At 42.3% G+C, this 144,179-nt stretch overlaps 5 protein-coding genes and 1 pseudogene across 9 annotated transcripts; 2 read left to right on the top strand and 4 right to left on the bottom strand.

The window, feature by feature from the left end:
* Positions 1–2,089: 2,089 nt before the first annotated feature.
* Positions 2,090–10,260, bottom strand: LOC139467857 (serine/threonine-protein phosphatase 6 regulatory ankyrin repeat subunit B-like). The gene is made up of 3 exons (XM_071249361.1): positions 10,146–10,260; positions 8,874–8,954; positions 2,090–8,520 (listed from the first exon to the last, which is right to left on the bottom strand). Exons 1-3 carry the CDS (start codon positions 10,258–10,260, stop codon positions 4,244–4,246), a joined length of 4,473 nt encoding a protein of 1,490 aa, XP_071105462.1. The 3' UTR covers positions 2,090–4,243.
* Positions 10,261–23,507: 13,247 nt separating this feature from the next.
* On the bottom strand, positions 23,508–64,067 carry LOC139467859 (regulatory-associated protein of mTOR-like). Of its 5 annotated transcripts, none has more exons than XR_011653654.1 (33): positions 63,803–64,067; positions 63,092–63,194; positions 62,125–62,285; positions 61,251–61,331; positions 57,982–58,128; positions 57,372–57,547; positions 57,094–57,153; positions 56,070–56,170; positions 54,818–54,962; positions 53,371–53,551; positions 52,067–52,150; positions 51,719–51,829; positions 51,128–51,202; positions 50,619–50,684; positions 48,053–48,151; positions 46,607–46,699; positions 45,766–45,906; positions 43,391–43,550; positions 42,391–42,468; positions 40,346–40,581; positions 39,366–39,469; positions 38,399–38,591; positions 37,074–37,311; positions 36,071–36,188; positions 34,042–34,166; positions 33,818–33,925; positions 33,312–33,418; positions 31,587–31,717; positions 30,454–30,540; positions 29,988–30,104; positions 29,578–29,707; positions 26,368–28,716; positions 23,508–26,253 (listed from the first exon to the last, which is right to left on the bottom strand). XR_011653654.1 is itself a non-coding variant. In XM_071249365.1 (32 exons), the coding sequence occupies exons 1-32, from the start codon at positions 63,950–63,952 to the stop codon at positions 28,648–28,650; spliced, it is 3,945 nt and encodes a 1,314-aa protein (XP_071105466.1). In that variant the 5' UTR covers positions 63,953–64,067; the 3' UTR covers positions 23,508–28,647. The 5 variants fall into 5 exon arrangements, 3 of the variants coding, with proteins under 3 accessions (XP_071105466.1, XP_071105465.1, XP_071105467.1); XR_011653653.1 differs by having other exon boundaries at positions 23,508–26,025; positions 26,102–28,716; XM_071249365.1 differs by having other exon boundaries at positions 23,508–28,716; positions 43,421–43,550.
* Positions 64,068–64,293: 226 nt separating this feature from the next.
* On the top strand, positions 64,294–95,165 carry LOC139467860 (suppressor of fused homolog). The gene is made up of 10 exons (XM_071249367.1): positions 64,294–64,472; positions 68,412–68,546; positions 68,843–68,979; positions 69,952–70,097; positions 71,857–71,942; positions 73,225–73,371; positions 74,325–74,531; positions 84,258–84,396; positions 89,670–89,738; positions 92,866–95,165. Exons 1-10 carry the CDS (start codon positions 64,294–64,296, stop codon positions 92,974–92,976), a joined length of 1,356 nt encoding a protein of 451 aa, XP_071105468.1. The 3' UTR covers positions 92,977–95,165.
* On the bottom strand, positions 85,605–87,034 carry LOC139468881 (putative nuclease HARBI1). The gene is made up of 3 exons (XM_071251014.1): positions 86,883–87,034; positions 86,301–86,409; positions 85,605–85,715 (listed from the first exon to the last, which is right to left on the bottom strand). The coding sequence occupies exons 1-3, from the start codon at positions 87,032–87,034 to the stop codon at positions 85,605–85,607; spliced, it is 372 nt and encodes a 123-aa protein (XP_071107115.1).
* Positions 95,166–100,803: 5,638 nt separating the features above from the next.
* On the bottom strand, positions 100,804–102,467 carry LOC139468935 (ribosomal RNA large subunit methyltransferase E-like; annotated as a pseudogene).
* Positions 102,468–102,763: 296 nt separating this feature from the next.
* LOC139469194 (uncharacterized) lies at positions 102,764–114,879 on the top strand. Its single transcript, XM_071251326.1, has 10 exons — positions 102,764–102,869; positions 104,411–104,527; positions 106,314–106,443; positions 107,209–107,272; positions 108,406–108,489; positions 110,578–110,726; positions 112,000–112,149; positions 112,982–113,021; positions 113,784–113,968; positions 114,775–114,879. Exons 1-10 carry the CDS (start codon positions 102,764–102,766, stop codon positions 114,806–114,808), a joined length of 1,059 nt encoding a protein of 352 aa, XP_071107427.1. The 3' UTR covers positions 114,809–114,879.
* Positions 114,880–144,179: the final 29,300 nt, after the last annotated feature.

The raw sequence follows: 144,179 nt of genomic DNA on the forward strand, positions 1-144,179 counted from the left end.
GATGCACCTCGGTGGCAACATTTATACTGGCCACAGCGACGTTGTGGTAGCTCCACGTCCCGCTACACGTCCAGGTGGTACCAACTTGTCCCCAGGGTAGGACGAAGTGTCACGCCTGTGTGACATCACTTTTGAAGGACTGTACCCGAGTCGCTGGGAGTCACACCCAACACTACTAGTCCAACATGTTTAGAACACGTCTAAATACGTGGAATACATACGGGTGTATGTATACTGCTATTGTTTGTTTGTTGTTTAACGTCGCATTCAACAATATTCCAGCTATATGACGGCGGTCTGTAAATAATCGAGTCTGCACCAGACAAGCCAGTGATTGAAATTATGACCATCGATCCATGCAAATGCGATCGATGACATGCATCAACCAAGTCAGCGAGCCTGACCACCCGATCCTGTTAGTTGCCTCTTACAACAAGCATAGTCACCTTTTACGACAAGCATAGTCGCCTTTTATGGCAAGCATGGGTTCCTGAAGACCCATTCTATACTACTATTACTATTACTAACAAGTGGAAAAGGGAGCGTGGCTCACTAATACCCCCGACCCGCCTAGTGTGTCAGTAGTTACAAATTAAATAGCTAGGATGGGGTTAGCCTTAGGGTTTGAAATTCATAAAAAAATGGAAAATTAATAAAAACATTTTTTTTCTTTTGACTGCACCCCTCCATATGACACAGATTATATGTACTAAGTTTGAGATGAATCCACTGAATAGTTTAAGAGAAATCGTGCGGACAAAGTTTTTGGATGGACGTTAGGGTTTGAAAAATTCATTAAAAAATGGAATATTAATAAAAACATTTTTTTTCTTTTGACTGCACCCCTCCATATGACACAGATTATATGTACTAAGTTTGAGATGAATCCACTGAATAGTTTAAGAGAAATCGCGAGGACAAAGTTTTCGGACGGACAGACAGACGGACGGACGGAATCTTGGTATAAGTATATACCCCCGACATTTTGCCGGGGGTATAATAATAATAGCAATAGTAATAGTAGTGATTATAGTGATTGTCATAGCAATAGGGATAGTAATAGCTGAAAAATACCAAAACACAGTTACAATCTTACTTCATATTTACATTTACAATACACATTCTACTAATCAACAAAACTTGATTATTTACAAACATTCAACTACACAATTTTACAATACATGAATATCAAAATGAATGAAGTACTTACTTCCAAATTTGGCCTAAGGCGTAATGGTGGTCTGAGGCATTCTCAAGCTCAACTTCAAGAGTAGTTAAGGTAATGATGGTTCTGCCGCAATCCCACTGGAGCCAGATTTATATACCTATACCACCACTACAGGGGGAATTTTTTATGTGTAAACGATGATGCGATTCAACGATCGTCATGATATTAACTTAAATTGGCTCTAGTTCATCAACACCTGGAGTCAATCAATTATATGTATATTATGAAACACACAATTTTAGTCAAATGCAGCTTAGGCTGTAGAAAATGAAATATAGACTTATTCTCCTTGAATAATGTGCAGAATTTTTCTTTAGGTGTCTGTAGAGCTGGTTGTTCGCTAGCCTTAGAATCCATTAATCACAATGAGGCCCATCCTAAATACTTGTATCAGTGGTAGATGTTGATATTTTTTTAGATGTATATTTAGCTTTGAACGTGAGAATGGAAGGCGAGAGCAAGCGGACACAGTGTATATTGTATTAGTCTTGTGTCGCTTGAACCATTGTGAAGGCAGATCGTCCATGCGAATGCAGGGTTACGTAAGGTGGTACACGTCTCTGGTCAGCAATACACCTTTGGTCCTTTGGACACAAGTACTTCATTCATTATAATATTCATGTATTGTAAAATCCTATATTTTGCTATATTTCGCTATAATTTTGCTATAGTTGGGCACAAATGTTCAATTGGGAATTCGTTGGGCACAGTTGTATGCTTTGTGCACATCCTATTGCTCTAGTGGAAAAAAATATTCTAGGGGGTGCCGAAATGAGCTAGAGCGATCTGCCTTCACAATGGTTCAAGCGACACAAGACACAAGACTAATACAATATACACTGTGTCCGCTTGCTCTCGCCTTCCATTCTCACGTTCAAAGCTAAATATACATCTAAAAAAATATCAACATCTACCACTGATACAAGTATTTAGGATGGGCCTCATTGTGATTAATGGATTCTAAGGCTAGCGAACAACCAGCTCTACAGACACCTAAAGAAAAATTCTGCACATTATTCAAGGAGAATAAGTCTATATTTCATTTTCTACAGCCTAAGCTGCATTTGACTAAAATTGTGTGTTTCATAATATACATCCGAAATATGGGGAAACAAGCATTGCTAATCCATTAAAAAAGTTCACGCTTTGTGCTTAGGGAAACAACAAAATAGTAACTGTCGATTCCTGAATAACAAATATCTTTTTTCACGAGCCGACATGAGTTACAAAACACAATCTTACTTTCTCCAAATTAAAATACATCCTTACTTCTTTACTTTGACAAACTTGAGGAAAAATAAACCCTCATTCTTTGAAATTGTATTTATACTGTATGGTGCACATGGAATGTGTTGTCTGAAGATGTTGCACCAAGCGACATTACCAGCTTGTCGTTACAACTCATGGTACAAGGTATCCTTATACGGATGTTTCATCAATCACATGCATGGTTTTAACATGAACATTGTTATATGCAAAGTTATGAAACACAACACACTATTGCTATAGTCGAGGTCGACTACAACACATCTTCAAATCATGCTGGCAAGTTTCCTAAAACATTGAAATTCACTTGAGTTTCAAAATAAAAAAAATCCAAGTGGACATTAATTGAAGATGTTTTTGTTTCGTTTGTTGTTGAACGCCGAACTCAGCGATATTCCAGCTATATGTGACGGCGGTCTGTAAATAATCGAGTCTGGACCTGACAATCCAGTGATTGATACGTGCATTGATATACGCAATTGGGATACGATAACATGTATCAACCAAGTTAGCGAGCCTGACCACCCGATCCTGTTAGTTGCCCTTTATGACAAGCCTGGATTTCTGAAGACCTGTTCGGAATCTTCACAGGACTAATTGAAGATAATGACATGAGGCATGAATAACTAACTGACTGTTCATTCATGAAACATAATGGATCATTTGTACAATAGAGTGATGTCACAGATATGTTTTAAATGTTGGTAAAAATGTTTCAAATAAGGCCATACTTGGTGACACTGGTCAATGTACAATATATATTTCTAGTTGTCAACATTTGGTTGTAATGAGCAAAGATGGATGTACACAGACACAGGATTCACCACATGACACATCGCCATACGATATGGTCAATGTACAATATATATTTCTAGTTGTCAACATTTGGTTGCAATGAGCAAAGATGGATGTACACAGACACAAGATTCACCACATGACACGTCGCCATAATTGCCATTAGCAGGCTACATCTTTACACTTTGTCTTTAATTGTGATGGTATCAAGACTCAGCTACAACTTAAATACTATTTAACTACATTACAAGATAAAGCATCAAGAAGAGCATTTTGTAAATTCAGAATTTCTTTGCATAATTTTCACATAAATATAGTTCGTAGGTCTAAGGATATTGAAGTTATTAATGGAGTATGTACAAAGTGTTATAGTGGTTATATTGAAGATGGATGTCATGTTTAATAGATTTGTAATAGTTATCACATGTGAGAAGAACATATGTTCCTGGTGTGTGTAAAAAGCATGATGATAAGCAATTGATGATAAATCATCTTCACTCATAACACATAACCATTTTCTAAAAAGCTTTGTGTATTCATATAAAAAATCATTGATGTTATAAAATATATACATGATATAGCTTCTTTCTAAGAACATACAAAACAAGATTAGATTGTTTCACAAAACCATGTGACTAAGTCACTCGAACATGCGAAGCAAACTGTGCTATGAATACTGTGTATCTGCAAGTGAAACAAACATCTCTCGATGAACATCAATTGCATATGCATGTTTCTGTAGACAGCAAGGTCAAAGTCAATGTGACAAAACACAACTATTCATTTTCACCTCATCCACGTCATCTTGAAAAACTGAAGAAAAACTCAGTTTTCCAAATGTGTTCACAGAAGAAACAGATCTTGAACAATTCCTCTTTCACAACATTGAGTGATAACATTGTGTTTCATTGTAACATCTGGGTTTAACACTCTGAGCATGTGATGGTTATTATACTATTGCCGCCTTGACCGAATGGCAGGCAGAATAACGTCAACTGCTAGTCTTGCTATCCATTGAGTGAGGTCAGCATTCCTTGATACGAGGAGGTCAAACACACTCTCATGACCTGATAGAGCTGCTATCATAAGTGGAGTGAATCCATTGATTCCCCTGGTATTGATGTTAGAAGGTGACACAAGATGTTGTACTATGGCCTTGTTTCCACCCTGACAGGCATGATGAAGGACACTATTACCACTCTCGTCCACCAGTGTCAGGTCAGCTTGCTTGGATACAAGGAAGTCAAACACACTTTGATGTCCTTTGGCAGCTGCCATCATTACTGGAGTGAGTCCATTCTCTCCCCTGGTATTGATGTTAGAAGGTGACACAAGATATTGTACTATGGCCTTGTTTCCACCGTGACAGGCAAGATGAAGGACACTATTACCATGTTCGTCCACCAGTGTCAGGTCAGCTTGCTTGGATACTAGTAGGTCAAACACACTTTGATGTCCTTTGACAGCTGCCATCATTACTGGAGTGCATCCATACTGTGCCCTGGTATTGATGTTAGAAGGTGACACAATATGTTGTACTATGGCCTTGTTTCCACCCACACAGGCAAGATGAAGGACACTATTACCATGTTCGTCCACCAGTGTCAGGTCAGCTTGCTTGGATACTAGTAGGTCAAACACACTTTGATGTCCTTGGACAGCTGCCATCATCACTGGATTCCATCCATTCTCTCCCCTGGTATTGATGTTAGAAGGTGACACAAGGTGTTGTACTATGGCCGTGTTACCACCCTCACAGGCAAGATGAAATAAACTATCACCCTTCGTGTCCACCAGTGTCAGGTCAGCTTGCTTGGATACAAGTAGGTCAAACACACTTTGATGTCCTTTGGCAGCTGCCACCATCACTGGAGTGCATCCATACTGTCCCCTGGTATTGATGTTAGAAGGTGACACAATATGTTGTACTATGGCCTTGTTTCCACCCACACAGGCAAGATGAAGGACACTATTACCATCTTTGTCCACGAGTGTCAGGTGAGCTTGCTTGGAGACTAGGAGATCAAACACACTTTGATGTCCTTGGCCAGCTGCCATCATTACTGGAGTGCGTCTATTGTGTCCCCTGGTATTGATGTTAGAAGGAGACACAAGATGTTGTACTATGGCCTTGTTTCCACCCATACTGGCACTATGAAGTAAACTATCACCATTCGTGTCCACCAATGTCAGGTCAGCTTGCTTGGATACAAGGAGGTCAAACACACTTTGATTTCCTTTGGCAGCTGCCATCATCACTGGAGTGCATCTATTGTGTCCCCTGGTATTGATGTTAGAAGGTGACACAAGATGTTGTACTATGGCCTTGTTTCCACCCTCACAGGCAATATGAAGTAAACTATCACCATTCATGTCCACCAATGTCAGGTCAGTTTGTTTGGATACTAGGAGGTCAAACACACTTTGATTTCCTTTGGCAGCTGCCATCATTACTGAAGTGCGTCCATACTGTCCCCTGGTATTGATGTTAGAAGGTGACACAAGGTGTTGCACTATGGCCGCGTTTCCACCCTGACAGGCAATATGAAGGATACTATTACCATCTTCGTACACAAGTGTCAGGTCAGCTTGCTTGGATATGAGGAGGTCAAACACACTTTGATCTCCTCTGGCAGCTGCCACCACAACCGGAGTGCTTCCATACAGTCCCCTGGTATTGATGGTAGAAGGTGACACAAGATGTTGTATTATGGCCGTGTTACCACCCATACAGGCAAGATGAAGTAAACTATCACCATCCGTGTCCACCAATGTCAGGTCAGCTTCCTTGGATACTAGCAGGTCAAACACACTTTGATGTCCTTCGACAGCTGCCATCATCACTGGAGTGCATCTATACTGTCCCCTGGTATTGATGTTAGAAGGTGACACAAGATGTTGTACTATGGCCATGTTACCACCTTGACAGGCAAGGTGAAGTAAACTATCACCACTCTTTTGCACCAGTGTCAGGTCAGCTTGCTTGGATACTAGGAGGTCAAACACAGTTTGATTTCCTTTACTTACTGCCATCATTACTGGTGTAAGTCCGAGCTGTCCTCTAGTGTTGATATTAGAAGGTGATATAAGATGTTGTATTATATCCTTGTTATCACCCAAACAGGCAAGATGAAGTATATTTTCACCATTGTTGTCCACCAGTGTCAGGTCAGCTTCCTTGGATACCAGCAGGTCAAACACACTTTGATGTCCTTTGGCAGCTGCCATCATCACTGGAGTCCATCCATTCTGACCCCTAGTATTGATGTTAGAAGTTGACACAAGACGTTGTACTATAGCCTTGTTTCCACCCTGACAGGCCAGGTGAATTAAAAGATTTCCATATTTGTCTTTGGTTTTCTTGTTAGATATTGATAGCAATACCTGATAACACTCATAAGATCCCATGCCTGCTGCAACCATCAGTGGAGTCCTTCCTTCGTCATCAGTAGAGTTCATTATAACTTGCTTCACTTCAGCAGTAAAGACTTTGCTGGTGTGTTCTTTCAATACCGTAAGCGTTTTTTTATGTCCAAACATGCATGCTATGTGTATGATGTTTCTCTTGTCTCCATCAGCAACAAACACATTGGCACCATTTTCTATCAGATAAACAAGTGTTTCAGAACTCCCACAAAGACCAGCCAGCCAAAGCAACACGTTCATGGCAAAAGCAGTGTGTGGATGTTTTGACCTGGAGAAGAGCCACTTCAGTACTGCCAGGTTGTTCTTCATAACACAACCAATCGTGCCTTCATAGATCTCTGTTTGAGTAAATATTCCTCCAGTTATATTTTCGATTTCTAAGACAAACTTTTCATTGTGTCCAAGAACAGCCCAAAACAAAAAGCACAACCCCTTATCACTTTTGTGAAACCAACTCTTGGTCATGGATCTATCACGGTGTAGTTTGTCAACCAGTTGAAGAGCCACCTTTTCTTGTCGGAGGATGGGGTGTGTCACTGATTTAGAAAACTGTCCATGCTTGATTGATTCTGCAAGTCGAGTAGTCAGGATGTCATAATACTGTTCAGAGACATATATTAGGGGGAAATGATCATCAATTTTGCTTTCCTCCACTGGATGTGGTTGTACTCGCTCATATATGAAATTATCACTGCAGTGAGTCAGCACAAATGTTGGACTGATGTCATACAACGAACAAGCACAAGCATCAAATATGGAAGAATGGGCAAATCCAACAGCATCACCACGTGTAAAGAATGTTCCTCTAAAACACTTTGCTGCTTCGTACATTCCCAAACGTGAAGCTGACGGCAGCAACTCTAAAACAGTTCTGACCATGTTGTCCAGTTTCTTGTCCTTGCCGTCTGCTTCCAACTTGGCTAAATCTAACCTATTTTCACATAGTAGCATCAGAACTAATATGGCTGATCGATCGGTTTTCGCCCTCAGTAATTTTCTGAGTTCTTGCCTAAGATAAAACAGTGGTTCCTTGAAAAGATTCTTTGTATTTTGGAAAATGGATGAAAATTCAAAAATAAGTTTACAAGTGAGAGGAAATCCAAAGATATCGGAATCCATCTCCAACAGTTCGAAGTCCGGTATATCCTCATCAGAATGGTCTCTATGTATGTCCCTGTGGTGCTCAAATATAGCCTGTTTCTCTGCTTGAGTATATCTGTGTTTCTTTTCAGTGGTTAAATCCACCAGTGTTTGTACCTTGAACAGCGAGAATCTTTCATACTGCAGCTGAGCAAGTCCATCATGGAAGTTGTATGTCTTGGATGTGAAGACAACACGAATATCCTTTGTGGGCTGTTTTATTGGGTGAGAACCTCTACTTGATTCATTTTCATGTTTACCTCTTCCTGGTTTAGCTTGCTGTTCTTTTTGTGATTCCCACTTCTTGGCTGACTTTTTGCAGTGTTTTAAGTGTCGGTCAAGCCTACTGAGAAATGTTTTCAGCTGTGAAACATCTGTCGATAATCTAACAGTACCAAACATATCATCTATGATCAGAAATACTCTAGGTGAAGAACTCAAGAAGCTGTCCAAGTCAAACTGTTCAATTCTGTCCACAAATGCAAGTTTGTACCCCCTTTTTCTATACTGAGAACCAAGCTTGAGAGCTGCTGTTGTTTTGCCTTCTCCTGAAGCACCACAGATGGCGACATGGCCATGCTGCTCCAGTTTTTGTTTTACAGTCCTGAAGCTCCCCGTTTCCACAAAGATTTCTTCAGCATCACTTATTTGAAGGTCAAGGGTAGCTGCAAATGAAGGCAACAGTCATTAAATGATTTATTTATGACATCATGATAAAAGTACTCATGCTCTGACAGCTATGTGGTTTTAAAACCTATTTGACATAGGCTCCAGTGTCCGATCCAGTATGTTTGGCTCTGTAAATTTCTTCTCTGAAATTGCCACACTGAGGAAGCTTAACTTTGGCATGTAATTTTCTACTACTGATGACATCATATTTAGTTAAAAGTGCCAGTTTTTGCCCTCGGTATTTATCATGTTTATCCTGTTTATGCAGAAAATATTTTGACATCAGATCTGACAGAAACTTTTGCTACACGGCCATATGCACAACCAGTGCTGACATGGCATTACCTACCTTCACCAACTGTCCCTGCAGGGGTTGGTCCAGTAAATATGTTCTGTGTCTGGACGAGAGTGATGGCCTTAGGGGCATCACCTATCAACATTTCAGTGACACATATGCATTACACTGCCTAATAATAACAAATAATCGAAAAGCAGGACAATAACCACATAGCTCACCTTCTACGGGATAACATGTGCAGATAGCTTTAATTACTGTCAGTTATCATTCATATATTTGTGAAGCCATAAAATTTAAATCTTTATGGAACAAGTTTCATTTGTCTAAAAACTAACTGTGCTAAATGTATTACACTGGGCAATAACCACAGCAGGGCAATAACCACATAGCTCACCTTCTATGGGATAACATGTGCAGATAGCTTTAATTGCTATCAGTCATCATTCAAATTCAAATCTTTATGGAACAGGTTTCATGTGTCTAACAAACATTGCTAACTGTTGAATGGTCATGTTTTGTATCATATTTTCTATCACCATGTGAGTGCTAGGTTAGAATTGGTCCCAGACAACCTGTACTGGTTGTAAGAGGTGACTTAATGTAATATGTTGGTTGAAAGCATATCATTGTACCCCGACAGTGTGGATTAATGGTGCCAGGGGCACAGACTCAATTATTTACAGGCTGCCCTCACATTATTAGTATAGTTTGTTTGTTTGTTGTTTAATGCTGCACTCAGCAATATTCCAGCTATATTACAGCAGTCTGTAAATAATCATGTCTGGACCAGACCATCCAGTGATTCATATCATGAGCATCGTTCCACGCAATTGGGATACGATGACATACATCATCCAAGTCAGCGAGCCTGACCACCCAATCCCGTTAGTCGCCTCTTACAACAAGCATAGCATGGGTTGTGTCTAGTGGAGTGCCATTTAACTGGAATCAGCAAATTAAACATATTTTTAATTTTCATAAAGAGCAAAGATTTTATAACAGCCTTAGACTGTTGTTATGGAGAAGTATACAACAGAATTGATATCAAATTGTTCAGATTGCTTCCATTTAATTCAAGTTCAAATTTATTAACTTCATCTAAAAACAAAAAGAACTGTACCTTACATGTTAGCCGGGTACAGTGACATTAGTAGAAAGGGTCTCAGCCACTCAGATTCCGACATTCATGTGTAAGTACAATGCTTTATGGATGGGTTCAGGTGTTGGGGTCATGTTGTTTTAAATAAGTATCTCTGGATTTAACGAGGTCATGAAACTGGGCTACTTGATTTTATATTTTATGAGATGGAAATGTTAACGTACCAGAGCTGTCTCTCAGCGGAGTACCTCCTGAGCTGATGACCTCAATCATCTGGTCTTCAAGGTCCTCCTCCTCCTGTGTCAAGGCCACACTTGTCACATCACTTGAACTGGCCATCTCAGTCTCAGGTCTTTACACAGCTATGTCATGCAGGGATGAAGTTGCTATTGTCAAGTCCATCTGAACAAACAAACTATTTTAATATAATTCACAACCACTGATTTTACTTTCAACCGATACATACAACTGGATTACTTGTAAAGAATGTTTTTGTTTATATACTCATTAGGTGACTGTGGTACTTTTGGAATGTGGCACTAATTGGCTTCCACACTGATCAAAGGACTGGTTAGGTTATGTGTCTGCTTATCCTGAATTATACAAATGGAAAAATGTTTGCCCAAAGAAAATACCATACACAAGTAGATTTATATGTAAAATGTTCTGAAAATTGTATATTTATAATACTTATCCCATCTAACATTTCTCTGTTCTAAGCCGATCGTAGAGTGGAAACGATTCTTGAACCCGTTTCAAGCTTCAAAAAACACTTCACTCGAACACATCCCAACTATCACCACTAGCTGTTGCGCAACATGGGTCTTGGCTACCTGACCACGTGATCTGTCCTCCCAACTCGTTTGAAGAGAGTTTGTAGGCTTGCGTAATTGAGAGGCTGGGATGGTTGGGTTCGAGTTTTTCGTGTGCGATAGGATGAATTATATTAAATCTGTAAATTATACAGTAAATTGTATATTAATATTACTTATACCATCTCACTCTTTGAATTTACTCCATGGTTGGAGGGTGGGGCGCAGATACCCAAGCCTGAAACAGACCTGAATGAGAGGGAGCTGGTCCTAGAACTGTCCAATAAAAGATTGTCACATTATCTGAGCTCGTCCTGATGAGAACGTGTGTGGGTTTTTCTAAGCCCCTTTGTGCTACCAGGACAAACTATCATAATGTCGAGTAACATGTGTTCTGTGTCTTCGCACATTGTTCCAAGGAACTGCCGAGTAGCATGAAACAAGGGCAAACTCGTTTAGCCATGCCTTGTAACATACCCCAGTTGCTAGAGAGAGCATCCAGACTTTGGTTCATCTCTGGTACAGAAGTGACGTTCTTCAAACTGACCCATACATCATACAGACGTAAGGCGAACAGTTTGGAATGTCTACTAACGCTTTGTTCAACCAATCAATTACGCAGAGGTTGATCAAGCATGAACAAGAAGAGGAACGATCGACACAACCTCTAAGGCACTTCAAACCAACCACCCAGACTAACAACACTCCTGGAGCAGAGGATAGCGAGTGGTGGGTTCGATGTTGTAGCCTAGAAGTCTCTACAGACGATTATCATCCCTCCACAGGAAATTCAAGTCTTGGTAACCTGAGTAACGAATAGCAACAAACAGACTTTATTTCATTATGTACAAGATTTGACAACACGATCAAGTCGGGGATGGTGTTGTATTTATGAGGATGACTTCCTCATCTGGACTGACAGGCTGCAGTCAATTGTTGAGCCAGTACAAGTGATCTCAACTGATGCAGACCCTGGAAACCCGAATATCCATAGTGTGAGGCAAACAACGCATCCAATTTCTAAAGGCAATCTTCCATGATAGCCGTTTAGGTACACTTGGTATGAACTGCCATGGTTGACGCCATTCTCCTACTCTCATGCGGTTTAGATGCCAATTGAGGTGGTAAAATGCCTCATGGGTATATGCTTGAAGGATGAGCGAACACAACCTAAAGGACACAAAGGTCAAGGATACTAAGTGGTTGAAGTTGTCGACAACAGGATGAACAGACGCTTGCATCATCGTCTCAGATCTTTCGACACTTGAAGGTAGACCTTTAGAGCTATATCTGGGTAGAGTGAACTGTCTTCCTGATCGTCTGCGAGTAAAATTGTATGCAGCGGAGGAATATCATATAATCTGGCTGGCTTTCCTGGGAGTTGACCATGACGCTTCCTCTAAAAAAATACCCTGTTGACTTCCAGTGCTGTGGCTAATGCTAGCCAAAAGATGGTATTGAGTGAAATGTGCTCAAAGTCTTCATCAGCCAACGGTTCATAATCCTCAGATGACAAATTTTCGTAAGATGACATTCAAATACCATGCTGGTGGTCTGAACTTGGAAGATTGGTGGACCAGCTTGTATGATCGTAAGGACTGCAGTTGCAAGTATCGAACCTTTCAACTACCTCAAACTTCTCAAGTGCTGAAGATATTCATCTGTCTGCTCTGGTGATGCTGTAGTAGGGGAACGAATGTTTCGAGCCTTGAAATATTCTTTGAATGCTTTACCCTCATGATCGTAGAAAGCGAGTCAATCATTTTGAAGAACTGGATCATCGTGTGAAGGAGTGATGCAGATTTTGTTGATCCCATCTTGTTTATGTACCCTTCAACTGACGCATTGTCCGACTGGATCATCAGTTGTGAGGAATGTAGTATCGCTGCCCAGTGGGTTACAACACCAAAGCTTGGAATTTGAGATTGTTGATATGTAAGCTTTGTTCGTCTGTCGACCATCACCCAGCAACATGGAATGAGCTCCCCATCGCCAGGCCTCGACGAGAAGGTGTTGGCATCAAATAGACTTTGTTGCATAAAGCCCTCAATGAAGGTGATGCTGCAACGACGTCTGGAGTTGAATCTTCTGCAGCACCCTCTGTGATAGCCGAAGTTGCAGCTCACCTCTTGCTGTGAGAGCCTGGGCAGAAGTTAGGAGACCTAAAACTTCTTGCCACTGACGAAATGTCCGAGATTGTTTAGTACCAATGGTACTTGTGACTGTATCTTCTGAACATCTTGCCTGCTTGGGTAAAATCTCATGGACCTGACATTGAGACCTAATGATTCTATGGCATGCTTGTCTAACAATGTACCTATTGTGTCACATGGAGCTGGAACTTGGCTGGCGAATTGGGGTGTTGGTCTTAGTGGCAGCCTGTCAGGAGTGTTGATACGTAAGGGGCATCCAGTATTGTCAAGTTGGATGCAAAAGTTCCAAGTCTTCCACCTACTGGTGTATTGTACACTGGGGGTGGAATGTTCCATTTGTGCTGTGCTGTACATTTGACATGTCATTGAGTAGAGGCGTCAGCACATGATGCTGAATCGCCTTTTGTCATCAGATCTTTGACTGAAGTGGTGTTTCTTGAGAATGTGGCCATCAGACTCCAGCCTCCCTGACCTTGATGCTTGTTCCCATGAAAGTTAGCATTCTTGAAGTGCAAGTCCTCCTTCAAAACCTTGTGTGATTGTACTGAGCCGACCTCCTATGACTCCTGCAGGTCGAATCGTGGAACCTCTGCCGATCCTCCGGGGGAAGGTTCGTTGAATGATAAAGGGGTTTGACGATCCGGATGCACCATGTCTGATCATGGAACCTGTTCCAATCCCCTTCAAGGTTCATTGACACATTGTCCTGACGACCGTTGGACTTATCCATCTACATCCCTGGGACTCTCTAACCGATGCTCCAATTTGTCCCTCATCGAACGTGTAATGGTTGTGTGGCAAGTCGTCGCGATCAGAAGCCGAAGACGTGACAATAGCTGGATTCTCCAATCTAATAACAACCGATGAAGACATTACAGATGATTCCCAAAGGTAAGTCAGACTTAAAGAAAGAGTCAGAACCTTCCTCTAGGGAGAGTGACAGATCATCGACGAAGGTATAGCCCTTCGCCAAACCCAAAAGTACTGCCTTCAATGTAGACCTTTTGGCTTTCTTGGCTGCCAACAGTCCTTGTTCATCAGACATAGTTTTTGAGCACATTTTCTCTTGTAGAGGGAAACATCGCCGTCATTGAACCCTCTACTCCTGTTACATCTGTCTGACCAAGAGCAGCTGCTGTGACAATAACTGCATTCAAATGCAGGTCACCAGAAAAGGTCAGTTTACAGCGGTCACAAACTTTTTTTTCACGATAACAAAAACTTAATAGATAACTAAAATATTCAAGAGATAAGTTTGATTTTCCTGCAGAATAATCTCCAATCAAGAGTGAGTGAGTGAGTGAGTGAGTGAGTGAGTAGGTTTGGTTTTATGTCGCTTTTAGCATTATTCCAGCAATATCACGGCGGCCAATCAAGAGTGAAGAGAAACAGAATAAGGTGGCAGGGCAGGTCACGTCAGGCAGCACGAGGTCCATGCATTGCAACATCTGGTGGTGACCATGGTTATGGCTGGGATGTGTTCGGGCAGGGTTTTATTTGAAGCGGGAAATGATTTAAGGATTGTTTCCACTTTAGGATCGGCTCAGAACAGAGAAATGCATAGTGTGAGATAATAAGTCACAACTGGATATAAACAATATATTTCACTCTTATAAATCATTTAGGATATTTTGAGTAGAGTCAGGGTAAACGAGTGGAATTGCGCAACAAATGAGTAGTTTATAGTCATTATACTGCATCCCAATTGCGTGGACCGGCTTTAAACAACAAACAAACAAACATTATACTGCAATTAATAAGTCCAGCTTCATTCAACATCACAACATATTTGGTCGGCTGTGGATAAAGGCTTGTCTAGGAAAAGGCCTGGGTACAATACAAATTGCTTTCAAAGTGCATCAATACTTGACATTGAACTGCTGTTGTCCTCAGCACCTTCAGAACATGAGTGGTCAGTGATTGACATCCAACTGCTGGTGTCCTCGGGATTCTGCAACATGAGTGGTCAGTGATTGACATCCAACTGCTGGTGTCCTCGGGATTCTGCAACATGAGTGGTCGGTGATTGACATCCAACTGCTGGTGTCCTCGTGACCCTGGAACATGAGTGGTCAGTGATTGACATCCAACTGCTGGTGTCCTCGGGACCCTGCAACATGAGTGGTCGGTGATTGACATCCAACTGCTGGTGTCCTCGGGATTCTGCAACATGAGTGGTCAGTGATTGACATCCAACTGCTGGTGTCCTCGGGATTCTGCAACATGAGTGGTCGGTGATTGACATCCAACTGCTGGTGTCCTCGGGATTCTGCAACATGAGTGGTCAGTGATTGACATCCAACTGCTGGTGTCCTCGGGACCCTGCAACATGAGTGGTCGGTGATTGACATCCAACTGCTGGTGTCCTCGGGATTCTGCAACATGAGTGGTCAGTGATTGACATCCAACTGCTGGTGTCCTCGGGATTCTGCAACATGAGTGGTCGGTGATTGACATCCAACTGCTGGTGTCCTCGGGATCCTGCAACATGAGTGGTCAGTGATTGACATCCAACTGCTGGTGTCCTCGGGATTCTGCAACATGAGTGGTCAGTGATTGACATCCAACTGCTGGTGTCCTCGGGATCCTGCAACATGAGTGGTCGGTGATTGACATCCAACTGCTGGTGTCCTCGGGATTCTGCAACATGAGTGGTGAGTGATTGACATCCAACTGCTGGTGTCCTCGGGATTCTGCAACATGAGTGGTCAGTGACTGACATCCAACAGCTGGTGTCCTCGGGATCCTGCAACATGAGTGGTCAGCAGCTGTACAATAAATAACTTTTATTGAAAACTTCTGAGTCCTGTCAGCAGCATTTAAACCTCTGCCTGACCGACCTGCCCATCCACTGACCGAATGGATTCAGGGGAGGCCTAAAGTGTCTGATTTTCCAGATTGTGTTTGTTTCTCCAATTCTTGATGTCAGAAGTTTTCAACAAACTAGGCCTCATGATCGCCGCTCATGTGATATTTGAGTCACTTATGCTGACAATGTTATTCATAAAAGAAGACCATTTGTTCTTTAATATGATATCCGACATTACAGATGATTCCCAAAGGTAAGTTAGGTGTTAAGAAAGAGTCAGAACCTTCTTCGAGCTGACATATAACATATTATTTCATAGCAATAATGTATCAAGAACGTGTATACTCACTGCGCATTTGCTGCAAACAACGCCCAGTCCTAGCATGTGATGACTGGACTGTGACCTTGTAATATTTATACAGGTGTGATAAGGGGGTAGTCAAGTGCAGCTGTGATAAGGGGTTAGTCATGTGCAGTTGTGATAAGAGTGGGTTGTCACATGCCTGTTTTCAATGTAGGTCGAGATGAGTGCCTCATATGACAATGAGACATGGTTATGTCATCAGGTTAATCAGCTGTTGCTAGTTGGATCTACTGGTAGATCATACCGGAAATATTTATAATGTTGTAAGATTGAACTGTGATCAGTCGACATTGTTGTTTTCTCACTGGTCCAGGACAACGCAAAAACATCTCTGAGTGTCTGTACTAAAAATAATTACACTTAAAAAGAACCTGTCGTTTATCATGTTTTGATTTAACTGTTACTTTAATAATGATAATACTAATAATGGTAATTTGTAGATAATGAATATTTAAAATATACTCAACAACAAAAGTTCCTGTGACACCAATATTTTAGTGTATTTTTCAAACAAGTAAAGTTGGCTTTCAATATTGTAGTACATGTATGGAATCAAGTCACAAAAACGCAATTACTACAGAAAAGCATGCATTCCATGCAAAAGTTGACTTTTATGCAAGCCCCATGCATTTCACTACCCAAGAATGGGTATAAAAACATGTGCGTAAACGGGGTTCCATATGCGTTTTTTAGCTTAGTGCTGCACACCACCACTCAGAAAAACAACCAAATTACGCAATTATCCAACATTACGAAATGCCACAACTGTCCGCAAATGAGCGTCTGCGAACCATTGGTATGCTTGAAGCAGGATCGAGTCAACGTGATGTTGCAAGACAATTTAACGTCCACAGAAACACCATTTGATGTTTATGGCAACGTTGGCAACAGACGAATGCAGTCAGACACCATCCTCGGAGTGGCAGGCCACGCGTAACCAATAATCGACAAGACAACTGGATTCGAACAACACACCTACGAAATCAATTCCAGACAGTAACAGTGACTGCAAGAAGCATCCCTGGCCATCGACGAATATATTCACAAACCGCACGTCGTCGCCTCAGATGTGCAGGGATTGTCGCCAGAAGACCCGCCAGACGTCCCATTTTGACAGGAAACCACAGTCAAGCACCGTTTTTCCGTCGTCATGGTCCAGGCATTGCCTTTCAACATGACAACGCCCGGCCTCATATTGCTCGATTTGTTCAGGATTCTCTTCAACAAAACAATGTGAATGTCATCCCCTGGCCGGCTCGCTCCCCTGATCTCTCACCAATCGAGCACATGTGGGGTGAAATGGATCGGCGCCTTTGACGTCAACCACGCGTTCCACACACAACCCAGGAACTTCGAAACATGCTCCAGCAGCTATGGACAGATATCCCACAGGACTTTGTGCGACGCCTGGTCCATTCCATGAGACGAAGATGTGTTGCTTGCATCGCAACCAGAGGTGGACACACACGCGATTGATTTGTTAATTGACATTTTTGCATTTTCAGGGTTTTTTTTCACGCATTTCCTGAAGTCAGTGTGGCAAATTAAACCATTTGAACACTTACAGGAGTCTTTTTGTCTGTTGCAAACCGAAATTGTTTCGGATTTGGTAAAAAAAACATAACTTTGCATTAAATCGTATTCAATGTCACAGGAGCTTTTGTTGTTTAGTATATTTATCCTATCTTACACTATGCATTTCTCATTCTTCTTTCGATCCTAAGTTGAAACGTGTCGAAACAAAGGTTTCCAGCTTCTAAGAAACAATTCACCCGAACACACATAGCATCGCCATGGTCGCCTCCAATCTATCTGGGTCATGCACACTTTTCATGCCGATCGACCTACACCCGCTTAAACACTGATTTCCCCAGCCAACTCATTCTCTAGTGAGTGAGTGAGTGAGTGAGTTGTGTTATATCATGGCGTGTCAGCTTAATGTGGGGGGGAAGACCGAAGTGATGCAGGTCACAGACGTTTACCACTTCGGTGAAACCCATGAGCACGGGTATGGTGCTGACAAACCTAGAAACATAATCGGGGCGAAACGGGAGTCGAACCCACAATCATAGCTTTCTGGAGTGCCCAAGGGACGCAACTCTGCACAGCGATCTCTTTCTAGAGCTAATAGGCTAAAGGAATGTTGATGCGGGCATACAGTATGTGAGATAGAATAGTATTATAATTATACAATTTATTGTAAAATTTACAAAATTTAAACTTTTCCTTTCTCACACTATGCATTTATCCCACATTTGGAAGTTGGGGCTCAAATCCTTAGCCTATAAAGGCAACAGCCGTTTTAAAATAATACAATTTATTGTAAAATTTACAAAATTTAAACTTTTCCTTTCTCACACTATGCATTTATCCCACGGTTGGAAGGTGGGGCTCAAATCCTTAGCCTATAAAGGCAACAGCCGTTTTATAATTATACAATTTATTGTAAAATTTACAAAATTTAAACTTTTCCTTTCTCACACTATGCATTTATCCCACAGTTGGAAGGTGGAGCTCAAATCCTTAGCCTATAAAGGCAACAGCCGTTTTATAATTAAACAATTTATCGTAAAATTTACAAAATTTAAACTTTTCCTTTCTCACACTATGCATTTATCCCACGGTTGGAAGGTGGAGCTCAAATCCTTAGCCTATAAAGGCAACAGCCGTAGGATATGCATGAGGAAGCGATACAGAACCATATTAAGTAACACTGTCTCGTGTCATAACACAAAGCTTCGTTGACTGGGATGAAACACTCCAAAAGAGTCTTGTGACCCTGACACGTGAACAGTGGAACACACATGAAGTTGGGCACACTATGTGTAACGTGTTCATATATGTAACTGAGCGTAATTGTCAAGCCAGACAATACAATGTACGACTTATAATCGATACAGAAATGGTATCCGGCCAATTGAGTGAGTGAGTGAGTGTGTTTGGTTTTACGCAATATTCCAGCAATATCATGGCAGGGGACACCAGAAATGGGCTTCACACATTGTACCCATGTCGGGATTCGAACCCGGGCCTTCGGCGTGACGAGCGAACGCTTTAACCACTAGGCTACCCGACCGCCCCTCCGGCCAACTGACTCTACAAGACGGGTAGCCTATCACTATCTCCCATGGACGATAGGACAAACCAGCTTGGCATCTCTTTCAACGCTTCATCAAAACACTCAATTACGCCTCAGGGATTGAATCAATAGGTTAAGACGAGAAGAGGAACAATCGACGACATTCACAAATGGATCGTCGACCCAATACAGTGTGGGAAAAACCCGAAAAATCATAACAAACTAAGAATGGGGCCAAGGTTTATTGTATCTAGAGAGTGACGTAGTACAAGGAACTGGATCGGACAAGGATGCGCAGATGTGTCCTGGACACTTGTTGTGCGAGATCCAATGTCACAAATTGACGCAGACCTTGGACGTCAGTTACAGATGTCTGGGAGATAGTGGGATGCGAAAATCGTATCAGGTTTACAGAAACATCCTTCCATAATTGCAGCTAAAGTACAATTACTATACTCACATGCAAAAGAAACGCAAGTCGAGTATGCAGTATACATGTTATTTATTTTCAACAGTAAAGACAAGAAATACTAATAGGACAAGATTGACAAAAAATTGACTGAAGACAGTTTAATGGATTAAAAGGCAGATGACATAATTGGTTTTTTTCAAATGTTAAGGGCTTACACAGTTTCGGGTCAAAACTCAAATTGTCAGTCAAGACCTGGTGTGACCAACATTAGCATTGATAACTGCCACACATCTCCTGTACATTGGAGTGGTTCAGACGATTTGTGAAGGCCCTAGGGATCCTCCTGCACACATCCAGAGCAGCTGTGCGTAGTTTATCGGCAGTTGTAGGGACAGGGCGCACATTATGCAGACGCCTTTGAACCACATCCCACAAATGTTCGATGGGGTTCAGATCTGGCCACGGTAGAACACGGATGTTGTGTTGTTGCAGAAAGGCCATGAGAGTTCTGGCACCATGGGGACGAGCGTCGTCCTGCTGGAAAATGTGTTGTTGATGTGCAAAAAATGGAACAACGTGGGATCTGATCACTTGGTAGATATACCGCTGAGCAGTGACGCCGTGTCCCCGACCTTGACCAATATTCAGAAAGCACATGGGTCCAAGTCTCGCATTAAGTCCAATCCCTGCCCATATCATGACGCTAGGTCCACCCCATGGATCCCTTTCCACAACGTTTCTGTCAGCGAAAACGATCACCTCGACGCCGCCAAATTCTAACTCTTCAGTCTGCATTGGAGACAAGAAAGAGACTTTCATCAGAGAAGAAGAGACGCCTCCACTCACGATGACGCCATTTGCGATGACCCTGTGCCCACTGAAGTCGTGCTTGTCGATGCCGTGATTGGAGAACAGGACGACGTGCTGGTCGGCGACATCTGAGGTTGTTGGAACGGAGACGTCGGATCAGTGTCCCGGCTAATGTGTCGATTATGTGTTCCTTTGGTCTGTCGAGCACTGTCACTTGCAGTTAGGAATGGAGGTCGCTGGTGTTGACAGGAAATCTGCCGATCTTGTCGAGGTGTGGCGACCCTAGGAAGACCGCTCCGAGGAAGGTCATCTGTGGTCTGTGTAGCATTGTATCGATGCAGGAGACGGAAAATTGTGGTTATGTTAACGTTGAAATGACGGGCAACATCTTGCAACCAAAAATATTGATTCCACCATCAGGCTTCACTACATGCTAAAACTCGTATCAGTTTATGGTTCCGTGTTTGTTACCTATTTGCTTAAAACCACTTGCGTTTCTTTTGAATGTGAGTATATATCAATCTATAGTAGAGGCGACAGCGCAAGATTCATGAAGGTTGGAAAACCTTTCCCATGAAAAGTACATTCGAAGAGAACTCTGTTGACGTTTTATGCATGAACCTCACTCAATCAAGAAGCCGTTGCGAGTTCGAGATGAAAGTGGTTTCGTTATGAGCCAAAGTTATAAGATGAAGTATGATGTTAAGATCTCAGGTGCGTGGTCGGAAGTGGTCCGCCAACTTGTAAAACCAAATAATGATTGCAGTTCAGCAACCATAGTGAGTGAGTGAGTATGGTTTTACGCCGCTTTTAGCAATATTCCAGCAATATCACGAGGGACACCAGAAATGGGCTTCACACATTGTACCCATGTCGGGAATCGACCCCGGGTCTTCGGCATGATGAGAGAACGCTTTAACCACTAGGCTACCCCACCGCCCCTTCAGCAACCATAGACACCTTTGATCCCATTGCTGTAGTGATGACAGAAGTGATTGTAGCAAGATATGTAGCTACCGTGGCAACCGAGATGATGGAGGTATTCAGCAATTTGTTGTGGAGAAGCAGTAGTGAGTGTAAAAACATTAGGCTTCAAAAGCCTTCAACTTAATGACGTACAGTGACTTGGTTGACGATCTACGAGTCTCGGAAATGGTCTTGCCTACCTTTTCTAAAGAAAACCCTTTGCAACAAGGGATTTCTGTAAATGCGCCAGACGCACAGATTGAGGGTTTTGGGCGACGATTGGAGCACCTGATAGTGAGGTGAAGAAGATTGTCTCTCAGAGGTATATGACGAAACCTTCTGTCAGGGAGTTGTATGAGCATGGCGATCCAAGTCCTTGTTGGCCAACGACGTGCGATCAGAAGCAGTGTGAGGTGACTGGCGGACCTTATCTTCTGCAGGACCTGAGGTAGAACGGGGGAAAAGGTGTATAGGTATGTATAGCGTATAGGCCCTCCCACGAGATTGCTAACATGCCGTGGTCCCAAGCCAGAGGATCGGGGATGGGAAATGTGAACCGGGAGAGCTGAGTGTTGAAGCTGGTTTGCAAAAAGATCGCCTTTGGGTCATGGAATTTTGTGTGTGCAAAATCCAGATCATTGGATGCAGACCCAATTCTGTGGGAGACGGTTTGTCGGGTTGAGACAAGGAGTTGGCTGTGACATTGGAGATGCTGAGGATGTGTCTTGCTCTAACTTGAATGCTGACTGAGTTGATCAGTTGAAATAAGTCAAGTGCCAGAGAGAGTTGTGACATTGACTTGGTGGAGCCAATCTTATTTATGTACCAGATGGCGGATAGGTTGTCAGACTGGATCATCAGATTGGGGGCACGAAGAAGCGTCACCCAATGTGACACCGCCAATATCACTGCTTTGAATTTTGTAGTTCCTGACAATGAGCTTTCCAACCCACAGTTGAGGCATCGACGAAGAGAAGCAGAGGTGGGATAAACGGCCATAATTTTTATGTTGGCCTGAATGCAGTCATTGATATATGATTCAAAGACGATGCCTCGAAATCATGTGTTCAGCACGTGTAGGTCAATCAATATGAAAAGCGTGCATTACCCAGATTGATGGGTAATGCACCATCAGTACCATGGTGATGATAAGTTTGTTCGAGAGAAGTTTAAAAAATCATAAATATAAATGCAAGCATTAATACTGGGCTCCAAGCGATACCTGTACACAATGGAATACCAGGTGTTCAATTTGACATACACAGAAGTCCATTTGGGAGGTCCACCAGTTGACTGCCGAAAACAAATGCACTGAACTGAAATTCTTCATGGCTTTAGTGAGTGAGTGACTATGGTTTTACGCCGCTTTTAGCAATATCATGGCAGAGGACACAAGAAATGGGCTTCACACATTGTAGCAACATGGCTTTAGCTCACTTAGCATTCAGACATTTACGTCAGTTTGGTCCTGAAATAGTTATCGATCTTTGAGTTATGCACCCCATACTTCTCTGTGGCAGAGTAATGGTTTGAAGTTTAAAGAAACATATCCCCACAACAGAAGACTTTCAAGATTCTACATGGTTCTTGTGTCAATGGAAGGGCAGATGTAAACAGCTGGAGCATCAATGTAAGGCCAGTTTGAAGCATAAATATTTTTTAAAAGTATTTTCAGGGATTGTATTTTTTTCAATCCGAGCTGCAGAGCTGAATAAGAAGAAATACAGGGGAATCTGTCCAATTCGGACTCGGTAAAAAAGTCTGGTACAAAAATTTGGACTGAAGACAAAACAAAAAGCAATACGATATTGGAGAAAGTCTGCTTACTGATGATCTCACTAAGCTAAGCTTCTCATTAACAGGTGAGTAAATTCTACTTAACGAAGCGGACAACAAAGTGTTAAGATCAATAGGATTACATTCTGGATTATTGTTGTTTAGCCTGACAATCACTGAGCTCACACACTCGAGAGAACATTCGGTTCGGTTCTTGGGACCATAATTTTAATTTCGAAGTCTGAAGCGTAAAAAGTCTGAATACAGACTTGTAGGTCACTTTGAGTAATGATAAATTATTAAGGAACTGAGGGGACTGGAGAAAAAGATTCCATTTGAGATTCCAATTTGGATAAGTTCAACTGTATTTGATGAAACACAGAACATAACAATGAAGTTGGACACTTTCTTTATTGATTTTTCAATTTATCTACAAGTGATACTTCAGTATTATTTACATAATAAACACAAATTTACACTAGAGGCAGTTCATCCCCATAATCACATAATTCTCGTATTTACAATTATCTGTACATTTGAACACAATCAATAAAATGATTATTATATTACAATATCAAAGGGTATTCTTTCTCACAATAAATGTCAGTTTCAGTCTTTTACATTTTGCTAAAATTAAACCCTGAAAATGTGTTAGACAGAGTCCACATCATTCAGGCAGGACAGCCCAGCAGAGACTGCAACTGATCATCTGTGCATCAAAGACACTACACAAGAACTACAATGAACTTTTGTATCCTTCATAATGCTTGGAAGGAGAAAAACAGTCATCAGTTTTATTCGATTGTCTTCACCTATTTATTCAGGAAAGAAAGACCAGAGGATCTGTTAACTCCAAATAATGCTAGTCATTTTATGCTAAGCAGCTAGCTCTTTCCCCAAAACCCAAATACATTAGTAACCATGGTAACACAAGATAAGTAGCACCTAAAATGTAAATAAAATTTCAATACACTCAACAAATCTAAAGGAAATGACAGTACATACATTGAGAGTGATTAGTCTATAGATTAACCAAAACTTAACAATACATAAAATGGTATTTTGAAGCAACAAATCATTGACAATCAACTATAGTGCCAGGTCAGGAAGACTAAATTATGTCAATAATGTAACAAATAACGATTGGCCTGGGACCACAACATAACTCAACATAATAACAGAACCGCAGTCAGATAGAACCATTCATTCCTAGCAAGCAATTGTACTGCTTAATACAGTAAGACATGAGGTTGGCATGCATGTGGCTAGACATCTGGGATTATCAAGTGTGTTCTCCTGGACTCATTCGCTAAGGCGTAAAAAAATAAAAGAATTGGTTCTCAGGCAATGGCTTTTGAAAATGAGTTGAGTTGTTCAAGCTAGTATGTTACCAAATTTTTGTTACAATAATTTGTTGTTCTCATGTATTGTAGCATTTGGCGGAGTTGTGTGTTCAAGATGTGGAATATTTAAAGATTTATTTCTTTTTTTGAAAATGGAAATATAAACGTGTGGTGGATTTTATGATGTGGGCGGTGCCTGAGAACCAAGCATATTATTTTTTTTAGCCTAACATACTTTTCTTTTCTTGTCCAGGGTATTCATCCCAATAGAATGGAGACATACACACGAGGGTGGACAGCTTGACAGTAGTTTCAGTATTATGCAATCCACCGCAATCCACTACTATACAACACGATTCAGCACTAATCAAAGGTGTAAATGACGCCATTGTTAATATCACAGTTTGTGTCATGACACGTCTTCGCTGAAGGCTTCCATAACTGACAGAAAACATCAACGTCAAACATCTCAAATGTCAGTTCTGTTTTCATGTACTTGATACATGCTATCTGTCCTCCCAAGTACATATGATTGCCAGGTCAGATCAAATCCCTGCAACTGTGTTGAAAATCTCCAGGAACTATGGCCTGAGAGTGATGGTAGGGAACCAATGCAGCCATCTGACTACATGGAGTCAGGCTCTATTGTCATCATCAGTGTTATGTCATATTAAGAACAAAAAGGTCCATCCCACCCGGTACTAAACAAATCAAACAAATAAGGATGAACTGGAAATTGACAGCACAGCCTGATGCAAGTTCACAAATGTCTTAAAAACAGCCATTACCTTGCTGTGTACAGTTCTCACGTCTTTATACTAAAGCAGTGTGAAAGTTTGAAATGCCATAACTATGTTTATGAGGTATATGTGTGAAGAAAGTAAAGCTGTTTCTGTGATCTGAGACCAGGGAATCTAGTCAGGGACAAAGAAATTCACCAAAGTTGCATCTCTGAGTCTTGGGTAAGTGAATTTAAAAAAAACTCATCAGTGCTAAGGTAACTGTAACTTCCACACTTTAACATAGGCTTTCAATTGTTGTGGCGCTAAGATCGCTTTGTGGAGCGGGGACCAGGGGAGGGATTCTAGCCCGGGGTAAGGAGATCACCAAAGCTGTATCTGTGCATCTTGCAAAGGACACAGTAACATGAAAAAAGAAACAAAAAACATAATCATCACAGTTGTACAGATGTTATCTAGTCAGGGATACATATGGTTAATCTACAAAGAAGTGATATGGTCCTGATCCGTGTCCAACTAGTTTCCCTGACTACAACGTCTACATGGATCATCTACAGGTAGTAACAGGTCTAGTGGGATACTACAAGAATATCTCTCTCTCTCTCACATGCACACACACTGGGATGGCACCCGTGAAACAATGAATATGTACACACTTGACAACTATCACAAAATGATGAGATCACCATCTACTAACCATTCTAGGATTTCTCAAAGCACTGTCAACACAGCCATAGCCTAGGTATTGTGTAACACTTCCACACCTGTCAACAGCCATATGTTTTGTGTAACACTTCCACACCTGTCAACAGCCATATGTTCTGTGTAACACTTCCACACCTGTCAACAGCCATATGTCCTGCGTAACACTTCCACACCTGTCAACAGCCATATGTCCTGCGTAACACTTCCACACCTGTCAACAGCCATATGTTCTGTGTAACACTTCCACACCTGTCAACAGCCATATGTCCTGTGTAACACTTCCACACCTGTCAACAGCCATATGTTCTGTGTAACACTTCCACACCTGTCAACAGCCATATGTTCTGTGTAACACTTCCACACCTGTCAACAGCCATATGTTCCGTGAAACACTTCCACACCTGTCAAAAGCCATATGTTCTGTGTAACACTTCCATACCTGTCAACAGCCATTTGTTCTGTGTAACACTTCCACACCTGTCAACAGCCATATGTTCTGTGTAACACTTCCACACCTGTCAACAGCCATATGTTCTGTGTAACACTTCCCCACCTGTCAACAGCCATATGTTCTGTGTAACACTTCCCCACCTGTTAACAGCCATATGTTCTGTGTAACACTTCCACACCCGACAACAGCCATATGTTCTGTGTAACACTCCCACACCTGTCAACAGCCATATGTTCTGTGTAACACTTCCACACCCGTCAACAGCCATATGTTCTGTGTAACACTTCCACACCCGTCAACAGCCATATGTTCTGTGTAACACTTCCACACCCGTCAACAGCCATATGTTCTGTGTAACACTTCCACACCCGTCAACAGCCATATGTTCTGTGTAACACTTCCACACCCGTCAACAGCCATATGTTCTGTGTAACACTTCCACACCCGTCAACAGCCATATGCATTAAAGGAGGCCCCTACATGAATCCCTATGCTTCATCTCTTGTGAAAATACCTGTTTTCAGAGTAAATCTTGGACTTTGACGGCTGTTGAAACAACCTGATCTATTGCTGTGTATATGTATGGATGTCTAGCTACTCCAGAGGCCAAACCATGCAAAACATTGGAACACGTTCTGACGTTGTACACATTGGTGAAATGTTTGTAATATTGCACAGAATCATGAATTACAAGTTACACTTCATGTTTATCATGTTGATGCACCTGTTAATGCGACACACTTTTCTTGAATTTCACAACAACACTTGAGAAGATACATAATGACAAAGAACAAATCCTGTATATTGGGTAGGTGAGTTTCAAAACAGAAGGAATGAACGATACCATAATCTTCGGGACGAAGTTGTCAGATCAACATATTTCAGCAAGCCCATCCATGAACAATTCCCAAACTTGAATTGGAGCTCTGTCTAAGTATTGTGTGTACTATACTGGAGTAGATGAAGAGTATTAAAACTGTGATGCTTGCCAGTGAGTGTGTGGCAACCCAGTGTTGACTGCTTATGTTACCTTCATTTTCACTAGTTTCAACTAATTACCAAAGTGAAACCACACCTTGGATATTCTGCTCAAATGTGAACCTTATGAAACGGATAAAAACGACACACTTATATTTCTTTGGTATAAAGTGATTTTGGTGAAAATACACAATCAAGTGTGTTGTAGTGACAATGTGTTAAATTATAATCATACTCAATTCATCTTGATAAACTGCTAGGACCTTTCATAGAATTCATACACAGGTACCATGATAATTCAAACACACAGAGGATGCGCTGTTGCTGCAATCTGTAACATTCACTTCTTCGCTATATGAGCAATTTGCCTAGGATATCATGATTAATCAGCGCTTTGTGCATCATATTGTTACAGTCTCTAAGAGGGATCTAAACACTGTAGAAATGCAACCCAGAGTTCAACAATCATTCATATGGCAAAACATTCATTTAAATTGGAGGTGTTTTTCTGTTCCAAATTTTCACTATCCAACAATTTTTTTTCAAAGGACAGAAGTACTCCTGTCCATTCCTGAAGCATGTGCAGCACTACTTCTATCCAAATCATGAGTTGGAGATTCTAGGAGTGCTTCCAACACTGCTGATTTTGCACTCAAACAAGCTAATATTTAGTTGATGTAATCATGGTAATGTAAAACATGTTTTAACTGCAATGTGCAGTACTTGTTAATTAAACCCCACATAGATCATATCCTGTCCATTCATCAAGTTTTAACTGTCACATCACAGGTCTGGTGTAATAAAGATTTTGATTGACAAACATCTAGAAGGTCTAGGAAGCATCACTAAACATTAGTCATGGGACAATACACCGATGCATCAGCGGATCACGATTTTTTACTTCTCGATACTAGTATCGATCACAGTCATACATCAAGTAAAAAGTATTGATTCTTACCTTAAACATTTGCTTTAATAACTGTTCCACAAACACTAATTATTAGTGACACTAGTGGTGAAATGTAAATATTGTCATCCATTGCGCCATACTTGACACTATCAACAGTAAATCGTCAGTGTGCCAGGTATTTAGCCATCCTTTCTATGAAAACAATGGCTTACACACCACAGATATAAGCACATACAAGTATCGTGATACATATCGTATCAAGAGCAAGGTATCATGATACGTATCGGATCAAACAGTTGGTGTATCATCCAAGCCCTACTAAACATGAGGTCATACTTTCTCTACAACATTCAGGAACACACAGCAGCTGTCGTGGCAGTAGATGTGACGGTTCTCTCAATGCTAGTCATCGCTAACGTCAACTCCTCTTGGCTGGGCTGGAGTACACGGAGACAAACGCATCATTGCTGCCAGCAGCCAGTCTCACCTGCAGACAAACACACATGGCAACTAGAATTGTTTTTTTCGAATACAGAAGCAGCCCCTCCACCATCATTTCCAGAAGGCCCCAGAAATCATTACGGACTAAAATGTCCAAAAGAAAGTCTCAGAGCCCTAGCCACATTTTTAGGAAGGTTATATGCACTAATGATTCAGTAACATCACTTCTGATTTGGGGTCCTATCCACCAGGTGATAAGAAAGAGAATGAGGGTGCAGGGAATGTCAGGTGATCGGATTGCAAGGGATCGTATCACTTGGGGTCGCACGGTATGGGAATGCAGTTGTGCTTGACCCATGATCAGTGGTGACTGTAGTGATATATGGGATGTGTTGGGGCCAGATGTTTTTTTTGAAGCTGGAAACTTTGTTCTCGGACGTTTCGACACCAGGATGGAAGAGTAAAGAGGAATCCATTGGTTAAGTTTAAATATTGTCTATTTTGTTCATGTTCATTCTCATATTTCTCATGGTGACCCTCCTGACTGTCATATCAATCTCAGATTTGCTACTGCCAGCAATATTCCATCTACATGACAGCAGGTGTAAATAATCAAATCATGACCAGACAATCCAGTGATTGATAAATTTTGAATAACAATACACACTGTCGGGGTCTGATGACACGCAAACAACCAAATCACTGAGCCTGACCACCTGATCCCTCTGGTCGAATCTAATGACCAGAGTGCCATTGTACAAAACAACCTTAGCGCTATGACTGTCTAAGTCTATGTAAGGTATGGATCACCTCAGCGCTCAGAGTACTCCAAAGGTTGGTGGGAACCTATTCTAACCCGGAATCCCCAGGGGGGACTGTAGGATGTAATTTGTTGCAATGTACTCACTAAGTAGGGGTGAAAGGTCAGACAGCTGATGGTGCCGATGCGCTGGCCCAGGAATCCCTCGTGGTACTTGATGAGACTCAGGCTGTCCCCACTCTGGTTGTACACACTGATGGACTGGTTCACCGACCCACTGGAAGTAAATTCTTCAATCAGGTCTCCTTGCACATAATAATGTCTGTGAACTTAATGTAACTATAGTCAGGTGCTATTTTGGAAGAGCAGTTAGGGATTTACTGTAGATTTTTTTCGGCGGTTCATTGAGGTATGTAAGTAGCATTGTGTACGTACCATGCTATAACATCGGCCCGAGGGTGGACTGCTATCTATGTAAGTAGCGTTGTGTACGTACCATGCTATAACATCGGCCCGAGAGTGGACTGCTATCTATGTGAGTAACGTTGTGTACGTACCATGCTATAACATCAGCCCGAGGGTGGACTGCCATGGATGTAATGCTGGACTGGGTTGAGAAGCTCCGCACTGACTCTGTGAATCGCGGGTCCCACATCTTGATGTCGCCGCCAGCACTGATGGAGAAAGCAAGGGCTTGCAGTTTGGAAAAAGTTCAAAACAGATCACAAGCAACATTCTGATATGTTCTCCAGTGGTCACTTCTCACAGAGATCTTTAAATACCTTGATAGCTTTATATACCTTGGTAGCTTGATATATACCTTGATGGCATTATATACCTTGACAAACAGAGTTTTCTATCATTGTTATCGGCTGATTTCCAGAGGGTGGTCCATGATCCTAAATTCTCTACCTGTTCTCAGCCATATTTGAAATTTTGTGAAGATTGACAGGATTACGTGAATGTGACTGCAGCAGACCAAGTGTTGCTGAGCAACTGTTGTAGGACACAGCTTCCTCCTACCTGGCACTGATGATCTTTCCTTCTGTTCCCTTCTGTAGGTGTACGTTGACCACCCAGCCGGAGTGTTCCTTCAGCGTCATCACTCGGCTGGAAGCAGGAAGGAGGGGTGACACTACCACATCGTCACTGGCATAGCGGTGACACTACCACATCGTCACTGGCATAGCGGTGACACTACCACATCGTGTACTGGCATAGCAGTGACACTACCACATCGTGTACTGGCATAGCAGTGACACTACCACATCGTGTACTGGCATAGCGGTGACACTACCACATCGTGTACTGGCATAGTGGTGACACTACCACATCGTGTACTGGCATAGCAGTGACACTACCACATCGTGTACTGGCATAGCGGTGACACTACCACATCGTGTACTGGCATAGCGGTGACACTACCACATCGTGTACTGGCATAGCGGTGACACTACCACATCGTGTACTGGCATAGCAGTGACACTACCACATCATGTACTGGCATAGCGGTGACACTACCACATCGTGTACTGGCATAGCGGTGACACTACCACATCGTGTACTGGCATAGCGGTGACACTACCACATCGTGTACTGGCATAGCAGTGACACTACCACATCGTGTACTGGCATAGCAGTGACACTACCACATCGTGTACTGGCATAGCGGTGACACTACCACATCGTGTACTGGCATAGCCGTGACACTACCACATCGTGTACTGGCATAGCGGTGACACTACCACATCGTGTACTGGCATAGCGGTGACACTACCACATCGTGTACTGGCATAGCAGTGACACTACCACATCGTGTACTGGCATAGTGGTGACACTACCACATCGTGTACTGGCATAGCGCCTACACTCTTATGAATTGGCTCAAATTACAGTGGACAATATTTTCTTCACGTGGACTATCAAATAACAGTATGCAGTGAGAAACGCTACATATTTTCCTCTGCCCTGTTACATGGTCTTGATTAACACATACTACTCAACATTTGGTAGGGATAAAACTTAACATGCAATAGTTCCATGCCAAAATCGCATCCTATATGTACACCCAAAACTCGAAAACATCCAGTACCACCCGGGCACTCAGAATATGCCTATCAAAAGTTGAGCTGTATATTTTATATGTGTAATCTCACCACTCCGTGGGAGCAAGTCTCCTGTCAAAGAGGCGAACAGTCCCGTCTCCACAGCCAGCAATCAGCAGTGATCTGCCCATAGAGTCGCACGCCAGACTCGTCACACAACTGTCGGCGCTGGTGGGAATATCCTGAAAAACAGCATCATTGATAGGTCATATTTCTGCACCACCTTTACCAGACATGCTTGAAGCAACAGTTTGAACAGCTCCAGTTCATGTCCACTGTAGTAATACCTGTAGCTTCATCAGCAGCTACAAAGTAACACATTTTTAGATCACATTTGAGAACAAAGCAAATGGCAGTTTTTAAGATCATCTCTTCAAATTGACTTTACATTAAGACCCTACTGTCCGGGTGTGTTCAGTGTTGGCTCGACCTGTATTACATTGTATATACTACTCATAGCACACAACTGGGAGGGTGTGTGTTGCAACATCCTTCAGGCACAATAGAGTAGGTCTATTGTCACATGAAAAAAATGGGTGTTCTTTAACTTCCATTGAGTAGAACTGTATGTTCCCTTTATTTTTACATACAGTCAGCAATAATTCACTTAAGTCACAACAACTCGTAGATAATGGACCAGACAGACATGTGGTTAATACAAATCACCCCGGTATAAGGCAACACATTATAACCATTCAATCTGCATTTAAGTCAAATCTTAAGTGATGTTCACCTACCAGAAATACCCCCAATGCTTAACCAGTACATAATGCTTAACCAGTACATAATGCTTAACCAGTACATAATGCTTAACAGTACATAATGCTTAACCAGTACATAATGCTTAACCCGTACATAATGCTTAACCCGTACATAATGCTTAACAAGTACATAATGCTTAACCCGTACATAATGCTTAACCCATACATCATGCTTAACCAGTACATAATGCTTAACCAGTTGATTATGCTTAACCCGTACATAATGCTTAACCCGTACATAATGCTTAACCCGTACATAATGCTTAGCCAGTACATAATGCTTAACCCGTACATAATGCTTAACCCGTACATAATGCTTAGCTAGTACATAATGCTTAACCAGTACATAATGCTTAACCCGTACATAATGCTTAGCCAGTACATAATGCTTAACCAGTACATAATGCTTAACCCGTACATAATGCTTAGCTAGTACATAATGCTTAACCAGTACATAATGCTTAACCCGTACATAATGCTTAACCAGTACATAATGCTTAACCCGTACATAATGCTTAACCAGTACATAATGCTTAACCCGTACATAATGCTTAACCCGTACATAATGCTTAACCCATACATAATGCTTTACAACATACTTGTAATATTCAAGCTCAATAGGAGCAGTCTGTAATACTCAAGATGGGGCCTGACAAGAATGAATGCATGAACAACAAGCTTTATCACTGGACATGATAACACAATCTGAAAGCCTGACCACCCAGTTTTGTCTAGGCTTTATCAACAAGCTATGTCACCTGCACACGATAACACAATCTGAAACGCTGACCACCCAGTCTTGTCCAGGCTTTATCAACAAGCTTTGTAACCTGCACATGATGACACACAATCTGAAACGCTGACCACCCAATCTCATCAAGGCTCTATCAACACGCTATCGGGTACTGGCAACCAACTACTCCCGTGCATCCCCATGGGGTTTGTCTGTGATGGTTTGAGTTGGATGCTGGTAAGCTGATGGATCCAAGCCTACAGGAAGCCTCAACACCTGTACCTGTAACTTCATCTCTTTCTGCGTGTCCCAGAGTCGAATGACTCTGACATCCCCTGAAGCCAGCAGCATCCCGGAGTCCTGCTCCCACTCACACACCAGCCCTGAACCTGTACACAAGACAGAAAGAGAGGGTCATCGTGGCATCAAGCTTTCTCAACACAACATTCTTGGGCTCAAAGGGAGGGTCTAGTTGAAGAATAGTAAGGGTCTGTATAGGAGTGGAGTGGAGTGGAGTGGAGTGGAGTGGAGTGGAGTGGAGTGGAGTGGAGTTGATGCTATATCAAGGTGTATAAGCATGAGTGGGAGGTAAGCCTGAAGAGATACAGGTTAAGACTGTTACCACATTGGTAAACACATATGACAAACCTAGAAACATAAACAGGGCGAATCTGACACAACAGAGGGACTTAAACCTGTATACCAAATTGTGGCACTTAGACATCTGGGCTACCCCTGCCCCCAACACGACCAATAAGACAGACAAGGAATTACGGTGCGGAACTTGCCTCTAGATAGCGGCAACATATCGGACAGTGCCTGAAAAGCTGTCACCAGTTCCTTCCCTTTGCCATCATCAACCATATACTTCCGCCAGATTCTCACTGCACCATCATCTGTAAAATAATCCGCAATATACACAAATTCCACATATGGAGCAAAGTGTTCACCAAAAACATATATGATGCTTTCATTTAAGGGACAGAAGAAAATAGGACCTAGTCGGCATTACCTGATCCACACATCAGCAATGCTTTGTCATGAGCATTGATATAGTCCATGGCGGTGATGCGGGTGGACTTTGGATTGTCATTGATGATGTAGCTGAGTCTAGTGCCCTGCTCCCAGTTCCAGATGCTGAAAGACGATACAAACAGTGAGCTAAGCTTACCAAACAGTCACCCTCCAGCTACACGGTAAAACACCCTCCAGCTACTCTGTAAATCACCGTACAGCTACTCTGTAAATCACCGTACAGCTACTCTGTAAATCACCGTACAGCTACTCTGTAAATCACCCTCCAGCCACTCTGTAAATCACCATACAGCTACTCCGTAAATCACTGTACAGCTACTCTGTTAATCACCCTCCATCCACTCTGTAAATCACCCTCCAGCCACTCTGTAAATCACCATACAGCTACTCCGTAAATCACTGTACAGCTACTCTGTAAATCACCCTCCAGCCACTCTGTAAATCACCATACAGCTACTCCGTAAATCACCGTACAGCTACTCTGTAAATCACTGTACAGCCACTCTGTAAATCACCCTCCACCTACTCTGTAAATCACCCTCCAGCCACTCTGTAAATCACCATACAGCTACTCTGTAAATCACCGTACAGCTACTCTGTAAATCACCCTCCAGCCACTCTGTAAATCACCCTCCAGCCACTCTGTAAATCACCATACAGCTACTCCGTAAATCACTGTACAGCTACTCTGTAAATCACCCTCCAGCCACTCTGTAAATCACCATACAGCTACTCCGTAAATCACTGTACAGCCACTCTGTAAATCACTGTACAGCTACTCTGTAAATCACCCTCCAGCCACTCTGTAAATCACCATACAGCTACTCCGTAAATCACCGTACAGCTACTCTGTAAATCACCCTCCAGCCACTCTGTAAATCACCCTCCAGCCACTCTGTAAATCACCATACAGCTACTCCGTAAATCACTGTACAGCTACTCTGTAAATCACCCTCCAGCCACTCTGTAAATCACCATACAGCTACTCCATAAATCACTGTACAGCTACTCTGTAAATCACCCTCCAGCCACTCTGTAAATCACCCTCCAGCCACTCTGTAAATCACCCTCCAGACACTCTGTAAATCACCCTCCAGCCACTCTGTAAATCACCATACAGCTACTCCGTAAATCACTGTACAGCTACTCTGTAAATCACCCTCCAGCTACTCTGTAAATCACCCTTCAGCTACTCTGTAAATCACCTTCCAGCTACTCTGTAAATCACCCTCCAGCTACTCTGTAAATCACCTTCCAGCTACTCTGTAAATCACCCTCCAGCTACTCTGTAAATCACCCTTCGGCTACTCTGTAAATCACCTTCCAGCTACTCTGTAAATCACCCTCCAGCTACTCTGTAAATCACCCTTCGGCTACTCTGTAAATCACCTTCCAGCTACTCTGTAAATCACCTACCAGCTACTCTGTATTGCCATTAGATACGTTCAGTTCACTGAAGAAAGAAATAATACTGTTCAGTATTTGTCAAAACCCTAAATCATTAAAAGGCACCAGTTCACCACCAGGCTGTTCTGCATAGGCTCATAGTTTCAACAAGAAATATTCAACAGTTGAGGAGCTCTATTCTAGAAACAGAAAATGGATGGAGGACAGATAAACAGACGGACAAACTGATCCCCGTTTATTCAAAATGTAGGGATAATGAGAGTAAGCAGGAAAATGCCGTTTTACACTACAATATCACTTGAATAATGGAGTCTTGAACAAACAAAATAGTTGTCTGAGCTGAAGGTATAATCCACTCCATTCAGAAACAATGTCACACAGCCACCCAGGCCCCCGTTCCACAAAGCGATCTTGGCACTACTACTATCGTAAGCCCATGTTAAAGTATCAGCACTAAGATCACTTTGTGGAATGGGGAACTGGTCTCATACTGTGGAAAAAACATCCCCATTTTATTCAAGCATAAGACACAGGCAACCTTTGTGCTCTTTCCCCACACAAACTCGTCATGAATGTAGTGTGTGAGTGACCTTACTGACCTGACACCGGACTCCTTGTCTGCCACGGCTATGTGAGACTTGTAAGGGTGGAACTTGACCACCGACGGAGGGAACTGGTTACGGTTCACAAAGATCTGGTCATCCAGGCGACTGAACCCTAGAGATATATATCACATCAACTTGGTTGTACATTTTTTAACTATACTATGGGTGTTACTATGAATAATCATATAATTATTTTGGTTGGTTTGTTTGTTTGTTTCCTTGTTGTTTAACTTGATAGTCCAGCTATCTGACATCTGCCTGTAAATAATCGAGTTCCGACTAAACAGTCTAGTGATCGATATTGTAAGCAGCGATCCAAGCTGTTGTGGTAAGATGACACTCCATCGTCCAAGTCACTGAGTAGGTCCTCCCAATCAAATAAGTCGATTCTTAAGACAGGCATAGGTGGCTGGGGAGGAATTCTAACCTGGCATCCTCACAGGGTATGTATTAAGTATTAATCACACCATAACAAATTAAGCAGGAAAGCCAAGGGCTCCTTGTCATCATATCAAATATATATAAACCTAATCTTCAATGTCAGATAAGGTCCCAATATTCAAATACTACAGGAGCAAACCTGAATTACCCAAGGAACCAAGGACCCACCTTACTTCTAAATAGTGATAACACATAACAGTTGTTCACAACACAATCATTTGTGAATTTATTACATCCATACCTGATTTCATATAGGAATTATACTAAACTTTGACAAACACAGTAAAGTACCTTATAACGAACTCAAAGGGACCACTAATTTTAGTTCGTTATAAACGTAGTTCGTTATAAGCAATTCAGCTAAAATATACAGTAAATGTCCGGGACATAAAAAACAGTTCTTTATATCGGTCAGTTCGTTATAAGTTGTTCGTTATAAACATAGTTTACTGTATTGAAAAAACAAACATATTAATGAAAATATAATTTATAACTTCTAAATAACCAGTGATTATTGCCATGTAAATAACATGTGAGATGAAATCAAGGGACTAACCAGCTCTGTTCTGGTCTTCGCGGGCGTCTCTGCGGACATGCGAGTTGCGCAGGAAGCGGAACTCCCGCTGGTGGTGTAGCCCACTCTCTGGGTCACTCATCTCCCTCATTCTGTGAACCGGCTGTGCGAAGTGACGAAAACTCCACTGGAAGAACTCGGTGGAAACAGAGCCCAAGTTCCGGGGACTGGGCGCGCTGGTGGTGGTGATGGTAGGAACTTCCTCCTCCTTCTCTTCGATCTACAGCATCACAGCATTCTTTCACACATGACATCATAAGATTGCGGGCCAGGTTTTGGTTTGTTTGTTTGTTTGTTTGTTTGTTGTTTAATGCCGCACTCAGCAATATTCCAGCTATATGACGGCGGTCTGTATATAATCGAGGCTGGACCTGACGATCCAGTGATTGACGTCATGAGCATCGATCAATGCAATTGGGATCGATGACATGCATCAACCAAGTCAGCGAGCCTGACCACCCGATCCGGTTACGACAAGCATAGTAGCCTATTCTAACCCAGGTCTTCACGGTACAGGTATCTGCACTGCAGTACGTATTGTGATATTTCAGGAGCTGAAGTGTTCGACTGTGATTGACACTGATTGTACATGGAGATCCTGATTTCTACATGCTGAAGTGTATATTACTCTGGATGGTCCGTTGCTGCCATGTTGTATGCATGGGTACATACATAAACATAAGGGTGCAGAGGTCCACATGGTCTCATATTAATAACACCTAAGTATCTTTTCACCATCACACAGTCTAATCCAGATGGTGTAGCTATAATAAAATGATGATAAGTATGAAAGACTGTTTCAAGACATCATTCCATATCAAATATCTCTTAAAATTTTGCTTGCTGTGTAAAACGTGTCCTTATCATCCAAAACTGGCTCCCACAGGAGATATCGCTTGGATGAGATCAAGCGATATCTACACTGTAGATATCGCTGCAATGAAATTACATCCCAATGCTTTGCAGACCATTGTGACGTCACTGGTTACCATGACATCACAATCAAATGACATCACTAATGGCTCTGCCACTGAAGCTGTTTGCAGTACTTTTTACACTGAAGACACTGCTAATTACTGTCTACAAATTGAAAAAGTTGAAAGAATGATGTTGGATGATAAATAAAATCTCACCCTCGTGTCTTTTGATATCAAATATATCAATACTCGTTGATAAAAGTGGCAAAAATCCTCGGCAAGCCTCGGAATTTTTCCACTTTTATCAACTCGTGTTGATATATTTGATATCAAAAGACACTTGGGTGAGATTCTCTATTTATCCCTAAGCTGAAAGAACATGTAACTCACTGGTGTTGGGCCTTTATCGAATATCTTCCTGTGTCGCGAGAACTGCATGGAGTATGGTTGGTGGGGGGGCTGGGAGCCCTGCCCGGAGCCTCGGACCGGGGTAACGAGCATGCTGGTCCGCCCAGGGGACTGGTTATCTCTGTTCCGAACTTCATCCACACTGTTTATCATGTCCAGATTCTGGGGAGGTGTTCTGGGTCAGACAAAAGCAGCTATGAACAGCTTTGTTTGTTGTTTAAGGCCGCACTCAGGAATATTCCAGCTATATGACGGCGAGTTCAAAACTCAACTCCTGTGATTCTCACACAGGATACCCCACTCAGACACAGTATACTGACTCCAAGCTGACCGACCTTGTTTTAGCCCCTAAATCCTGAGCGCCAGAGAGGGTAAGATCAAGTGCCATCTTTTAACATCATTTGGTATGACGCGGTGGGGATCGAACCTTGGACCTTCCGCTCTCTGGGCGGTTGCTCTACCACTACTAGACCTCAGAGGCGATCTTTCTGGGTAACTGAGAAGGGGTTCAACACTCCTTCCAATTGTTTTCAGTACTTGTAATATCCAGGGATCCCTCATCTGAGTGTGAAGGAATGACCAACACAATCGATTATGTTTCAAGTGCCGTTAAATTCTAATGTTCTGTTTGTTTGTTGTTTAACGCTGCGCTCAGCAATATTCCAGCTATATGACGGCGGTCTGTAAATAATCGAGTCTGGACCAGACAAGCTAGTGATTGACATCAAGAGCATCGATCCGCGCAATTGGGATCGATGACATGCTTCAACCAAGTCAGCGAGCTTGACCACCCGATCCCGTTAGGCGCCTTTTACGACAAGCATAGTCGCCTTTCATGACAAGCATGGGTTGCTGAAGACCTATTCTACCCCGGAATCTTCACGGGTCTAATTCTAATGACCAACATGATCAGCACACAAGGGATGTAGCTCTGCACTGACATACATACCCGATCATCATGTTAGCTGGTGGTTTGTTTGAGGGGCTGCAGGGAGCGGAGTGGGACATCTGACTGTTCTGAATCACCATCTTGGGCTTGGCACACAGCGATGCCTGACAGGGCAGAACAAGCATACTACACAAGACATACTTCCACAATCCATGCTCAACTGAAACTGTAGTGTATGTGAGTGTCATATAGACAGAATGTAAGCCCAGTGACACCGAGAATCATAACTAAAAGTCTAAACATTAATGGCAAATAATTCCAATTTTACAGGCATGCTAAATGGAAGGGGTAGGCAACATTCCTAAACTTATGGAATGTAACCTGGCTACTAAGTCTCATAGCGATGTATAACATCATAAATTGTAGGTCGCTGCATGTTAGAAATTCAGTGAACTATGTAAATGTGCACATTAGCCCAGTGACACCGAGAATCATAACTAAAAGTCTAAACATTAATGGCAAATAATTCCAATTTTACAGGCATTCTAAATGGATGGGGTAGGCAACATTAAGATAGCACATTAGTGATTGATTAATTGATTGATTGATTGATTGATTGGTTGATTGATTGATTGATTGATTGATTGATTTGGGTTTAATGCTACTTTTAACAGTATTCCAGTTATATCATGGCCTGTCATCTTAATGTGGGAGGAAAGCCCGAAGACGTTTACCACTTCGGTGAAAACCCACGAGCACAGGTATGGTGTTGACAAACCTAGAAACATAATCGGGGCGAAATGGGAGTCGAACCCACAATCATAGGTTTCTAGTGTGCCCAAGGGACGCAACTCTACACAGCGAACCGTGATGCCTTAGACGACTGGGCCACCCATGCCCCCAGATAACACATTATCATAAACATATGACAGAGTATCCTTTTAGACAAAGGTTTATTCCCTAATCTGGTAAAAACAACTTATCACTCAGGTAAGCTGACAGTGGAACAGAGTTTGTTGAATGTTAAAGACTTGACTGACCCTGAGTCTGACAGAGTTGACAATCTTCTTGGCCATGTCGGCCACCTCTGTGTGCGGGTCCATGGCCAACAGCAGCAGCGAGCGCCACACACACATGTGCACGTTCTTGAAGGCCAGGCCACTGAGGGAGGATGACGAGGAGTCTCTCCGCAGACCGTCATGGCTGCCGGCACTCTCCACACTGGTGGAGCTACTGCTGGGGTAGCTCTGTAGGGACGTCATGGTGGTGGGAGTGGCTACAACATCAGGAGGGGGCCATAGTCTAACAAGTGAAGTGTGTGCCTCATTCCAACCGCATATCAGTATTTTGTGTTGTCAGGTAAATGAAGGAAACATAGACATGTAGACAACATTATAGAATGACAACAAACACAGATGACCATAACTAAAATCCTAATGACTTGAAGAAACTATGATGCAATCATGAGAAGAAACATACATGCCAAAGTATAATTTCCTCAGTCTGGCAACTTCAGAATTTTTTTTTACAGATCCAAATATGCATTATGACATAAATTAAAAGCATAGTCAAAACAGAAAGGTCAAATCAAGGCAAAACTTCACATATTGAGGCAAAAAGCAATCAATGTTGAGCCCCACTACTAACTACGCATGTACCAAATTTGATCACAGTATGAATTCTTTTTACCATGAACAGCGTTTTTAATATGGCTGCCCTGGCGGCCATATTGAGTATTTGATTTGAACCTCTTGAACAAATCCGGGTGTCATCATTGGTGGGAAATAGCATGCGAAGCTTCAGCTTTATTGGTCCAGTGGTATCTGAGAAGATGATGTTTATTACTGTGCTAGGAAATGCATTTTGAGATCATTTAGTAGTAAAGTCAAATAGGTTGAAATATAAAAATATAATGAAAAAAGGAACATGTTTTGAGCCCCACTGCTCACTACACTTAAACAACATTTCATTACATTCTGAACACAAATATTGAGTAATGCCTATAACAAGTTTCAAACTTAAGTATGGTTGGAGTGCAACCAGCTTCATTGGTCCAGTGGTATCTGAGGTTAAGATGTTTAGGCAAATTTCTGTTTTTTCCAATATGGCCTCAGGCAGCCCTATCTGATTTCCGATCAAGATGCCTTAAACAAACTTGGAACTACATATGATGACAATCTCACCAACCAAACATCAGACCTCTGGCGGTTTAAAAGTCTTGTAGATTTTTTAACATTTCCTTTTGAACATCAAAGATGGCAACTGGCAGCCATATTGAAACTATGGGATTCAAACCTACTACCAGCAGATCCTGGCAAAGTTAGGCGCTAAATGCTGTTTCAGAGACCACTGAGCTACCCTGGTTCCAACACTGTCATTTCAAAAATGCCAATTCAGCATCTAATCATAAATTCATATAAATACCTAAAAACATACAAGGTTTAAAAGACAAAGCATTATATGTTTTTGACATTTACACCACTGAATTTTACTGAATCTCAAATTGTCAATAACAACATTGTAGGGTAGTTGTTCTTGTGATTGGCAGCACAATGACATCACTCAGAAAACACAACATGCCGTCAATATCATCATCCTTTATGTATCAAGTCTCGCCCCATTGCTGTTACATCATTAGAAATATGCATGACATTTTTCTGGAGAACTATTTGTCCAACATAAACGGCGATTTTGACATTTTCATGACTTTATCAACTTTTGAAAGGAAATTCTTCAATACCTCCATCAAATTTGAAAAATACCTATAGGACATATTGGATGACAATCAGTCATTGACCTAGAAAAAAAAAACCAATCTCAAACCCTGATGAATAAATATTGTCAGCTCACACAAACTGCTTGGGACCTTCATCCTGTGTGGACTGGACTTCCAACATCACAGGCATTGCAACATTTCATCAAGTATTGTTTAGAAAAATATTACTCCGGCTGCTTGAGTACCCCCCTTGAGGGTGTTAAGTAACAATTTGTAGTCTCACTTAGCTAAAATGGTAGACATCTAGTGAAAGCGGAGTGAAAGGCAGAGGAAAAGGTTCCCATAGTGCAAGTGGGAGGAATATCTTACAGGATAGCATGCCCTTCAGGCTACCGCGAGAAGCACTGCGCCGGATGCCAGCTGCACTCATAGGAGAGAGCAAGCCATCTGGAATACAAGGTGAAGGTCATATGGAACCTTAGGGTGAAGGTTATAAGGCTGGTAGGTCAAGGATGTATTGGATGGGTGCTGACTGTAATTTTTCTCACAAATATATATTCAAGACAATATCTGTATTTAATTCAGTTCCATAATGATATGTATGTTCCAACATTCTTGACATTATGATTAATATTAACTAATAATTCAAACATCAATAGTTACATGTTTACTCCAACCAAGCAGATGATTAATGAGGAACACATAAAGCATAAATGAAAGTGAGCGTTGTTTTACGCTTCAGGAATGAATTAGATTAAATAAAAAAGAGTCTATGCACTACATTCATGTATTAATGTACTTACTATCACAAACATGTGACTCTACATCGCTACGTTAGTGAAACCCTACCAAACTAAACTTCAAGCTATATGATGTTCATCAACTAAAGCCAACTGATGCAGACATGCTCCCCATCCCAACAAACACCAGTTTGGTTATTACATGCTAACATTGTGTAATGGTGGCAGGTTTCTGGAAAGGTTAGAGATGGGAATACAAATACGAAGCTCAAAAATAGAATGAATCTTGAAGCATTGAATTCATTTAATCCAAACTGATTGCCCTTGACAACTCACAATTCAAATATACTTCGGTTTACATTGAATATCAAAGTGTTCGTTCAACTTTATCAAGTGTCAAAAATATGCTCAGAACTTGTTTCGTTCCCCAAATGTGGGTTGTAACATTGACAAAAATAAATTTAGCTACTTTTGCAGAAACATTTACTGAAGTACGAGAGAAGTATTTAGCATGAATTTAAAAAGAAATGACAATTATAAAACAAATGGGATCCATCAGAATAATGAGTACTTTTTTGGCGTACTGGTTGTGGTGACTTTGAGCAGAGTATCTGTGTAGGAATGCATACCAGTGCCAGGGGTGACAACATTCCACCCACCGGGGGCCTCGGCTGACACGATCGGCGTGTTGCGATCCTTCAGCTTCTCCTCCTCCAACATCTGAGAGGCTACAGCAGCGAACTGCCCTTCAAACTGCACCACTAGACCACCAAAAGCCACAGCCAACTCCTGCAAGCCACAGCCATACATATATACACAGTCAGTCCAGGGGAGACCAGACCCGTCTAACATCATGTACTGGGGTACACAGTCAGTCCAAGGGGGACCAGACCCGTCTAACATCAAGTACTGGGGTACACAGTCAGTCCAAGGGGGACCAGACCCGTCTAACATCAAGTACTGGGGTACACAGTCAGTCCAAGGGGGACCAGACCCGTCTAACATCAAGTACTGGGGTACACAGTCAGTCCAGGGGGGACCAGACCCGTCTAACATCAAGTACTGGGGTACACAGTCAGTCCAAGGGGGACCAGACCCGTCTAACATCAAGTACTGGGGTACACAGTCAGTCCAAGGGGGACCAGACCCGTCTAACATCAAGTACTGGGATACACAGTCAGTCCAGGGGGGACCAGACCCATCTAACATCAAGTACTGGGGTACACAGTCAGTCCAGGGGGGACCAGACCCGTCTAACATCAAGTACTGGGGTACACAGTCAGTCCAGGGGGGACCAGACCCGTCTAACATCAAGTACTGGGGTACACAGTCAGTCCAAGGGGGACCAGACCCGTCTAACATCAAGTACTGGGGTACACAGTCAGTCCAAGGGGGACCAGACCCGTCTAACATCAAGTACTGGGGTACACAGTCAGTCCAGGGACCAGACCCGTCTAACATCAAGTACTGGGGTACAGACCCGTCTAACATCAAGTACTGGGGTACACAGTCAGTCCAGGGACCAGACCCGTCTAACATCAAGTACTGGGGTACACAGTCAATCCAGGGGGGACCAGACCCGTCTAACATCAAGTACTGGGGTACACAGTCAGTCCAGGGAGGACCAGACCCGTCTAACATCAAGTACTGGGGTACACAGTCAGTCCAGGGGGGACCAGACCCGTCTAACATCAAGTACTGGGGTACACAGTCAGTCCAGGGGGGACCAGACCCGTCTAACATCAAGTACTGGGGTACACAGTCAGTCCAGGGGGGACCAGACCCGTCTAACATCAAGTACTGGGGTACACAGTCAGTCCAGGGGGGACCAGACCCATCTAACATCAAGTACTGGGGTACACAGTCAGTCCAGGGTGGACCAGACCCGTCTAACATCAAGTACTGGGGTACACAGTCAGTCCAGGGGGGACCAGACCCGTCTAACATCAAGTACTGGGTTAACACTGCAGTGTGGCCATTTAACATCAAGTACTGGGGTAACACTGCAGTGTGGCCATTTTACATCAAGTACTGGGGTAACACTGCAGTGTGGCCATTTAACATCAAGTACTGGTGTGACACTGCAGTGTGGCCATTTAACATCAAGTACTGGTGTAACACTGCAGTGTGGCCATTTAACATTAAGTACTGGTTTAACACTGCAGTGTGGCCATTTAACATCAAGTACTGGTGTGACACTGCAGTGTGGCCATTTAACATCAAGTACTGGGGTAACACTGCAGTGTGGCCATTTAACATCAAGTACTGGGGTAACACTGCAGTGTGGCCATTTAACATCAAGTACTGGTGTGACACTGCAGTGTGGCCATTTAACATCAAGTACTGGTGTAACACTGCAGTGTGGCCATTTAACATCAAGTACTGGTGTGACACTGCAGTGTGGCCATTTAACATCAAGTACTGGTGTAACACTGCAGTGTGGCCATTTAACATCAAGTACTAGTGTAACACACTGAGAATGTAATTCAGTTCATTTAGTTGTTTTTTTTCAATTCTTGACATATGCAAACATAGGATAATGATTAACATATCAAGACTGCTTATGTGAAATCCCCTGTGATCCAGGGATCTCGATATTTAATATTTGTATAATAAAATGCCAAAACAACATCACATGGTCAAAATGAAGGCAAAAATTCATAGAGATACAAAGTTCAAACAATAGGATTTTATTATGGAAACAAAGTGTGACGGGCAGACGGAAGATGTGCTTCTCAAATGCTGAGGTGGTGGTAGCACATGACAGGGCAGTCTCTTGTAGTCGTTCAATCATACTAATCTTGAATGTATTACCTAGAACAAGCTGCCAGACAGTGACAACCACTAAACTCTCTTCTGCTACAGGACCGTCTTCTAACCTGTCTATCCTAAAAGAGTCTGAATGATGAAATTGATCGCTTTTACAATGGCTGTGACAGAAGGTTGGTGTTTCCACCTTGTTGCCATGGTTACTGACACAAGCAGGTGTGAGGGCCTTCCTTACCTTCCTGACCAGGGGACTGCCATCAGAAGCCACCTCTGCCAATCTCATCCCGACCCCCAGGTCGATCTGGATTGCATGGTCACTTCTTTCAGACCTGTTGCTTATGAATGCCCCTAGGGCAAACACAGCAGCTGCACGAACCTATGGCAAGAAGAGAGTGTGAGTGAGTGAGTGAGTGAATACGTTTTACTATGCAGTCAGCAAATACTGTCCAGGCCAAGTGAAGATACCAATGCATCATGGTACCATAAAACACAAGCATGAAATACTCATATCCCCCCCGCCAATATGACATGAAATGAGCACTGCAGCCATTTTCAGTCCAAGTCAAAGTCGTTACTATGGAAATTCGAAGTATATCGAAGTAAAAAAATTCCAGTATCTTAAGGCACCAGTTTACCACCAGACCTAGCTATGTGCTAAGTTTGGTTAGCAGATGTCTCATGGTTTTTGCTCCGGAAATGAAACGTGGAGAACGGACAGCACCCATTCCCAAGAGGGACTTCAGGGCATGGGATACTTAACCAGGTCATGCATTGTAACATTCAATCCTTATTGATGACAAGCATAGGGGATCTGTGGGTGATGACAGAAGAAAGAGGCTTCTCCAGACTCACTCTAACCCAGACCTTCACAGTTTTTAGACATCATGTATATCCTGTTGGGTTTTATGCCGCTTTTAGCAATATTCCATCAATTTCACAGCGGGAGACACCAGAAATGGGCTTCATACTCACACAATGTAATGTCATGCAGAATCTCAAATAATATTCTACAGATCAAATACCCATGGTTTCACTGCATAGCCATACTGTAAAGACACCCCCATTGCACAGCCTACCTCCGGTACTGGATCCAGCAGTAGTTTGTAGAGCTTCTCATGTGCGCTATCTCTCACGCCGCACCACCTCGCATTGTCAAAGTTAGTCCACACCTTCAGGAAACATTATTTGTTTGTTAGCAAACAATTTAAATTATTACTAGTTCCACATTAATTTCAGCATATATAGTTTGATCAGACATTATTGAGAATGAGAACATAAATTATTAGATTTACTAAGTCACAGACCAAGAGCCAACAAACACAAGCTACAAAACAGCAAACAGTTTGCAAACTGTTTAATATTTTGTCAGACCACCTCTTTTCCTAATACATGTTTCAATGTAGCGAGGCATACTGCCTATCAGGGAAGTTAGAACATAATGAGTCATACTGTCCCAGTATCTCACCACCTGCTTTCATATCACATATATGTTTTTAATTGATACTGTCCTTCATGATGCCCAAAATATTTTCAATTTCCAATTGGGCTCAGTCCGGCCCAAAGCTGGGCTATTCCAGGAGTGTAACATTTTGCTCGTTAAACTATTCCTGAGAATACATGGCTGTATGTTTTGGATCATTGTCTTGCTACCGGTCACCACACAAGACTTGTGCTGTTGGAAGGAGATGTTCCCGTGGAATACCAGTGTACACTGCACCAGTCATGTTACCTTCAAAACACAGACACCAAACCACACATGAAATTAAGGACTGTACTTTGGATGCTGGTAAATTGTTTTTCCTGTACCTTTGGTCTGCAGTTTGGATATAGCCACACTGAACTTTCATCTGAGAACATAGCATTGTCCAAATTGAAATTTCTATGCTTCAAACACCATTTCAAACTTGTTCTTGCTGTACAAGTTTAAAGAAGAGGTCATGGAATTCAACGGGATTTCTGCCAATCCATTGCATGCAAATGCTTTCTTATTGTCTCTTTAGAAACATGAACTGTTTCTCTCTTAATCATTACATGCCTAAGATTTTCTATGCTCAGGCGTTTTTTGGAATCCAATACACCAAGCTGCTTTCTGAATTGTCTTTTCTCTCTGAAAAAAGGCCTGTGCTGATCTGATTCCTTGATTGTATAATTCAGAAATAATCTTTCTTTTTCCCCAAAGTGCCATTTCCACAGTGGTCTTCTTTGCCGTTTGCTAGCTTGTTTACCAGGGGAGACAATTCCTTAACAAATATGACAAGCAGAGCTGTCTCCCTTGAATCAAAGTCAGAATAAGTTCTACATACACCTTTGATATGGTAAATAATGATGACCAAAATTGTATGAAAAATTCTCAATAATTTCTGATCGAACTATATAATCCAAAGGAACAAAGAGATGTTTCATATTTAACATATAATTACAACAACTGAGTTTGGTGTATCATGGAATAAAAGAAAGATCCCCCTCCACAGATGAGAATATTCACGGCCTGCCAAGTGGCATCCTGTCCCAAGTAGACTCACCTTTCCTAGACAGAGAGCCAGCCACTGTCGGAGGGTGGAATTACGGTCGCCCAGCTGTTCCAGGCATACTGATATGACTCCCCCTTGTAAGGCAGCTTCCTGGGGAAACACATACACTACTTCATCATCGTTACATAATCCAGCTAATTGTCAAAATCCAGCCTGTTTAGATTTGTTTTGTTTGTTTGTTGTTTAACGCCGCACTCAGCAATATTCAAGCTATATGATGGTGGTCCTTAAATAATAAAGTCTGGACCAAACAATCCAGTGATTGACATCATGAGCATCGGTCCACACAATTGGAATACGATGACATGCATTGACCAAGTCAGCGAGTTTGTCCACCCACTTCCGTTAGCGGCCTCTTACGACAAGCATAGTCGCCTTTTACGGCAGGCTATGGTTTCTGAAGACCTATTCTACCCCAGATCTTCGCAGGTTCTGTTTAGATACTGTCACGGTATATTGTTTGATGTTACATCACTCGCTTGTCATGTCACTATTAAGGTGTTCGCACATTCAGTTACCACACTTAGAGTTCGGTGGCCATCACAAGATCTAATTGTCAGACATCATTTATACTTATTCTGACTCATACTATTACTTATCTCAATTCATTTCTGAAAGGCAGTGGAAACATCTTGAACTGTGTTCCTGGAGAACAGACAAAAAACCCAGATCACCCGAACGCACCCCCTGGTTTGCACCTGTGCACCAGAAACACGTGACAAGCCGGTATACTCATCACGCTCTCTTTTCACTTAGCAAACGACCGAAACACAGGGGAAGAGGTGACGGCTGGGTGGGTGCTATAGCGTACGAGTCAGGATGACTGATATGTTTACTCTGAACAATACATATTTTACCTTATCCTGACTCATACTATTGCTTGAATTCTACGGAAGGTGGTGGGTTCCACCTGTGGGTGTGGTTCAGATCAAGATCTGTTATAATCTGCTTGTTCTGGAAACTTCTCCTGAATTATTCCAAAATAATGGACTAAACACTCTTCTTACTCTTTGCCTTCTGGAACTTGTCCTCTGCAGGTAATGTTTAGTGCTCTCAAACTGGACACTGGCATAAATCTTTGGTGGGAATCTGATACCAGTAGAGTGGTGGGACATGAAACTGTCCATCTGGTTGACCAGGTAGCTGATTCTTGGTGATAAAAACCCATCTCATGCCGAGATGAGCAAAAACATGATCACCACTGTTGAATCTTGTACCAATCATTGTACCAAGATTGTATCAATCTCATGTATCCGACATCCTGGCTGCTGTGGCTAGGGCCAGTAGAAATCCCATCTTCTAGGTCAGATGTTCAAAATCCGCCAGTTGTAGTGGTTTATACGCTTTGTCGGTAAGTTGGAAATATCAGTGGCATCAGTGCTGGTGGTTGGAACACATAAGCGCGAAGTCCCTCCCAGGATATTGCCAATAAGTTGACTGCCGAGCTTGCAGGTCTGGCACTGGCGAGACAAAGGATGCTATCTGTCTCTTGTCACTGGTTGGAATGCTTCGAAAGGAGCATCCTTACTGTTGGTGATGGCTTGGATGGCCTTGATAGAGTGTCTGCTTGAACGTTAGACACTTCTTGGATGTGTCTTGTCTTTATCGGTAGGTTGAGACTGTCTCAGAAGGACCGCAGATCTTGTTGTTCCTTGGAGATTTATGGAGAATAACACAGTTGAGGTGTCTGTTCTTATCATCAAAAACTTGTCCTTCAGCTGTGGAGCCAAATGAGATATAGCACTGATGACGGCCTTGAACACGAGATAGTTGATGTGGAGGAGTTTTCTTCTGGTGACCATATCCCTGAAGTTACTTCTTCATTGAAGTGAGGGCCCCATCCTAGCAGGAAGGAATCTAAGAACAAATGGTGGTTGGGATCTGGTTCCTCCACAGACATTCGACTTGATTGTCCACTAATGTAGGTATTTCTTCCATCATTGTGGATGTCGATGTTTGAGGTCTGGATGATCTAGGAATGGTCTTAAGAATCTCTGAAAGGGACATAATTGCAGTCTGCCTCTTACTGTCAGTGCTTGAGCGGACGTTATTTTAAAAAATAATTGTTAGATATGATAAATAAAGGTTAGTAGAATGTCATCTGAACCAATATTTAATGAAAAAGTGTTCATTTTGATAAGATGGTTCGGATTACAAAGCTCAGGAATTTTTTTCCCCAACCACCCAGTAGGAGTGAAAATGAGAGAGTGAGGGGTATACTGGCTTGGTCACATGTTTCCTGTGTGCATGTGCAGACTAGGGGTGCATTCAGGTGATCTGTTCTTTTGCTGTCCTCCAGGAACACAGTTCAGGAAGTTTCCACTACTTTTCAGAAAATAGTGGAGATAGGCGATAAGTACGAGTCAGGAAAAGGTACAATCATAAGACTACAGGAAACGTACACCCGGATCAAGTCAAGATGTCAACATTCCTCCTCTAACAACCACACAGCCGCTCCAACACATCAATTATTACGTCGTTGCCAGTATGTTTTAGTCTATAAAACGATAATGGCACTTATGGTGTCAGATCCACGCAGGTACAAGACAACACTCACCTGACCCTGCTGGTATTCATTCACTATCATTGCCAGGACAAAGGCTGCCATCGTCCGGTGCTCAGCCTGAACAAATACACATAAATGAGTGAGTGTGTTTGCCTTAACACTGCTTTGTATGGTGTTTCAGATATATCACAGCTTGTCAGCTTTATGTGGGATTTGAACCCAAAGTCAGAAGGAACGCAAGAGCTGTGAGCATTAATGGTCATTGTGAACAGTTGATTAAGCTGTTGGACTAATTGCTGACTAAGTTGTACCACAAATTAGATCGCAAAGAAGGCAACTGTGCACAGATGATTGTTGTTCCTTAGACAACACGGCTATCTATAAATACCACCCCACACATAAAACAAGTAAAATAGTTTCACTTCAAACCACTTGAAACAAATACTGGCTAATGTGTGGCCCTCTCCTGTACAGACACTTTATTCACAATCATGTTTATATTTAACGTGTAGAACTATCATCAAAATTTACAAAACTCAGAAAATGAGGAGAACAATTACCGGTAAATACGGATCAGCCAGTATAGACAGGAAGTACTTGTGGCCATTGTCCTTCACCAGGTCTGCCTGGCAGGACTGAAAAACACACACAGATCAACATAAATTTAGGGACTTCAAGAATGACATCACAAAATATGCTAAATTCTAAACACTATTCACTGTTTTGTTTGTCTGTGGTTTAATGCTGCACTCGACAAAATTCCAGCTGTGACGGCAAACTGGAGTCAATATAATGAGGCACCATAACAACCTGTGGTCGATATAACGAGCAACATCCACACCGTCAGGGTACTATGACACACAATCAACTTAGTCACTGAGTCAGACCCTAAACATTTAGTAGCCTGTTGTGACAAGCACAGGTTGCAGGGGACCCAGAATGACCATGGGCAGAGATAATTCTAGGGTGGGGCCTTGTGCTTTTAGACCCTTAATTTGAAAAAAGGCCCACATTTTCAAATACCTGTATGGGCAAGTGTGGGTGTTCCTCTGGAATATTTCAAATTTTCACATAAAAGGCCCATGTTAGAAAATTCTTAGAGTGAATTCCTTGCATGGGGTTTTCCTTCTGTAAATAGCCTGGCTACTCACACTGTCCACAGCCAGTATTTTGGCCCAAATGAACACCAGTAGTGGTCGAAGCTCTCTCGCCGAGCTCTGAAGGAGCTTCAACACATAGGGGAAGATGCCAACTGACAGCGCCTGGAACATAAAGAAATCAGCTGATGAGAGCTTATTTGTGATGACAGTGCCTGAAAAAATCTCATAGTGTTCAAGCAATTTTAATTACTACGTATTCTCATCTCCAAATTCTGTTGATCCATGGTCATTATTCCAGAAAAGGTTTCGTAATTCTAAGCTATGTAGATTATTTCATGTATTTGTTTGACATGCTTAAACAATATGGGACCTAGACGCCCTCCTCATGTAATGACGTACCAGACTCACAGCCCAGGGGCCGAGGTCCAGGAACTTGCCCAGCAGATCAAGGGCCCGCAGTCGATGAACTTGACTTAGCAGCACCTGGGGAAGTCAGTACAACATGTTCAAGTTCACTGGTATCTTTGTTTGAAGTAAAACTGTAAATGTCACATTGGTGGCATTCATTATACAGTTTGATGCTCACTATTCTGAGTTACATGAATCCTCATGTCTTAATTTGCAAAAGCATAATATCAAATACTTTTGGTTGTGACTGAGTGGAATGTTTTTGTTTTCTGGTACAGTCCGCAAAATACCAGGGACTGAATAAGCAGTGACCCAGGTCGTGGGATATGTTAACCCACAATCAGGCAAGTCACACATTGTGATCCTCATTTTAATGGACTCTTCCGACTAAAATTGATGGATCATAGGAACTTTTCTGCCCGGGAGATGTGTGCCCGGGAGATGTGTGCCCAGGAGATGTGTGCCCGGGAGATGTGTGCCCGGGAGATGTGTCCCCGGGAGATGTGTGCCCGGGAGATGTGTGCCCAGGAGATGTGTGCCCGGGAGATGTGTCCCCGGGAGATGTGTGCCCGGGAGATGTGTGCCCGGGAGATGTGTGCCCGGGAGATGTGTGCCCGGGAGATTTGTGCCAGGGAGATGTGTGCCCGGGAGATGTGTGCCCGGGAGATGTGTGCCCGGGAGATGTGTGCCCGGGAGATGTGTGCCCGGGAGATGTGTGCCCGGGAGATTTGTGCCAGGGAGATGTGTGCCCGGGAGATGTGTGCCCGGGAGATGTGTGCCCGGGAGATGTGTGCCTGGGAGATGTGTGAGGCTGCATCTCAAGCTTCTTACACACTGCCCAAACTGTTCCTGATACACTGAGAAATGGTGACAAGCAAATATAGTGCATCTGCACCAGCTTCCACTGTCCATAATAGCTAGCACATAAATGACAAACAGTGTCAGCATGACGCAGCCTCACCAACCAATCCATTAATCACCTTGTACAACAATCCCGGCTGCTTTACACCTATTCCAAGCATATAAAGTAGACAGGGTATAGTAGAAAAGAAGGTGAGTGAGTGATTTTGATTTTACGCCGCTTTTAGCAATATTCCAGCAATATTCCAGCAATATCATGGCCGGGGACACCAGAAATTGGCTATACACATTGTACCCATGTCAGGAATCGAACTTGTGTCTTCGGCGTGACGTGCGAACGCTTTAACCACTAGGCTACCCGACCGCCCCAGTAGAAAAGAAGGGATTACTACTGATAGTCAACATACAATTGTGTCCTAGAAGGAGATAATTACCTGTAGTACAATAGGCAGTTGCTCAGGGGGCCTGCGATCTTCCCTTCCAAATGACAGCCAAACCTGAAAAGCAGTCAGCTGCTCAGCAAAGAAAGGGCTGTGCTTGAATGCTGACCCATCTTCCTCATTGACTCGCGGCAGTTGGCAAAGACAAAGGTCTAGAGCAAGATCCCATGCTTGCCTGAAACAAATCATGTAGAGATACAACAGTTAACCTTCCCGAGACCTAATTTACCACTTCACAAATCTGAATATTAACTTGTCATCTCATAGTACACCATCTTCTCAAGGCAAGGGCGTTAACTGACTATAAAAGTCCAGTTTCCATCCTTGCCGAACTAGGCAAGTACTTCCCACTGTAGAGTTAACAGTTAGGCCATGTTCTGACACGGGGAAAGAGATCAACTGAAGGAGGTGGTGCTGGTAGCCCTCCCCAACAACTCTGATTATTGACCAGTGTATCAGACATGATAAGTGTAGTCATATATCATCCAACATTGGCTTCCACAGGAGATATCTCTTTGGGCCTAGGAGATACTGCTACAATGAAACTGCATCACAATGCTTTGCAGACCATTGTGACATTATCGGTTACCATGACATCTCAGTCCATCAAATAATCGCTATGTCTCTGACCCCTGAAGATTCAGGTTAGAATAGGTCTTCAGCAACCCATGCTTGCTATAACAGGGATCGGGTTGACAGGTTTGCTGACTTGGTTGATGCATGTTGATGTATCCTAATTGCGTAGATCGATGCTAGTGATATCAATCACTGGATTGTCAGGACCAGACTCAATTATTTACAGACTGCCGTCATATAGCTCGAACATTGCTGAGTGCGGCGTTGAACAACAAACAAAACAAACAAAACAAGTATTTGTCACAAAGTGACGAAATGTCCCCCGCCTGTATATACACCATAGTACCAAATATGAAGACAATCCAGCGATTAGTTCTTGAGATATTGCGGCAACACTGTTTTCCAACTCCAAAAGCAGATTTGCCTGCTGTGACCTTGAAAATGGGGTCAAGGTAACCAAACCCGACTGGTGTCTGCATATACACCATAGTTCCAAATATTAATACAATCCAGCGATTAGTTCTTGAGATATCGTGGCAACAAACAGGTGGGACGTACGGACGTACTTACGCACGGTCGTGAATACTATATCGCGTGGCGGGGTACAAAAAACAAACGGTAGACACTGCAACAAACGAAGCTGAACAAACAAACCCTATTCTCTCTGCTACTGAAACTGGTCTGCTGTACCTTTTACACACACGATACTGGTTACTTCTGTTTAAAAACTGCAAACGTAGTCAAACCTTGATGTCTAAAACTTTCATCAACTTGTTTTAATATATCTGACATCAAAAGACATTGGAGTGACATTCTCTACAAATACTCCAACACGGCACTATTTCTACTTCAACAAGGCCCTCACCACATGGGGTGCTGATAGGTTGGAGGTAGTTTCGGACTAGAGATTGGGGTACAGTTGTAGGAACGCATAATACGCTCGGCAAGCAGGAAGTTCCGGAACAAACTCGCCACAAGCAGGTCCTGGCGAAATAATTTCTGGAACAACTCTGAAACAAAAAATCAGAATAAGTGGGAGCCCTCTGAGTTTAACATCAGATGACAGATGACAAAAATAATCATTAAAGACCCCCATAGTATCATGATAGTGTTTGTTTGCATCAAAATTTGTTTGTTTGTTTGTTGTTTAACGCCGCACTCAGAAATATTCCAGCTATGTGACGGCGGTCTGTAAATAATCCAGTCTAGACCAGACAATCCAGTGATTTTGACATCAGGAGCATTGATCCTCGTAATTGGGAAACAATAACATGCATCAACCAAGTCAGCAAGCTTGACCACCCGATCCTGGTAGTCACCTCTTACGACAAGCATAGTCGCCTTTTACGTCAAGCATGGAGTGATGAAGACCTATTCTAACCCAGTAAAAGCTCCAAAACCATAGCTCAGATATCTATGAAGGATCTATGTAACAAATGTTACATTTGGGATAACACTTTCTAAGTAAAGTACAGATTCTGTACTTTTTGGGGTAGAGTCCCATACCGGATTCAAACCCACACTGTCAGAGTGAGGCACCTAATTGTCAGTACACAAAGTCAGCGATCTAACCCACTCATTCACTGAGGCTTGCACAAAAATGAAAGTCCGACAACTGGTAGTCCAGATCACGTATTTTGTGTACACCTCTGTAAATGGGCATGGCTCCCATAGCCGAAAGCTATGAATACATGGCATTTTTATTTGCGATAAAACTTTCAAAGTATTAAGTAAAGTACAGATTCTTGTACTTTTTGGGGTTGAGTGCCATCTGGGATTTGGATCCCGGATGGCACTCACCCCCTAAAAATACTAAGAAAGTGTTATATCAAACATACGATGAGTTACTTTTGATCACTTTCTCAATGGCATTGTGTATTCATATGAAGGATCTATATTTACATGATTGCAAGTTATATATACACCTTATGTGTAATAATTCATACATTTCTTTTCCATGTTTTCAAAATGTTAAAATTCCTTCTTTAAACTCTTTCTCCATAGTACCACTAATCAAGAGATTCCTATTAACAGTTAAACATGGACAAGATCATGACAACAGACAGCAGATGACAGGATGTAACAGAGTGAGAGTTCCATGAGACAACACAACCCACCTTTAGGAAGAATGTTCCAGGCAATGGTGTCAGTGATGGCGGTAAAGATCCAGTTCAGCTCACCCCACATTGTCCGCCGGTCATTCTGCTGACCTGGGATCCTGATGATATCAATGCATGTTTTTTAATTCAGCAGCAATGTTTAGTTAAATCAACTTTATATTGACACCACAGTTGCTGCCAATAAGTTAACAGGGAAAACCCTTGTCTTTGCTATGAGTAAGGACATTCTTATTAGAAACGGGTGTATTTTTCAATGCTGAACACACACACAAGGAAAGATCTTGCAGTGGTCTAACACAGCTTTGAGCATGTTGAGCAGTTTCTCAGTCATAACACACTGTGTCACCATAATATGGTAGGAAAGCCTCAAGTGATGCTGGATGAAGATGTTTACCACTTCAGTGAAAAGAGTGAGTGAGTGAGTGAGTTGGATTTAACGCCGCTTTTAACAGTATTCCAGTCATGTCAGCTTAATGTGGGAAGAAAGCCCAAAGTGATGCAGGTCTCAGACGTTTACCACTTCGGTGAAACCCACGAGCACGGGTATGGTACTGACAAACCTAGAAACATAATCGGGGCAAACCGGGATTCGAACCCACAATCATAGGTTTCTGGCGTGCCCAAGGGACGCAACTCTGCACAGCGAATCGCGGCGCGTTAGACTGGGCCACCCCTGCCCCCTTCAGTGAAAAGAATTTGGCCAGCTATGGTTGACCCTATCGGGATGTGGGTTTGGAAGCCATAATCACTGGATTCTGGTGGAGGTAAGGGATGCAACTCTGCACAGTGCATTACAACCTCTGCACTTTGAACACATGCAGCAGCTTAATAAATGAAATTAATCTGCAAGATATCCTACTCATTAATGAGTACATGATTAACAACGTCAAAAAGTACTACAATCTATAGTCTTAAGATCATTGTTTATGTAAATATATTGCAAAGTGACAAAAAGGGTTTCTGCAACAGAAACCTGCAACCACACAGCCAGCAACCCTAGGCAAAGTCAATATGGACTCACTTATCAACCATTTCCAGTGTGAGACCGGGCACCAGCTTGCTTGTATTCTGAAGAACATACCTACACAGAAAGAAAGGAAAGCTGACGTGGTATGAATGCACAATCATGAAATGTAAACTTCCCAAATAAAAAGACCACATCTGTAGACTGGTAGAGTCAACATGAAAATGTCCACTAATTACTAAATATTTGAGGTCTATATAATCAAAGAACTGAAATGTATATATCATCAAGCATGCCAAACAGCATCTACGAATGATCCAGCAAAGGAAGCCTACCATCTAAGAGCTATTTTTATTGGTGTAGTTAGACATGATGTGAAGAGGTCAGCAGGTAGTTCTGGATTCATGGGCAGCAGTTCCTTGGCCCCACAAGCTGCTAGTTGTATGCAGTGCTTGTTGGAGGAGGGGGGACCCTGGCCACTGTACCACTGACTGCCATTTGTGGTTTCACTCTGAAAGAAAGATATAATCTACTGTGACATTCTGTGCAAAAACTTCAGGGTCTACAAGACCGAAACTGTTTCAACAATTGTAACTTGTTACTATATGGACTAAAACCACGAAAACAACTCAAATGTTGAAATGTCTCAGACCAAACCATACACACTGTTACTAGAATCAGGCTTTCAATAAGTGGCTGAAATTGTAGACTGCTAAGATCTAGTACATATTAGTAAAATCTAAATATTTTTTACATTAGTATACTTATCGTGCATTACTGCTTAAGGTAAGCAGTACATGCATTAAGGAGTAATGCAGGATAAGTAAAAAATTAATTATTATATTCAGTTCATATTGCTTTCAAAACAATTGTGTTATCTATTAATTAATTACTGTGTAGTGGAGTTACATTTACTTAATTTTATCACGGGAGCTGTGATCTTACATCGATTTCCTGGTCCCTCTGTTGAGAGAACTGTCTGAAAGACTCCACAATGATTCCCGCATTGGAACAGTCAAAGACGTAGATGGAAGGGCTCCCCATCCAGGTCTGCAGGTCGTACACTGACAGCGGGATGTATTGCGTGTAACTCTGTAGAGACAAACATCATAACTCCTTGTTTAAACGGTTACCATGGTTACTTCTGTTGTCTTACATTGTGTACTTGGTTGCACTGTGGTAACTTTTTTTTATTGTTCTTTCAACATGTTCAAAGGCATGGGAACATGTCAATCTGAGTAAATGGCATGGAAGTATTACAGGGATACTGCACAACAAAACTCTAAAAAATAATTTTACAATAAATTGTATATTAGTAAAAACCTATCCTATCTCACGCTGTTCATTTCCCCTCCTTTCTCATTCCTTGCATGGCAACGATCTTTAAAACAAGTTTCCAGCTTAAAAAAAGAATGCACCCCAAGACATCCCAGCTGTCCCCACGACAACCATCAATAACAGTGGGCTGTGAGCTGGCTGCTTCTGGCTCAGTGCGATCAAGTCATGTCCCAAGCTTACTCATTCTCTGTCGAAAACCATACAGGATTGTGTAACTGATCATGGTGATGAGGGGATGGTTGGGTGGGTGTTAGCAGTTTAGCGTGTGAGATAGGGTAAGTGTTTATAAATATACAATTCATTGTAAAATTTACAAATTATTAAAACTTATCCTATCTGACACTGTGCATTTATCCCACGGTTGGTGGTTGGGTGCATGTACCCAAGGCAGTAACTAGGCCTCAACCGTGAGATGAACACGAGAAAGACGGTCCTAAACCATTATCTGTACATCGTTCTGGTTATGTGTATTGGTTGCTTTGGAAAAAACCCTTGGTGCTACTCAGATGTAATTATCAAGAGGTCGGGTAACTCATGTGTTCCATGTTTTCGCACAGGACGTCTTTCTTTGATCAAAACAACTGCCTGGTATGGAACTAAGACGGACTTGTTCAACTACATCTTATAACTCTCCCCATAGACAAGAGAGTCAATCATCCCTGCCTGGTCAGTTGAGTTCTTCAAGACTGCCCCCACACATACAACCTTTTGACGCAAGGTGTAGCAGCCTTGGCATCTCTTTTTTCACTTTGTTAAAGCTATGAATCACAACCGCAGTGACTGAGTATGCCAGAACAAGAAGAGGATAACGATTGACAACCTACCCTGAGAGAGTGAATCATCCCTGCCCGGGTCAGTGGAGTGCTACAAGTACCGCCCACACACTTATAGTCTTTCGACATAAAGTTTAGCAGCCTTGGCATATCTTTTTTCGCTCTGTTAAGCTATCAAACACCGTCGCAGTGATTGAGTATGCTGCTATAACCATGATAACAGGAAGGGGAATTATCGACACAACTCTCACGGTCCTTCAGACCAAATACTTTGTCCCAACACATCGACTGGCAAGCAAAGGGTTCGGAACACCGTTTCTTGAACGAACACGCCCTGTGATGACTTCTCATATTGTCGAAGACAAAAAGTCTCCACTGAAGAATCTCATCCCTCCATTGGGTATTCAAGTCTGAGAACCCCAACTGTAAGGACAAACAAGATGCTAAATTCAATGATTCGTTCTTGTATGTACACGATACGACACACGATCTCGTCGGATGCATATATCATCTGTGCTGTGGGGCTGCTGTCAGTTGTTGAGCCAGAACACAGAACAAGAGATCCAAACTGGTGCAGACCCTGTACACTGAGACGTAGATGTCCCTCAGGCAGTGTGAGGGAAACACTGTGTCAGACTACAAAAAACACCCTTCCATCATCACTGATAATGTGTGTAATGCCGCCACTGCCTTTGTCTTAAGCGGGTTGGAAGCCACTGGGGAGCGGTAAATCCGCGAGGGTGTAAGATTGCTGAATGACTGATCGGAGCCATAAAGACACTGTGGTTCCTCGAAACTTCCATTGTCGCAGCTGGAGACAAGGGAATTGACAACCTTCTACATAATTGTCGCACAGGTTTGGGAGCTTGAAGGCATATCCTTAAGACTCTCACTGGGCAGATTGAGAGATTGAGAGATCTTCTCGATCATCTGGGCCTAAAATCAAGGGAGCGGAGGGACGGGGAATAACCTATCCGGCTGTCCTGGTAGTTGGTTCTTCACAATCAAGTCCCTTCTAACATGTCTAAAGCCTAAGTTAACTTGCTTTGTCTTTCAATCATACCCTGTTAATATCCAGGGCATGGATGTCGCTGACATTAGCTGCAGTAGCTAATGCCAACAAAAAGACTCATTTAAAGGTGACATGTTCAAAGTGCTTATCTGCCAATGGTTCATAAGCTTCAGATGATAAGTGGTTTGGGGTGATGTTTAGATCCCAAGCTGATGGATGGAATCGAGACATCTGTATAATTTTTTAGGAAGTCTGCTTTCAAGAGAGACTCTTCCACTAGCTACAACATTCAGTTGTTTAGCACTGATCATGACAATTGCAACAAATGGAGTGTGGGTCCAGCGCTTCACAGCCCACTGTTGGTGATGGTTGTCGTGGAGACAGCTGGGATGTGTTGCAGCGCTTTGTTTTTTTCAACCGGAAACTCTTTTTAAGAATCAAGAAAGGAGGGGAAATGCCCAGTATGAGATGGGATATGTTTTAACCTTTTTATGAAATGTGTGACAAGACATTTGTTTACATCATTACAATGTGGTTGACAACCCCTTGATCTTTCATCCAAGCCATCAATTCTGGCAATATTCTAGCATTTACACAGCTGGAGATACCAGAATCCATTCAATGAAGATTATCATGTTTGTGTTACGCACAAGATATGTCCAATGCCTAAAATCACAGTTAACAAAAAAATAAATAATAACATGGTTAGTATGTAAAAATTCTCAAACATGCACTGAACCGGGTTATCTATTACTAGAGAATCAGTTCACAAACATGTGAATAAGACATTGTCATGAGAATGAAATGATCTTTTAAACTATTCACCAAACTATTTATGCCTGATCTGAAGAAGCCGCATACATTTCACAGATTGCACACTTGTGGATTATTGGGTATCACCATCATCTGTTTCAGTGCATGTTTGACAATGTTGACGTATTAACTGTGATTTTAGTGAATTGTTTAAACTGCCACATCCAAAATAACATGATCATGGGTGTTTCACTGCATAAAGTAGATACTTCATCGTCAGGACAAAAACAACTGGCAGAAAATAAGTGCCATACCTCAATTCATAACATGCAATGTACCTTGTTAAACACCCATATTTCTCCATTTACGGTGGGTCGAGGTACACCATGGCCATTATAGTGAAACAGGACTCTCTCCTCCTGAAATAGTACCATATACCATTAGTCATAGTACAGTAAACTATGTTTATAATGTAGTTTAACGAACACACTCATAACGAACTGACCGATATAACGAAAATAATTATTTAGTCGCTGCCATTTGTTGCACATATGCTGTATACATACTTATAACAAACTACGGTTATTAGGAACTAAAATTAGTGGTCCCTTTGAGTTTGTTATAACCATAGTTTACTGTATTAGCATTCAAAGTAGCCAGAGCTTATCTATTACTAGAGGACAAGTTCAAAAGCATGTGCATAAGACATTGTCATTAGATTGAGTGAGTGAGTTGGGTTTAAAGCCACTTTTAACAGTATTACGGTTATATCACGGCGTGTCAGCTTAATGTGGGAGGAAAGCCTGAGGTGATGCAGGTCTTAGACGTTTACCACTTTGGTGAAACCCACGAGCACGGGTATGGTGCTGACAATTCTAGAAACATAATCGGGTTGAACCGGGATTCGAACCCATAATCATAGGTTTCTGCTGTGCCCAAGGGATGCAACTCTGCACAGCGAATCATGGCACCTTAGAAGACTGGGCCACCCATGCCCCCCATTGTCATTAGAATGAAATTATCTTTTAAACTATTCACCAACATTTTGCCTTCTATCATGTTTACAGCATATTGACATCAGCACTTGAAACTCTGAGCGAAACGTGAAAGGACAGTTTCCCACTGTTGTAGGACTTACAAAGATAGCACATGGTCATTGTTATTTTTAGCCCTCAGCTTAGACAAAAGAACTGGATGACATTTCCAATATACCTTGGCATTTCTTCTGAGAGATGTACAGAGTTTCTTGACCTCATCCACTGTTGGGTCGAGGCTCTGTTTGTATCGAGCTCGGGGTTGCCATCGCTCATACTGTTTCTGTAGATTGCCTCCAATAGATTCCAAGGCCTTTTGGGGGCTTGTGGAGAGAGGATCTGTGCACAGAAACATCACCAACTATCACCATGTTGACCACAGTGCAATCTCATTAAAATCAGATCTTAGTTCTCGCTACCGCTAAACTAAGATCTGAGGACACCCCATTACAGGTCAGGTCAGACTGACCTTGAGTGAACTTTGACCATCCAAAGGAATGACTGACAAAAAGTCGGTATTAGCCAATCAGAAAGCAGCTTTCTCCTGCTTTAGAGCACTAATTTCAAATTGGCGATGAAGCTTCGAAACATATTATGACAAATTCTTGATTAAAACTTTTGAAACCTGAACAAAAGAACATTCTGGAATGGCTAATAGATGGTCTAGATTGTATGGATTCAGCCGTTAAGCCCGTAACTATCGTTTGGAATACCCCATGTTAATGTTTTCGAGCTTGCATGATTAAAAATCACATTCCGACTGTCACGTTCATTTATCTGGTCGGATGAAAGGCCGTTCTGACCTGATCCATAATGGGATGTCCTCAGATGTTTGTTCAGCGGTAGCAAGAACTAAGATCTAATTTCAATGAGATTGACCACAGTATTGACTATTACTTGTGATTTAACTTCAACAAAAGGTCACTGGCAACAACTTATGAATAAAATGTACAAGTATCCATGGGAAAAGTATGAAACTAATGACATCTGAAATCTATCATGTAGCTTTAACGTAATCAATATTTTATTATATTATAGCAGAGGATCATTTTATTAATTTGTCTTGATCAAATCAATCTCATTAATGATTAATGAGATTGATTTGATCAGGACAAAAATGACACACACTATTTGTCTGTACAGACCTATCCAGCATTCCAGTCTGGCACAGGGAGTTGTCTTCACTACATCCGGAGGGTCAACACCAACGTTGAGACACATGACGAGAGCCACACTGACAGTCTTCATCTGTGTACAATCATAAATCATGATAACATTGTGGTTTTCTAATAAAATGATCTCATTTTTCTACGTTGTTTTACACTAGTCAGCACTAGGGGTACGCGGTATTACCAGTTTATTGGTAAATTGCAATATTTCAATTATATGACGGCAGTCTGTAAATAATCGCATCTGGGCCATACAATCCAGTGATAGAGCATCATGAGCATCGATCCACACAATTGTGTTATAATGACAAGCATCAATCAAGTCAGCGTGCCTCGGTGTTATAAACATGGGATCAAACAGCTTATAGATGACTTCCTGCCAGAGGGGTTTTGATAACCGCGGTAGCGAGACAGCGATAGTGCTGTGCTTGGTAGGTAATTGAGCTGTTGGTAGATGGCGAAGCTGCACCCAGTTAACTGCAGATGCAACACACCTGCTTATGTTATGTGACAACTGGTCACAACTTGGACAACCAAGTTTACTGGTTTTGGGGTGACACTGGTGATGGCAATCGTCGTGTCATATTTCTAAGACTACGGATAAACAGCATGGCACATATTATCAAGACAAGGGTACCCTCGTCCAGGTACATTACCCCCGCCAAATTTATTGACAATCATGCTAACCCTTTCTTTCATCCTCCATGTTTCAGTTACTGGACGAGAACCTTCAATCTTTTCCGTGTGTCTATTTTCGTTGAAGGCAACCGGTAACTGCCAGTCCACCAACTCCCCCTCCCCTTCTTCGTACACGTCACCGTCGTTTTCACCTGCCATGTTAATTTTCTAAAAGTAAAACTTTCGTAGCTTTGACGGAAATTGTGTTAGAACGCGTAATCAAGTAATTAGTTCCATGCGTAAATTTCTCACGAACGGCATGGGCATCCGCCATTTTGTCTGTTATTGGAAGAGAATACCCTTTAAATGGAATATTTATCTGAATGTTACACTATTTTATAGCACAGAAATCATTTATATATATCTAATTACGTGTGATTATAATCAAGATATCATTATCATTAGTTCTTTAAGAAAGTTAGAGTAATAAATTGTTATTATTTTCTAGTACGACATGGTTTGAAGAGTATATCTCAAAGGGAGATCACTGTATTTCAATCATGGAAGCAGAAAGTTTTGGAGATCTTGGAGTGTCGGGGCAAATGGGAGACAGTTCTGAAGAATCTGATGATCTTGATGAATGTGACAGTTATGGTTATGAAGCTATAGACAGATCTTGCAAAATTGTTTATGCAGATCAACTCAATCCTCTACAGTATACACCAAGGGTGCAAATATGGTAGGCTGCAGATTGAGCTGGTAAAACGGGTTAACCTAGTAACTGGTTTCTGAACTATGTTTTTTGCGACTTGGTATTTGTCACAATGATGAATGACAATAAGTTTTTGTAGGAACATCTGAAGATTTAGCAATGAGATGTTGCTGAGCAAGGAAAATGTCATTTCAATTCAAATGCAAATTGATCTTTTGTGGATGTGGTCTAGTCTAAAAACTCTCGGCCTAACACTAAAAGTTGTTTTTTTCATGGTTTTGTTCCTATGTTGCCACACATTTTTATATACTACATTGTACATCCAGTCTGTTGTAAGTTATCTCAAACAGTCAGGATTGAATATAAATTTTGGTATTCTGAAATTTAAGAAAGTAAAGTTTGTTGTTTTTTATGAAAAAAATTACATGATCTGTCTGGAGACAGTGCTCACTCAACCCTCATGGTGCCTGTCCATCAGTCTACCTGCATTCTGCTCACTGACACACTGCGGACATGCTTACAAAATCGTATATTGTATAAAAGGTGTCTTAATGTTTTGGTTTATTCACACAGTATCACCAAATTCTACAAAATAATACATTTTAATATATCCTTTGTTAACTATAAAAAAATATTGCACAATGAACTGGTTTTCATTCTGATGCCATTGTCAAAAGAGTGGGTTTACTTAATATTCCTGTTTTTCTTATTTATTGTGAATACGGAAACAACCCATGCCCATATAAATGCTGGTACTGTGCCTTTGTAATACAGTCATGCCCCGCTTATACAGACTTCAGATATCCGTAAACCTTGGTTCCTGGACGATTTTCATTCAAAACAAAATAATTACTATATAAATTTACCAGTATATCCGGAAATTCAGTTTCCAGAACCGGACGGTCATTTTCATACACAAAACACTGAAGTGCACACAAAATTGTCTCACTTATCCGGACAATACACTTCTGCTGGTGGTAATCCTTTGATTCATGAGAAGTCAATTAACCAAGTGACACAGAGTTACGTTTGAGACGAGCTTGTTTATTGTACATGTAATCCCCTTCGATAAATATGGCGTCTGTGGAGGTCAGAGGTCAAAGTTGTGTAAGTATGGCCTGTCAACCAGCTAAACGTAAGCGACATGCAGTTACAGCACGCGAAAAAAGGGAAATTTGTCTGTTTAAAGAAAAACACCCGTCAGCAAGTTTAGAAACCATCAGTAAGCATTATGGCACTGAATTTTGACATACCATAGGAAAATCGACAATTGGTGACAGTTCAAACTTCCATGACAGACTTTGTGAAACGCGTATGAATAAAGATTGAGTGGATGTATCTGTTTGCTCTGTCATCTGTCATGAGTTGCATAATTAAAGGGAAGTAACTCTTCCAGTAAGAAGCTGGTTTCAGTAATACGGAAATTCGTTTATACGGACGAATTGTGAAATGACGCAAGTGTCCGTATAAACGAGGCATGACTGTATATCTGTATTGTTTTTAAATTAATATCCTTCTTCAGAAAATACCTTTATGGTTTTAAGCATATGACATTCATTTAGATTTTGTTGACACAATAATGTTATTTTGTAACACCATACCTGAGAAAGGCCTGTGTTGGACTGTGAAAGCTCGCTGTAGACACATGTTCGTAGCGGCTATTTTTAGTAGTGATCTTGAAACCCTAATTTCAACACATTTCGTGATATTTGACAGACAAAAATGCTGGCTGTCAGTACTGTCATAAAACGAGTAGTAAGTAAATGCTTTTAGCAAGTGTATCGTCTTGTATCGATACAGAAAAAAAACATATCATATCATCGCTTGAAAACTCACGGTTCATGGATGTATCGTTCCATCCCTAATAGACAAACTTGGTATTTGTTGTATTGCATGCATGTATGTATATGATGCAATTTATATTACTAGATTATATAGGTATATCCTTGCTTTTCCGGGGCGGTCGGGTAGCCTACTGGTTAAAGCTAGTGGCCTGGGTTCGATTCCGGACATGGGTACAATGTGTGAAGCCCATTTCTGGTGTTCCCCGCAGTGATATTGCTGGAATATTGCTGAAAGCGGCGTAAAATCAAATTCACTCACTCACTTGCTTATCCAATAATCTATCAACTAAAATAAAATACTATTTACATTAATATGTATGTATTTTGGTTCATTGTTGACTTTTGGCGGAAGTATTTGCAAGGACAATTAATTGCAGACATGTTTATGTTTGTGTCTACATTTGTGTAGCAATAGAATTTATTCGCCACAAGATATTTTTCAAGGTTGTCATTTGGCTACCTCTGAATATTAGACAGTAGACAAATTGAAATGAGGTTGCACTGGCGACCATTTTAGTCGCAACTTTGAGGCCTGAACATGTCATGGAGTGTTAAATGTGAAAATGTGTGCATGCCAAATTGACAATGTACCTCTGTGTTGAATATTACCTGATTTAGTATGATTCTGAGACAACTTTAGTATTCAAATAATTTATAAAAACCGTGCCATTGCAATCTATTTACTAAATTTCTTCATGTTTTGAAATTCATAGTTCTTTTATTCTGATAATCATGATGAACAGCTGGGCAATTTATGAATGAGTTATCTCCCCTTGACCATCAGAAATAATTGTGCTTCCATGTTGAATTGTCATATATACAAATATGTGCAGCTATCAATGTGTGCAGAAATGTGAATTTAAGTCACATGAAATACTGGTTATGTAACATCATGTCAACTAATCTCTGATTTTAAAACCGCTGGAATGTATCAACATGATTATAAAGATTGTTGTTTAAATGTAAAAATAAGATTTGTCTGAACATGCTTGTATCACAGTGCTCACCTAATCATGTTAAGCATGTCAGTAAAATTTGATAATCATTCAAATGCACTATGATATTATTAGATATTCTAAAAAGTTATATCTTGTTTTCAGTTTTAGTTGTTCAGAATGAGCTAGGACCTGCAATAATAGTGGTGATGTCAGGGTTGTAAACAGAACTCTATTGTAAGCTAAAAGAACCTGGCCATCCCCTTTCAAACACTAACTGGCTAATCCCCATTCCATTGTCTGTACTGCATCTTTGTCTACACAAATGTAATCAAAGGGCGTGTAAAGTGAAAAAAATGAAAGCAATTTTGTGTGTTTATCAGTTGTTCTATATGCATTACCGGGAAGTCAATTTCTGAGGGGGAAAAAGTTCATATATACAGGAAATGACCGGGACAGAAAACCTGTTCATTGTCATGATTATATCCATCAGTTCGTTATAATACTGTTTGTTATAAACAAGGTTTACAGTAACTCTGAAATTCCAGCCTATTTCAGTATAGGTGCAAACTGGGCTTTTATGGTCACTTAACTCCCTTGCCTTGGGAGGATGGTAAACATGATAAAGAGGAAGATGTTTTAGTGCTTAGTTTCACATTGTTGCTTTGTATACAGTGTTAAAATACATTGCTAGTGTACTTCTAAATTTGAAATAAGAACTTTGAGCATATTCAGAAAAATCCTAATTTTCAAGAAAATAATTATTTTCCTCCAGTTTTCTGCTAACGGCACTTCGTTTGGAATCTATAATTAATAATACAGCCTGTAATATGGTAATTAATTAGTGCCAGCTCAAGTCAACTCAGGCACTTTGAGTTAATTTCTATCACAACCAGTATCTGAATTCTGTATTTCAAAAGAATTTAGTCCAGTCAGCTGTTAGGTCAAAAGTGAACTTAAATCATTCCAGTATGTCAATGTGTCACGTCGATAATAAATGACCTAACAGAGTAAGAGATCTGATTATAATCAGAATGTATCTACGTTACATCAATTGTATTCATGAAATGCTTCCAGATAACAAATAGACATGTCATAGTTATTGTTTGTTTTTCTCATTGTATCGTGTTTATGAGTTACATTATGAATTGAATTGGTATGGAATACATTGCTCATTATGTTTTCAGGTTAGGTGGACCAGACCCTCTCGACATTATCCGCGTATATTCCAATGAAGGAGATTTGTCCAAGAGCATTCCCCCTCACTGGCACTTCATCACTTTCGGCTTCAGCGACTTGTATGGCGATGAGAGAGTTCACCGGTAACATACTAAATTTTTTACCAACATTAAACACAATATAATTCACTTTGAAAAGCCGGGTGTGCCCTGATTCTGTTTCTAGGTTTCTAGGTAAATGTCTGAGTCCTGCATTGCTTCAGGCTTTCCTCCTACGTGAAGCTGACACGCTGTGATATATCGTCAGATCATAGGTTTTCAGGTGTCATACGTTTTCGGACGCCCGTGCTGCTAAGGCTCTGACTTTTAACATGTCTGATTTAGATTTTGTCTGAATACATTTCTTGGTTAGCCTATCATGTCTGTGCGATGTGTTACAGGCGAGTAGAGCGTGGAGAGCCGAGTGGCTTCGGGTTTGAGCTGACACTGCGTGTTCGGAGGAACATTGAGGATACAGATCCACCAGATTGGGCCTCCACGCTCATCAACAAGCTGGCTCGCTATGTCTTCCACACAGGTCAGAACATCAAATATGAGGCCTATAGTTACACTGTTAGTGTTACATGTTGTACTGGAAAGTAAACTATTTCTGGTACTATGGCAACTCACGTAAAGCATGTTAAAATTGCTATATTTAGGCTAAAAAACATGATAGTCTTGGTTCTCAGGCTCCATCCGCATCATCATTAAGTCTGCCACATGTTTCATTTTTTATTTCCATTTTCACAAAAAAAAAAAAATCTTTAACTATTCCACATCTTGAACACACAACCCTGTCCTTAATTTTAGGGATGGGGTGGTTACTACCCCTGAAAATCCCACACGATCAACTTACCGGACTTCTCAATGTTTTATGCTGGAAAGCTGAGAGAGAAAGCAGTTACCTTGGCCCGCAAGCTCCTCATGTTCTTAGCACCACTGGTTATGTAAACTGTAATGCAAAAGGATTCGACCAGGCATATTGTTAGTAGTTGTCATTAGATACATCAGGTCATTCGCTCTTCACGCCGATTCCCGACATGGGTACAATGTGTGAAGTCCATTGCTGGAATATTGCTAAAAGCGGCGTAAAAAACATTCTCACTCATGAAGTTTTACTGTCCAAATAATCATGTGATGTGAACTTTTCAATGCTCATTTGTTTGTGCATTTCTGGTTTCAACGTTCCAGGATATTGTTCTAGTTCTTATAATAAATATATGGAACAGTACTAGAATATGTTCGTCATTCTTCCTTACAGTGTGTTTTTGAGTATTTCAAGGAATTCAACATTTTCAGAAATATTTTTGGGGGTGAGGTTGGGGTGTCTCAAAACTTATGGAATGAATTTTTTTTATTCCACGTTGAAGTATTGAACTGGTCCCAATTTGAGATTCCCCATCACCTTATTTTTACATTAAATTTGATATTACACTCACCATGCTCAGGCAATCTTTGTGAAGTTACATATAGAAGTTAGTGTATAGACGTGTTGGTGTATCTGTGGCAGGCAATGTGTTGCATGTTGGAGACCACATCCCTTGGCATAAGCCCCTGGATGGGGAGAGCTGCTGTAGGATACAACACATGCTGGTGGCGGAGGACCCCCAGCTCCTCGACCTGGACACGCCATACGGCACCATCGAGTTCAGACAGGTAGGTACCTCCACTAACCTTCCTTATCAACTGTAGGTTAGAACAATTTCTTTGAGAGGCATTTAAAGTTGGAGTACTAAGTAAGGATAAGATATATGGATGAACAACTTCTTTATTACAATTTAGAGTGACGTTTCAGTGTAGGTTATAACACCGTTATCAAGCAAGTGCAATCTGGACATGCCGTACATCACCATCGAGTTTAGACAGGTACCTCCATAAACATTCCTTATCGATTGTACTTGGAACTTTCAAGTAAGAGATGTACAGTGGACCATTTCGTTGACAACCAGGGGTAGACACCATTGGCCTCATCCAACTAGTCCACAGCTCAGGCATATGTAAAGTGACAAATAAGGTTGTTAGAATAAACAGTCAGTCCTCTTGACGTTCACTAGTCCTCCACTAACAAACTATTGGTCATGTCTATCCCTGTGACAAGTATTATCTTACCTCCATGGCAGAGTGTTCACATCTGATTGGTTCATTTGATCTTGATAAAATACTGTGTATCCTGCCTGGAACATGTGGAAGGGAAATAAATTTCTGAACGTAAGAATGAATCTGCACATTGATTACATGTTAATGACACAGTACAAGTTAACTGCAGGTCAATCGAACAGCTGTTTTCTACCAATTTACAATTTGTTTAATTTTTTTACAATGGCAGATTGAAACATTTCGGCAAGATATATTTGTTGTTGTAGTATCACCTGGGGTATGTGTTATTTTTTGCATCCCTGTTAGGTTTATTAAACGTGACTCTAGCTCGTGGTATCAAACTGAACGTGGGACGCGTAAACCACATATACCCCCAAGTGATAATGTCATCAAGTATTGTGACCAAGGATCAGCATGCTGGCGTTGTATTTTGAGGTAGCCTTTTCATTTGGGCAACACATATTAACCAGCAGCTCATTTTTCAAAGCAATTGTAGTGCTGAACATTCATTTGTCTTATGTATGGCAGTTGCAACAGCCACATTGCCAGGATTCTTTGTGGGACGAGAACCACAGTTAGAATATCCAGAGTAGTTTTCATGGTGGCAACCATTCTTGGTGTTATATCAGTGATTTTGTCAGAGACAAATGGCATTATCATACCTCCCCATCAGAATGATGAGATCTGATTGGTCCACATGATCTTGATAAAATACTGTGTAACCTGAATTGGAGGGGAATACATTTCTCAGCAGGGGAAATCAGGCTGCACATGGAATTCTTAGAGACAGAATAAGTCCCTCATACCTCACTTCAAAGCCATAAGTCGCCCAAGTCATTGGAAGTCATGTGACAGAACGCAAGCTTACCTCAGCTCAATCGAACAGCTGTTTTCTATCAATTTTGACTTTGTTTGAATTCTTTTACAATGTCATATTAAAACATGTTGGTAAGATAAATTCGTTGTAGCAGGATCACTCAGGGTACATGGGGTTTTATGCATCCTCATTAGGTTTTATACCACGAGCCGGAGACGCATAAAACCCCAAGTACCCAAGGTGATGCTGCTACAACTTATAATAGGACATGTTCATGATTATATAAACCTTTTATATCATTACCAAATTTGAAAGATATGTTTAGGACATTTTGGATGGCAACCAGTCAGTGTCCTAGAAAACGAACTGATGTGAAACCCTGGGTATAGCTGCAATATTGCATATAGAATTATAAAGCCTTCACTGTGACATGCAGTGTAGTAAAGTAGAAGACGGTTGTGTAGCGTGTTGTAAGTTCTGTACCTATTGCTGTGTTGTCAGTTGGTGGGGGTGATGGATGACGAGATCAAGGCCGCACAGAAGTGGAAGGGTGCGGGCATGTTGCATCTCCTGCAGGAGTCACCAGAGTGAGTCTTGTACACAATTCCACTGGGAATTTGGAAAATACTACATTCTGAAGGGTCAATCACAGGTTTCAAATTACAATAACCATATCTTATTGGAACAGCTGATTTGATGACCACTTCAAGCTAATATTTACAACAAAAAAAACCTTTGTCTCAGTCATTGTCAGTAGGCATTTTGATATAAAGCTGTGTACAATCAAAGGTTACAAAATGAAAAGTTGTTGTTACTGTAATATTCAAAGCTGCATGTTAGGTTGCAAATTAAATTTATTGTGCTTAAATCTATAGGTAATTGGCTCTATATTGAAAACACAGTATCTTTATCTCGTAATTAACAATAATAATCTTGAAATTAGGCCTGTGTTAGAATACAAAGAGTGAAACTGTCTGTATGTAGACGTAAGAAGTGCCAAACACTTCAGCTCAATACAAACTGACGCCAGTATAGACTAATTAATATCACTCATGATCGAGTTTTTGGTAACCAAGTACCTATCTGGTGTTTATGCAGTAAGTAAAAATATAGCTATTCTTTAAAAAAATGGAGCACTATTGGAATGAGTTGTTATGACAGTAGTATTGTGAATATGTACATTGTTAGATGTCGGAATAGCTTGTACATTACAAATCATGAAAACTTGAAAATATTCGTTGTGAAAACAGTCATGAGGATGTATGCTCATAAATTTTATCAAGATTTATTGAAGTAGGTACATGTATTTCATTTGTAATTTGTCAGCTGTCCTATAGGTGCAGCCTATAAAAGTATAAAAACACTGCATTTAATCAGAAATGCTCATGCTGCTCAAAAGAAGTTAAGGACCCCTAGTTCTTAAGTATTACTAGAAGTAATCTGTCATGACATGACAGATTACCTATTGTAATATGAAAGAATCGGGTGTTCCTTAACTTCTTTTGAGTAGCACATATGCATTTATATGTTGTAGGTAGTGAGGTTGGTTTAATAGTGCTTACTGTATCTTGTTCTGTAAATTTGCTGTGCAGAGTTGCGTCCCTTGGGCACGCCAGAAACCTATGATTGTGGGTTTGAATCCCGGTTCGCCCTGAATATGTTTCTAGGTTTGTCAGCACCATACCTGTACCCGTGGGTTTCACAGAAGTGGTAAACGTCTGAGACCTGAATCACTTCAGGCATTCCTCCCACATTAAGCTGACACGCCGTGATATAACTGGAATAATGTTAAAAGCGGTGTTAAACCCAATTCACTCACTCTTGTTCTGTCATCAGACATCCCTGTATCTTAAATCTACCACTTTTCAGTGTTGGCCCATTCTTTGTAACTGATATGGATCGTAAGAAGTCCCTGTTTGAGAAGAATCCCAGTTTACAGGCGATGGTGATGGAGGGGATAGAGAAGGATGGGTCCAACATGGGGCACGTCACGGCTGTATTCAGATGGAGGCTCTTGTAAGTACATAAGTACCGGTACACACATCAATGTTTTCATTCTATTATGATAAATACCAGAACCCATTCACTAGCATAGTTTCATTTTGAACTGTATTTGAAACACACCTAAAATACCTGTCCACCAGATTGCACCCATTTGTGAGACAAAACCTTTGCAAGTAAGTAGGATTTTCATTGTTGTTTCATGCTGCACTCAGCAATATCTGACGGCGGTCTGTAAATAATCAAGTCTGGACCAGATAATGCAGTGACATCATGAGCATCAATCTACGCAGTTGGGATATGATGACATGTATCAACCAAGTCAGTGAGCCTGACAACTGATCCCGTTAGTCGCCTCTTACAACAAGCATAGTCGCCTCTTACAGCAAGCATAGTCGCCTTTTATGGCAAGCATGGTTTGCTGAAGACCTTTTCTACCCTGGATCTTCACAGGGTGCAAGTAAGTTGTGAGAGAGATGGTGATGGTGACATTATTTCCAAAATGAAACTTAAGTGGCCAGTGGGATAATACACTGGATAAATGAGGATGTGTACATGTTAGGAATATCTGGTTGAGAAAAATACAGACACAAAATCAAGGGTCATCTTAAAAATTCATTATGTTGATGTTGAATAAATAAGATTAAATAAGCATAAAGTTATAAGGTGTGTTTGTTTGTTTGCCGCACTCAGCAATATTCCAGCTATATGATGGCGGTCTGTAAATAATCGAGTCTGATTAGTGATTGGCATCATGAGCATCGATCCACGTATTGGGATACGATGACATGTTTCAACCAAATCAGTGAGCCTGATCCTGTAGGTTGCCTCTTACGACAAGCATAGTTGCCATTTATGGTAAGATGTAAACTAAGATTCACGTCAGTCACGTTTGGTCCTTCATAAGAGGGTGACATAACTAAGTGTTTATTTAACATGATTTGACATGAGTTGTTATTTCCTGTCAGAAACCAAGAGTCGGGTGAACACACACCCAAGAGAAGTTTAAAGATGAAGGAGACCGGAGCCACTCCTGCCGATAACAACAATGACAATAAGGAGAACATTGTCCTGGATGAGGACCAGGACGACGACCTGCTGCACGTGGAGCCCATCGATGCCGTCCAGCTGTGTTTTGATGCAGAGGCTGCTGAGCTGCTCCCTATGGTGGTTAAGTGGGTACACATCATATGTATTGTGTCTTCATGCAGCACATCACATCTTGTGTCTTCATGCTGCAGCACATATCACATATATAGTGTCTTCATGCAGCACATAAGATATATAGTGTCTTCATGCAGCACATCACATATAGTGTCTTCATGCAGCAAATCACATATAGTGACTTCATGAAGCACATCAAATATATAGTGTCTTCATGCAGCACATCTCATATATTGTGTCTTCATGCAGCACATCACATCTTGTGTCTTCATGCAGCACATATCACATATATAGTGTCTTCATGCAGCACATCACATATATAGTGTCTTCATGCAGCACATCACATCTTGTGTCTTCATGCAGCACATATCACATATATAGTGTCTTCATGCAGCACATCACATATATAGTGTCTTCATGCAGCACATCACATCTTGTGTCTTCATGCAGCACATATCACATCTTGTGTCTTCATGCAGCACATATCACATATATAGTGTCTTCATGCAGCACATATCACATATATAGTGTCTTCATGCAGCACATCACATATATAGTGTCTTCATGCAGCACATAACATATATAGTGTCTTCATGCAGCACAGCACATCTTGTGTCTTCATGCAGCACATATCACATATATAGTGTCTTCATGCAGCACATAACATATATAGTGTCTAGATGCAGCACATCACATCTTGTGTCTTCATGCAGCACATATCACATATATAGTGTCTTCATGCAGCACATATCACATATATAGTGTCTTCATGCAGCACATCACATATATAGTGTTTTCATGCAGCACATAACATATAGAGTGTCTTCATGCAGCACATCACATCTTGTGTCTTCATGCAGCACATATCACATATAGAGTGTCTTCATGCAGCACATAACATATATTGTGTCTTCATGCAGCACATCACATCTTGTGTCTTCATGCAGCACATATCACATATATAGTGTCTTCATGCAGCACATATCACATATATAGTGTCTTCATGCAGCACATCACATATATAGTGTCTTCATGCAGCACATAACATATAGAGTGTCTTCATGCAGCACATCACATATATAGTGTCTTCATGCAGCACATCACATATATTGTGTCTTCATGCAGCACATAACATATATTGTGTCTTCATGAAGCACATAACATATATAGTGTCTTCATGCAGCACATCACATATATAGTGTCTTCATGCAGCACATCACATATATAGTGTCTTCATGCAGCACATCACATATATAGTGTCTTCATGCTGCACATAACATATATAGTGTCTTCATGCAGCACATCACATACATAGTGTCTTCATGCAGCACATCACATATATAGTGTCTTCATGCAGCACATAACATATATAGTGTCTTCATGCAGCACATAACATATATAGTGTCTTCATGCAGCAAATCACATATAGTGACTTCATGAAGCACATCAAATATATAGTGTCTTCATGCAGCACATCTCATATATTGTGTCTTCATGCAGCACATCACATCTTGTGTCTTCATGCAGCACATATCACATATATAGTGTCTTCATGCAGCACATCACATATATAGTGTCTTCATGCAGCACATCACATCTTGTGTCTTCATGCAGCACATATCACATATATAGTGTCTTCATGCAGCACATAACATATATAGTGTCTTCATGCAGCACATCACATCTTGTGTCTTCATGCAGCACATATCACATATATAGTGTCTTCATGCAGCACATATCACATATATAGTGTCTTCATGCAGCACATCACATATATAGTGTCTTCATGCAGCACATAACATATATAGTGTCTTCATGCAGCACATCACATCTTGTGTCTTCATGCAGCACATATCACATGTATAGTGTCTTCATGCAGCACATAACATATATAGTGTCTAGATGCAGCACATCACATCTTGTGTCTTCATGCAGCACATATCACATATATGGTGTCTTCATGCAGCACATATCACATATATAGTGTCTTCATGCAGCACATCACATATATAGTGTTTTCATGCAGCACATAACATATAGAGTGTCTTCATACAGCACATCACATCTTGTGTCTTCATGCAGCACATATCACATATATAGTGTCTTCATGCAGCACATAACATATATTGTGTCTTCATGCAGCACATCACATCTTGGGGGCGGTCGGGTAGCCTAGTGGTTAAAGCGTTCGCTCGTCACGCCGAAGACCCGGGTTCGATTCCCGACATGGGTACAATGTGTGAAGCCCATTTCTGGTGTCCCCCGCCGTGATATTGCTGGAATATTGCTAAAAGCGGCGTAAAACCATACTCACTCACTCACATCACATCTTGTGTCTTCATGCAGCACATATCACATATATAGTGTCTTCATGCAGCACATATCACATATATAGTGTCTTCATGCAGCACATCACATATATAGTGTCTTCATGCAGCACATAACATATAGAGTGTCTTCATGCAGCACATCACATATATAGTGTCTTCATGCAGCACATCACATATATTGTGTCTTCATGCAGCACATCACATATATAGTGTCTTCATGCAGCACATAACATATAGAGTGTCTTCATGCAGCACATCACATATATTGTGTCTTCATGAAGCACATCACATATATAGTGTCTTCATGCAGCACATCACATATATAGTGTCTTCATGCAGCACATCACATATATAGTGTCTTCATGCAGCACATCACATATATAGTGTCTTCATGCAGCACATCACATATATAGTGTCTTCATGCAGTACATAACATATATAGTGTCTTCATGAAGCACATCACATATATAGTGTCTTCATGCAGCACATCACATATATAGTGTCTTCATGCAGTACATAACATATATAGTGTCTTCATGAAGCACATCACATATATAGTGTCTTCATGCAGCACATCACATATATTGTGTCTTCATGCAGCACATAACATACATAGTGTCTTCATGCAGCACATAACATATAGAGTGTCTTCATGCAGCACATCACATATATAGTGTCTTCATGCAGCACATCACATATATTGTGTCTTCATGGAGCACATAACATATATTGTGTCTTCATGAAGCACATAACATATATAGTGTCTTCATGCAGCACATCACATATATAGTGTCTTCATGCAGCACATCACATATATAGTGTCTTCATGCAGCACATCACATATATAGTGTCTTCATGCTGCACATAACATATATAGTGTCTTCATGCAGCACATCACATACATAGTGTCTTCATGCAGCACATCACATATATAGTGTCTTCATGCAGCACATAACATATATAGTGTCTTCATGCAGCACATAACATATATAGTGTCTTCATGCAGCACATCACATATATAGTGTCTTCATGCAGCACATAACATATAGTGTCATGACATGGTTGTATTTCTCAGACTAGCTGTTTCAGCTTTATATAGGTAAATTTTTTAACTTATCCTGCATTACTCCGTATTGCATGTATTGCATTTACTGCTGTCTTTGACAGAGTGACGAACTGTGTGAGATCCAGCTGCTGAAGAAAGTTGTCCCAACCAGCTCAGGAGGCAGCGCCCTCTCACAGTCGGCACGTGACCCGGAAGTCATGACGTCACACAAAAACTCATAACTGCTTTGTCACCTCCACGGACGGACGTACTGTGTATCCCTTGTGGAAATTAAAGCTTATTATTTGTTTTTTATATTTTGCGTGTTTCTACATTCATTATATGCTGCTACATTGTTACCTGTTATGGGCCGTGACCTTAGGGTCTTCCCATTCGTAAATTGTAACGTTTATCGCTCGTCTGTGGCTCACGTCACAGTAATTTACGGGCGCAATGTTGTTCCCGCCATTTTGTTTTCTTTCCCGCCATTTTGGCCATTCACCACGTGGCCACGTAATGTCGTGTTCTGCGTTTTGAATTCTCTCTTTGGCTTGGGTAATACATTACATTTATGTATGTTGTTTTGGTGTGCTTAAAGCCTTGCCTTTTCGCTACCTCTCAGCGTAATTGTTTCTTCTCATAAACTTCAATATAATACGAAGTTTTTGAGTTACATTATGTCTCCCGTACTCTGTGGTTTTGCCACATGGTTACGTGTTTGCACATGGTTATGTGTTTGCTTAAAGCTATGCTTTTTCGCTACCTTTTAGCGTCATTGTTTGATCTCATAAACTTCATTGAAATACAAAGTTTCTGAATCACATTATGCTTCCCATACTTTGTGATTGGCCACATGGTTATGTGTTTGCTTAAAGCTATGCTTTTTCGCTACCTTTTAGCGTCATTGTTTGATCTCATAAACTTCATTGAAATACAAAGTTTCTGAATCACATTATGCTTCCCGCACTTTGTGGCTTTGCCACATAGTTATGTTTTGCTTAAATTCCAGATTTTCTGCCTCGCTGCACTTGTTGCCGCGGGAACAAATCTGGTCGGGGCCGCCCCTTTCTGCCGTGATTGTACGACGCCCTGTACTTTCACAAGGCAGTGCCGATGTTGCAGTCATTCGTCGCTGTGATCCTTCAGCTCATGCGAGTATCCAGGACACACCTCGCTCAACGTGCTCGTCGACCCCCACCTACGTTGACGGCAGCAGCGCTCAGCGGAGCTTCGCAGTGCTCCAAGCACCAACGGCGGCTCCCAACGTAGAGTCTGCCTCCCATGGCACGACATATGACCGTTCACGGTCTCCTACTCCACCGGCGGCTCCAGCGCTCCCAACGTAGAGTCTGCCTCCCCTGGCACGACATACGACCGTTCACGGCCTCCAACACCACCACATCAACGCTGATGTCTCCGGCGCCCCCGGCGCCTCCGGCGCCTCTGATGTCCCGGCGCTCCCGGCGCTCCCGGCGCTCCCGGCGCTCCCGGCGCCTCCGATGTCTCGGCGCCTCGGGCGCTCCCGGCGCCTCCGGCGCCTCCGGCGCCTCTGATGTCTCGGCGCCTCGTGCGCTCCCGGCGCCTCCGATGTCTCGGCGCTCCCGGCGCTCCCGGCGCCTCTGATGTCTCGGCGCCTCGTGCGCTCCCGGCGCTCCCGGCGCTCCCGGCGCTCCCGGCGCCTCCGATGTCTCGGCGCTCCCGGCGCCTCCGGCGCCTCTGATGTCCCGGCGCTCCCGGCGCCTCCGGCGCCTCAGATGTCTCGGCGCCTCGTGCGCTCCCGGCGCTCCCGGCGCTCCCGGCGCCTCTGATGTCTCGGCGCCTCGTGCGCTCCCGGCGCCTCCGATGTCTCGGCGCCTCCGGCGCCTCTGATGTCCCGGCGCTCCCGGCGCCTCCGGCGCCTCAGATGTCTCGGCGCCTCGTGCGCTCCCGGCGCCTCTGATGTCTCGGCGCCTCGTGAATTCCCGGCGCCTCTGATGTCTCCGCGCTCCAGCGCCTCCGCATCCTCTGATGTCTTCGGCGCTCCCGGCGCCTCTAAGGTCTTTGATCTCATGATCTTCGACGCCTCTAATGTCTCTGGCGCCTCTGACTACTCCGGCGCCTCAAGAGTTACGGAAGAAGCGCCTATGATATATCCGGCGCCTAAGATGACCTCCGGCACCCAGATCAACAAGCTTTATCAAGCTCAGATCAACGAGCCGACTATCCGATCTTCTACTGCGGCTTAAGGGGCACCATCGGCAATCGCCTCCCCGGCGCCACTGCCCTCTTCTCTTGCTGCCCTCTTCTCTTGCTGCCGTCTCATAACTCGTCACACGGAGAAGCATGGTGAAACAACTGTCGCCGCTCCTGTCGCTACTCTCCCGTCGGTCTTCGGGATCGTGACTATCGTTCTACTTCCTGGGTGGAATCTTTTCAACCAATAGACAGTTGGTCTGATTCAACTTGCCCACTGAGACGTTATCCATAATCCCGTCGTTTAAAGCGCTATGATTCCGGAGAGATGACCTGCGGGTTTCCATCGAAACAGAGCGTCATGTGAACAGCGTCTGTATCAGATTCGACGACGACATCCACTTACAAAGAGTTTACTTCGTCGACATCGCCGACACCAACGCTGTTCTACCCTACCCTAGCGCCAGCGCTCCTGAAAGAGACTCTTCCTCGGCGCTCACCGGGTTTTCCACGACGCCCATGGGGTTCCGTGTTTTATCGCAAAACTCGGGTACACCACTTGATCGCCTCTCACGCAGTTCATTGAGGATTGTCTGTGTGTGGAGTTTGCACCTCAGTTCCGACTCCAAGGCGGTTTTCTCGGCTACTGCGCAGTGTGATTTACATGTCACGTGTCAAGTACTCGGACTGTCAACAACTCCGACCGGAATTAGGTCAACTTACCATGGCAAGGGGTGCCATGTATTTCTACAGATTGGTTTCCATGTCTAACTGTACGCTTGGTGCTACCACTCAACCAGGCGCCTGTCGCAGTCCATCCATGTACGGATGTTGGAAACAATAGACCTCCTCTACCAACACGGCTGTCACGAGGAACCTTGTTTCATCAACCCTTCGCTGTAAGAACGATAGCGCCTATAGGCGTTCAAGGGATGGAAAAGATCGCCTTCCTTCGTCCGGTTTGATCTTTTCGACTACGACACCTTCCTATCTTCCGCCTTGACTACCGGACACTGTGTCGATTTGATACTTAAAGTCCCTCGGCCGTCCCACTGACCCCTGTTGCATACCTGCCTCGTATCGTGTTGTCGTCCTCCATCGTCACCTCGATATAAGAACAGGAGTACTTATACGCCGCTTCAGGGATGAAAACGATCTCATTACTTCGTGCAATGGCCATATTGCCTCGACTTCCTACTACCCGGTTACGTCGATGCCCCGGCGGTCGATTGTGAAGCTGGTTTACTTCGTCTACTTGAGGTTGGCTCGCAGGCTATCACACCTTTTTCCGAATCGTACCGACGGTACGCAATCGCAGACCCCTGTTGCTGACTACCTCCCCTGCCACCTTGTCAGTGGCTAGTGGCCCACACCAGCCCACATTGTGACCACCTGTGATCCAGAGATCAACACCATTGGCACAGCAACAGCCTCGAGATAAAGGCTTATCCAGGACGTCGCTTGCTGACAGTGCTTTCTCGGTCACGCCCTGTTGATCGTGTCCACTGACGACGTCACCGTAGTGTGGTGTTTGCGGACCCAGAGTACTCGCCCCTCTCCCGGCGCTACAAACTCGACCGGCGCCCCCGAGAATCACCATCTTCGGCGTTCCAGGCGCCTCAAGCTCTCCGACGCCTCACGCTCTCCGGCGCCTCGGGCCAGAATATGTCAAACGGTCGACACCCCAACCCTAGATCTGTTTGCCTCATATCTGAATGTGGCCAGCTGTCGTCTTCCATTCCACCTGTGCCGGATACGACCGCTGTGGCAGTCGAAGCCTTCCATCGTTCCTGAGAAGGATTACGCGTGTACGCTTTTCCGACTCCGGTTCTCCCTCCCATGGTTCTTCAGAGATCCAGGCCACTCGACCCCTGCCATTGACTTTGGTCTCGCCTTATTGGTCAGCCAGAAGTTGGGTTATCGACCTCCGAAACATACCCAGAGACAACCCCTGGAACTTCCGGTGTGGTCCAACCTTCTGCTCCATCCACACGGTCTGTTGCCACACCCTCATACCCGCATGTTATCGTCTGCACGCCTGACACACCTGCAGAAAGCCAAGGGCTATTCGGCTATAGCGACCAAGGCTATTGCTTCAGCCCACCGTCCATCTACAGGGGGACTGTATGCTGATAAATGATGCTTGTTCCAGGCATTTTGTTCTGACAAACACCAGGATCCGATGACAGCGTCACCGCAGATCCTGGATCAGTTCCTTCTGTACTTGCGTAGCACCCGTCGGTTGAAGGGCTTACCACCCCCACACACCTGGTCGCCATCTACTCCGTTCTGGCCATCTCGGACGATCGGAGAAAGACGAAAATTCCCGACCTACGGGCCTGGCTGCGCTCGTTCAGTCTTGAAGACCTGAAGGCCAAGTTCGGACCGCCTGCGTTGGATCTGAATGTGGTCTTCAACGCCATTCGAACCACTCCCCTCGTCTTCCTTCTACGACCTTAAGTAGAAGACGGGTATTTCTACTGGTTTTGACTACTGCCGCTCGAGTCCATGTACAGCACGCCCTCGACGTCTCCCGTGCCCGGTTCGAATGCGGTACTCAGGGCGCCGTTCATCTTGGACCGTACTGGGACGTCAGCGTAAAGACTCAACTCCCAGGACAGCCTGATAGATCATTCCTTGTCCCCTCCCCCCTCGTCCAGTGTGGGTGCCGAGGATGAGGATGAGCGTCATTATGCCCAGTAAGGGCACTGAAGGTTATTCTACGATCTAAAGACTGCCGCAAGTCTAGGAAACACCTTTTTCTGCCGGTCTCCCCTTCGTCGCAGTCGTTGGTCAGCCGGAATACTTTTCCCTGTGGCTCCGGACGGTCATCCTTAAAGCTTATGAGCCGCCGGATTGAACCCTCCCCCCAAAGGCTATCACCTGAAATAAAATGAGATCAGGGCGATCGTATTTACACTGGTTCTTCACGGTATACTGTTCCATCCAGTCGTTCAGGGAAGCCTGTTCGTGGCGATCGGACACCGCCTTCACCAACCACTACTTCCGTGATGTAGCCTTGAAAGTTGTCGCCGGCGTTCACAGTTTTGGTCCCTGGTTGTAGCCCAACAGGTCATCTATCTCCGACGCCACTGATTCTCCGATACCCTGAGCGGGGCCCGTCGACCTCTCTGGTGTTTATCACCCCAGACGAGACGGATCTCTTGCGTTCCGCATTCGCTCTTAGGTCAGTTTTAGTTTTGGGTTACCCGACTCATTCTATTGCTGTCACCTATCCGGGTTTTACTTTTTGCATCAACTCTCGTTTCCTGACGACAGGAATGGTAGTAGATGTGGACACCGGCGCCGACGCCAACGCTTCTCTGATACCTGAGCGGTGCCCGTCGACCTCACCGGTGTTCCTTGCCTCCAGCCTAGAGGGCTCTCCTGCGTTTCGCATTCGCTCTTGGGATTGGTCGTAAATTTTGCCGCCGACGCCGCTGATTCTTCGATTCCCCGAGCGGGGCCCGTCGAACTCTCTGGTGTTTATCGCCTCAGATTAGAGGGCTCTACTGCGTTTCGCTTTCGCTCTTCGGTAAGTTATATATTTTGGCAACACGCCTCATTGTATTTCGGTTACCTATTCGGGCGTTTCGTTTTTGCATCGACTCTTGTTTCCTGAAGACAGGAATGGTCGTAGATGTTCCGGTCATCACTTGTATGCGGTGCGGATTCATCGGACCTAGACGAGGGTTTAATATGGTGGCAATGGTTCACATCTGCAGGTATGCCCACCGGCCATGCCGTCTGATAAAGATGCAATACGGAGTAATGCAGGATAAGTTAAAAAATTTAGTAAAATCTAAATATTTTTTACATTTGTATACTTATCCTGCATTACGAAGTCTAAGTGCCCTCCCTTTCGCTACGCTACCTCCCCACGAAGTTTCAGATGTTATGTTTAAAGCAGTTATGTGTTTTTGTGTGACGTCATGACTTCCGGGTCACGTGCCGACTGTGAGAGGGCGCTGCCTCCTGAGCTGGTTGGGACAACTTTCTTCAGCAGCTGGATCTCACACAGTTCGTCACTCTGTCAAAGACAGCAGTAAATGCAATACATGCAATACGGAGTAATGCAGGATAAGTATACAAATGTAAAAAATATTTAGATTTTACTAATATTATTAATGTAAACTTTTGTAAACTAAAGATGTTTTTGAATTAATTCCTTTTTTCATTCTTTCTTTTAGAGCTAGGTTAAAGAAGGGTAGATTTTTCATCTTCCGTAGTGCGGACAATCATGCTGTCCATCTGGTTCCGTCAACACATGACCAGACTGTGTTTGTCAACGATGTCCAACCCATGAAGGCCATGGGCACAGATTTACAGGTGTGTAGCATTAAAGGGCAAGTTCACACGGAAATGAACCATTTTTTCTTGTACTTTTTCCACATTAAAAGTGTTAACATAGAAGTGTAATAGACAAAAATATAAAAACGTCATATTTAATTAACATATTTTTGGCACTAAAACGATTCATATTTTTCACATTTACCAAGTGTTCTATTTCCATAACAAAAACACCATGGCTTATGCCCCTTGCAATATGACGTCATTGGTGCCAATTGATAAACATTATGACGTCATCATGCTTTGTTAGAGCCGCTTCACGTGGGGTAGGTACAGTTTTGTGATTCTAGCATCTCAGATGCCAGCCAGAATTGTGTTATGCTGAGACACCACTGCGCCGGAGTGTGTCGTAGACCATGTTGTTTTACCGCAAACTGGTCCTTGATATCTTTTGCGTTGAGAATAGACAGGGACCCCGTTGAATTGGCACCAATTACGTCATAATCTAAGGGGGATAACTCAGGCCTATTTCGCTCGTAAAACGAAGGCCTCATAACGGCATATCACTTTCACACTATTGTGAGCTTCCTACTTTCACTGAAAAAAATGAGTGTATATTTTCAAACACAGATACTAACTAATTCTAAAATTGCGTTTTGTTTAGAAAAAGAAAGAAAGTGATTTTTGCGTGTACACTTCCCCTTTAAGTAAAGCATCAGACTGTTTGTGAATATTTCTGGCTTAACCCTTGAAGATCTGGGGCGGTATTCATAAAGAAGCTAAGATTTTTCTTAAGTGTAAACTTAATTTTTAGAAATCTGACTTAGCTAAGTCTGAGACTTAAGTTGATATTCATAAAGATGCTAAGTCCGAAACTTAGCTAAGTCTCAAAAGAAAAACTAAGTCAATTTCGTAGTACGTACTCGCGTGATCACTAGGGGGAATCCCGGCTTTTTTTAAACTTCCGGTGGAAGTCTTTAAAAAAAAGGTGTGAACGTCTTTTACGGTGGGATTTCCCGGTTGCTATTTACGGCAGACGACACACTCAGCGAAACTTTGTCCACATTGCCAACGTCATGTCAGAGGCCGATATGAAGAAGAGGAAGCCTAACTGCACGAAAGAGGAGGTTTTACTGTTGACGGAACTAGTGAAAGCAAATGTACATGTGTTGGAAGGAAAGCTTGGTCCGGGCGTGACATCGGCGAGGCGTCAAGAGGCGTGGCAGGTACAGTGACACTTGTCATTGTCAGTCACTCAGGCCATCAAGCCTGCCAAGTCCATCATGCCCATCAGTGGGTGGAACTGGGATATGTCTGTCCTTGCATATGTTGTGTAGGACAGCACATGCTATTATCACCTAAAATATGAAATCATTAATGATAAATTAACATCATTACACTTAACATTTATGCTTTTACATGGCCTCAGTTGAACATACAAATGTTAATGTAAATAATGAATAAGTTCATACAACCCCATCATTTCCTGATCATCTCCACATGCACATTAACAATTCTATACTTCAAATATTTATGAATTTTCCCTTATCTGCACCTAGTCATTACCAATCTACAACTGCCCTGTTATTGCCTTAAATACAAAACTGTATATATATTCACTATATATTCACTTGATTTAGATACAAGTCAATCTGAACAAGTTCATGTCCATGTACAAACTTTAATAGATGATGAGCCACTGCATTGTTGTTTTCATATTCTCAATGGCATTTGTTAACATAAATTCAAACAACCATGTTTGAAATAATTATGTAACTCAATAAAATCTTGTTGCTTTTTTCAATCATTGCTTTCCTCTCTAGGAATTGTTACTTTATATATTTATTGTCATTTAGCTTTGTTACATTTTTGTTCTGTTGAACTTATTTGTGTGGCAAATAAATAGTGCACACAAATTAACATTTGTTGATCATAATTTTTACCTTACAAGCCTTCTCAGGTTTTAACCTGATTTCCCCATGGAGAACAGGAAATCTGCGTTTCAGTTGACCAATGGCCCTTTCTACTATGCTCCTGGTTCTTTTGTGTGACCTGAAAAAAACATAACATATCAGAGTGTAACCTGTAACATTAATCTTCAACAGGGTTTAAGAAATATATATTTATCTTTTTATTGATAAATGTCACTTGTTGAAGAAATAATTTTGATCATGTGAAAACAATAGTTTACACTTTGGATTATGTAGGAAATTCATACTGGTAATGTTTAAAAAAAATATTCCTAATTACCACAAATATTCAGCATGTTTACCAAAACAGCACATGATTACTTGTACATTTACAACAACTAATAAAGACATAATAATAGATTTTGAAATAAAAACATATGGTTATGGTGTGAATAATATTCCGTATTTTATTAAGAATGTTTTTGTAATTGCTTCGATTAATCAGACCAAATATTGCGTTTGTGCAATGGGCAAATATGTAATCGTGGTAAATACAAGGGACATCACTCTAAGTTGTTAAATACGATCGGCAACGTAACACGAAACTTTACATACCTGTTGTAGTTTGTTTGTGGTCCCGGCAATGGTCTTAGGAAAGGGGTAAGCAGCCACTTCTTGCAGGGATAACCACTGTCACCGAGGAGGTGACATCCGATTGGGAGAACATTGCGCTCGAAAAGCTGGTAGAGCCCGCTGTTTGTCAACATGCGTGAATCGTGTGTCGATCCCGGCCACTGAGCAACAACGTCAATGACTCTGTCATCGCTGTCAAAAGCGATCTGCGTATTTATGCTGTGATAGTGATGTCGGTTTACGAATTCATTTTCGTTTACTGTTGGTGCCTGGATTTGTACGTGGGTTCCATCGATCACCCCGACAACTCCGGGAAAGTTCGCAGTGTGATAAAAGTTTGTTTGGTGACGCCTAATGTCCCCGAGTTGCAGGGGGAAGTGGACAAACTGTTTCACAATCCTGACAGATGACAAACTGGTGATACGCTGATTTACAACTCTTGAAATGGTGGGCTGGGTGACACCTTGATCATCTGCATTACACAACTGAAACTTTCCCGTTGCAAAGTACCTTAATGTGATCAGCGTCTTTTGTATCTCGTCAAGTGCGTGGTTACGGTTGGTTGCAGGATCCACGTCAGCTGCTATTAAATTAGCTATGTACCTAATGCCATTTCCATCTAAACGGTATCGCCGTATCAACTCCTCATCGTTGTATTCAACAAGACTAGCGGTACGACAGCCATTTTGTTTACTGACTTAAATCAAACACCTTGTAGTTGAGCCTACCCCTACCCAGTCTTAAGATTTAAGTCAGAAATTGGTAAAACTTAAGCCTAAGTCGCTTCATGAATATGACTTAAGTAAAATCTTAAAACTTAAGTCAGAAAAGGTAAAAAACTTAGTTTTTTTCAAGACTTAAGTTTTTTTTCAGACTTAAGTTCTTTTATGAATACCGCCCCTGGGTTAGAATTGGTCTTCAGCAACCTTTGCTTGTCATAAGAGACAACCATCAGGATACAGGTGGTTGATGAATGTCATTGTATCCTACTTGGGTGGATCGATGCTCATGATTTCAACCACTGGATTGCCTGGTCTAGGCTTAGTTATTTACAGACCGTTGTCATATTGTTTGACTAGTGCTGAGTTTGGCATTAAACAAAAAATAGAACTTGTGGCCTATGTTACTCACTAAATGTGAATACACATACACATACCGTATTCGCCGTATTAAGCACCTTGTTCCAATAATCACCCCCTGACCATATTCTTATTCAACCTGTAAGTAATCTTCATAAACACCCCTACTGGACTGAAAATTTACATGATAGTCCATATTTTCTTGTGTGTATTACATGATAGTCCATATTTTCTTGTGTGTATTACATGATAGTCCATATTTTCTTGTGTGTATTACATGATAGTCCATATTTTCTTGTGTGTATTACATGATAGTCCATATTTTCTTGTGTGTATTACCTGATAGTCCATATTTTCTTGTGTGTATTACATGATAGTCCATATTTTCTTGTGTGTATTACATGATAGTCCATATTTTCTTGTGTATATTACAGAAAACAAGCGTAGAGGGGTATAAAAATGCCTAGAGACAGTTATTGAAAACATTTTTAGTTTCATCAAATTTGTTCACTTTGATAAGCGCCCCCTTTGTCACTATTGTCAGTGCTTGGAGCACTTATTACAGCGAATACTGTAAAGGTCCATGGGCCCAAATTGTGACCACAAATTCCTTGGGAAACTTGCAATCTGAGGCACTAGCCGAATGGGTATTCATCAGGAGCCTGGCTATGGGTGTTATGGGGATAATATCAAGTATAGTATCATATTACCGTATTCGACGTAATAAGCGCCCCGCTCTAATAAGCGCGATATTTGCTATACTAATATATTGGCTAGTGAACAATCCCAATTAGCACTCCTTCCGATTGATCAATGTACACAAGACTTATTTACTACGCACTCATGTGTTATATGTACCCTTAATTATGGGCAATTAAATTCTGGAAAAATATATTTGTCGTATATAAACATATCAGGCTGTCAGCATAAACCAACTCTGTTTTTTTTTCACCAAAATAATATTCTAATAAGAGCTCCCTATTTCTAATTTTGAGAGCGCCCTGGGCGCTTATTACATCGAATACGGTAAATGATATTATATATAACTTGAATATATATCCAGACTTCACTGGCAACAGGATCAAGTATGTCCAGTCAGTTCAAAGTATATGATATTACATCATAAGACATAGATTTACACTCAGAGCATTTTAAAGTATTCAAAAACATTTTTTTTACCGGTACTAGGGCTGGGAAGGGTAACTCGGGTACTCGGGTCGGATGGGTCCTGAGTAGGACCTGGGTACCCACAGTACTACCCGGACCCGTGGTTAGTCACGAGACATATTATTTAATGACAAAAACTCATTGGAGCTCAGTGGTTACACTACAAGTCGCTAATGTTCCCATTTCTTCCTGATGATGCACACATTCCTTTTGACTTGTATATGTTTGAGTAAAGATAAAGCTTCAGTCAACTTCAGTGTACGCCTGATTTTATCGTTTCATAAGAGACCATATATCTATTATATGGTCTCTGGTTTCATACATGTATCTAAACAGTTTTTGAAAGGGCTACAGTTAAACTATTTCCAGTTAGACATTGTGTTCCCGACGCTTGAGACCTACAGTGGGTACCCGGGTAGGGTCCGGTAATAGGGGGTTGGGTACCCGGGTAGTAAATTTGGACTCGTCCCAGCCCTAACTGGTACATTATCATATGGTTCAATATTGTGAGCTTTTGTTTTAGATCTTCTGCACCCAAGCCTTGATAGAAGAAATGTCTGAAGCTTTGGAAGAACTCCAAACTGTGGATGAGGTGAGACCTTGTCAAATAGAATAATGTCCTGTGCTGAGATATGATTCTCCAACGTAGGTATAGGCAGTCATACTTACTCCTGCACAATGTCGGGGTTCCTAGTTGGTTCCCAGCAGCCCATGCTGGTGGTGAGAGGCGATTCAGATGGGCAGGCTCAGTTTAGCATGTTAAAAGTGAGCGAGTATGGTTTTATGACACTTTTACTTTTAGCAATATTCCAGCAATATCAAGGCGGGGGACACCAGAAATGGGCTTCACACAATGTACCCATGTGGGGAATCGAACCTGGGTCTTCGGCGTGATGCTTTAACCACTAGGCTACCCCACCGCCCTAAGCATGTTAAGACATGGATCATTGCTCATTATATCAAACACTAGATTTGTCCAGGCTTGATTATTTACAGGCTGCTGTCAAATAGCTGGAATATTGCCGAGTGTGGCTTTAAACAACAGACAGAAACAATTTCTCCAAGATCCAATAGAGCTTTTGATGATGTTCAGCATGTAACAGGACTCTCACCTTACATCCTGACCACTCACAAGGGCTGGGACGATACACCAACTTTGTGATCCGATATGTATCACGATACCTTGCTTACGATCTGATACGTATCACAATACTTGCATGTGCTCTTATCTGTGGTGCGTAAGCCATTTTTTTTCAAGATAGAATGGCCAAATACCTGGCACTCCATTGATTTACAGTTGGCAGTGTCAAGTATGGTGCAATGGATGAAAATATTTACGTTTTGACTACGCATTTTCACGAGTGATTAGTGACTCCCTCAATAGAATCCGATCTCCGCAATGTCGGACAGTCCATTTTAGGCACAGGTGGGTATTTCCCGCATATTCTCACGATCCTATTGTCGATTACCTGTACCTTTTCTCCCAATACCGATTGTCACATCTCTCATGCTTTTGAATGTGATTGTTTAGCCTTCGCGTTTTATCTGTGTTGTCCAGCTACATCTATGGGGAACGACTCACTAGACACTCCCCTCTCAAAAATAATGTCTTCCATTATACAACGTCATCAAGTTCTAGCGCTTGTTCGAATCTCAATAAATGATGTCATGATAGAACAATGTTTTATCGTAAAATTTACCACACTTTGTTTTTCATTGTTCTTTGCGATTTATCGCATAGCTATGTTACATTTCCGTGTATAGAACATTTAGAACCTACTAATATACTGTATGTTGTGATGATGTATCCACTAGGGCTGGGACGGGTAACTCAGGTACTCTGGTCGGGTGGGTCCTTAGTAGGACTCGGCTTCCCACAGTACTACCCGGACCCATGGTTAGTCATGTGATATATTGTTTAATGATAAACACTCACCATAGCTCAGTGGTTACACTTCAAATTGCTAATGTTCGCATTTCTTTCTGACGATGCACATGTTCCTTTTGACTTGTATATGTTTGAGTAAAGATAAAGCTTCAGTCAACTTCAGTGTACGCATGATCTGATCGTTTGATACATGTATCTAAATGGATTTGGCTGTGGTAAAACAATTCTAAATTCTTGTTCCCAACGCTTGAGATCTTCAGGGGGTTCCCGGGTAGGGTCTGGTAATCATGGTAAAGGGGGTTGGGTACCTGTGTAGTCAATTTGGACTCCTCCCAGCCCTAGTATGTACCCATCTCCTGAAACCTTCAGTGGGTACCCGGGTAGGGTCGGGTAATAGGGGGTCGCGTACCTGGGTAGTCAATTTGGACTCGTCCCAGCCCTAGTATGCACCCATCTCTTGAGATCTACAGTGGGTACCCGGGTAGGTCGGGTAATAGGGGGTCGGGTGCCTAGGTAGTAAATTTGGACTCGTCCCAGCCCTAGTATGCACCCATCTCTTGAGATCTACAGTGGGTACCCGGGTAGGGTCGGGTAATAGGGGGTCGGGTGCCTAGGTAGTAAATTTGGACTCGTCCCAGCCCTAGTATGCACCCATCTCTTGAGATCTACAGTGGGTACCCGGGTAGGGTCGGGTAATAGGGAGTCTGGTACCTAGGTAGTAAATTTGGACTCGTCCCAGGCCTAGAATATACCCATCTCTTGCAACCTCCAGTGAGTACCCAGGTAGGGTCGGGTAATAGGGAGTCTGGTACCTAGGTAGTAAATTTGGACTCGTCCCAGGCCTAGAATATACCCATCTCTTGCAACCTCCAGTGGGTACCCGGGTAGGGTCGGGTGATAGGGGGTCGGGTACCTAGGTAGTAAATTTGGACTAACCCCAGCCCTAGAATGTACCCATCTCTTGAGACCTTCGGTGGGTACCCGGGTAGGGTCGGGTAATAGGGGGTCGGGTACCTAGGTAGTAAATTTGGACTCACCCCAGCCCTAGAATGTACCCATCTCTTGAGACCTACAGCGGGTACCCGAGTAGGGTAGGGTAATAGGGGGGTCGGGTACCTAGGTAGTAAATTTGGACTCACCCCAGCCCTAGAATGTACCCATCTCTTGAGACCTACAGCGGGTACCCGAGTAGGGTAGGGTAATAGGGGGGTCGGGTACCTAGGTAGTAAATTTGGACTCACCCCAGCCCTAGTATCCACCTCTGGTGATTAATGTACAGTGCTACCTTGTAAATGCCAACTCCCTCATGTTAAGATTACCGTAAGGTATGGTTAAGAAGATTTATGAGAACTATTGACTGATATTACCAGCCTGCTTGTCTTGTCACGCCCAAAACCGGGTTCTATTCCCCACTAGGGTACAGTGTGTGAAGCCCACATCTGGTGGTGTTCCACGACGTGATGGAGCTGGAATATTGCTAAAACCCACTCACTCACACTATGGAGAACTCACCTGAAGGACAAAGTAGACACATTTTATGGATAGCTACTGTTTTATGAATGCAATTGTTGTTACTGTTAATCCTCCACCTACTATATATATTCTGTACCATGTTCTGCATTCAGTCTTGTTTGACAACGGTATAAAGATCTATGCTGAAACGTCACCTTTATAGTACCGGTAATTAGAAAAAATGTTATCCATAAATTGTGTCTACTTTGTCATCCGTCAACTCCTAAGTAATGCCTATCAAACAATTCATCTGAAGGGGTTTGAGTTAACCAGGTTTCACTGTTAATGAAACTGACAACAGTTTCATGATTTGTTTCAGGACCTATCCAGATATCCAAAGCTGTTTCAGTTTTCCAGTCCATCAGTTCAAGTGGCTGTGTATCCTCGAGGCCAACTGTCCATGTCAAGGAAAGACAGTCCACCAGAGTAATTCATGGCCAAAACTCAGCCCCGGAACACTCACTCAGCATGCAGCAGCCCCAGCTGAATGGCACGTCAGTGCAGTAGCCTAGTAGAGGACGCGTTTGCTCATCACGCTGAGAGTCCAGGTTCGATGCTCAACTTTGGTATAAATGAAGCTGGCCTTTTCATGGTGTCCCTTTCTCTGACACCAAGGCAATACTGCTAAAAGCAACATTAAACCTTACTCAGCTGATAGTAGCTCAACCACTGTTGCAGTTTGTCATCCACTCATTTCAGGAAAGTGTCTATGTGAGTGTCGAACATTGTGTAGTATTCTGTATGAAAAATGCAGTACGTCTTGGTTGTATAGCATGAATACTATCTAGTGCTCCAACTTTTCCAAATGAGGAGTATGTTCTTTTTTAATCTGCAGCAGATGAGTACTGGATATGTTAGATCTCTCAACTGGAGATGAAATTTTCAGACCAAAATTTCATTCCTATTACCCAGCTTTATGTACACAGAACAAGTTCAGGGTTTCAGGGTAGTGTTGTTAGCAATAGAGATTCATTTCTGCTTATAAGTGTTTGCCTTCCATCCAGGATTTCATTGTTACATACAAAGGAAATCCTGATAAACGTCAAATGTTACGAAAGATGATTTTGAACCATGAGGAGAGTACCTGGTACTGTAGAAATATGAAAGGAGCCCTCACAAGCTGATTTACCCCATATTGGAGATACTATTTTATAATGTTGTCATATTTGCTTGTTCACTATACATGCATATGCCAAACCATAGATACAACCATGTCTCCAGCACTGGAGTGAGTGTTGAGATTGTAGTGCTACAGCACTAAGACCATTAAACTCCTACAGACTTAACTTTGAATGTCAATATGCATGCAGTGTCATTGATGATTTGACTGAACCCAGATTGGAGATTTGAAAATGTGTTGCACAGCCTCAAGACATTTAGGCTTAAAAAAATAAAAGAACTGGTTCTCAGGCAATGGTTTCTGAAAATATAGTGCGGAGAGGTGGTGTCTTTTTTTATACATTTTTCTGGTTGTTCAAACATTTGTGTAACCAAATAAACAGTTGTGTACAATCAACCAGGGAAAGGGCCTCCCTACGTAAATGTATTCCTTGATGAGTAAAATACTGGAATACAGTATTTGAAAACTGTTGGACTTGGAATATTTAAGGATTTTTATTTTTGTTGGAAATAAAAATGAACATGATGAAAAGAGACTATTATTTTTTAGCCTCATTCAACGTTTGGGTCACAAAACAATTTTCTAACACATAAATATATTGTGTATGAATGATATAAAATTATGTCAGTATGTCACATTTAGAGAAGATTATCTGTATAATCATTTAATAATATGTCATTATATTTGAGATTGTACCACGGGCAGAGAAAGTGACTTATTATGGACTATGAAATGTACAAGTTGTGCAGTCTGTTGTGTGGTGAGGCCTGCTAGTGGTGTAGCTCACCTGACAAAGTCCAACTGGGGCATGTCGTGGCCTGTTTGTCCGGCTTCTATTTTTCTTCTCTTCAGATACCAATGAAGCTGAAACGTCACTATTTGTTTCCACCAGCAGTCGAATTTGGAGAATGCTGAACATATTGAATTTCTATCTTTGTTAAGGTTCACAGAAATACAGGAATTGATATTGGTCAGTTATTGCACACGGTGTTAGAAACATAATGTTTATTTCTGTGATAGGTTTTGAACAAATTGTGTAACCTCATTACGCAACTCAACAGGCAATATGTCATTAATGTTTAGTGATATGAAATAATTGTTAAAGTAATCGTGGGATCATGGGTTTTCGGACCTCCTTAAGTTTCAGACGGCCATGTTTATCGCGAGTACTCACGCTATAACAATTGGTGTGGCGTCACATAGACATTTTAAATCCTCAGATGATGACCTGTTTCTAACATAAAGCCCTCTTTTGTAACTGAGTGAGATGTTTCATAGTTGTTCTTGTGAATAGCAAGAAAACTATGAATGTTTCTTAAGCGTCCGAAAACCCATAACACAAAGATACTTTCAATCTAGAACCAACATGTTAATGAAAATATGTCAACTGAAACATCTGGTTTGCCAGTCCTATGAGCGCTGATGATGTGGCACATGTAGTAGTTACATTATGTACAGAGGAGCACCAATACAATACAGTCCAGGGCCCACATGCACAATGCGATCTTAGCGTTAAGATGATCGTAACTCCCATACTTCAACATAGGCTTACCATAGTCTTAGCGCTAAGATCGCTTTGTGCAAGCACGTCCAGGCAGGATCAACAGTTTAAACATGGAAGATACTTAAACAATAATTCATGTTGTGTATGTTTGTATTTATTAGAGCATGTCATTTGTAGTTCATCACGGATAGTGCTATGTAATATTCATACATTCCATTTAATATATCTTGTGGGTGTAGTTACCATGGTTACACTGGTATGTAGGACTCAGAACTAGGATCTGCTGGCAGATTGTGAATCCCATATAGACTCACCTCCAAAAGAAACGCAAATACCATGCATGTTGGTTAATATATGAAGAATTACTCATATTCAAGATATTTTAGATTGGTTTGATACACAAACGAACATATAGGTATGTTGTGTGAACCGACACTCATGAACGCATCACTTGACGTTGTACATCCTTGACTCGAGAATCGCCATTTTTCTCGTGCAGGATTAGCGTGTAAGATTTGGAAATTATGTGCAGCATATAGTGATAAGAACAAAGATGCCTTGTGGTAACACTTGACAGATTGTTAGTTTTGTCATTAATTGGTACACATTGAGAACATCTCTTCTTACCGTACATACTTCTCTATATGTTTCTGTGGTTTGCGTTTCTTTTGGCAGTGAGTATATATGCCCACAATAACAATGGAATACTGCATGTTAGATTTGCATAATGCTAATGATGGTTGGGTCTGTACACTGAACTGATGGAGGATATACAGTTGATTTGTGACGACAGTGTACATGAGAGTAGACATGGGAAGTAGGACTGCAGATCTGAAATTCTGCCACAAAGTCCCACCCCTGATCTGAGTCCTCTGTATGAGACCAGGTTAATTCAGACACTGCCATCTCTCTGAACACATAGATCTGTGTATGTATGTCGACATTTCAAACTTTTGAAACAGTCATAGACCAGGAAATGTTTCCAGACTAACCTGTGTTTGTCTGTATGAAAATATTTGTCATAATTGTATATGGTTAGCAGGATTAAACCTGTTTTGTTTGATCTCCCTTTTCAATGCTATGTTGCAATGGTCATTCCCATGCAGTCAGTATGCTGATCTGTACTATATGTTACATGTGTTATTGTTACACTATGCAAACTGTTCTGTGATATTCTTCATTCATTGATAACAGGGTATTTAGGCTTTTCGTTGTATATTGACATGTGCCTGTTTGTATTTGCATGTGATCTCATAAGCCTTGTGTCCTCTCCTTGTCTTGATGAGTTGTCATTGAAGCACAGCTTGAAGCACAGCTGAAAGCCCTTAACCAGTGAGAGGTCGCCATTTGATGGTGGCATGTGGTGCTGTGTACAGCATGAAGGTTTGCAGCATTGCTCGCAGCATGTAGTTGGATCGGTGACAGTGTTTTGTGGCTTGACTCCTGAGAGTTTCAAGGGTCCCACAGTGAAGCACATGTAATACTTTGTTTGAAATGTGCCTCTGTTCACCAAGTAGTGAGTGGGTACCCGGTAGGATGAGATGGTAATGTGACTGTTAACCTTCTAGCCCCTTGCGAACAGCTTGGGTTGTATCGTCTTCAGGGAGCTGAGAATGAAAATCAAGAGCACATTGATCCATTGGCCGAAGTAATAATATAGTACTTTGGGCATGCTTTAAGATTATTATTATTATTATTATTATTATTATTATTATTATTATTATTATCTGATCACATATGACTTTATGAGAAAGTCCTGCATGTGTCCTCCACAGAGCAGTATCAGACATCTGATGTAAATCCTGTATGGCAGCGTCCACTGTCTGTCAAATCAGCACTCACTTACAATGTATATTCTAGAACTAGAAAATTCGTTTTAAAGATTTACCTGTCTGTTTATACATCTACACCATGATTCCAGGAACAAATGGTGAGATACACACAACATTGTCTCCCTTTACTAGAACTAGAGATCTGACACCATCCTCAACTTGATACCAGCCAGGTAATATTTCAGCAGCCTCTTTGATATGCCATTTAGAAAGTGGTCAAATGTAACAAATGTTATATTTGGGATAACACTTTTTGAGTAAAGTACAGAGTGAGGCACCTAATCGCCAGCGCACAAAGTCAGTGATTTAACCCACTCAGCCCAAGTGCGACAACTGGTAGTCTAGGTCATGTACTTTGTGTAAACCCTCCGACATGTGTAAATTGGCAATTAGGTGTGCAGGCAATTAGTGTGCTGGCGATCAGGGGCAGTGTGGGTTCAAATCCCAAACGAGACTCACCCCCATAAAGTACCAGAATCTGTACTTTACTCAGAAAATGTTATCTCAAATATAACATTTGTTACAGCCTCTTTGATGTTTATGGGCATGCATAAAAAGTTAGGGACATTCAGTGTTTCATTTAATATATGTAAAACATTTTTAGTTTGATGTGAATTGTGTTTTTGACATAAATGTTATTTAAATAAGAATGAAATGTTTCCAAGACAATTACACATTCCTTATGCAAAACTTGCCATGTGCCTAAGAGGAATGAGTAACTAAACCAAATACAAGAATACCAAATGTCATAATCTTATACAGGGTACCAAGCTGTTGGGGTTTGGCATGCTTGATGCCTTGTAGTGATTAGAAACTACACAATAGAAAACTGATGGCCATTCTTGGAAAACGTAAAGCATAATATAATTGTTTTCTTTCTTATTCAATTCCCATTGCTATTCTTATTGGTTGTTTAGGGGAGTGATATTTAATGTGTTTTCTCTTGGCTATCGTGGTTAATATTCTGGATTGCTCAACATAGTGCCATGCTCAACATCTGTGTGAACAATAGTGGGCTTCCCCTGAAAGATGCAGAACTATTATCACCATTAGGTCCACTGCATTGTTCCTACTGACTGCTGTGCAGAGTTGTGTCCCTTTGCTATGACAGGATCTGATAGTCATGAGTACAAATCCCAGATTACTTGGTTTGACAGCACCATATCCATGCTCTTGGGTTTGACCAAAGTAGAAAACCTCTGTGGGACCTCAGTTCCCTACCACATGAAGCTAACGCATTGTGATATGATGATACGAAAACATTTTGCTCACTCCAACTGACCATGTTAATCATAAAACTGACTATATCTAGGATAAGTGCTGTAGTTATATAGTTATCAATATCCTGTAAAGTATTTTCTATGATACAATGTCAATATGCTTCCATCCATATTTTATTTGTTCATGGTTTTGCTATGATGCTTTACCATTGCTTGTTGATAAACTGGCAGCTTGTTAAACTTGTTTTATTAACTTATGTGTTTTGATGGTGTTGGAGTTTTCTTCCTGTTATTAGGACATAATGAATGTTAATTATGCAAATGCAAACATAATATATAATCCTATTTTCTAATTGTATTTTAAAGAGTTTATATATTGAAGGAAATAAACCTATTGTTTGACAATACGTGTGTTTCTTTGTGAAAAGAACATCAATCATCTATCAGTGCCCCATGGGGCCTGAGTACTATGAGGTGAGGTGAAACGGGGTTTAACATCGCGTCCAAGATTATTGCACTTATATACGTGTGTGCGTGTGCGTGTGCGTGTGCCTGTACTAGTCAGGACTGATGCTGATATATAGTGCTAGCCCACTGAGATACCATGCCACAGTTTAACATGAATACCCCACTCCGACACAGTACGCTGACTCCGAGCCGACCAGTCCTTGTTTTAGCCCCTTAATGCCAGGCGCCAGACAGGGTAACAAGTACCTTCTTTTAACATCTTATGGTATGAGGCGACCAGGGATCAAACCCCAGACCTTTCACTCTCCAGGTGGATGCTCTACGACTAGACCACAGAGGCGGTCCCTGAGTACTAGGATCAGTGTGAGTCCCCGACCTGTCATTTTCACAGGTCGTGTTTGTTTGTTTGTTTGTTGTTAAACTCTGAACTCAGCACTATTCCTGCACTATGATTGTGGCCCTCAAAAATCAAGTCCGGACAAGACAAACATGTGATTGATGCCAGCAATGACTCATGCCACGTGGTTGCGTTGACATACTACCACCCAAGTCACCGAGTCTGACCACCTGGTCCAATAAGATGCCTTGTATTATAAGCATGGGTTGTTGGGAACCTATTCTAACACAGGATCCCCAGGGGGCACAGGTCAAAGTGCATGTCTCATGGGTATACACAACTTTGCAGATTTGGATAGATTTGGCAGATTAACATCGTTAATGTAAATATCGTATTCAAAACATCGAAAAACAGTGCATAAATAAGGTTTATTAGCACTTTTATCCTGCCTATCAATTTCAGAGACTGAAACGAAAATACAGCGGAGGCGGAGCCTTTATATACAATGGCTCCATATATGGTTTTGTTGGAAATTACCTCCAAAATTACACGCTTGATCACACAAGCTACCTCCAGAATTACACGCTTGATCGCACAAGCCTGCCCTTATGTTTGCACTCTGGCAGGCAAGCTTCTGTTCATGGTAATGGTCGGCTACATACGTTTTTGGCAAAGCTTACCTATTCTTCATTCTTTAACCTGTAGACATTCTCCTTTCCATTTGTACATTTGAGTTGGGTTTAACACCGCTTTTAACAGTATTCCAGTTATATCACAGCGTGTCAGCTTAATGTGGGAGGAAAGCCCGGAGTGATGCAGGTCTCAGACGTTAACCAGTTCTGTGAAACCAACGAACATGGGTATGGTGCTGACAAACCTAGAAACATAATCGGGGCGAACCGGGATTCAAACCAACAATCATAGGTTTCTGGCGTGCCCAAGGGATGCAACTCTGCGCCGTGGCGCCTTAGACGTCTGGGCCACCCGAATGTGAATGTTTCTCAGAAGATGAATTTGGAGGAAGAAGTACAAGAGAACCTCTACATGTTTGAACCTGTGACTGACAATAGTGACGAAAATAATCAGGATGATCCCCATCTTGGACACATGGATTACAAGTGATTGCAAAACACAGATTGGTTCATCTGTTAAGTTTATATCCTCCAGGTCACAATATCCTGTTGCAATCTTGAAATAGCACAACAAAGATGAAGTAACATGTCATAGAATCTGTGTCACTTGCTAATGTGTTACATTACCCTATACACAGGGCTGAGAGTGTTATGATACCTGGACTGACTGCTGGCATACATTATGCAATAATCTACTGTGGGTGCATGTTGTGAGATGAGTGACAGTAGGTGAGACCAATACAATTCCGGTTAATTAGCACTAATTGGTCACAAAGATCAATCAATGTTTGTTTTTACTACTGCATGGACTGAGGGGAGGGGGAGGTGTGGGGTGGAACCCGCTCCCCTAATAGTGAAAAGTTAAAATCATATAATGCATGTTAACTCAAGGTTACTTGGCACACCCCCATCAGCCATACATGGAATCCATACCGGTATTATATGTACAACACAGGTCTCCCCACAGCTAATGAAACAATTGCATATCTTCTATATCCTGCTGTTGGTAATATCCAATCAGCTTGCAGACCTAGCTGGACATGCTAATTACGCCACGCCTCCTCGTTAGCACTTTTAAGATTCACATCGGGTTGTTACAAATACAGACCTCAAAATAAGTACTTTTTATTAAGTGCAACACCGCTAAGTTTACATTTCCACACATTCTTTTCTCAGCTGTTGTATTGTGCATCATACTGGCTACATAATGATGTAAGAAAAATCAATTACTATTTTTCATGATACTTGCACTTTAAGTCTTAAGCATTCAAATCAATATGAAAGCATACATAGATAATAAAACATATGATTTGTCTGTGTATTGTTTAACGCCGCACTCAGCAATATTCCAGCTATATGGCGGTCTATAAATAATCAAGTCCGGAACAGATGATCCCGTGATTGACATCATGAGCATCGATTTATGCAAGTTGGATACGATGACATGCATCAACCAAGTCAGTGAGTCTGACCTCCCGTTCCTGTCAGAAGCCTCTAACAACAAACATGGCTTGCGGGATAACATTCCGTTAAACCGTTAAAACTTTCATTCAACAGGAAATTAAAAAACAACATGTCGTTAGCTTTTTTGAGGTGGTCTTTTCCCAGTAAAGTTCTTTCCAAGAAGAAATATTTCGGCCGAATCTGATCGACTGGCATCAGGTTTAACCACTCTTACTGTCTTGAATAACTGTTTCATGATATGTTCCAACCGAGGCTGCTCAGCCCCCTGCCACAGTTTACACAGCACCGCACCCCCCTCCCTCAGCACCACGCAGCTGAACTTGACTGTCTCCACACACAGACTGATGATCCTGTCATGATCAAGGGACTTCACTCCGCTTGCCCGGGGAGCCATGTCACTCATAACAAAGTCAGCCAATCGGCCGGATAAATGCTGCTTTACTTCGGCCTGAGTTTCTGGTGTTGTGAAATCTTTTTTACACAAGACAACAGCTTTGTCTATGGCGGCCATTGGCTGTAGATCTATGCTAATCACTCGTCCATGCTCTGAAAGATAAGGTCACAATTGTGAGTGAAAAGAGTTTATTGGGTCTGCTTCACTATCAGGTCTGTCTTACAGTCATAAATAAACTGCAAGTGATTCCATGGCATTTGATTGGCTAACCAAGCAAGTTTTTGCACATATGTTTCAATAACTGACTCTAAAAAAAAGAACACGCCCACTAATAAACTGGTTCTTTGTTTATAGAATGGGTGGGGGCTTGTATTATAACTCTTAAAGATGTCTCTGATTTCGTATTGTTTTCTACATTTTTGTTAGTGTTATTGAAATTGTTGTGAAATTGTTATTGTTGACATATTTATTTAAAAGAATTGACTTCAGTATGTTTTTGTGTAAAAACCAGTGTGTGGATTTACACAGTATGCACCCCATTTTTCCGTTTATACCACCCAGAAAACGCAATTCTTTTTATTTAAGTCAGTTCAGGCACTGTATATATTCACCCTTGACTCTCTCCAGTGCGACCTGCGTCCAGGAACCTGGAGCAGCACCACAGTCGATGACCACCCCTCCCGGGTGAAGCAGCTTGTGTCTGTCATCAATCTCCAGCAACTTGTAGGCGCTGCGACACCGATAGTTATCCGCTGCAGCTTTCTCGACGTACGGATCCTTCCGTTGTCTGATCAACCATTGTTGAGAGCTTATCTTTTTGCCTTTTGAATATATCGCGGATCCACAAATACACCTGGTACAAGAAATATTCAATGCCGATGTTATAACGAAGGCCATGCTACCACGCAGCGCAGCTAAAGACTTAGCCACAGTGGCATCTTTGCAAGCATGGTATGGGGAAATCCCCGGTATCACGATCGGAGGGGGATTTCCCAGTAGATGTCGCGATGTAAGCTGGTTCGCGCCAATGTCTGCGCGGCATTAATTGTTTGTATGTATAGACGGAATCCAGTCGCTCTGCGAGTTGCACCCTTTCAGATACTTCTCCTGCGATCTTGTGTATCTCAGTTATTGAACTATGCATTGAAAGCTGCCCGATCTTCTACGATTTCTGCAGAGTGTGTATCCACATGTGGGTCAGTGAGGTCAAGAGGTTGTTATATAGGGCCTATATGACACAACTAAAATGGCATTTTCTTTCTGTAGATCGACATGTGGAAAGGCAATGGTTTTCTTACGCTCACGACAACCCTCCCCTGCAGCATCAAGAATTTTCTGTTCTAAGTCTAAGTGTGAGTTAGTCACTTGAAATGACATTGCTTTTTCCCCATTTACAACGGGGTGAGTGCATGTTGTTGTAAGTCGCATCTTGTTGAGTGTGGACTCCCGATAAGTCACTGACTGATAGTGTGAGTGAGTGCTCCCTATCTGGCGCACTGTCCCCTGTAATCAAACACGTAACACAAATACGTGTAGATCTACGCCTTGGAAGAGTCGGAAGGATGAAGCTGAAACATTTAAAGGGCACGATTAATATCAAGAAAGTAATTTATTAAAGGAAAGTCATTTTGAAACGATAAGAACTGCTGGAGAGGCAGGTCTGAAAAGAGGAAGGTTCTTTGGTGTGTGCACCTGTGGGATACCAGTCTAAACGGACCATTGTTAGTCAAAACGGACCAGTGAAATAACATTGAAAAGTTCATTAGTTTTAACACTTAATTTGTATCAATTGTCCTCTTTACTTAGTGACATCCATTCACCAGTGTTAGAAATTGGCACTAGTCCTGTAGTCCTTGCCAAACTGCCAAATAGTTAAGGTACCGTAAGGACAAGTAGAAATTTGCCCTTTTTAAGTGATTAGCTACATGTTATCATTATAGGGACTAGTGGACTAAAAATGTTAGTTTTTACCGCTGTTCACATATATATGAATAAATAACCATACATGAATTTTGCATGTAATCATGAATGTACAATTGCGAACACACAAACACTCAAGTAAATATTTAGTTATGTTTAGTTATACACATACTTAATTATGTTATATATTATTATTTATTATCTTTTTCATTGTCATTGTCACTTCTACAATCACTGTGTTCATGGCCTTGTGCTCCACTTCTCATGTGTCCCATATCTACATACACTGTCTCGATAACCTGTGTACTTTGATAATCATCTGTCAATCAACAAATCACCAATCAATGTTAGAGCACCTTAATGTGTAGATACTATTTAAGCAATCAATCAGCAAGCTATAATGAACTCAAGTATCAGTTATCAATTAATTCATTTTCAATCTGATATTTCACTGGTACAGACTCCACAGGTTGATATGACCAAATTGCCAAATCGTTTGGTGTTTGGCCGTTTTGACTGGCACCTACTTTTCTGTTTAGCATTATCAAAAGGACCAGTTGGCTATAATCAATTGGGAAAATTGTTTTTACATAACATTTATTTTATTTTCTTCAGCTGACTTGGCAAGTTTCATTGAGCATATGCCCAGGTTCATGTTCCTCTATCTCCTCAACATTTCTATGTTCATTGTGGAGACTTTCCTAAGTGTCGAACAGCAGTATCCTAATGTGTTTGCATACTTCAAGGACTAGAGAACAGTTGTAACGAATAGCTGGGTTTATTTAGTGCCCAGGTATTCTACTCTAAAAACATTACAATCACTCACCCACTTGAAAACAAGTTGCCTTTGATCACTGATTAATCATGAACTACTATGAACTGAAGTGCATACAACCATGACTACTTTAAAGTGTCTTTTTGAAATTGAAATAATGAAAACACTGATATGTTGTGTATAAAATAGTTTGTTCAGTTCCAGATATTCCTGAATATTTGATAAAGACAGGGAAAAGGAAGGTTGTGAGAGAAGCTACAGAGATTGACACAGTCGAGCTGTTCCGGAAAGCCATGAGGAAAGTTCCCCAGCAAGGTAGGGTGAAACACATCAGAAAGTGTTTTTCACTCATTACAGAGAATTTGCTCTTCGCAGAGAAAGGAGACCGCCTCCGTGGTCTAGTGGTAGATCGTCCGCCTGGAGACCGGACGGTCTGGGGTTCGATTCCCGACTGCGTCATAACAAAAGATGGTAAAAGATGGTACTTTTTGTTACCCTGCCTGGCCCTTGGCATGAAGGGGCTAAAACAAGGACTGGTCGGCTCAGAGTCAGTATACTGTGTCTGAGCATTAAACTGCAGCATGGTATCTCAGTGAGCTAGCATTATAAATCAGCATCAGTCCGGACTCATACAAGCAGCCAAACACACACACGTGCATGCATGTCGCTAGATAAGTGGAATAATCTTAGACGTGAAGTTAAACCCAATTTCACCTCACCTGACTTACAGAGAAAGTGATACATTATTAGTTATTAGTCATTATCATACATCAAGGTGTTGTTATCATTTTAATGTAAGATATGACATCAATGGCTTATCAAGGCTGTCTTAGGGAATGGTATTGCATTATTAGTGTTTAACTTCCAGTCAATAACATTTTATGAATAATATAAATCAAAATCCCCCATTGGATGTTCTATTTTGAAGAACGTAAGTAATACTTTGAAACCTTGTCAACAAAGCCGCCTGGACCATCACAAATATGTTGAGGTTTCCACAGTTAAGACCAGCGTAAATATTAGATTATCAAATTCATAAAAATTCTGACCAGAAAATTATCTCATTATTACAGGGTTTCAGATCAGTTCCATGTGTAGTACATTGTCTGATTGAATTCCGAAATGGCATAAAAAACTTTCTGTTTGGAAATAACATATACATCTTCCTGAGGCATGAGAATTATCTGACTGTAAAAGTCCTGGCTCCACCCTTGCCGATCTAGGCTGGAATTCTGTGGCTCGATTGTAGCGCAACCAGTGTACTATTATGAGTTATGTCCCTTCTATGTCCCTCCTATTGCCCAAACAGATTCCACCTATCATTTTACTTGCATTTGCTTTAAACAAAATGGCAGCGTACAGTAAAGGCTGTCTGATTGATAATTAAGACCTATATTGTTATAAAACAGGTTTTACTTTGCGAAATGCATCAAATTACTTGAACATCTTTATTTAAAACTTGAAAAGATTTGGAAAATATCTGTAGACCAGTTGACAGTACAAATGCTTTGCAAATCCTGCAATTGACTGAAATCAGCACAGAAGTTTATGAACTGGATGTCGATTTTGTTGTGCGATTATGACTGGACTATGCATAAACTCATTAGTCTATATTACTCCGAACTTCCAGAATAGTTTGGCAACGGTTAAAACAGGACTTTTATGGTCAGTTAACTCCCTTGTCTTGGGAGGCCGTAACATATAAGAGTGTTCTTTCAAAAGTTGATTAAATCATGAAAATCAGTTTAAAATACAAGGGTATCTGATCATCCTGCCAAAGGCCAAGTCAAAATTTGCTAAATTAATCACAGGCTACTTCCTTTCTTGAAGCGTAAACTCTTTTCTAAACATCCTGATGTTGATGTATTTGTTGATAATGTATTTGTACCTGAGATCTGCTTTTCTCCCAGTTTTTGTTCCATGCCTATTGGAGCATTAGGTAGCCTAGTGGTTAAAGTGTTTGCTTGTCACGCGGAAGACCTGGGTTTGATTCCCTTCATGGGTACAATGTGGGAAGCCCATTTCTGGTGTTCCCCACCATGTTATTGTTGGTATATTGCTTAAAGCAGAGTGAAAACATACTCACTCAATGGTGTTTCAGTGGTTGTTGTAACGTCGGCACGGTATACACCGGACACTGGGGCGTGGCACAAACGAGGAGTCACCTGCAGCTCTTTTTCCAGTGTTTCCTTTGCACCTCCAATCATCTCATTTTGTCTGCATAAACACAGGTCAGTCTTCTGTTTTGGGGAAAAATTTTTTTTCACTCAGTCGAAGATTACATGTTCAAGTCAAATTTACTTGTTGTTTGAAACATTATCAAAACAATAGTATCACATTAAATTGACTGTAAACTGATGCTGTTCATAACAACAACCAAGGGCCTCGTCCAAAAAGTGATTGTAGTGCTCCTATTGTTTGAAGTTTGCGTTGTAGAGTGGGAGTAAATCTAAACGCTAAGATCGGTTTGTGGAAGGGGGCCCAGATAGCCTTGCCTTGTGGTTGACAGTTTGGTTATCGGGGTCATGGGCGGCCTACTTGTCTAAGGCACAGCAATTTGCTGTGCAGAGTTGTGTCCCTTGGGCACACCAGAAACCTGTGATCTTGGGTTCGAATCACGGTTCACCCTGATTATGTTTTAAGTTTATCAGCACCATACCAGTGCTCATGGGTTTCACCAAAGTGGTAAATGTCTAAGACCTGCATCACTTCGAGATTCCTCCCACACAAGCTGACACTCCTTGATATAACTGGAATACTGTTCAAAGCGGCGTTAAACCCAACTCACTCAGTTTAGTTATCATGTCTGTTAAGGTATTTGTGAGGCCCCAAAAGATAAAATATAACATATTGGTAACAAAATGAATGCTGTAGGATACACTATTGCTTTTCGGAATGTAAGATTCATTGTTTTAAATGATATTTTAGCCTTGGTATGATAGTAACTATAGAGACTTCCAGTGAATGTATAATTAATGTGGACATTTTGTTTTCAGCCGAATGCACGAGTTGCTGCAACAATCAGAACAATTTGCAGTTCATGTATTGGGACAAGACCAAGTAATTTAACTGTTTGAATGAATTTCTTTTTACTCAGATCAAAAGCTGTTGCTTGGCATTATGTTATGAGGAACATTAATTTCTTATGTTGATTAAAACTTTAAAGCAGATGTATACAAAATTAATTGTTATATTTTATATTTTTAGATGAGAAATAGATCAAAGCAAGACAATTTGTCATGACAAGATTTTGGTAGAAAGCTTGACCTTTCATATTTTCACAAGTCTTGGACCAGCAGACTTGTGATCATGCCTAATTCTGGCCAGTGTCCAGGTTAATGGGGGCGGTAGGGTAGCCCAGTGGTTTAAATGTTTGTTTGACATTCTTAAGACCCAGGTTCAGTTCCCCACTGAGGTCATGCCTAATTCTGGCCAGTGTCCAGGTTAATGGGGGCGGTAGGGTAGCCCAGTGGTTTAAATGTTTGCTTGACATTCTTAAGACCCAGGTTCAGTTCCCCACTGAGGTCATGCCTAATTCTGGCCAGTGTCCAGGTTAATGGGGGCGGTAGGGTAGCCCAGTGGTTTAAATGTTTGCTTGACATTCTTAAGACCCAGGTTCAGTTCCCCACTGAGGTCATGCCTAATTCTGGCCAGTGTCCAGGTTAATGGGGGCGGTAGGGTAGCCCAGTGGTTTAAATGTTTGCTTGACATTCTTAAGACCCAGGTTCAGTTCCCCACTGAGGTCATGCCTAATTCTGGCCAGTGTCCAGGTTAATGGGGGCGGTAGGGTAGCCCAGTGGTTTAAATGTTTGCTTGACATTCTTAAGACCCAGGTTCAGTTCCCCACTGAGGTCATGCCTAATTCTGGCCAGTGTCCAGGTTAATGGGGGCGGTAGGGTAGCCCAGTGGTTTAAATGTTTGCTTGACATTCTTAAGACCCAGGTTCAGTTCCCCACTGAGGTCATGCCTAATTCTGGCCATTGTCCAGGTTAATGGGGGCGGTAGGGTAGCCCAGTGGTTTAAATGTTTGCTTGTCATTCTTAAGACTCAGGTTCAGTTCCCAACATGATGTACAATTTGCAAAGCCCATTTCTGGAGTAAACCTTTACACATTCCAGGCAAGCGAGACTGGTTACAGACGTTATGGACCCTTTGTAATAACTTGACTGTGACTGCTGATTTCTCTTCCTCAGATTCGGCATGCAATCAATTTCTCCACTACGGCCACGGATGATCTGTGTCAGTTTGACAAAGTTCCTCACTTCCAAGGAGAGGAGGTAGGCATCCATCTCATACACTCGATGATATCCTGGCACGGTCAGGCTCGCTGACTTGGTTGATGCAGATCATCGATCCCAATTGCGTGGATCGATGCTCATGATATCAATCACTGGATTGTCTGGTCCAGACTCGATTATTTTACAGACCGCCGTCATATAGCTGGAATATTGCTGAGAGCGGCGTTAAACAACAGACCAAAACCTAGCACGGTCAGCAAGGCCCAGATGACACCATCCCACTTTTGTCACCAATTCCATTGAAACAATAGTTCGGTCCAATCTTTTTCCCGCTCTTTCTGCCCTCCATCTCTTTTCGCTTTCTCTCTATCCTCTTTCAATTATATACTTAAAGAATACATGAATTGTACTTATGAATAAATTGTATAAATAATATATATTACACTAACATTCAATAACAGCCCCAGACAACATGCAAAGCTCTACCCTTGCAGCAAAAATATTTCAATTCCATGCCAGGGCCATTCTTTGCATGGATGGATTGCGAATGAACCTGAGAAAAGATGCTGTTTATGATTTGAAATTGACATGACCTATAAGTTTGTGTTTTTTTAAAAACTACTACAAGGCTTTTGAGCTATTGAGTATTTACTCACTAGTTATCATTCACTTTAATAGGGGATTCAATATAATTTTACTCCCTGGAATCCAGTCTATTTGGGTATTTTAAGCCATTGAGGAGACATTTTTGTTAAATAATCCTATTTCACGTGGCTTCTAATTTCTACTTGTTTGTGAGCTGCCCCAAGTGTGTAACACCGATGTTATAAGGGTAACATTATTTTTCAGGGCATTATCATTTACAGCAGCCTGAGATCTTCCTTAAGTGCCCAACGAAGGAGGGCAGTTGAAAAAAGCGAGGGCTTCTGCAAATGATAATGCCCTGAAAAATAATGTTATCATTATTATAGCTAAAATGGATAGAATTTGTTATCAAATGAAAATGAACAACAATATCAGTTTTGAAACATTTGCTACGAATGAATGTCACTGATCCACTTTTCCAAATATGGAAACATCATAGAACCAGGTGACATCACTATTGAACACCAATATGACGTCACCTAACAATGGGCGTGATAATGGCCCGTCGTCAAGCAATAGGAGGGCATTATCAAGTTACAGTTGTCCACTCATTTCTGATAACATGCGGGCAGTTTAATGTTAATTCTATCCATTTTAGCTCTAATCATGTCTAATTATCAATAAGCGAGACATAGTGCCCTTTTGTGCATTATTCACAGCAGTAGACTAGAGTTCATGTGTGCCTGATGCCTGCATTCAATCAGTCAATAAAGATATGTAAAGAAATACCGTCAAGCAAGTAGAAAAAGTTACATTTCTTAATTATGCACAGTGTTCTACACTGTTGGGGTTTTGGAATTTTCCATGTGTATTTGTACGCAAGTAACTCCACGTTATAGTCTGGAAGGTAATTTAAGGTACCGATGTTTACTACAATATCTGAAAAACTATTGGACCTACTCCAGTCAAAGTTGGTATGAGATTATTAAACAGTCATACATAACTGGATATTACATTTAAAGACAATCGGTGCATGAATTAGAAATCTGACACAGTTGAACCAATCAACTCAACTCGAAAGGGTGCACGGGAATCACACCCGTTGAGACGCCCAACGCTTACACCGTATTCATGCGTGCGTGATTCCCGTGCACCCTTTCGAGTTGAGTTGATTGGTTCAACTGTGTCATATGGCCCTGTGATGCAGGGGTGGCATTATGCAGATGGCTGTTTCAATGAATGCTCGTTCCACCCGTGATGAACAGGTCTGGTTGTTGATGAAATATAGTGATAGCTAAATCGACAGATGTTTTATTCATGCACCGATTGTCTTTAAATGTAATATCCAGTTATGTATGACTGTTTAATAATCTCATACCAACTTTGACTGGAGCAGGTCCAATAGTTTTTCAGATATTGTAGTAAACGTTGGTACCTTAAATTACCCTCCAGACTATAGCTGGGTAATGGTGTCACAGAAATATGCAGCTTGTCTGGAGCTCTGTTGCCATTTCCTTGTTGACCTCCTGGTTGTGTGTCCAGGGCCTGCCCATTATCCTGGGGTCTCTGGCAGTCCTGCTCTGCGGCACCCACTCGGTGCACACCGTGGGGGACCACCATGTTTGGTACGGCACAGTTCACGGCGCCAGCGTCTCCGAGAGTCAGATGGATCCTCTACTCTACTTCACAAAGTAAGTTGTTCACCTAAATGGTCTTATGAGCTTATGTTGTAGTAAATAAGCTGTCACTGTTACCCATAGTCTTCCTAAAACATTCATATTTACGAAGAAGTTTGTATTTGTCAAAGTCCAGGTCACCATTCCACAAAGCGATCTCAGTGCTATTAGAATTGTAAGTCGTTAAAGTATAAGGCTTACGATTGTCTTAGCACTTCTAATGTCATAAGTAATGTTAAAGTAGAGTACTTATGTTCGTCTTAGCTCTGAGTGTCGTAAATCAATGATAAAGTATAAGACTGTGATTGTCTTAGCACTATGAATGTCATAAGTAATGTTAAAGTTGAGGACTTATGATCGTCTTAGCACTGCGTGTGTTGTGAGTCAGTGTTTAAGTATAAAACTTACGATTCTCTTAGCACTATGAGTGCCATTAGTAATGTTAAAGTGGAGTACTTACGATTGTCTTAGTGCTACCAGGTTTGTAAGTAAATGTTAAAGTATAGGACTTATAATCATCTTAGTGCTACGAGTGTTAGAAGTAATGTTAGTATAGAGGACTTATGATTCTCTTAGTGCTACGAGTGTTATAGGTAATGTTAGCATAGAGGACTTACGATTCTCTTAGTGCCACGAGTGTTATAGGTAATGTTAGCATAGAGGACCTATGATTCTCTTAGTGCTACGAGTGTTATAGGTAATGTTAGCATAGAGGACCTATGATTCTCTTAGTGCTACGAGTGTTATAGGTAATGTTAGCATAGAGGACTTACGATTCTCTTAGTGCTATGAGTGTTATAGGTAATGTTAGCATAGAGGACCTATGATTCTCTTATTGCCACGAGTGTTATAGGTAATGTTAGCATAGAGGACCTACGATTCTCTTAGTGCTACGAGTGTTATAGGTAATGTTAGCATAGAGGACCTACGATTCTCTTAGTGCTACGAGTGTTATAGGTAATGTTAGCATAGAGGACCTACAATTCTCTTAGTGCTACGAGTATCATAAATATTGTTAAAGTAGAGTACTTATGATCGTCTTAGTGCTACCAGTGTTGTAAGTCAATGTTAAAGTAAAGGACTTTTAATTGTCTTAGTGCTACGAGTGTCATAAGTAATGTTAGAGTAGAGGACTTATGATTGTCTTAGCACTACGAGTGTTGTAAGTCAATGTTAAAGGCATAAGAGTGATCCAAGGAAGGAAAGTGAACCACTCTTTTGACTTGAACTTATAATGTAAGATTTAGTAAAGTATAACTGATATTTTGACACCCTATTTTTCGATCAGGTCATTCCGTTCAATAAGTGATGAGGTTTTCATCAAGGCATTTGAAGATGCCACCCTCCCATTCCAGGACTGGACACACGAAGCTCACCTGCGTATGGCCTGGAACTACCTCCGAGAGTACGGCCATGACGGAGCCACACCCTACATCAAGTGAGGCTGCTTTATCACTCACACTGTTATTAGTGGAAGAGCATCCGCCCAGAGAGTGGAAGGTCCGGGGGTCGATCCCCGGCCGCGTCATACCAAAAGACGTTAAAAGATGGTACTTGTTGTTACCCTGTCTGGCGTTAGCATTAAGGGGTTCGGATTCAGTATGCTGTGTCTGAGTGGGGTATTCATGTTAAACTGCAGCATGGTATTTCAGCGGGCTAGCACTATAAAGAGGCATTAGTCCGGACAGGTACAAGAAGCCACACACACACACATGTGCATACATGTCGCTATGTAAGTGCAATAATCTTGGACGCAACGTTAAACCCCATTTCACCTCACCTCACACTGTTATTTACTGATTTGAACTGATCCGTTTCGTTCCCTTCTTCACATGTACCTGTGCTTATTAAGTAGTGCATTGGGCACTTGAATGATATATTTTATTTCCTTTGGAATATCAAGTGAAACAGAGGCATGTGGCATCCACTCTCTAAGATGCTGCGATTGCATCCCTCTGGGAGGCCAGAAACCTTTTGTCATTGGTTTGAATCCCAGATTCTGCCTGATTATATATCTCGGTTTCTCAGCATTAACTCGTTGCTATGGGTTTCACAGAAGTGTTAAATGACCAAGATCTTCATCACTTCGGGCTTTTCTTCTCACATCAAGTTGAAACGCTGTGATATAATTGAATACTGTGGAAAGTGGAGTGAAACCAATATTACTAACTCATTCAGATTAAACAGGGCTCAGATAAAAGCTTTATTCTCATGACATTCGAATATCATTTTTCGGATTTGATTGTCTACATATATTTATTATGTTACAGATTAGGAATTCAGAAATTCAATGAGCAGAATAAGTCAAAGGTAAGTTTTATTGTACACTGCTGTTGTTCAGAGAGTGTGTTGTTATAGACTGTGATTAGGTCTCATAGGAAACAATCTTGTAAATTTAGTTCATCTGGAAAAAGTTTGTCTGAGGGCGATATTCTCTCGTCACCATAGAGACCAAGTTACTTCCCCTATGGGGACTCCACGGCAGACAGGCTCCAAGTATTATAGTAAGACCTTGAGACCATGGAAAATGTCAATGCTATTTTGGAAACCACTTATTTGCAATGACCTGATGATCTCCTGCCCCATTATAGCTTGCACATTAAGGTTGTCATTGGGAGGTCACAGCGTGCGACCAGACTGAAGACCCGTGAAGATCCGGGGTAGAATAGGTCTTCAGCAACCCATGCTTGCCGTAAAAGGCGACTATGCTGGTCGTAAGAGGCGACTAACGGGATCAGATGGTCAGATTCACTGACTTGGTTTATGCATGTCATTGATCTCAAGTGTGTCGATCGATGCCCATGATGTCAATCACTGGATTGTCTGATCCAGACTCGATTATTTAGAGACCACCGTCATACAGCTGGAATATTGCTGAGTGCGGCGTTAAGCAACAAACAAACAAAGATTGTCACATCCTGACGTCACAGCTTGCACATTAAAGTTGTCTTTGGAAGGTCACATGTGGGACCAGACGGATAGTCACACCCTGACATCATAGCTTGCTACTCACACTATCAACTGTTGGTTTCTTTCAAAGTCAATTAAATGATGATACGCTCTGTACTTCAGTTAAAGGGGGGGTACCACGAGACACTCACCCTGTTCTACATCCACGTCGTGTGGGATGCGTTGCAGCGGTGTCCGGGCGAGGAGTTTGAGGCGTTCCTGCAGCAGAGTCAGCACCTGGTGGACAAGAACCTGCCCTTCCAGTACTACAACAAAGACACCCTCTTCAGGGAGGACGCCAGGCACAAGTCAGTACATCCTGGCTGTTTAGGACTTCATGGGGAGGAGATAGTAACCTATGCTTGTTGTCAGTACATCTTGGCTCTTGTGGACTTCATGGGTAGGAGATAGTAACCTATGCTTGTTGTCAGTACATCCTGGCTCTTGTGGACTTCATGGGGAGGAGATAGTAACCTATGCTTGTTGTCAGTACATCCTGGCTCTTGTGGACTTCATGGGGAGGAGATAGTAACCTATGCTTGTTGTCAGTACATCCTGGCTCTTGTGGACTTCATTGGGTAGGAGATAGTAACCTATGCTTGTTGTCAGTACATCCTGGCTCTTGTGGACTTCATGGGGAGGAGATAGTAACCTATGCCTGTTGTCAGTACATCCTGGCTCTTGTGGACTTCATGGGGAGGAGATAGTAACCTATGCCTGTTGTCAGTACATCCTGGCTCTTGTGGACTTCATGGGGAGGAGATAGTAACATATGCTTGTTTTCAGTACATCCTGGCTCTTGTGGACTTCATGGGGGGGAAATAGTAACCTATGCTTGTTGTAAGGGGCGACTTAATTGATCGGGGGGTCTGGTTCAGACCCAATTATTTACAGGCTACTGTCATAAGGTTGGAACATTGTCATGTTCTTGTCACAGTGGGAATTCTAAGGCAGAATAGATTCCGTGTATAACCCCTTTCTTCTGACAATAGGAATTCTTAGGCCTTTCTTGTGACAGTGGGAATTCTAAGGCGGAATAGACTGGACCCTGGCTATTTTGGTATGTTTATAAATATATCTAAGATTTAATGAACATACGTTTGATTTACTTCAGGTTTGTCGCTCCGGATAAGAAATCTCTACCTTGACCACCAGGGGCTTTAGCAGCAAAGGGACCTGTCTGGGGCGCACATTGAATACACACCATGGTCAACAATGTGTGCTTATCCACACACTGGTAGTGCTCAAGATGTACCACAGCAATACTATTAGTCTTACAACTAAAAAGACATAGAGAAAGACTCACAACACTGTTGGAAATACAGATATATATTTTTGCGATCAAGGATCAGATGCTGCTGTGATCGTCGTTGCCATAAAACTGAAAGGAGCTTTTGGTCCTCAAGAACCTTCCCAGTTCTCACACACCTGAGTTCCACAGTGATACAGGTCGGCTGCAGTTACGCAGGTAGCAGGTGACCTTTACAAATAGTTTGGACAACAACAGTGACTCAAGCAGGGTCCAGGTCCTACCTCTGTGTACCAGATTGTGTACGGTATTGTGTACACCGTGGACTACCTCCTGTATGTTGAGGCATTGTTGGTTCAGGGTAATACCTGCTCAGGGGTTGATCGTTTGATAGTCTGGAGGGGGCCCAGAATTTAAAAATAAAATAACATGTTCCCCACAAATATTTTGTCCTCAGGTTTTGCAAAAAATATATAATTGTTCACTGGACTGGAGGTTGTTATTGTTGTTCAGTCTTGAAACACAGTCTCAAACAACATCCCCCCCCCCCCCCCCCCCCCCAAGAATATTAAATGGTTGGCCCCTTTAACAGAAGGTGATATACACATGATATGATGTTATGCTTAGTCAGCTGTATATTTTGTCTGAATCTCACCTTTTACAATTGTTTGGTATATTTGCTGTTTGTGAATGCTTTGTGTTACATATTTGGGCATTAGTGTGAATGTGGCATTAGTGTTATGACATTTTACATTGCTGGGTTTAAAATTTGACATATTTTGTGCACAGTTTCAAAACAATACAATTGGGGCAGTTAACAGCAACAAGCCCTCCGGTCTCATGAAAATCAGATGTTGGTTCTCGCTACTGCTAAAGAAAGCTTTCTTTAGCGGTAGGGAGAACTAAAATCTGATTTCATGAGATTGCAAGCCCTTTGATATATGTTAGTACACTCACGAATGTTTAGAATTTTGTCACTGTCTTGAAACAGGCCTGTCTCTGTTGTAGTCCGGAGCAGTGTTGGAAGCTGGTAGGTAATAGTTGTTTACAAATAGGTATGAAAACTGCACTGGGCAAGTAGGTAGGTACAAGTCGTAAAGTCGTAAAGGCCTTCAATCTGCCTCTTGGTACGTCCAGAAACTGCCCCATCCCAAAACATCTTGAGCAATCAAGTCTGTCGTGTACATCCAGCCTTCTAGAAACTGTCCCATCCCAAAACCTATCTAGCGATCAAGTCTGTCGTGTACATCCAGCCTTCTAGAAACTGTCCCATCCGAAAACTTATCTAGCGATCAAGTCTGTCGTGTACATCCAGCCTTCTAGAAACTGTCCCATCCCAAAACTTATCTAGCAATCAAGTCTGTCGTGTACATCCAGCCTTCTAGAAACTGTCCCATCCGAAAACTTATCTAGCGATCAAGTCTGTCATGTACATCCAGCCTTCTAGAAACTGTCCCATCCCAAAACTTATCTAGCAATCAAGTCTGTCGTGTACATCCAGCCTTCTAGAAACTGTCCCATCCGAAAACTTATCTAGCGATCAAGTCTGTCGTGTACATGCAGCCTTCTAGAAACTGTCCCATCCCAAAACTTATCTAGCGATCAAGTCTGTCGTGTACATCCAGCCTTCTAGAAACTGTCCCATCCCAAAACTTATCTAGCGATCAAGTCTGTCGTGTACATCCAGCCTTCTAGAAACTGTCCCATCCCAAAACTTATCTAGCGATCAAGTCTGTCGTGTACATCCAGCCTTCTAGAAACTGTCCCATCCGAAAACTTATCTAGCGATCAAGTCTGTCGTGTACATCCAGCCTTCTAGAAACTGTCCCATCCGAAAACTTATCTAGCGATCAAGTCTGTCGTGTACATCCAGCCTTCTAGAAACTGTCCCATCCCAAAACTTATCTAGCAATCAAGTCTGTCGTGTACATCCAGCCTTCTAGAAACTGTCCCATCCCAAAACTTATCTAGCAATCAAGTCTGTCGTGTACATCCAGCCTTCTAGAAACTGTCCCATCCCAAAACTTATCTAGCGATCAAGTCTGTCGTGTACATCCAGCCTTCTAGAAACTGTCCCATCCCAAAACATCTTGTGGATCCACCATGGTCTGCTTGTATCTGGTGGGTGACAACTCCACCATGCTGGTTCTACGTGTTGATGGGAACATTTTTACTGTGTGTTTTGTGATTTTGTTTCAGTTAAGTTAAGATGATCCACTTGCATTTGTGTTTTAGTTTTTAAAATGTTTACAAGATGTTAAACACTATGTTTGTATTTAACACAAACTTATGTATTAATTTATTAATCAGATTCTGTGATATGTTCAGGTAATGTAAAAAATTTGGCCACTGCTTCTTTTACAATTGGAGATTTTACGAACGCTTCTTGTGGACTGATTTTGCACTCAGGGGTGTTTCTGCCAGTTGAGTTTGATGTGAACGATTCATTGTTCTGGCGATCACCTGTCTCTTTTCTCATAATAAGTAACGAAAGGTAATTGAAAAAATATGTTTATATTTTGCTTCATTCTGGGGATTTTACATCAAATGGTTGGTTAAGTTTCACATTCTTCCAAATATGGCAACAGATATGACGAAACAAATTAAAATGTATTTAAGAAGTTTGCATATACAGTCATTCATAGGGTTGCACCATTTAATGGTTTGTTTTACACAGCCCTATAACATGCACTCAGCAGTATTCCAGCAATAGTATTACGACCTGTATATAATTACTTCTGAAGCCGAAAAACCAGTGGTTGATATGCTGAGCAATGATCCACGCACTGAACAACGACACTCAGTGAACCAAGTCACCGAGCCTGATGACCTGCTTCATTAATTCGCCTCGTAGAAGGAGCATTGGTTACTGGGTAGTTGTTTATGCGCTGGAAACCCTGCGAATCTGGACATGGTTCCTGGAAACGTTGTCCAATCTTTGGAATATTTTATCTCTGAGACTATTCAGTAATCCATGAACGGAAGGGTGAGGTCAACTGATACAATGACATGTATCAAACAAGACAGCAAGCCAGACCACCCAATCCAATGACATGTATCAAACAAGACAGCAAGCCAGACCACCCAATACAATGACATGTATCAAACAAGACAGCAAGCCAGACCACCCAATACAATGACATGTATCAAACAAGACAGCAAGCCTGACCACCCAATCCAATGACATGTATCAAACAAGACAGAAAGCCTGACCACCCAATCCAATGACATGTATCAAACAAGACAGCAAGCCTGACCACCCAATCCAATGACATGTATCAAACAAGACAGCAAGCCTGACCACCCAATCCAATAACATGTATCAAACAAGACAGCAAGCCTGACCACCCAATCCAATGACATGTATCAAACAAGACAGCAAGCCTGACCACCCAATCCAATGACATGTATCAAACAAGACGGCAAGCCTGACCACCCAATCCAATGACATGTATCAAACAAGACGGCAAGCCTGACCACCCAATCCAATGACATGTATCAAACAAGACAGCAAGCCTGACCACCCAATCCAATGACATGTATCAAACAAGACAGCAAGCCTGACCACCCAATCCAATGACATGTATCAAACAAGACAGCAAGCCTGACCACCCAATCCAATGACATGTATCAAACAAGACAGCAAGCCTGACCACCCAATCCAATAACATGTATCAAACAAGACAGCAAGCCTGACCACCCAATCCAATGACATGTATCAAACAAGACGGCAAGCCTGACCACCCAATCCAATGACATGTATCAAACAAGACGGCAAGCCTGACCACCCAATCCAATGACATGTATCAAACAAGACGGCAAGCCTGACCACCCAATCCAATGACATGTATCAAACAAGACAGCAAGCCTGACCACCCAATCCATTGACATGTATCAAACAAGACAGCGAGCCTGACCACCCAATCCAATGACATGTATCAAACAAGACAGCAAGCCTGACCACCCAATCCATTGACATGTATCAAACAAGACAGCAAGCCTGACCACCCAATACAATGACATGTATCAAACAAGACGGCAAGCCTGACCACCCAATCCAATAACATGTATCAAACAAGACGGCAAGCCTGACCACCCAATCCAATGACATGTATCAAACAAGACAGCAAGCCTGACCACCCAATCCAATGACATGTATCAAACAAGACGGCAAGCCTGACCACCCAATCCAATAACATGTATCAAACAAGACAGCAAGCCTGACCACCCAATCCAATAACATGTATCAAACAAGACGGCAAGCCTGACCACCCAATCCAATGACATGTATCAAACAAGACGGCAAGTCTGACCACCCAATCCAATGACATGTACCAAACAAGACAGCAAGACTGACCACCCAATCCATTGACACGTATCAAACAAGACAGCGAGCCTGACCACCCGATCCTGGTAATCGCCTCTTACCACAATCATGGTTTGTTGTTAAAGTTGGAGTGGATGTTGTAACTGTGTTGTTGGAAGCCCTGTCTCAAACATTTTGCTACCAGGTTAAATTTTCACGAACACCTGGTGTCCCAAATTATTTTCAGTAACCCATTTATGTAATTTTCCCCACGTTTTCCCCTTTTCCGCCCAATGGAATCTCATGTGTTATCACATGCTCTTTGATTTCATGACACAGGCGCAAATAGTTGTAAATATTAAACATCAATGACAGAGAATAATCATCCTAGATTATACTCCGAAATGTTGCAGCAGCAGATGTGAGGAATATGTTTCTGTACATCTATGTACAGATGTTTAAGTATGTTGTCACTATTGCAGGAACTGTGTATCCAGGGGTTGGTCATGCGTCTGTCGGTACTGAATTGCGCTTGTTGCGCATTTGTCCTATTGTGAAAACATGTCGACAAAGCCGGAGTGGATGTCTGTTTGAAAACCCAGTCTGAAACATTGTTGTTGCCGGTAGGGCAGGGCATGCTAACGCAGGGCATGCTAAACACTTCCAGAGTTTGAAAACGCAACAGTTAGGCACCGACGTAGGTCCATCATTATTCCATTGGTACATGTAAGGGGGTTAGGTGCAGCGTCGTCACCTGTCTTCGTCGGGGTTGTTAGGGGTTGATAGGAGTTATGTACCATGCCTGTACTCTGAAAGCTTTCTGCACTCCCAATACATTGCAAACAGGTTGGAAAGACATATAAAAATGATATCCTAACCGCTTCAATGGCGAGAATGCTGATGAGCGACACCAACATCAAATACACAGGGATTGCGAAACGGCCAAGAACGGAACGGTGTGGTTGCTCAGCAGTAACCGGTGACGCCGACAATGGAGCTACGTCACGGTCTATTGTGTCCCCAAAGCTGTTGACATCACAGAACGATTACGTCAACAATCACTTGACGTCACCATCCAATCAGGCTGTCAGCACGGAACACGGCAGGCGGGTTTGTTGCTGCCGTCAGACACGCCTTGGTTCTACACAGGCCAATACTGACGAGATATGGACTCGAGTTCGACTCAGGTAAACCAGACCCTCTATTCCCTGCTTGAAATACAGTTTAGAGTCGCATCTGAACAAGACCTACACGCTACAAAGCAGCATGAGCGTGTATCCAGTGGTTGATCATGCGTCTGTCGGTACTGAATCGTGCTTGTTGCGCATTTGTCCAATTGTCAAAACATGTGGACAAAGTCGGAATGGATGTTATAACTGTCTGTTTGAAAGCCCAGTCTGAAACATTGTTGTTATCGGTAGAGCAGGGCATGCTAACGCTTTCGCGAACACCTGGTGTCATCATTGATATTCAGTCATCCATTCATATAATTTTCACCACTATTTTACCTTTTACACTCAAAGGAATGTGTTTCGACAGATAATTGGGACTGATTGTTCTGTGTCGTTGACGTTTTATATTTACACATTTGTCCAACTATTTGCGCTCATGAAATCATGCATCAGGTGATAATATTAATATAAAGTGATTACAGCAGCAGATGTAAGCAATATCTGTCGGAACATCTATGTACAGATGCTTGGTATGTTGTGACTATTGCAGGAACTGATACACACATTTGAAACTTAGTTTGACGACATCCTTTTCTTCGAATTAGAGTCGCAGTAAGGGAATATAAAGCGATCTGTTGTAGTGGATCCGCAAAATAGTGACAATTTTTAAACACTTCCAGAGTTTGAAAATGCAACAGTTAGACACCGACGTAGGTCCATCATGATTCCATTCGTACATGTAAGGGGGTTAGGTGTAGCGTCGTCACCTGTCTTCGTCGGGGTTGTTAGGGGTTGATAGGAGTTATGTACCATGCCTGTACTCTGAAAGCTTTCTGCACTCCCAATACATTGCAAACAGGTTGGAAAGACATATAAAAACGATATCCTAACCGCTTCAATGGCGAGAAAGCTGATGAGCGACATCAACATCAAATACACAGGGATTGGGAAACGGCCAAGAACGGAACGGTGTGGTTGCTCAGCAGTAACCGGTGACGCCGACAATGGAGCTACGTCACGGTCTATTGTGTCCCCAAAGCTGTTGACATCACAGAACGATTACGTCAACAATCACTTGACGTCACCATCCAATCAGGCTGTCAGCACGGAACACGGCAGGCGGGTTTGTTGCTGCCGTCAGACACGCTTTGGACACAGGCCAATGCTGACGCGATATGGACTCGAGTTCGACTCAGGTAAACCAGACCCTCTATTCCCTGCTTGAAATACAGTTTAGAGTCGCATCTGAACAAGACCTACACGCTACAAAGCAGCATGAGCGTGTATCCAGTGGTTGATCATGCGTCTGTCGGTACTGAATCGTGCTTGTTGCGCATTTGTCCAATTGTCAAAACATGTGGACAAAGTCGGAATGGATGTTATAACTGTCTGTTTGAAAGCCCAGTCTGAAACATTGTTGTTATCGGTAGAGCAGGGCATGCTAACGCTTTCGCGAACACCTGGTGTCATCATTGATATTCAGTCATCCATTCATATAATTTTCACCACTATTTTACCTTTTACACTCAAAGGAATGTGTTTCGACAGATAATTGGGACTGATTGTTCTGTGTCGTTGACGTTTTATATTTACACATTTGTCCAACTATTTGCGCTCATGAAATCATGCATCAGGTGATAATATTAATATAAAGTGATTACAGCAGCAGATGTAAGCAATATCTGTCGGAACATCTATGTACAGATGCTTGGTATGTTGTGACTATTGCAGGAACTGATACACACATTTGAAACTTAGTTTGACGACATCCTTTTCTTCGAATTAGAGTCGCAGTAAGGGAATATAAAGCGATCTGTTGTAGTGGATCCGCAAAATAGTGACAATTTTTAAACACTTCCAGAGTTTGAAAACGCAACAGTTAGACACCGACGTAGGTCCATCATGATTCCATTGGTACATGTAAGGGGGTTAGGTGTAGCGTCGTCACCGGTCTTCGTCGGGGTTGTTAGGGGTTGATAGGAGTTATGTACCATGCCTGTACTCTGAAAGCTTTCAATACATTGCAAACAGGTTGGAAAGACATATAAAAATGATATCCTAACCGCTTCAATGGCGAGAATTCTGATGAGCGACACCAACATCAAATACACAGGGATTGGGAAACGGCCAAGAGGAACGGTGTGGTTGCTCAGCAGTAACCGGTGACGCCGACAATGGAGCTACGTCACGGTCTATTGTGTCCCCAAAGCTGTTGACATCACAGAACGATTACGTCAACAATCACTTGACGTCACCATCCAATCAGGCTGTCAGCACGGAACACGGCAGGCGGGCTTGTTGCTGCCGTCACACACGCCTTGATTCTACACAGGCCAATACTGACGCGATATGGACTCGAGTTCGACTCAGGTAAACCAGACCCTCTATTCCCTGCTTGAAATACAGTTTAGAGTCGCATCTGAACAAGACCTACACGCTACAAACCAACATGAGCGTGTATCCAGTGGTTGATCATGCGTCTGTCGGTACTGAATCGCGCTTGTTGCGCATTTGTCCAATTGTCAAAACATGTGGACAAAGTCGGAATGGATGTTATAACTGTCTGTTTGAAAGTCCAGTCTGAAACATTGTTGTTATCGGTAGGGCAGGGCATGCTAACGCTTTCGCGAACACCTGGTGTCAACATTGATTTTCAGTCGTCCATTCATATAATTTTCACCACTATTTTGCCTTTTACGCTCAATGGAATGTGTTTCGGCAGATAATTGGGACTGATTGTTCTGTGTCGTTGACGTTTTATATTTACACATTTGTCCAACTATTTGCGCTCATGAAATCATGCATCATGGGATAATATTAATATAAAGTGATTACCGCAGCAGATGTAAGGAATATCTGTCGGAACATCTATGAACAGATGTTTGGTATGTTGTGACTATTGCAGGAACTGATACACACATTTGAAACTTAGTTTGACGACATCCTTTTCTTCGAATTAGAGTCGCAGTAAGGGAATATAAAGCGATCTGTTGTAGTGGATCCGCAAAATAGTGACAATTTTTAAACACTTCCAGAGTTTGAAAACGCAACAGTTAGACACCGACGTAGGTCCATCATGATTCCATTGGTACATGTAAGGGGGTTAGGTGTAGCGTCGTCACCTGTCTTCGTCGGGGTTGTTAGGGGTTGATAGGAGTTATGTACCATGCCTGTACTCTGAAAGCTTTCTGCACTCCCAATACATTGCAAACAGGTTGGAAAGACATATAAAAACGATATCCTAACCGCTTCAATAGCCAGAATGCTGATGAGCGACACCAACATCAAATACACAGGGATTGGGAAACGGCCAAGAACGGAACGGTGTGGTTGCTCAGCAGTAACCGGTGACGCCGACAATGGAGCTACGTCACGGTCTATTGTGTCCCCAAAGCTGTTGACATCACAGAACGATTACGTCAACAATCACTTGACGTCACCATCAAATCAGGCTGTCAGCACGGAACACGGCAGGCGGGTTTGTTGCTGCCGTCACACACGCCTTGATTCTACACAGGCCAATACTGACGCGATATGGACTCGAGTTCGACTCAGGTAAACCAGACCCTCTATTCCCTGCTTGAAATACAGTTTAGAGTCGCATCTGAACAAGACCTACACGCTACAAACCAACATGAGCGTGTATCCAGTGGTTGATCATGCGTCTGTCGGTACTGAATCGCGCTTGTTGCGCATTTGTCCAATTGTCAAAACATGTGGACAAAGTCGGAATGGATGTTATAACTGTCTGTTTGAAAGTCCAGTCTGAAACATTGTTGTTATCGGTAGGGCAGGGCATGCTAACGCTTTCGCGAACACCTGGTGTCAACATTGATTTTCAGTCGTCCATTCATATAATTTTCACCACTATTTTGCCTTTTACGCTCAATGGAATGTGTTTCGGCAGATAATTGGGACTGATTGTTCTGTGTCGTTGACGTTTTATATTTACACATTTGTCCAACTATTTGCGCTCATGAAATCATGCATCATGGGATAATATTAATATAAAGTGATTACCGCAGCAGATGTAAGGAATATCTGTCGGAACATCTATGTACAGATGTTTGGTATGTTGTGACTATTGCAGGAACTGATACACACATTTGAAACTTAGTTTGACGACATCCTTTTCTTCGAATTAGAGTCGCAGTAAGGGAATATAAAGCGATCTGTTGTAGTGGATCCGCAAAATAGTGACAATTTTTAAACACTTCCAGAGTTTGAAAACGCAACAGTTAGACACCGACGTAGGTCCATCATGATTCCATTGGTACATGTAAGGGGGTTAGGTGTAGCGTCGTCACCGGTCTTCGTCGGGGTTGTTAGGGGTTGATAGGAGTTATGTACCATGCCTGTACTCTGAAAGCTTTCTGCACTCCCAATACATTGCAAACAGGTTGGAAAGACATATAAAAACGATATCCTAACCGCTTCAATAGCCAGAATGCCGATGAGCGACACCAACATCAAATACACAGGGATTGGGAAACGGCCAAGAACGGAACGGTGTGGTTGCTCAGCAGTAACCGGTGACGCCGACAATGGAGCTACGCCACGGTCTATTGTGTCCCCAAAGCTGTTGACATCACAGAACGATTACGTCAACAATCACTTGACGTCACCATCAAATCAGGCTGTCAGCACGGAACACGGCAGGCGGGCTTGTCGCTGCCGTCACACACGCCTTGATTCTACACAGGCCAATACTGACGCGATATGGACTCGAGTTCGACTCAGGTAAACCAGACCCTCTATTCCCTGCTTGAAATACAGTTTAGAGTCGCATCTGAACAAGACCTACACGCTACAAACCAACATGAGCGTGTATCCAGTGGTTGATCATGCGTCTGTCGGTACTGAATCGCGCTTGTTGCGCATTTGTCCAATTGTCAAAACATGTGGACAAAGTCGGAATGGATGTTATAACTGTCTGTTTGAAAGTCCAGTCTGAAACATTGTTGTTATCGGTAGAGCAGGGCATGCTAACGCTTTCGCGAACACCTGGTGTCAACATTGATTTTCAGTCGTCCATTCATATAATTTTCACCACTATTTTGCCTTTTACGCTCAATGGAATGTGTTTCGGCAGATAATTGGGACTGATTGTTCTGTGTCGTTGACGTTTTATATTTACACATTTGTCCAACTATTTGCGCTCATGAAATCATGCATCATGGGATAATATTAATATAAAGTGATTACCGCAGCAGATGTAAGGAATATCTGTCGGAACATCTATGTACAGATGTTTGGTATGTTGTGACTATTGCAGGAACTGATACACACATTTGAAACTTAGTTTGACGACATCCTTTTCTTCGAATTAGAGTCGCAGTAAGGGAATATAAAGCGATCTGTTGTAGTGGATCCGCAAAATAGTGACAATTTTTAAACACTTCCAGAGTTTGAAAACGCAACAGTTAGACACCGACGTAGGTCCATCATGATTCCATTGGTACATGTAAGGGGGTTAGGTGTAACGTCGTCACCGGTCTTCGTCGGGGTTGTTAGGGGTTGATAGGAGTTATGTACCATGCCTGTACTCTGAAAGCTTTCTGCACTCCCAATACATTGCAAACAGGTTGGAAAGACATATAAAAACGATATCCTAACCGCTTCAATAGCCAGAATGCTGATGAGCGACACCAACATCAAATACACAGGGATTGGGAAACGGCCAAGAACGGAACGGTGTGGTTGCTCAGCAGTAACCGGTGACGCCGACAATGGAGCTACGTCACGGTCTATTGTGTCCCCAAAGCTGTTGACATCACAGAACGATTACGTCAACAATCACTTGACGTCACCATCAAATCAGGCTGTCAGCACGGAACACGGCAGGCGGGCTTGTTGCTGCCGTCACACACGCCTTGATTCTACACAGGCCAATACTGACGCGATATGGACTCGAGTTCGACTCAGGTAAACCAGACCCTCTATTCCCTGCTTGAAATACAGTTTAGAGTCGCATCTGAACAAGACCTACACGCTACAAACCAACATGAGCGTGTATCCAGTGGTTGATCATGCGTCTGTCGGTACTGAATCGCGCTTGTTGCGCATTTGTCCAATTGTCAAAACATGTGGACAAAGTCGGAATGGATGTTATAACTGTCTGTTTGAAAGTCCAGTCTGAAACATTGTTGTTATCGGTAGGGCAGGGCATGCTAACGCTTTCGCGAACACCTGGTGTCAACATTGATTTTCAGTCGTCCATTCATATAATTTTCACCACTATTTTGCCTTTTACGCTCAATGGAATGTGTTTCGGCAGATAATTGGGACTGATTGTTCTGTGTCGTTGACGTTTTATATTTACACATTTGTCCAACTATTTGCGCTCATGAAATCATGCATCATGGGATAATATTAATATAAAGTGATTACCGCAGCAGATGTAAGGAATATCTGTCGGAACATCTATGTACAGATGTTTGGTATGTTGTGACTATTGCAGGAACTGATACACACATTTGAAACTTAGTTTGACGACATCCTTTTCTTCGAATTAGAGTCGCAGTAAGGGAATATAAAGCGATCTGTTGTAGTGGATCCGCAAAATAGTGACAATTTTTAAACACTTCCAGAGTTTGAAAACGCAACAGTTAGACACCGACGTAGGTCCATCATGATTCCATTGGTACATGTAAGGGGGTTAGGTGTAGCGTCGTCACCGGTCTTCGTCGGGGTTGTTAGGGGTTGATAGGAGTTATGTACCATGCCTGTACTCTGAAAGCTTTCTGCACTCCCAATACATTGCAAACAGGTTGGAAAGACATATAAAAACGATATCCTAACCGCTTCAATAGCCAGAATGCTGATGAGCGACACCAACATCAAATACACAGGGATTGGGAAACGGCCAAGAACGGAACGGTGTGGTTGCTCAGCAGTAACCGGTGACGCCGACAATGGAGCTACGTCACGGTCTATTGTGTCCCCAAAGCTGTTGACATCACAGAACGATTACGTCAACAATCACTTGACGTCACCATCAAATCAGGCTGTCAGCACGGAACACGGCAGGCGGGCTTGTTGCTGCCGTCACACACGCCTTGATTCTACACAGGCCAATACTGACGCGATATGGACTCGAGTTCGACTCAGGTAAACCAGACCCTCTATTCCCTGCTTGAAATACAGTTTAGAGTCGCATCTGAACAAGACCTACACGCTACAAACCAACATGAGCGTGTATCCAGTGGTTGATCATGCGTCTGTCGGTACTGAATCGCGCTTGTTGCGCATTTGTCCAATTGTCAAAACATGTGGACAAAGTCGGAATGGATGTTATAACTGTCTGTTTGAAAGTCCAGTCTGAAACATTGTTGTTATCGGTAGGGCAGGGCATGCTAACGCTTTCGCGAACACCTGGTGTCAACATTGATTTTCAGTCGTCCATTCATATAATTTTCACCACTATTTTGCCTTTTACGCTCAATGGAATGTGTTTCGGCAGATAATTGGGACTGATTGTTCTGTGTCGTTGACGTTTTATATTTACACATTTGTCCAACTATTTGCGCTCATGAAATCATGCATCATGGGATAATATTAATATAAAGTGATTACCGCAGCAGATGTAAGGAATATCTGTCGGAACATCTATGTACAGATGTTTGGTATGTTGTGACTATTGCAGGAACTGATACACACATTTGAAACTTAGTTTGACGACATCCTTTTCTTCGAATTAGAGTCGCAGTAAGGGAATATAAAGCGATCTGTTGTAGTGGATCCGCAAAATAGTGACAATTTTTAAACACTTCCAGAGTTTGAAAACGCAACAGTTAGACACCGACGTAGGTCCATCATGATTCCATTGGTACATGTAAGGGGGTTAGGTGTAGCGTCGTCACCGGTCTTCGTCGGGGTTGTTAGGGGTTGATAGGAGTTATGTACCATGCCTGTACTCTGAAAGCTTTCTGCACTCCCAATACATTGCAAACAGGTTGGAAAGACATATAAAAACGATATCCTAACCGCTTCAATAGCCAGAATGCTGATGAGCGACACCAACATCAAATACACAGGGATTGGGAAACGGCCAAGAACGGAACGGTGTGGTTGCTCAGCAGTAACCGGTGACGCCGACAATGGAGCTACGTCACGGTCTATTGTGTCCCCAAAGCTGTTGACATCACAGAACGATTACGTCAACAATCACTTGACGTCACCATCAAATCAGGCTGTCAGCACGGAACACGGCAGGCGGGTTTGTTGCTGCCGTCACACACGCCTTGATTCTACACAGGCCAATACTGACGCGATATGGACTCGAGTTCGACTCAGGTAAACCAGACCCTCTATTCCCTGCTTGAAATACAGTTTAGAGTCGCATCTGAACAAGACCTACACGCTACAAACCAACATGAGCGTGTATCCAGTGGTTGATCATGCGTCTGTCGGTACTGAATCGCGCTTGTTGCGCATTTGTCCAATTGTCAAAACATGTGGACAAAGTCGGAATGGATGTTATAACTGTCTGTTTGAAAGTCCAGTCTGAAACATTGTTGTTATCGGTAGGGCAGGGCATGCTAACGCTTTCGCGAACACCTGGTGTCAACATTGATTTTCAGTCGTCCATTCATATAATTTTCACCACTATTTTGCCTTTTACGCTCAATGGAATGTGTTTCGGCAGATAATTGGGACTGATTGTTCTGTGTCGTTGACGTTTTATATTTACACATTTGTCCAACTATTTGCGCTCATGAAATCATGCATCATGGGATAATATTAATATAAAGTGATTACCGCAGCAGATGTAAGGAATATCTGTCGGAACATCTATGTACAGATGTTTGGTATGTTGTGACTATTGCAGGAACTGATACACACATTTGAAACTTAGTTTGACGACATCCTTTTCTTCGAATTAGAGTCGCAGTAAGGGAATATAAAGCGATCTGTTGTAGTGGATCCGCAAAATAGTGACAATTTTTAAACACTTCCAGAGTTTGAAAACGCAACAGTTAGACACCGACGTAGGTCCATCATGATTCCATTGGTACATGTAAGGGGGTTAGGTGTAGCGTCGTCACCGGTCTTCGTCGGGGTTGTTAGGGGTTGATAGGAGTTATGTACCATGCCTGTACTCTGAAAGCTTTCTGCACTCCCAATACATTGCAAACAGGTTGGAAAGACATATAAAAACGATATCCTAACCGCTTCAATAGCCAGAATGCTGATGAGCGACACCAACATCAAATACACAGGGATTGGGAAACGGCCAAGAACGGAACGGTGTGGTTGCTCAGCAGTAACCGGTGACGCCGACAATGGAGCTACGTCACGGTCTATTGTGTCCCCAAAGCTGTTGACATCACAGAACGATTACGTCAACAATCACTTGACGTCACCATCAAATCAGGCTGTCAGCACGGAACACGGCAGGCGGGCTTGTTGCTGCCGTCACACACGCCTTGATTCTACACAGGCCAATACTGACGAGATATGGACTCGAGTTCGACTCAGGTAAACCAGACCCTCTATTCCCTGCTTGAAATACAGTTTAGAGTCGCATCTGAACAAGACCTACACGCTACAAACCAACATGAGCGTGTATCCAGTGGTTGATCATGCGTCTGTCGGTACTGAATCGCGCTTGTTGCGCATTTGTCCAATTGTCAAAACATGTGGACAAAGTCGGAATGGATGTTATAACTGTCTGTTTGAAAGTCCAGTCTGAAACATTGTTGTTATCGGTAGGGCAGGGCATGCTAACGCTTTCGCGAACACCTGGTGTCAACATTGATTTTCAGTCGTCCATTCATATAATTTTCACCACTATTTTGCCTTTTACGCTCAATGGAATGTGTTTCGGCAGATAATTGGGACTGATTGTTCTGTGTCGTTGACGTTTTATATTTACACATTTGTCCAACTATTTGCGCTCATGAAATCATGCATCATGGGATAATATTAATATAAAGTGATTACCGCAGCAGATGTAAGGAATATCTGTCGGAACATCTATGTACAGATGTTTGGTATGTTGTGACTATTGCAGGAACTGATACACACATTTGAAACTTAGTTTGACGACATCCTTTTCTTCGAATTAGAGTCGCAGTAAGGGAATATAAAGCGATCTGTTGTAGTGGATCCGCAAAATAGTGACAATTTTTAAACACTTCCAGAGTTTGAAAACGCAACAGTTAGACACCGACGTAGGTCCATCATGATTCCATTGGTACATGTAAGGGGGTTAGGTGTAGCGTCGTCACCGGTCTTCGTCGGGGTTGTTAGGGGTTGATAGGAGTTATGTACCATGCCTGTACTCTGAAAGCTTTCTGCACTCCCAATACATTGCAAACAGGTTGGAAAGACATATAAAAACGATATCCTAACCGCTTCAATAGCCAGAATGCTGATGAGCGACACCAACATCAAATACACAGGGATTGGGAAACGGCCAAGAACGGAACGGTGTGGTTGCTCAGCAGTAACCGGTGACGCCGACAATGGAGCTACGTCACGGTCTATTGTGTCCCCAAAGCTGTTGACATCACAGAACGATTACGTCAACAATCACTTGACGTCACCATCAAATCAGGCTGTCAGCACGGAACACGGCAGGCGGGTTTGTTGCTGCCGTCACACACGCCTTGATTCTACACAGGCCAATACTGACGAGATATGGACTCGAGTTCGACTCAGGTAAACCAGACCCTCTATTCCCTGCTTGAAATACAGTTTAGAGTCGCATCTGAACAAGACCTACACGCTACAAACCAACATGAGCGTGTATCCAGTGGTTGATCATGCGTCTGTCGGTACTGAATCGCGCTTGTTGCGCATTTGTCCAATTGTCAAAACATGTGGACAAAGTCGGAATGGATGTTATAACTGTCTGTTTGAAAGTCCAGTCTGAAACATTGTTGTTATCGGTAGGGCAGGGCATGCTAACGCTTTCGCGAACACCTGGTGTCAACATTGATTTTCAGTCGTCCATTCATATAATTTTCACCACTATTTTGCCTTTTACGCTCAATGGAATGTGTTTCGGCAGATAATTGGGACTGATTGTTCTGTGTCGTTGACGTTTTATATTTACACATTTGTCCAACTATTTGCGCTCATGAAATCATGCATCATGGGATAATATTAATATAAAGTGATTACCGCAGCAGATGTAAGGAATATCTGTCGGAACATCTATGTACAGATGTTTGGTATGTTGTGACTATTGCAGGAACTGATACACACATTTGAAACTTAGTTTGACGACATCCTTTTCTTCGAATTAGAGTCGCAGTAAGGGAATATAAAGCGATCTGTTGTAGTGGATCCGCAAAATAGTGACAATTTTTAAACACTTCCAGAGTTTGAAAACGCAACAGTTAGACACCGACGTAGGTCCATCATGATTCCATTGGTACATGTAAGGGGGTTAGGTGTAGCGTCGTCACCGGTCTTCGTCGGGGTTGTTAGGGGTTGATAGGAGTTATGTACCATGCCTGTACTCTGAAAGCTTTCTGCACTCCCAATACATTGCAAACAGGTTGGAAAGACATATAAAAACGATATCCTAACCGCTTCAATAGCCAGAATGCTGATGAGCGACACCAACATCAAATACACAGGGATTGGGAAACGGCCAAGAACGGAACGGTGTGGTTGCTCAGCAGTAACCGGTGACGCCGACAATGGAGCTACGTCACGGTCTATTGTGTCCCCAAAGCTGTTGACATCACAGAACGATTACGTCAACAATCACTTGACGTCACCATCAAATCAGGCTGTCAGCACGGAACACGGCAGGCGGGCTTGTTGCTGCCGTCACACACGCCTTGATTCTACACAGGCCAATACTGACGAGATATGGACTCGAGTTCGACTCAGGTAAACCAGACCCTCTATTCCCTGCTTGAAATACAGTTTAGAGTCGCATCTGAACAAGACCTACACGCTACAAACCAACATGAGCGTGTATCCAGTGGTTGATCATGCGTCTGTCGGTACTGAATCGCGCTTGTTGCGCATTTGTCCAATTGTCAAAACATGTGGACAAAGTCGGAATGGATGTTATAACTGTCTGTTTGAAAGTCCAGTCTGAAACATTGTTGTTATCGGTAGGGCAGGGCATGCTAACGCTTTCGCGAACACCTGGTGTCAACATTGATTTTCAGTCGTCCATTCATATAATTTTCACCACTATTTTGCCTTTTACGCTCAATGGAATGTGTTTCGGCAGATAATTGGGACTGATTGTTCTGTGTCGTTGACGTTTTATATTTACACATTTGTCCAACTATTTGCGCTCATGAAATCATGCATCATGGGATAATATTAATATAAAGTGATTACCGCAGCAGATGTAAGGAATATCTGTCGGAACATCTATGTACAGATGTTTGGTATGTTGTGACTATTGCAGGAACTGATACACACATTTGAAACTTAGTTTGACGACATCCTTTTCTTCGAATTAGAGTCGCAGTAAGGGAATATAAAGCGATCTGTTGTAGTGGATCCGCAAAATAGTGACAATTTTTAAACACTTCCAGAGTTTGAAAACGCAACAGTTAGACACCGACGTAGGTCCATCATGATTCCATTGGTACATGTAAGGGGGTTAGGTGTAGCGTCGTCACCGGTCTTCGTCGGGGTTGTTAGGGGTTGATAGGAGTTATGTACCATGCCTGTACTCTGAAAGCTTTCTGCACTCCCAATACATTGCAAACAGGTTGGAAAGACATATAAAAACGATATCCTAACCGCTTCAATAACCAGAATGCTGATGAGCGACACCAACATCAAATACACAGGGATTGGGAAACGGCCAAGAACGGAACGGTGTGGTTGCTCAGCAGTAACCGGTGACGCCGACAATGGAGCTACGTCACGGTCTATTGTGTCCCCAAAGCTGTTGACATCACAGAACGATTACGTCAACAATCACTTGACGTCACCATCAAATCAGGCTGTCAGCACGGAACACGGCAGGCGGGCTTGTCGCTGCCGTCACACACGCCTTGATTCTACACAGGCCAATACTGACGCGATATGGACTCGAGTTCGACTCAGGTAAACCAGACCCTCTATTCCCTGCTTGAAATACAGTTTAGAGTCGCATCTGAACAAGACCTACACGCTACAAACCAACATGAGCGTGTATCCAGTGGTTGATCATGCGTCTGTCGGTACTGAATCGCGCTTGTTGCGCATTTGTCCAATTGTCAAAACATGTGGACAAAGTCGGAATGGATGTTATAACTGTCTGTTTGAAAGTCCAGTCTGAAACATTGTTGTTATCGGTAGGGCAGGGCATGCTAACGCTTTCGCGAACACCTGGTGTCAACATTGATTTTCAGTCATCCATTCATATAATTTTCACCACTATTTTGCCTTTTACGCTCAATGGAATGTGTTTCGGCAGATAATTGGGACTGATTGTTCTGTGTCGTTGACGTTTTATATTTACACATTTGTCCAACTATTTGCGCTCATGAAATCATGCATCATGGGATAATATTAATATAAAGTGATTACCGCAGCAGATGTAAGGAATATCTGTCGGAACATCTATGTACAGATGTTTGGTATGTTGTGACTATTGCAGGAACTGATACACACATTTGAAACTTAGTTTGACGACATCCTTTTCTTCGAATTAGAGTCGCAGTAAGGGAATATAAAGCGATCTGTTGTAGTGGATCCGCAAAATAGTGACAATTTTTAAACACTTCCAGAGTTTGAAAACGCAACAGTTAGACACCGACGTAGGTCCATCATGATTCCATTGGTACATGTAAGGGGGTTAGGTGTAGCGTCGTCACCGGTCTTCGTCGGGGTTGTTAGGGGTTGATAGGAGTTATGTACCATGCCTGTACTCTGAAAGCTTTCTGCACTCCCAATACATTGCAAACAGGTTGGAAAGACATATAAAAACGATATCCTAACCGCTTCAATAGCCAGAATGCTGATGAGCGACACCAACATCAAATACACAGGGATTGGGAAACGGCCAAGAACGGAACGGTGTGGTTGCTCAGCAGTAACCGGTGACGCCGACAATGGAGCTACGTCACGGTCTATTGTGTCCCCAAAGCTGTTGACATCACAGAACGATTACGTCAACAATCACTTGACGTCACCATCAAATCAGGCTGTCAGCACGGAACACGGCAGGCGGGTTTGTTGCTGCCGTCACACACGCCTTGATTCTACACAGGCCAATACTGACGCGATATGGACTCGAGTTCGACTCAGGTAAACCAGACCCTCTATTCCCTGCTTGAAATACAGTTTAGAGTCGCATCTGAACAAGACCTACACGCTACAAACCAACATGAGCGTGTATCCAGTGGTTGATCATGCGTCTGTCGGTACTGAATCGCGCTTGTTGCGCATTTGTCCAATTGTCAAAACATGTGGACAAAGTCGGAATGGATGTTATAACTGTCTGTTTGAAAGTCCAGTCTGAAACATTGTTGTTATCGGTAGGGCAGGGCATGCTAACGCTTTCGCGAACACCTGGTGTCAACATTGATTTTCAGTCGTCCATTCCTATAATTTTCACCACTATTTTGCCTTTTACGCTCAATGGAATGTGTTTCGGCAGATAATTGGGACTGATTGTTCTGTGTCGTTGACGTTTTATATTTACACATTTGTCCAACTATTTGCGCTCATGAAATCATGCATCATGGGATAATATTAATATAAAGTGATTACCGCAGCAGATGTAAGGAATATCTGTCGGAACATCTATGTACAGATGTTTGGTATGTTGTGACTATTGCAGGAACTGATACACACATTTGAAACTTAGTTTGACGACATCCTTTTCTTCGAATTAGAGTCGCAGTAAGGGAATATAAAGCGATCTGTTGTAGTGGATCCGCAAAATAGTGACAATTTTTAAACACTTCCAGAGTTTGAAAACGCAACAGTTAGACACCGACGTAGGTCCATCATGATTCCATTGGTACATGTAAGGGGGTTAGGTGTAGCGTCGTCACCGGTCTTCGTCGGGGTTGTTAGGGGTTGATAGGAGTTATGTACCATGCCTGTACTCTGAAAGCTTTCTGCACTCCCAATACATTGCAAACAGGTTGGAAAGACATATAAAAACGATATCCTAACCGCTTCAATAGCCAGAATGCTGATGAGCGACACCAACATCAAATACACAGGGATTGGGAAACGGCCAAGAACGGAACGGTGTGGTTGCTCAGCAGTAACCGGTGACGCCGACAATGGAGCTACGCCACGGTCTATTGTGTCCCCAAAGCTGTTGACATCACAGAACGATTACGTCAACAATCACTTGACGTCACCATCAAATCAGGCTGTCAGCACGGAACACGGCAGGCGGGCTTGTCGCTGCCGTCACACACGCCTTGATTCTACACAGGCCAATACTGACGCGATATGGACTCGAGTTCGACTCAGGTAAACCAGACCCTCTATTCCCTGCTTGAAATACAGTTTAGAGTCGCATCTGAACAAGACCTACACGCTACAAACCAACATGAGCGTGTATCCAGTGGTTGATCATGCGTCTGTCGGTACTGAATCGCGCTTGTTGCGCATTTGTCCAATTGTCAAAACATGTGGACAAAGTCGGAATGGATGTTATAACTGTCTGTTTGAAAGTCCAGTCTGAAACATTGTTGTTATCGGTAGGGCAGGGCATGCTAACGCTTTCGCGAACACCTGGTGTCAACATTGATTTTCAGTCGTCCATTCCTATAATTTTCACCACTATTTTGCCTTTTACGCTCAATGGAATGTGTTTCGGCAGATAATTGGGACTGATTGTTCTGTGTCGTTGACGTTTTATATTTACACATTTGTCCAACTATTTGCGCTCATGAAATCATGCATCATGGGATAATATTAATATAAAGTGATTACCGCAGCAGATGTAAGGAATATCTGTCGGAACATCTATGTACAGATGTTTGGTATGTTGTGACTATTGCAGGAACTGATACACACATTTGAAACTTAGTTTGACGACATCCTTTTCTTCGAATTAGAGTCGCAGTAAGGGAATATAAAGCGATCTGTTGTAGTGGATCCGCAAAATAGTGACAATTTTTAAACACTTCCAGAGTTTGAAAACGCAACAGTTAGACACCGACGTAGGTCCATCATGATTCCATTGGTACATGTAAGGGGGTTAGGTGTAGCGTCGTCACCGGTCTTCGTCGGGGTTGTTAGGGGTTGATAGGAGTTATGTACCATGCCTGTACTCTGAAAGCTTTCTGCACTCCCAATACATTGCAAACAGGTTGGAAAGACATATAAAAACGATATCCTAACCGCTTCAATAGCCAGAATGCTGATGAGCGACACCAACATCAAATACACAGGGATTGGGAAACGGCCAAGAACGGAACGGTGTGGTTGCTCAGCAGTAACCGGTGACGCCGACAATGGAGCTACGTCACGGTCTATTGTGTCCCCAAAGCTGTTGACATCACAGAACGATTACGTCAACAATCACTTGACGTCACCATCAAATCAGGCTGTCAGCACGGAACACGGCAGGCGGGCTTGTTGCTGCCGTCACACACGCCTTGATTCTACACAGGCCAATACTGACGCGATATGGACTCGAGTTCGACTCAGGTAAACCAGACCCTCTATTCCCTGCTTGAAATACAGTTTAGAGTCGCATCTGAACAAGACCTACACGCTACAAACCAACATGAGCGTGTATCCAGTGGTTGATCATGCGTCTGTCGGTACTGAATCGCGCTTGTTGCGCATTTGTCCAATTGTCAAAACATGTGGACAAAGTCGGAATGGATGTTATAACTGTCTGTTTGAAAGTCCAGTCTGAAACATTGTTGTTATCGGTAGGGCAGAGCATGCTAACGCTTTCGCGAACACCTGGTGTCAACATTGATTTTCAGTCATCCATTCATATAATTTTCACCACTATTTTGCCTTTTACGCTCAATGGAATGTGTTTCGGCAGATAATTGGGACTGATTGTTCTGTGTCGTTGACGTTTTATATTTACACATTTGTCCAACTATTTGCGCTCATGAAATCATGCATCATGGGATAATATTAATATAAAGTGATTACCGCAGCAGATGTAAGGAATATCTGTCGGAACATCTATGTACAGATGTTTGGTATGTTGTGACTATTGCAGGAACTGATACACACATTTGAAACTTAGTTTGACGACATCCTTTTCTTCGAATTAGAGTCGCAGTAAGGGAATATAAAGCGATCTGTTGTAGTGGATCCGCAAAATAGTGACAATTTTTAAACACTTCCAGAGTTTGAAAACGCAACAGTTAGACACCGACGTAGGTCCATCATGATTCCATTGGTACATGTAAGGGGGTTAGGTGTAGCGTCGTCACCGGTCTTCGTCGGGGTTGTTAGGGGTTGATAGGAGTTATGTACCATGCCTGTACTCTGAAAGCTTTCTGCACTCCCAATACATTGCAAACAGGTTGGAAAGACATATAAAAACGATATCCTAACCGCTTCAATAGCCAGAATGCTGATGAGCGACACCAACATCAAATACACAGGGATTGGGAAACGGCCAAGAACGGAACGGTGTGGTTGCTCAGCAGTAACCGGTGACGCCGACAATGGAGCTACGTCACGGTCTATTGTGTCCCCAAAGCTGTTGACATCACAGAACGATTACGTCAACAATCACTTGACGTCACCATCAAATCAGGCTGTCAGCACGGAACACGGCAGGCGGGCTTGTTGCTGCCGTCACACACGCCTTGATTCTACACAGGCCAATACTGACGCGATATGGACTCGAGTTCGACTCAGGTAAACCAGACCCTCTATTCCCTGCTTGAAATACAGTTTAGAGTCGCATCTGAACAAGACCTACACGCTACAAACCAACATGAGCGTGTATCCAGTGGTTGATCATGCGTCTGTCGGTACTGAATCGCGCTTGTTGCGCATTTGTCCAATTGTCAAAACATGTGGACAAAGTCGGAATGGATGTTATAACTGTCTGTTTGAAAGTCCAGTCTGAAACATTGTTGTTATCGGTAGGGCAGGGCATGCTAACGCTTTCGCGAACACCTGGTGTCAACATTGATTTTCAGTCGTCCATTCCTATAATTTTCACCACTATTTTGCCTTTTACGCTCAATGGAATGTGTTTCGGCAGATAATTGGGACTGATTGTTCTGTGTCGTTGACGTTTTATATTTACACATTTGTCCAACTATTTGCGCTCATGAAATCATGCATCATGGGATAATATTAATATAAAGTGATTACCGCAGCAGATGTAAGGAATATCTGTCGGAACATCTATGTACAGATGTTTGGTATGTTGTGACTATTGCAGGAACTGATACACACATTTGAAACTTAGTTTGACGACATCCTTTTCTTCGAATTAGAGTCGCAGTAAGGGAATATAAAGCGATCTGTTGTAGTGGATCCGCAAAATAGTGACAATTTTTAAACACTTCCAGAGTTTGAAAACGCAACAGTTAGACACCGACGTAGGTCCATCATGATTCCATTGGTACATGTAAGGGGGTTAGGTGTAGCGTCGTCACCGGTCTTCGTCGGGGTTGTTAGGGGTTGATAGGAGTTATGTACCATGCCTGTACTCTGAAAGCTTTCTGCACTCCCAATACATTGCAAACAGGTTGGAAAGACATATAAAAACGATATCCTAACCGCTTCAATAGCCAGAATGCTGATGAGCGACACCAACATCAAATACACAGGGATTGGGAAACGGCCAAGAACGGAACGGTGTGGTTGCTCAGCAGTAACCGGTGACGCCGACAATGGAGCTACGCCACGGTCTATTGTGTCCCCAAAGCTGTTGACATCACAGAACGATTACGTCAACAATCACTTGACGTCACCATCAAATCAGGCTGTCAGCACGGAACACGGCAGGCGGGCTTGTCGCTGCCGTCACACACGCCTTGATTCTACACAGGCCAATACTGACGCGATATGGACTCGAGTTCGACTCAGGTAAACCAGACCCTCTATTCCCTGCTTGAAATACAGTTTAGAGTCGCATCTGAACAAGACCTACACGCTACAAACCAACATGAGCGTGTATCCAGTGGTTGATCATGCGTCTGTCGGTACTGAATCGCGCTTGTTGCGCATTTGTCCAATTGTCAAAACATGTGGACAAAGTCGGAATGGATGTTATAACTGTCTGTTTGAAAGTCCAGTCTGAAACATTGTTGTTATCAGTAGGGCAGGGCATGCTAACGCTTTCGCGAACACCTGGTGTCAACATTGATTTTCAGTCGTCCATTCATATAATTTTCACCACTATTTTGCCTTTTACGCTCAATGGAATGTGTTTCGGCAGATAATTGGGACTGATTGTTCTGTGTCGTTTACGTTTTATATTTACATATTTGTCCAACTATTTGCGCTCATGAAATCATGCATCATGGGATAATATTAATATAAAGTGATTACCGCAGCAGATGTAAGGAATATCTGTCGGAACATCTATGTACAGATGCTTGGTATGTTGTGACTATTGCAGGAACTGATACACACATTTGAAACTTAGTTTGACGACATCCTTTTCTTCGAATTAGAGTCGCAGTAAGGGAATATAAAGCGATCTGTTGTAGTGGATCCGCAAAATAGTGACAATTTTTAAACACTTCCAGAGTTTGAAAACGCAACAGTTAGACACCGACGTAGGTCCATCATGATTCCATTGGTACATGTAAGGGGGTTAGGTGTAGCGTCGTCACCGGTCTTTGTCGGGGTTGTTAGGGGTTGATAGGAGTTATGTACCATGCCTGTACTCTGAAAGCTTTCTGCACTCCCAATACATTGCAAACAGGTTGGAAAGACATATAAAAACGATATCCTAACCGCTTCAATAGCCAGAATGCTGATGAGCGACACCAACATCAAATACACAGGGATTGGGAAACGGCCAAGAACGGAACGGTGTGGTTGCTCAGCAGTAACCGGTGACGCCGACAATGGAGCTACGTCACGGTCTATTGTGTCCCCAAAGCTGTTGACATCACAGAACGATTACGTCAACAATCACTTGACGTCACCATCAAATCAGGCTGTCAGCACGGAACACGGCAGGCGGGTTTGTTGCTGCCGTCACACACGCCTTGATTCTACACAGGCCAATACTGACGCGATATGGACTCGAGTTCGACTCAGGTAAACCAGACCCTCTATTCCCTGCTTGAAATACAGTTTAGAGTCGCATCTGAACAAGACCTACACGCTACAAACCAACATGAGCGTGTATCCAGTGGTTGATCATGTGTCTGTCGGTACTGAATCGCGCTTGTTGCGCATTTGTCCAATTGTCAAAACATGTGGACAAAGTCGGAATGGATGTTATAACTGTCTGTTTGAAAGTCCAGTCTGAAACATTGTTGTTATCGGTAGGGCAGGGCATGCTAACGCTTTCGCGAACACCTGGTGTCAACATTGATTTTCAGTCGTCCATTCCTATAATTTTCACCACTATTTTGCCTTTTACGCTCAATGGAATGTGTTTCGGCAGATAATTGGGACTGATTGTTCTGTGTCGTTGACGTTTTATATTTACACATTTGTCCAACTATTTGCGCTCATGAAATCATGCATCATGGGATAATATTAATATAAAGTGATTACCGCAGCAGATGTAAGGAATATCTGTCGGAACATCTATGTACAGATGTTTGGTATGTTGTGACTATTGCAGGAACTGATACACACATTTGAAACTTAGTTTGACGACATCCTTTTCTTCGAATTAGAGTCGCAGTAAGGGAATATAAAGCGATCTGTTGTAGTGGATCCGCAAAATAGTGACAATTTTTAAACACTTCCAGAGTTTGAAAACGCAACAGTTAGACACCGACGTAGGTCCATCATGATTCCATTGGTACATGTAAGGGGGTTAGGTGTAGCGTCGTCACCGGTCTTCGTCGGGGTTGTTAGGGGTTGATAGGAGTTATGTACCATGCCTGTACTCTGAAAGCTTTCTGCACTCCCAATACATTGCAAACAGGTTGGAAAGACATATAAAAACGATATCCTAACCGCTTCAATAGCCAGAATGCTGATGAGCGACACCAACATCAAATACACAGGGATTGGGAAACGGCCAAGAACGGAACGGTGTGGTTGCTCAGCAGTAACCGGTGACGCCGACAATGGAGCTACGTCACGGTCTATTGTGTCCCCAAAGCTGTTGACATCACAGAACGATTACGTCAACAATCACTTGACGTCACCATCAAATCAGGCTGTCAGCACGGAACACGGCAGGCGGGCTTGTCGCTGCCGTCACACACGCCTTGATTCTACACAGGCCAATACTGACGCGATATGGACTCGAGTTCGACTCAGGTAAACCAGACCCTCTATTCCCTGCTTGAAATACAGTTTAGAGTCGCATCTGAACAAGACCTACACGCTACAAACCAACATGAGCGTGTATCCAGTGGTTGATCATGCGTCTGTCGGTACTGAATCGCGCTTGTTGCGCATTTGTCCAATTGTCAAAACATGTGGACAAAGTCGGAATGGATGTTATAACTGTCTGTTTGAAAGTCCAGTCTGAAACATTGTTGTTATCGGTAGGGCAGGGCATGCTAACGCTTTCGCGAACACCTGGTGTCAACATTGATTTTCAGTCGTCCATTCATATAATTTTCACCACTATTTTGCCTTTTACGCTCAATGGAATGTGTTTCGGCAGATAATTGGGACTGATTGTTCTGTGTCGTTGACGTTTTATATTTACACATTTGTCCAACTATTTGCGCTCATGAAATCATGCATCATGGGATAATATTAATATAAAGTGATTACCGCAGCAGATGTAAGGAATATCTGTCGGAACATCTATGTACAGATGTTTGGTATGTTGTGACTATTGCAGGAACTGATACACACATTTGAAGCTTAGTTTGACGACATCCTTTTCTTCGAATTAGAGTCGCAGTAAGGGAATATAAAGCGATCTGTTGTAGTGGATCCGCAAAATAGTGACAATTTTTAAACACTTCCAGAGTTTGAAAACGCAACAGTTAGACACCGACGTAGGTCCATCATGATTCCATTGGTACATGTAAAGGGGTTAGGTGTAGCGTCGTCACCGGTCTTCGTCGGGGTTGTTAGGGGTTGATAGGAGTTATGTACCATGCCTGTACTCTGAAAGCTTTCTGCACTCCCAATACATTGCAAACAGGTTGGAAAGACATATAAAAACGATATCCTAACCGCTTCAATAGCCAGAATGCTGATGAGCGACACCAACATCAAATACACAGGGATTGGGAAACGGCCAAGAACGGAACGGTGTGGTTGCTCAGCAGTAACCGGTGACGCCGACAATGGAGCTACGCCACGGTCTATTGTGTCCCCAAAGCTGTTGACATCACAGAACGATTACGTCAACAATCACTTGACGTCACCATCAAATCAGGCTGTCAGCACGGAACACGGCAGGCGGGCTTGTTGCTGCCGTCACACACTCCTTGATTCTACACAGGCCAATACTGACGCGATATGGACTCGAGTTCGACTCAGGTAAACCAGACCCTCTATTCCCTGCTTGAAATACAGTTTAGAGTCGCATCTGAACAAGACCTACACGCTACAAACCAACATGAGCGTGTATCCAGTGGTTGATCATGCGTCTGTCGGTACTGAATCGCGCTTGTTGCGCATTTGTCCAATTGTCAAAACATGTGGACAAAGTCGGAATGGATGTTATAACTGTCTGTTTGAAAGTCCAGTCTGAAACATTGTTGTTATCGGTAGGGCAGGGCATGCTAACGCTTTCGCGAACACCTGGTGTCAACATTGATTTTCAGTCGTCCATTCCTATAATTTTCACCACTATTTTGCCTTTTACGCTCAATGGAATGTGTTTCGGCAGATAATTGGGACTGATTGTTCTGTGTCGTTGACGTTTTATATTTACACATTTGTCCAACTATTTGCGCTCATGAAATCATGCATCATGGGATAATATTAATATAAAGTGATTACCGCAGCAGATGTAAGGAATATCTGTCGGAACATCTATGTACAGATGTTTGGTATGTTGTGACTATTGCAGGAACTGATACACACATTTGAAACTTAGTTTGACGACATCCTTTTCTTCGAATTAGAGTCGCAGTAAGGGAATATAAAGCGATCTGTTGTAGTGGATCCGCAAAATAGTGACAATTTTTAAACACTTCCAGAGTTTGAAAACGCAACAGTTAGACACCGACGTAGGTCCATCATGATTCCATTGGTACATGTAAGGGGGTTAGGTGTAGCGTCGTCACCGGTCTTCGTCGGGGTTGTTAGGGGTTGATAGGAGTTATGTACCATGCCTGTACTCTGAAAGCTTTCTGCACTCCCAATACATTGCAAACAGGTTGGAAAGACATATAAAAACGATATCCTAACCGCTTCAATAGCCAGAATGCTGATGAGCGACACCAACATCAAATACACAGGGATTGGGAAACGGCCAAGAACGGAACGGTGTGGTTGCTCAGCAGTAACCGGTGACGCCGACAATGGAGCTACGCCACGGTCTATTGTGTCCCCAAAGCTGTTGACATCACAGAACGATTACGTCAACAATCACTTGACGTCACCATCAAATCAGGCTGTCAGCACGGAACACGGCAGGCGGGCTTGTCGCTGCCGTCACACACGCCTTGATTCTACACAGGCCAATACTGACGCGATATGGACTCGAGTTCGACTCAGGTAAACCAGACCCTCTATTCCCTGCTTGAAATACAGTTTAGAGTCGCATCTGAACAAGACCTACACGCTACAAACCAACATGAGCGTGTATC

This window comes from Haliotis cracherodii, unplaced genomic scaffold (genome assembly GCF_022045235.1).
Source record: "Haliotis cracherodii isolate W230 unplaced genomic scaffold, xgHalCrac1.p SCAF_2, whole genome shotgun sequence".
NCBI classification, from domain to species: Eukaryota; Metazoa; Mollusca; class Gastropoda; order Lepetellida; family Haliotidae; genus Haliotis; species Haliotis cracherodii.

Bases quoted from the DNA above. Each gene is read 5' to 3' on its own strand.
- LOC139469194 (XM_071251326.1), top strand. From the start codon at position 102,764: ATGGCATTTTCTTTCTGTAGATCGACATGTGGAAAGGCAATGGTTTTC. The intron at 110,727-111,999 runs GTAAGTTGTTCA...TTTTTCGATCAG, and splicing joins CCTCTACTCTACTTCACAAA to GTCATTCCGTTCAATAAGTG. The intron at 112,150-112,981 runs GTGAGGCTGCTT...ATTATGTTACAG, and splicing joins GGAGCCACACCCTACATCAA to ATTAGGAATTCAGAAATTCA.
- LOC139467860 (XM_071249367.1), top strand. From the start codon at position 64,294: ATGGAAGCAGAAAGTTTTGGAGATCTTGGAGTGTCGGGGCAAATGGGA. The intron at 68,547-68,842 runs GTAACATACTAA...GATGTGTTACAG, and splicing joins GGCGATGAGAGAGTTCACCG to GCGAGTAGAGCGTGGAGAGC. The intron at 68,980-69,951 runs GTCAGAACATCA...TATCTGTGGCAG, and splicing joins TCGCTATGTCTTCCACACAG to GCAATGTGTTGCATGTTGGA.
- LOC139467859 (XM_071249364.1), bottom strand. From the start codon at position 63,952: ATGGCAGGTGAAAACGACGGTGACGTGTACGAAGAAGGGGAGGGGGAG. The intron at 57,154-57,371 runs GTAGGCTTCCTT...CTTTCTGTGTAG, and splicing joins ATAAAAATAGCTCTTAGATG to GTATGTTCTTCAGAATACAA. The intron at 31,718-33,311 runs GTACAGGTGTTG...GCTGTTTTTCAG, and splicing joins AGAAAGAGATGAAGTTACAG to GATATTCCCACCAGCGCCGA.
- LOC139468881 (XM_071251014.1), bottom strand. From the start codon at position 87,034: ATGTTGACAAACAGCGGGCTCTACCAGCTTTTCGAGCGCAATGTTCTC. The intron at 86,410-86,882 runs GTATGTAAAGTT...TGTTTTTTTCAG, and splicing joins CCACAAACAAACTACAACAG to GTCACACAAAAGAACCAGGA. The intron at 85,716-86,300 runs GTAAAAATTATG...TTCATATTTTAG, and splicing joins AACCTGAGAAGGCTTGTAAG to GTGATAATAGCATGTGCTGT.
- LOC139467857 (XM_071249361.1), bottom strand. From the start codon at position 10,260: ATGGCCAGTTCAAGTGATGTGACAAGTGTGGCCTTGACACAGGAGGAG. The intron at 8,955-10,145 runs GTACGTTAACAT...AAATGTTGATAG, and splicing joins TCCGCTGAGAGACAGCTCTG to GTGATGCCCCTAAGGCCATC. The intron at 8,521-8,873 runs GTAGGTAATGCC...CTTCATTTGCAG, and splicing joins TGCAGGGACAGTTGGTGAAG to CTACCCTTGACCTTCAAATA.